The sequence below is a fragment of the Balaenoptera musculus genome, chromosome 2 (genome assembly GCF_009873245.2).
Source record: "Balaenoptera musculus isolate JJ_BM4_2016_0621 chromosome 2, mBalMus1.pri.v3, whole genome shotgun sequence".
Lineage (NCBI taxonomy): Eukaryota > Metazoa > Chordata > Mammalia > Artiodactyla > Balaenopteridae > Balaenoptera > Balaenoptera musculus.
Genome location: NC_045786.1, coordinates 49,306,105 through 49,430,129, shown reverse-complemented (window position 1 = coordinate 49,430,129; position 124,025 = coordinate 49,306,105). Strand labels below are relative to the sequence as shown.

Below are 124,025 nucleotides of genomic sequence, written 5' to 3'. Positions count from 1 at the left end.
ATTCTGCAAATTAATGTTTAAAACTAGACAGAATCTAAGTGAAACCTCAATATCCTTAATTAGTTGGTTCCAATATTTGATGAGGGTGGTTTGTCCTCCTATATTTCCATATATATGATAAAGCTGTGGTAATTCAAATAGTGTGGTATTGTAGGAATAGGGCAATAAAACAAGAGCCATAATGTATAGAAGGATTTAAAATATGGTTAAGTAAGTAACTCAAATTAGTGGAGGAAAGAATGGACCATTTGATGGTGTGGGGATAATTGGCTATAGTGAGATCTATTCCTTATGCAGTATACATAAATAAATTCTATTTGGATTTATTTTTATTTGTTGGCCACGCCATGTGGCATGTGGGATTTTTGTTCCCTGGCCAGGGATCAAGCCCGCACCCCCTGCGATGGAAATGCAGAGTCTTAACCAGTGGACCCCCGGGGAAGTCCATCTAGTTGGATTTAAATTCAAATCTAAAGACCAAAACAGTACAAACACTGAAAGCAAAAGTAGAGGGGTTTAATTCTAATTTGGGGGTGGTTTCAGACTACCCAAGCAAGACAGAAAACCCAGAAACTATAAAGGAAAAGAAGAAGTATTTGACAAAGTTCTGACTTTGGGACAGGAGTTGAATAAGCAGCTGAGAAGCAAGGAACTTTTCAGTCTATTGCTGTTTCTTTCTTTTTTTAAAAGGAATATGTATTCAGGTACCATGTGAGTAATTAAAAAAAAATGTATCAAGGCCTTTGAACAATTATGTTTTGCAGCAGAGATTAATAAATCTTTAGCCCTATGTGCCAACAGCTTAAGTAGCACCCTCGATTATCAGGGGCTTCACAAAGGCACAGGGGCCAAAAAAGAGATTTCCTCCCACCTCAGGACCTTTGTACTTGCTGTAGCCTTGGCCATTTTCCCTTCCCACATGTTTAGCTCCTTCATTTTCTTCACGTTTTTCCTCAAATGTCATCCTTTCAACAAGGCTTACAATTAACACTTTATTTAAAATTATAAAAACCTCCTCCCATCCCGTTTCTCTGTTTTATTTTTTTCCTTAGCTGTTATTTAACATACTATTATGTTCTCTTTATCTCCTGCCCACTCCTGCCCAGAAAGTAACCTCCATGAAGGCAAGGTTTTGTCCATTTTGTTCACTGCTGAATCCCTAGAATCTAGAACATATAGGGCACATAGTAGGAAGCTAACAAATATGTGTTGAATGAAAATAAGGTGTTTGGAGGAGTTAAGTGTCTGGAATGCTATCACCCAAGGAGCTCTGTGTTTTTATCACTGTAGAAAATGAAATCTCACACTTCCAAGAGATGACTCAGGGTGGCTCTGAAAACGTGCACCTCAGATTGGAACTTGAACCCATGTGGCCGGGACTCAAATCCAGCCGAAACCTATGGTCTTCCAACTGAGATCACACCCCTGGTTTCAGGACTTAATGAAGCTCAGGTTCTTAATGTCTCATCGTGGAAAGAATTCAGTGAGAGACAAAGTGATAGGTAAGGAGTGGACTTATTTAGAGAGAAACACACTCCACAGGCAGAGTGTGGGCCATCTCAGAAGGTGAGAAAGGCGCCAGGGTATGGGGTTGTCAGTTTTTATAGGAGTGGTAATTTCATAGACTGAGTGGGAGGAGTATTCCAGCTATCTCAGGAAGGGGTGGGGATTTCCAGGAATTGAGCCATGGCCCACTTTTTGATCCTTATGGTAGGCCTTGGAACTGTCATGGCGCCTGTGGGTGTTATCATTTAGCTTGCAGATGTGTTACAGTGAGCGTATACTGAGCCTCAAGTTCTAGTGGAAGTGGACCTGTCTGCCATCTTGGGCCCATTTGGTTCTAATCAGTTTATGTCATGTCCTCGGGCTATGTCATTCTTTCAAAAGCTTTGCCCTGCCCCCTTCCCTCCTGTTTCAGCTCTAAGGGGAGCCTCCAGCTCCGGACACAGTAAATACTGCAGCAATGCGCCATGGAAGTGAAACTGGGAGCATTTTTCTTCCTCTGCTTGGGGGTGCCCTGGTCTTCCTCAGGTGGGTTGCTTCAAAGGTGAGGTTGCATGGTGGGGAGTAGCTGAGAGGCTCCCCTGAGCCACTGTTTGCTGGGGTGCAGGGAGAAAGCAGGCAAATGAATTCTACACCCATCCTGGGGGCAGACGATCAGAAGGGCTGAGGATGCAGCTCTGAGGGAGCCGGTCCAGAAGGGCAAACTTCAGAGCTGCCAACCAAAGAGGGTAGGTGCCAGCTGACAGGCCTTTGGGTTCCAAGGCCATTGGCATTTTAAAACTACCCCTGCTCCTTCTCTCCCCTGTAAAAAACACCTTGAAACAGGCCAAAAAGAAATAGTAGAGAAACAATTGCTTCTCATTGAATTTTGCTACTTCAAGTGAGTAAAAGCTTGAACATTTAATAAAAAAAGGTATTAGTTATCAGAAAAAGCACTTTACAGTTGTTAGGAAAAAAACTGAAAAGACTGAAAAAATGGGCAGAAAAGATTACTGGGGGCCCTGCGTTATGGGGGCCATTCGTTGTCTTTGAGCTAGTTTTCAACTGTATACGTTTTCGAAAAGGGATAATACAAGCGATTCTTGCCCATAGAAACAGAAATAATAGAAGGAAGTGGGAAGGGGCGTAGAAAGTGGGGTGCCAGGCCGAGGGGCGCTGGCGAGGGCGTCGGGCTGCGAATAGCTTCTCTTCCAACAGGAGCAGTAAGAGAAATACTAACTACTCACTAACTACTCATCGGAAGTGGTGAGCTCGCTTTGGAAACTGTCTACAGGGAGCAGGGGTCGCTAGCGACGACCGCAGGGCCGTGGCCCCGGCGCTCGGGGCGGGGCAGGCGGGGCACGGAAAACACCGGGGCGCGGGCTGGGCAGCCGCGCTGCTGGTGGAGGAGGGGGCCGGGGCGGGGCGGGGCAGCGGGCGGGGCAGAGGGGCGGGGCGGGGCTGGGCGCCCAGAAAGCGGGAGCATGGAGGCGGAGGCCGCGGGCCGGACTGCAGGTAAGGGGAGCTGGGGCCAGGCCGGCCCGGAGCCTGCCCGCTTCCCTCGCGGTCTGCCGCGCGGGCCCCACCCCACGTGTCGGGTTTCAATGGCTGGGCTGGCCTGAAAGCTCCGGGCCCCCGCGCTGCAAAATGAGACTGTAAACAGCGCGCCGCGGCCAGGGAAACTTCCCCCGGAATCGGCGCCAGGGCGCCGCGAGCCGCGCACCTGTTGCCGCCAGGGAACGAGATAGTGGGCGGCCCGGGATGTCAGGGGCGAGACCACCCCCGGGAGGGGCAACCCCCGAGGGGTCTCGGTCACCGCCCTCCCGGCCGTCCCTAGGGCCCCCGGCAACCGGGACCCGCTGGCCTGGCCTGGCGGACTCCCTGCCTTCCCTTAGCCTTGGTGGTCTTGTCTGTGAAATGGGAAGCGCACGGTGGGGAGGGTTCAGTAAAGCAGCTCGGGGGACGGCGGGTGCCCCTGTTGCCCCTGTTCGGGGACTGCCAGTTCTGGCCCCCGGCCCGGTGCGCGGCGGGCGTGCCGCCCCGGGCCCTGCAGGCCAGCAGGGGAGCCTGGGTTTGCGGGCGCTCCCGGGAGCCCGCCACCTCCCTCACGTCCCTTGCCTGCCCCCTCTCCGGAGAACCGGGCGAAACCGTGAGACTTCTGAATTTGAAAGCGCATGGGACAAATCCCCGAAAGAGTTTCCAGCAGTCCTGCAAAGGAAGGAGTATTTGGATGGGAGCAGGCATAGGGGCGTTTGATGCCGAGAAAGTGCCTCTTCCCTCCTGCATCTTTCCTTTGTTCCCCCGGGGACCCGCGGCACGTAGGGCCCCTTGGCTGGGTGCTCACGTCCAGTACGGCCCTCGCTAGAGCCCTGCGCCCACGTGCGGTCAAACCGCAGATTGGCCACTTTCTCCCACCACTCATCTCTAAGGAAAAACTCAATCTTACAGAGGCTCCTCTGCCTTTTATTAGAAGCCAACGACGGCGGATTACTTGTTATTGTGATCTGCATTCAAAAACTGTGACTTTGAGTTGTTTTTCCCGATTTCAAGTGAGGGAGTTAAGGAGAGAAGGTGGCCACTGCCACTTGTATGAATTAGTTACATTCCTCGTCAAAGTTTTCATTGGTCTAGGGATTGAGAAAGGGTTTTGTCTCTAGTTTTAGAGGGAGAAGTACTATTTCGTTTTTTATTTTTCTGTGGTCGTTTCTGGAAAGTTGGTTAATAGTGAGTGCTGTTGCCAGTTTATTGTTTGAGAACTGGGGCAAGAAGAAAAAGTGACTTGCTCTTTTGCTATCACCTTTCTCACCTGCAAAACGGAGAAGACTTTGCCCACTTCGGGACTTACTGTACAGAAATATCTCATATATTTTAAACACTTAGCTGGTCTGCACACAAAGCTGCTCAGTTTAGCTTTCTCCCTTCCCCTCCCCCTCAGAGTGGTACCATGAGTCAGAAAGTTCCTCCCAACTAGTGCCTTAGAGCTGTGCTTATTCTACCCAGTTTTACTCTGTTTTAATGGGAAAAGTAATGGTAATTTCATCTTCTGGAAAAGTGTAGTTGGCCTAAACGGTTTCAGGATTTTCCTGTATTTATGTCGGCGTTTGCTGTGGCTTTCATGGTTGCTGATGGCCCAGATGACACACAGCAGTTGCACATTAATCATTTCCACATGTGCTAGATCCTAATGGATGGGAGTTTTACATAGCTGAATCGATGCCTGAGCTTTGATAGCCCATTTCCAAAAAGGGCTTCAGCCAACCATGCCTACGTGGGAATCCTTTTTCTTTCAGCAAGGAAGCATGAAACTGAGAATTGTGCTTTCAGGTAAGGCTGTGTCCCGATCCCCACTTAGTTCTAGCACCAAAAGGTCGGGAAAGGGCACATGACATTCCCGTGGGAGTTCCCTCTGTATCTAGATGAGGTTCCTCAATATTGGTGTGTCTGGGCGGGGGTACCCTCAATAATTCAAAACATACCCCAGGGCCACACACACATTCTCTCTCTCTCTCTCTCTCTGAGTCTGTATGTATTTTTAATTTTCCTGATACTGAAGACCGTCTTAGGTTCCACCAGACCATCAGTTGCTGTCATTTCAGCTTGGAGTATAGTAGAAAGGAAGAAGAAAGTCAGACACGACCCAGTTCTGTTACTCCTCTCATCCTTTACCTTGAAGTTCCCTCATCTATAAAATAAGGTCTTGACCTGCCTCATAAGGATTAGATGAGACCTTGTGTTCATCAGAGCGGACTACTGGGCCCCTTGTGAAATTTTGAGTAGACTCAGAGAAGGCCCTTTATTTTGCACACCCCCCCCGCCGCCCCGCTTCTGTTTACACAGCAAATGGAAGTGTCTGTGACAATTACCTGTTTTATGATCTCCATTTAGGAAGTCAGTTTAGTGTTCCAATTTTGAAAAGTTAGGGCCAGACAGTTTGCAGTGGTAATACAAGCAGAGCTTTATAGACAGGAAAGCTAGCAAGCAAGGAGGAAAATCCGGATGACTCCAAAGCTTGGGTTGGGACAGTGGTGATGCCACTAAAGAAACTGACTCTGGGAGGGGGAAAACATGATGCAGTCTAAACACAGTGACTTCAAAATGTTTCAGTAGCTTCCCGTTGGAGACACTGAAGAGTTAGTCAGAAACACTGACGCTGGAGCAGAGGAGGAATCTAGAAAGGCCAGTGCTGGCCCTTTTGGGGCTCTATTGGGGACCCCTTTTACTGAGTGGAAGGAGCAGAGCAGATGGAGGCATGGCGAGGGCATCTCCTGGGAGATGGGAGGTGGGGAGGAGCTGAGGGCACAGCCCAAAGGCTCAGGGAGGGAGAAGCTCTGAGAACCTGATGTTGAGACCCAAGGAGGAGAGACTGAAAAGAAAAGAAGCCCATGGGGGCAGGGCCTGGGGCTGAGGGAGGCCTAGGCAGGTGCTGACTGCATGGGCTCAGAAAGAGGGTCAGGGAGAGGCCAGAAGGGAAGGGGGTCGGCATGTCACATGACCCTGAAGGGGGTCAAGCATAGCTGATGTTTCAGGGACAAGAAGAGGGAGAAGGCTGAGCTTAAGGTGGTGGTATGAGTGTGGGGAGGTGGATTTTCCCTTGCGTTTTTGGTGGAGGAGACTTGAAGACACTTTTAGTAAACTAACCCTTAGGAGCACTTTTCTGCCTGTCAAGTATTGCTCTAAACCCTTTCTAAGCGTTACCTTAATTGATCCTCATAGTAAATAGTAAATGTAGATACTATTATTATCCCATTTTACTGGTGAGGAAGCTGAGGCACAGAGATATAGTAACTTGCCTAAGATCACCTGGCTAGTAAGTGGTAGTGCTGGGATTTCAATTGGGGGGTGATTGGTGGTGGTGGTCTGACTCCCCAGAGAAAGGGACTTATAATGAGGGTGATGTCCGCCCCCCCCTTCCCCCTGCCCCAAACCGAAGTGGAGGCTCAGGAAGGTGATAATCCATGAGCTAGCTCCTCAGAGATGACCTCATGTTAACATAACACTTCAAAAAAAAAAAAATCAAATATTCATCAGCCATTTTGGATCTTCTCAAGTTCAAGGTGTAGAAGTGTCCTCTTGGAGGAACAGGGACCTGGCAACTTGGGGGAATCTCAGTTCCTGAGGGGCAGGGCCTCACTGGGGTTATGACAGAGGGCTGGGCTGGGCACTGGGACTCCTGTCACTAAGTGCTTTTGTGCCCCAGGTGAGTCTCCATTCCTTCATCAGGAGGGAGGGGAAACGATAAGATGGTCTCTAAAACTCCACTCGGCCATGAAGTTTGTCAGCTACTTCCTGTCACTGTAACCAGACTGTAATCCTACTGAGGGCAGGACCCTTACTGATCTTTCTGTCCTAGTGCCCTGCTCGCTGCTGGCACATGGTCGGAGCCCTGTGAGCTTTGGATGGAGGAATCATTTCCTTTCAGGTGCTGGTGAAGACCTTTGTTGGTTCCCTGGCTACAGGAAGGGTTGCTGGGAGGATTTTGCAGATTGTGTGTTTTAGGATGTGGAGTGATTCAAGCTGGCCTGCCACCCTTGGGATGAGTGCCACTGGTCAGCCCATCCCCTGGGGAATGTCTTTCTAGGGGTCCCACTCTTCTTGGGAAGGCCTGGTCCTCAGTGGGTCCTCCTAATGGCCTGGGCATTTTGTATGTCCCCTGTCTGTTGGTTGTGATTCTTTGCCATATAATGGAATCCATCCTATAGATGGTCGTCGTTCACCCCCATCTCTAGACATCAAGGGGTGTATTATGTCTGTATTAAACAGGGATCTCTGCTATACTAGGCCAGGCCAGAGATGGCTGGTGTCCTGACCTCCGGCTCCTGCCGTGGCCTGGCAGGATGGAGTGAATGACCAGGCGTCCAGGACTCGGGCTGGGCAGTGGGAAGGGAGTGGGCACTGAGGTGTTGTCTTTCTGACCTTTGAAACCCTAGTCTGGTGACCGGCTGACTGGCCTTAGCTGGGTTCCTGACAGCAGCTGGCTCCTGGCTCCTCTGATGACATTCTTATTTGTAGCTCAGCTCTGGGAAATTCCAAACAGAGGATTAGAGAAAAGGGCTGTGTTTTCTGCTGTGTTGTGTGGTATAGAAAGCAATTTCAGGGCAAAATTCAAGCACACTTGTTGGTCAGCTGCCCCTGGTGTCACGTGACTTTTAAAGTCAGGGTTATTGTGGGGGTTAAGTGACTGTCAGTAGCAACTGAAGGTCCAGGGCCTTTGAATAACGTTTGTTAGGATGTAACAGCTGTGGTTTACAAATTCCATGCCTTTTAGTGCACCCATCCTCTGTTGTGGGTGTTTCCTTTTCCAAGGCCGATGATCAGCAAGCTTCAGTGGGGGTGGGACGCACGGCATGTGTATCCAAAGGCCACTGTCTGTCGAAATCCAGGCATGTCTCTCTTCCTGCTTCTTTGGACCACTGGGAACCCTTTCGCAGCAGACCCTTTGCATTCCCTGTGCCCAGGCAGTGGCTTCGCTTCCTGCTTAAACCAGTGCCTATTATCTGTCGAGGCACAGAATCATTTCGATGCTTCTTTGCTCCTCCGAATCTGGGCAGCCACGGGGGCCACTGGGAATGGCCTGAGGCTGAGGGCTGGGGGCTCCCGGGGAGGGCAGAGGGGAAGCTTCTGTCCATGTGTGTGTTGGGGGCTCCCAAGGCCCAAACCCTCCTAGACTGCTTGGTTTCCTTGTCTTGCAGAAATTAAGACAAATGTGTTTTTCTTGGAAACCGAGTCTCTAACCACTACTCGCAAGTTCCACTGACAGAGAGAAAGCTGTATTCATTTACTCAGTGCATTTTGCTGAAATAACCCCTAATTGGAGTCCCTGAGTGTTTCATTCGGTGGTAAGTGCTTGAGAAGTCAAAGTTGTGGGGATGCCATCATTGCAGAGACTTCTGCTCACGGTGCTGTCTCCCCACCCACTGTGCTCTGTGAAATGCTGCTTAGTGGACCAGGGTTGGTGAGTGTATGTATGTGGGGAGAGGCATATAGGCTCAAACAGTGAATTATACTTGGTTGTTCATTTTGACCTTTATGTTTTCCAGCAAGTGATTTCTTTAATGCATGTGTGTTGCCCATGTTTGGGCTGTTAGAACGTCCTGGAAAAACATTTTTGTAAGCTATGCAGAAGGAAAAGAATTGCTCTGTGTTTCTTCAGAATACATGATAATTGAGTAAAAATATTATTAAGATATTAAAAAATGCTTGGTCAAAACACTAATAAAAATCTGTCCTTGTGCAAAAGCATAGTCTAGTTACTTGTTGGCAAATATATATATATATTTTTAACATCTTTACTGGAGTATAATTGCTTTACAATGGTGTGTTAGTTTCTGCGTATAACAAAGTGAATCAGCTATATATATACATATATCTCCATATCTCCTCCCTCTTGCGTCTCCCTCCCACACTCCCTATCCCACCCCTCTAGGTGGACACAAAGCACTGAGCTGATCTCCCTGTGCTATGCGGCTGCTTCCCACTAGCTACCTATTTTACATTTGGTAGTGTATGTATGTCCGTGCCTCTCTCTCACTTCGTCCCAGTTTACCCTTCCGCCTCCCCGTGTCCCCAAGTCCATTCTCTATGTCTACATTTTTATTCCTATCCTGCCCTTAGGTTCTTCAGAGCCATGTTTTTTTTTTTTTTTTTTTTTTTAGATTCCATATATATGTGTTAGCATACGGTATTTGTTTTTCTCTTTCTGACTTACTTCACTCTGTATGACAGACTCTAGGTCCATCCACCTCACTACAAATAACTCAATTTTGTTTCTTTTTATGGCTGAGTAATATTCTATTGTGTATATGTGCCATATCTTCTTTATCCATTCATCTGTCGATGGACACTTAGGTTCCTTCCATGTCCTGGCTATTGTAAGTAGAGCTGCAATGAACATTGTGGTACATGACTCTTTTTGAATTATGGTTTTCTCAGGGTATATGCCCAGTAGTGGGATTGCTAAGTCATATGGTAGTTCTATTTTTATGTTTTTAAAGAATTTCCATACTGTGCTCCATAGTGGTTGTATCAATTTGCATTCCCACCAACAGTGCAAGAGTGTTCCCTTTTCTCCACACCTTCTCCAGCATTTATTGTTTGTAGATTTTTTGATGATGGCCATTCTGACTGGTGTGAGGTGATAGCTCATTGTAGTTTTGATTTGCATTTCTCTAATGATTAGTGATGTTGAGCATCCTTTCATGTGTTTGTTGGCAATCTGTATATCTTCTTTGGAGAAATGTCTATTTAGGTCTTCCACCCATCTTTGGATTGGGTTGTTTGTTTTTTTGATATTGAGCTGCATGAGCTGCTTGTATATTTTGGAGATTAATCCTTTGTCCATTGCTCCTTTGGCAAATATATTCTCTCATTCTGAGGTTTCTCCCATTCTTTTCATCTTGTTTATGGTTTCCTTTGCTGTGCAAAAGCTTTTAAGTTTCCTTAGGTCCCATTTCTTTATTTTTGTTTTTATTTCCATTTCTCTAGGAGGTGAGTCAAAAAGGATCTTACTGTGATTTATGTCATAGAGTGTTCTGCCTATGTTTTCCTCTAAGAGTTTTATAGTGTCTGGACTTACATATAGGTCTTTACTCCATTCTGAGTTTATCTTTGTGTATGGTGTTAGCAGGTGTTCTAATTTCATTCTTTTACATGTAGCTGTCCAGTTTTCCCAGCACCACTTATTGAAGAGGCTGTCTTTTCTCCATTGTATATTCTTGTCTCTTCATCAAAGATAAGGTGACCATATGTGCGTGGGTTTATCTCTGGGCTTTCTATCCTGTTCCATTGATCTATATTTCTGTTTTTGTGCCAGTACCATACTGTCTTGATTACTGTAGCTTTGTAGTATAGTCTGAAGTCAGGGAGCCTGATTCCTCCTGCTCTGTTTTTGTGTCTCAAGATTGGTTTGGCTATTCGGGGTCTTTTGTGGTTCCATACAAATTGTGAAATTTGATGAATATGTTTTTAATCATAAGAATTAAATATGAATACTGACAGATCATCTTGTTTTCATTTCTTGCCTTTTTTTAAATTGAGATTTCCCCCACCCTGGCCCTAATTCCATTTTTTTCTCTCTCCTATTTTGAAATTTAATATCTATATTTCTATTCTTTTAGGGGCTAACTTAGACATTTTAATGTGCATGTTAATTCTAATTAATTCTGAAATTAATCAGTTTTAAACTTTCTCTGGAATCATATAAGGGCCTTGAAATGCCTTCACTCAAATTACTTCCTTCCCAATTTCTGTGCTATGTGTTATGTAACACCTTAGTTCTATTATGATGTTTTTTTTTTTTAATCTCCTTAAATTAGAAGTTTTTGTTTTGTATGGTCAGCTTTGGCTTGGCTTTTATGCACATGTTTCTCATTTTCTTTGCTCCCATTCCTTCTTCTCCTTTTTTTTAAAAATAAATTTATTTATTTAATTTTTGGCTATGTTGGGTCTTCGTTTTTGTGCATGGGCTTTCTTTAGTTGCGGTGAGCGGGGGCTACTCTTTGTTGTGGTGTGCGGGCCTCTCATTTACAGTGGCTTCTCTTTGTTGTGGAGCACAGGCTCTAAGTACGCGGGCTGCAGTAGTTGTGGCACGCGGGCTCAGTAGTTGTGGCTCATGGGCTCTAGAGCACAGGCTCAGTAGTTGTGGCGCACGGGCCTAGTTGATCCGCGGCATGTGGGATCTTCCCGGACCAGGGCTCGAACCCATGTCCCCTGCATTGCTTAACCACTGAGCCATGAGGGAAGTCCCTCCCATTCCTTCTTGACTGATTTCCTTTTGAGGTCAATTTCCTTTCCCTTGATAATAGGCATCCTTTAGAAATAACATTAGGGAGGATCTGCTGGTAGTAAACTCAGGTTTTATTTTTCTAAAATGTTTTTTATTTCACTCACATTGTTGGAAGTTACTTCTGCTGGATGGAGGGTGAAAGTTATTTTCCTTTCCCACTTTAAAAATGTTCTTCCATTGTCTCCTGGCTTCCATAGTTGCTGTTGAGAAGGCAGCTGTCAATGAAGCTGTCCTTCTATTGGGAGGATGTGTCTTTCCCTTCTGGCTGCTTTCATGGTCATCTTTTTGTATTGGGTTGGTGAAAAGGTTCATTCAGTTTTTTCCATAAGATGGCTCTAGTAGCACTTAGTTGGCTTTAACTTCATTTGAAACAATTTTGTTAGATTGTATTGTGACAGCTGTGGTACCAGCATGCATTTAAAAAAACTTATCAAAATTGGTGAATTTTTGTATAGACATTTTCATATTGAAGATGGAAGAAAAAAAGCAACATTTTCAGCATATTATGCTTTATTATTTCAAGAAAGGTAAAAAAGCAACTGAAACACAAAAAAAGATTTGTGCAGTGTATGGAGAAGGTGCTGTGACTGATTGAACGTGTCAAAAGTGGTTGGTGAAGTTTTGTGCTGGAAATTTCTCACTGGACAATGCTCCACAGTCGGGTAGATCAATTGAAGTCGATAGTGATCAAATCGAGACATTAATTGAGAACAATCAACATTATACCATGCGGGAGATAGCTGACATACTCAAAATATCCAAATCAAGCATTGAAAATCATTTGCACCAGCCTGGTTATGTTAATGGCTTTGATGTTTGGGTTCCACATAAGTTAAGCGGAAAAAAACCTTCTTGACAGTACTTCCACATGTGATTCTCTACTTAAATGTAACGAAAGCATTCCGGTTTTTAAAACAAATTGTGACGGGCGATGAAAAGTGGATACTGTACAATAACCGTGGAATGGAAGAGACTGTGGGGCAAGCGAAATGAACCACCATCAACCACACCAAAGGTCGGTCTTCATCCAAAGAAGATGATGTTGTGTATATGGTGGGATTGGAAGGGAGTCCTCTGTTATGAGCTCCTTCTGGAAAACCAAATGATTGATTCCAACAAGTACTGCTCCCAAGTAGACCAACTGAAATCAGCACTCGATGAAAAGCATCTGGAATTAGTCAAAAGAAAATGCATAATCTTCCATCAGGATAACGCAAGACCACATGTTTCTTTGATGACCAGGCAAAAACTGTTACAGCTTGGCTGGGAAGTTCTGATTCATCCGCTGTATTCACCAGACACTGCACCTTTAGATTTCCATTTATTTCGGTTTTTACAAAATTCTCTTAATGGAAAAAGTTTCAATTCCCTGGAAGACTGTAAAAGGCACCTGGAACAGTTCTTTGCTCAAAAAGATAAAAAATTTTGGGAAGATGGACTTATGAAGTTGCCTGAAAAATGGCAGAAGGTAGTGGAACAAAACGGTGTATAGGTTGTTCAATACATTTCTTGGTGAAAATGAAAAATGTGTCTTTTATTTTTATTTAAAAACTGAAGGAACTTTTTGGCCAACCCAATATTTATTGTTTTGCAGCTTGACCACAGTGTGTTTAGGAGGGGAGTTTTCTTTATTTTTCCTCCTTTGGGGTTGGTTGGGATCCCAAAGTCAGAGGACAGGTGTCTTTCATTAATTCTGGAAAAATTTCAAACAAATTTCCTCAAATCTTGACTCTTCCTTACTATTTTTTCTCCTTCTGGAACTTCAATTACATTGTTGGTAGACCTTATCATTCTTCTCTCCATCTCTCTTAACCTGCCTTTCATGTTTTCCACTTGTTCTGTCTTTCTGTGCTGCATTTCTGGGTAATTTCTTCAGATCTATTTTTCTGTTCATTGGCTATTTCAGACATAAATTTCTAGAAGCTCTACTTTCTTTCCCCCTAGAATGTTATTGGGCAATTTAAAAAATCTTGGCCCTTTATATTCCCTATTTAAAGTTCTTCAAACATATTTCATATCTCTATCTTCTGTATTAGATAATTTCAATATCTGCAGTCTTATGGGTCTGAGTCTATAGTTTGTGCTCTTTTGTGGCAGTTTATTTCATCATATGTTAGAGATTTTTGAAATCAGGTCTGAATGACCCCAAAGCTCTTGCCCTCGTGCCCAAACCTCATTCTCTATGTGGCCTGATGTTGGGGAGGTCTGATGAGGTGGCATCATTTTGTGGGTGCTTCATCTGTGTTTTTATTCTGGTTCAGTTTGTAATACCTCAAGGAAAATCGTATTTTTGAATAATGTACATCTTATTCTTCTGTTGGCAGGTTCATCAATTTCCCCCTTTGGAAAGACCTGGGATCTTAACAGAAATTAGACTGTTTCCAATGTTAGTTTATAAATGTCACAATATGAAAGCTACTAGTTGAATTTCATTGACTTATATGAAGTGGAGGGGTTAAAGTAGAAAGTCAGCTTGGCCCCTCACCCCACACATCCATCTAGCAGCAGGTTCTGCCGTGTCCACTGCTAACATCTAGCTCAAGCCTGCCATCTCCTTCTCATCATCTAAACTGCCACCATTAGTCTAAGCCATCATCATCACTTGACTCAACTTGCACTGCCCCTGGTTCGGATTCCTGTTGCAGTGTGATCTGGAGGAGGCAGTAAACACACACTCCAGTTATCATGCCCCGCTGGGGACCCTTCAGCATCCTCCTACTGCATTCTTCTTGAAACCTGAAGTCGGAACTTGGCCAGCGTCCTATTACTCCAGCCCCTGTCTGCCTGCTTCCTGTGACCTTGCCCTTCTCCTCTTGGCCAGCCATGCTGCAGGCACGCTGGCCACCCGTGAGCGCTTGGACTCCCTCCGCTCCTTTCTTCCTCCAGCAGGGGCTGTTCCTTCAGTCTGGGTGGCTCTTGATCTTGCTCTGCATGAGGCGAACATTTTATTCTTCAGTCCTTCTGCTTAAAGGTTATCTCCTTAGAGAAACCTTCGCTGGTCATCCTGTCCTGTCTCCCACCTCCCTTGTCACTCGCCTCCCTCCATGCCATGGGGGTATTAACTGTTTTTATGTCTCCCGCCCAGGCGGTAAGTTCTATAAGAGCAGAGGCCACTTCTGCTTTTTCACCACTGTATCGACTAGCACTTAGCACAGTGTCTGGCAATAGTAGGAAAGTTCCTAAATGATGACCATGATTGTTTTATATTATACATTTATAAAATAGCTTTATAGCAGAAAGTTTTTTCAAACCTTTGCTGTGGTGTTGGTATTGAATGTGATCAGGGTCTGATGAGACCTCTTTCCAGGACCACAGGGTATCAGGAAGACCTTGGTCTAACCTGAGGTCACCCTTGGGCAGGCACCCTGGGAGCAGGTATCATAGAAGCCTCAGGGTATTACTACTACTACTACTACTACTACTACTACTACTACTACTACTACTACTACTACTACTACTACTACTACTACTACTACTACTACTACTACTACTACTACCACCACCACCACTACTACAGTACTATTACTACTATTATTATATTTTACTATTACTACTATTATTATTTAAAAAAAATATATATATATTATATTTTTTAAAAAGTAGTTTTTTTCCTCCAAGCCTTAAAGTACAAATGACAATGCGCACTCAGTCTGTCCTCTTTTCACTGCTGCCACCTCCCAGCTTCTGCCTCTTTCTTGGGAGTGTGGCTCAGATGGACAGTGGGCAGAGGTGGCATCATTGCCCTGTGATGCAGCTGCTGTGATGAATCCTGTGTAGATAGCCCATTTAGACCACATCAGCCTTGCCACTTATCTCTTTGTGAATTCATGTCATTCTAATTCTTACAGGCTTTCAAAGTAGGTGTTAAAAGTTATGAATATGTGGGCAAAAGAGTTAATAGACATTTCTCCAAAGACACACAAATGGCCAGTAAGCACGTGAAAAGATGCTCAACATCACTAACCATTAGGGAAATACAAATCAAAACCACAGTGAGATACCACTTCACATCCATTTGGATGGCTGTTATCAGAAAAAGCAGAAAATGACAAGTGTTGGGTGAGAATGCAGAGAAATTGGAACCTTTGTGCATTGCTGGTGTAAAATGGTGCAGCCACTGTAGGGTATGGCAATTCTTCAAAAAATTAAACATAGAACTACCGTATGACCCAGCAATTCCACTTCTGGGTATATCCCCAAAAGACGTGAAAGCAGGGACTAGAAGAGATATTTCTAGATCTATATTCATGGCAGCATTATTCACAATAGCCAAAAGGTGGAAGCAATCCAAGTGAACATCAACAGATGAATGGATAAGCAAAATGGCATGTATGTATATATATAATGGAGTATTATTATTACCATTATTACTGGTATTATTAATACCAGCCTTAAAAAGGCAGGTATTTTAAACAGTACTATACTGAGCACTAGCTGCCTTTTGGTGCTGGTACACAATGTGTGGTCCTTGACACAATATAAATTAGTAAGTACACAAATTGGTGAAAGTACTTCTGGAAATCTCAAGATCTGGGTTTGAATCTCAGCCCCATTACTAACTTTCCATTTTTGAGAATGTTTCCACTTCTGAAAAATGGGGTCAGTTCTTTGTTCTTTCTTGACTTCAAAGGGTTGATGTAAGTTTCAAACAAAGGAGGAAGTGTGACAGCCCTTTTGTTTTCTGGAAAATACTGTACAAATGTAAGGTATAAAAGGGTACATTTTAATGTGAGAACATATCACTATTTTTCTAATGCTTTCTCTCCCAACTAGTACTTGAGAAACTTTGTTTATCCACAGAAGGCAGAATGTTAACTTTCTTTTATATGTCTTCAATTTAAAACTGCGCTGGTACTAACATGGATGAAAATATTTCTATTCGGCAGGTACTTCTTCATCTACTTTTCAGTTTTACCCAGAAAAGACCAGTGCCCTTATAAAATGTAGTTTTCTCAACACATTTCCAGATATTGGGAAGTGACTACACTTTCCCTAAGCGACTCATTGTCTAGGTTTAAGGTAATCCCATTCTTCTCCATTCATTCTCCATGTGGGGTAGTCCGGGTGATGAGGCTGAGTGCTTAAACAGGGGGCACCAGCTTAATCTAGAATTGGGTCATGGAGACTGAGGACTAGTCTACTTTCAGCTCTCCTTGTTGCTTTGCACAGGGCTGAGCATGCCAGATAGAGACCTAATTTTTGTCCTCTTTAGAAATATTATTGTTAGCAGTGTAATAGATGGACATATAGGGATGTGATTTCTGGATGAAAGTTTATAAAGTCTATTAACAACCACAGTTTTTGGGTAAGTTCTGAGAAATGTTATTCTGTGACTAATGGGTAAAACATGGTGATGAGTTATTTTTCTTCCTCTCGTGTGCTGTGTGGTTTAGGGCTCTGCTTCCTTGCTGGTCAACTGCCCCCCCACCCCGCCCAGCCTTTTCCCACCAGCTTAAGGACCACCACATCTTGTGGTGGTGTTACTGATACTGGGATTTGATATTTTTACAAGTTCTTGGTCAGTTAAATTCAGGATACAAAGAGTCAGGCTCTCCATGTTCTTCTGAGTATGTGCCAGAGCTCTCTTCCTTCTGGTAAAGGTTAGACAAATAGGGCACCGTAATGATGACCACATGGGGTGGAGGAGTTCAAGTTCAAGGCAGGCCAGAGCTTCCTGCAGCTGTATCAGATGAGGACCCCTCTTCTGTTACCATTCATAAGGAAGCAGACATTTGAGATGCTGTTTCCTCCTGTCTGCCCCAAATAGGGCTCCACATTTGTCCCCAAATGTGACACCTCTTTGAATGCAAAAGGAACAGTATGTTTCAGACCCACTTCAGATCCTTTTGAATGATTCAGGGGGAAAAATAGTTTAATCTTTGTATCATTTGCCTAAGGATAAGATGCACCAATGCTCAGATTATGAGACCTTCATATTAAAAGCAATTAGGATTACATAAATCTTTGTGTGGGTGGCACACAAAGTCATCTGCATATTTTACCATCTTAGATTTGGGACAAGTGATTTATTCTCAGCCAAGGCAATGACAAGTTGCAAGTTGGCCAGTACTAAATCTGTGATAACAGAGCAACAGGCTCCCTGTCAGTTACCAGTAATGAAACCTACCCTGCCACCACCTGCAGACCTCTCCCAGCGCTTCCTCCGTTCCCTGACAACTTTGCTCATCTGCTCAGAAATTCTAACATTTTCTACATTCTGTCTTCCAACATTTTTTTTCAATTCTTTGCTAAGAATATTTTGGCAATCAGATGCTCTTCAAAAACCAACAAAAATATCCAAGTGTGTATTTGCTTCACCTTCTGTTCTCTCCTCCTCTATGTGGAGGATTGTTCTGCTGACACCACGGCCCCCTTGCCTGTGGTCCTTGAGCTCCAGGTATTTGCATATTTGCTATCTGTCTGATAGTGATGGGTCCTCTTGCCCTGACATTATGTCAAAGCACTCTTCTTTAAGATATTGTTTGTCATCTGTCCATCAGTGTTCTGGGACGGGGGTCCCTAGTTAAATAAGTTTGGGAAATAAATGCTGGATTAATCAAATCTCATTGCTGCAGGGTTTCTAAATGTCCAGATTGCTGATAGGCACATAGAACCCCCAGCAGTGAGCTCTGAGCGTCACAGCAGGTCCCCTTTTCCAAACTTGCTGACCTCAGAAACCTCCTTCCACAGCATATCTTGTGAAGCTAGTGTTCCACAGAATATATGTCTGAAAATGCATGATACAAGGGAAGTCAGGAACCTTGGATTCTTTGGCGCTCTTAAAAAAAAAATTAAATGTAATCATACTTTAAGATAGTTCTCAGTTTTAAGGCATCCTGTGGTGAATGCTTTGGAGGGTCAGGATGAAGTTTGCATTTGTGAATACTGAATTTTTTTAAAGCAGGCAGCTTTGAAGTGCATGCCTCACTGGAAATCAGGGACCCTGATGAATTCCTGGTGCTGAATTCTGAGCCATTGAGGTGGCATTTGGAAATCTCCCTTTAGGCACTACCCTACCACCGTGGGTGTGCAAAACACCTGGGTTCAGACACTTCTTGTCTGATGCCCTCTCTCCGGTTAGAAACTAGGCTCCAAGCTCTCTGCTAAGCTCAGAATTAGGCGCTTAACCCTCCTCAGCATATTTCTTCTATAATAAGGATTCCTTCTTCTAATAATTTCCTTTTAGAAGCAAATTACTTTGTGAAGAAAACAACCAGATAGCTTATGTGAAAAAGAAAAGCAAAAATAAAAAAATTCTGTACCCTGGAAACTCAAGATTTGGTACAAAGATCCTGAATGATTTCAGCATTTTCCCTGGAAGGATGCTTTAAGATAGACCTCTGCTTTTGTTTTTTGGGTGACCACAACCAACTTATCCTTAAAGTGAATTCTTAAAATCGGGGTTCGTTGGGGGATTTCAATTTCTTTACTGTCTGCAATGAATTATCATTTCAACTGTGTGCCGTTTTTCATAAAAGCATTTTGCATTGTACTGAAAAGATTACATTCTTTTGGCTTTGGAAAAATATTTCCTGTTGGGTTCAAACCATTAAAGCCTGTTAGCATTTCACATCTGGAAGCTCCTGCCCGAGTCTGCCTTCCATCAGCAGCTCGGCGGCCAGGCTGGCCTCCGGCGCGTGCAGAAGACGCCCCAGACTTGTTTACTTCCCGAGGGCCCCTCTGCAAGGCCCAAATGTGCCCTTGTGGTTGGCGGGTGGGCGGGGCGGGGCGGGGGCGGGGCTTCCTTCCTCTCTGCAATGGAGGCGGGGTCTTGTGTGTGTCTGTGTGTGTGTGTGTGTGTGTGTGTGTGTGTGTGTGTGTGTCCGTCCTGGGTTGGGGAGGGGGTCTCCCTTGCCAGCCAGCATTGGATGCCCCCTCCCCTCTCCTGCCTTAAGCAGCTCCCTTTTTTTTTCACTCCCACCCAGTTTTCCAGAACGCTAACGCAAACATTTTCCGTGTAAGGAGTTGGCCCGAACTTTTCTGATGGGGCAGTTTCCCCAGAGAGAAGAGAAGGAATTAAAACCCCAAAGGCTGGAGCATACTCCTCCTGTCCCCGGCCAGCTTGGGGGGCCCTTTCCCTGGGGTGCAGGGGTCTGGCCCAGCTTAAAGGTTTTAAAAGGGAACCTTTAAGAGATCTTTGGAAATTCCTTTTCGTGGAGGGTTAATTTATCCCCAGAGGCAGGCCTGATGCAGCCCCCGTGCTCACGCTATCGGGCTGATGGATTCTGCTGGGCTTCTGTTGAGAAGACCCCCAGGGACCCGCCCCTGGGCTGCAAGGCAGGAGAGCCCTGAGGGGCCAGGGTGCCCTGGGGATACTGTCCGTCAGGTTCTTTGAGGGGCTCTCACAGCTCCAGCAGCATACCCGGCCAGGGAAATGATTTCATGGTGTACAAGGAGCAAAATACATTCACTGCATTTCTTCTGACCACACTCGGCCAGAGCCAATGCCAGGCAAGCTGTGGCAGCCTCTGGGGGAACCAGGCAGAGGCCCCTAGGCCCAGTGGTCTTGGGTGAGGTACCCCGCCCTGTGCCCCTCCGCAAAACGTGGACGATTACGCTGTCCTCCCAGTCCCCTGTCACCAGAGGTCTCAGCTTGTGTGTGTGTGTGTGTGTGTGTGTGTGTGGTGGGGGGTCATTGATAAGGCTTGTCAGTCAGCCCTCAACCTCACTGGAGTGGACTGAAGGCTTGCCTCTGACAAATATCTGTCCCAAGACACAGGGTCAGCGCCAGAGAGTAAAAGTCCAGGTGGGATTTTTACTTGCTCCTTAAGACGGCATTCCTGGGGGCGTCTGGAGAAAAGGTAGCTATTGAAGTTGCTTTCATGGGAGAATCATGCAGCATGAGTCAGGTGCCCTAGGGCTGAAGCAGCCCACTTCCCAGTATGTTTTTCTTAATTTATTTGAACGTGCACTGAATCTTTTTTCATACCTGTGGGAAGCCACTAGACCAACTGGATGAATAGCAGTTTGAACAGAGAGCTCAGCTAAACAACCACCCACATTTCCGAAGTGCTCAGGATGAGAAAGACATAGGGAGAGGCCTTTGTTGGCGAGGGGTGTTGGGGCCAGGAGAGGAGAGAACAAGCACTCAAGTGTGCCTGGAGGGAGTCTTCACGTTCCTGGTGTGGTGAGGCTGCCTCACCTGCTGACCAATGTGAAAGGCCGAGTTCAGGTGTGTAAGGCCCTGCAGCACAGGGGAAGTGGCCAAGGTGTATCAATTCCCATCCTAAGCCAAGCTGGATTCGAACACGGGACTCAGTAACCCACAGAGCCCTTGCCTTTTGGGGCTCCAGGAAGGCCCCTGGGTGTGCTAGAGTTTGAGATGGGCCTTGAAGATGGCAAGGCAGAAGGAGCTGGGGAGTAGGGGTGCTGCAGAGGAAGGGGGCATGGGATTGTAAAGGGCCTTTGAGGCTTGGTAGAGGAGACTGTCTGGATGGGGTCACTAACATTATCTGAGTGTTTTACACATTCTGAAATCAGATGGACCTTCATGCCCTGGTGTTGCCACTGACTAGCCAAATGGTCTCCTCTTCAGGCCTCAGTTTTCTCATCTGTAAATTGGAGTTAGGCTGGACTCAGTGAAATAAGAGGTGTGGAGCACTCAGCAACCTGCTGGCACCTGGGGCCAGGGAATAGCTACAATATTTTTATTGGTGACAGATGGAGGAAGGATGGGTGGAAAGGGGTGAGGCCAGAGGTTATTGTGAGATGCTGAGGCCTTGAACTGAGAGCATCAGGACGATTGGAGAGAGGTAATGCAGGCTGAGGGTTTGGTGGCAGGTTTGAAGTGGTCCCTGAGCAAGGAACCATCTGGCTTGGCTTGGATCCATCGGCTTTGAGCTGTATGCCTGGAGGGCCCAGTAAGGAGTAGGGAGGGCGTAGAGGTTCAGCTTGAGGGCTGTGTCTGATCAGTTGCTGGGGTCTTCCTGGCCCATCACAGTGAGAAGGAGCCTGGGCTTCCTTGAATGTGTGTGTATAGAGAGAAAACACACATGCACACACACACCACAAGTGTGTGCCTTGAACAGCAGAATATCCCTGCTACCTAGAGGCACAACCTTGTTTAGAAAGAGACCCCCGAGTTCATCATTGACTGTTCATTGTCACTGAATGGACTGTTAATTTTTCATGTCTTTATTTGAAACATTTTAATCAGTGCATTTATAGTTGTAATTTTTTGGTATGCATTTCACACTCAAATAAATACTTAAAAAATTGAATAGCGGGAGAGTGTATTTACTCATCTCTTTGCCACTCTGTGTGCTGGTGACGTTTTCACCATGAAAAGTCAGGGGCAGGGGGAGGGGCTCATGCAGGACTGAGGCCTAGTCCACCCCTGCTCTTGACATCCTCTGTTTTCTATGAGCACTGCCCCCGATCAACAGCAGTAAAATTCAGCATAGGCAAGCTTGGTGAACTGGAGACATGAAACTTTTTGCTGCTAGGAGCAGTCTCTGTTCCCTGAAAAGTGACTGCAGAAGGAATGGAGATTCTGAGAGAAAGTAGGAAGCTGATATTTCAGTGGGTGTTTATGCGCAGGCTTATCTTCCTTGAGGAGGCAGAGGAGGAGGAGGGGGGGACGAGGAGGAGGGGGGGAGGAGGAGGAGAGGGAGGGGGGAGGGGGAGGGGAGGAGAGGGAGGGGGAGAAGACAGCTGCTTTGGCACCCTTCCCACCATAGGAGGCCCAGAAATGCATCAGAGGAGGGGACCACGGAAGGGCAGAAGCTACAGAGCCCCCTCCCACTTAGGGATGTGCCAGCCAGAGATGAGCCAGCATCTCAAGGGAAAACCAACTGCCATTTCCAAGCTGAATTGGATGCTCTCAATTTGTATGATTATTCGAGGATATACTTTTCCTCTAAAAGTGCGGTGTTAAGAAAGAGATGCTGAGTAGAGCTGGGAGATAACTTGCAAATTAATCTGTGCAATAGTCTATCTGTGGGGCTTCCCTGGTGGCGCAGTGGTTGAGAGTCTGCCTGCCAATGCAGGGGACATGGGTTCGAGCCCTGGTCGGGGAAGATCCCACATGCCGCGGAGCAACGGGGCCTGTGAGCCACAATTACTGAGCCTGCGCGTCTGGAGCCTGTGCTCCGCAACAGGAGAGGCCGCGATGGTGAGAGGCCCGCGCACCGCGATGAAGAGTGGCCCCCCGCTTGCCACAACTAGAGAAAGCCCTCGCACAGAAACGAAGACCCAACACAGCCATAAATAAAATAAATAAATAAAATTAAAGAAAAAAGAAAATGCTCCCTATTTCACTTACAAAAATTAATTAAAAAAAAATAGTCTATCTGTGAATGGCCATGTCGGTTTACACATGTAGTTTTATAGTTCATACTAACTAGTACGTTTAAACTCTCTTACAATAAAGCAGTCCAATTAAAGGAGAAGAATTGACAAATCTTAACTTCGTGGCAAATGTAAGCTGGCAAACTAAAAACTCAGGCTGGATTTTGTCAAAGTTAGCAAGGTTCTAAGCAGCTGGGGTCAGCTCTCAGGGTACCTGTTTGTACATGTGGCCGCGGTGGCGGACACTACTAGAAAATACTTGGGAAACCATTTGATAGTTAGGGGGTATGAAAGGAAGTTTCTGCAGTGGTCTAAGAGGGTTCACATTGAACCTCATGTCTCCTTAGGGTTGGTGCCAACCCCACCATCAGGAATGTCCTCTATTTTCTTTTGGTTCCTGCTGCTACACTGCTCTTTTCTTTTTCACTTAAAAAAAAATAGGTGAACATAATTTTTAAAGCAAGTTTCAATTGGCTGCTTTTTTCTTTTCATATTCAAGAAATAAGTGCCTTTTATTTCAATGAGAGAGTAAAGCTCATGTCATTTCTTGCCTTCCTTTTCCCCTAGCAGGCATTTACCCAGTGGATATTTTGGAAGATGACCCTGCTGGGCATCGGGAAGCGGCTCTGGCTTACTGTGCCACTCTTGGGGAAGGAGCATGGCCCTCACCAGAGGTTATCTCTCTTCCCACTGGGGAGCAGGTATGTGTGATCTTCCTCATTGGTGGAGAGTTCTGTAAAATCTAAATTATTAAGAAGGAGAATGTTAGTGAAAGAGCATTACAGATTAAAAAAAATCCTTCTGGAGTGAATACTAGAATAATTCCACTTTGAGAAGCAAAAGGAATCCTGGATTGGGATTCTGAGGTCTTGAGGATAAGTCCAGTTCTATAAAGCAGTCAGCCAAATAGCCTGCTGTGAATCCCATGCCTACCACTTAATAGCTGTGTGACCTTGAGCAAGCGTCTTTACCTCTCTGCTCTTGCTAGTCTCATCTCAGAAGTTGGGACAATAACAGTGCTTACTTCATATTGTTGTTATGAGGATTAAATGAGATGCTGTGTGTATTGCCTGACTGACCTCAGTTTTCCCATTTGTAAGTGAGGGGATTGACTGACCTTTAGTCTCTAAGGTTTGACTTAGTCCTAAAAGTTTCTGACTGGGAATGAAGTTATATCAATTACGATTTTTAGCAATGATAAGATTGAATTTTGAATACGGACTGGAAGAAAACAGAAATGAAAACTATTTGTTAGGACAGTGGGACTGTGGGTGAAATTTAATAATTGTGTTGTTTTTAAGGCCTTCCCCCCTCCCCTGAAGTAAATAAAAAGAATATGTGAATCTTGGGCTGTATCTAAATTTGTTACCTTTTTTTTCAGATTTGAGGCAAAATTTTCTTGTTTTATACGAATAAGATTTCACTCATAACAGAAATCATTGCTCTCTGGCAGGCAAAGTTGGTTGAGGAAGACAGGGTTTTATTTTGCTGTATTGAAGTTGTTCCAGAGTTAATTAAAACAATGGCTTGTACAGTTTATATAGTGTGGCTTCCTTGAGATTTTGGAGATGCTAGTTTGTAATCAACTGGAAGAATCCAGCTCCCATGGGTGATTACTTATTGTTGATCTGCCGAGGGAGGTGGCTGTACTCACACGCTTTCAGCGCCCCCTAGTGACAGCTAAACCAGAAAGCAAGCAAGCTCTCAGTCAAGGCTAGGGGCTTACTCTTGGGGGACTGCGGGGCTGGTGGGCTGCAGGGTTGTTGGACGGAGTCGGGGGGAATGCTAGGTAATCTGAGAAGTGTGGTGAAATACAAGAGTTAGCGCTGAAGTACTTTAGGGTGCAGTTTCAGTCATCTATCTGATTTTATTTCACATTTATTTATGGATTACGTCATTTAACAACAACAAAACCCCCCAATATGTAGTATGCTCACAGAGTGAATAATTTTAGTGTTATTAGCAAAAACATAATAAAATAAGACAGTTACTAAAATTAAGTTGTTTTAATGGGATAGAAATGCTGAAATGTCTTTCTACCTATTTGCTTCTCCCCCTTCTAAAAAAAGAGTCCTGAAAATAATCGTTTGGTTTCCTACCATTTTAGCAATTAATTAAGAAATGGTAGCAGTTTCCTACCATTTAGCAGGTTTTGAAATAGTCTGATTTGCGGTGATGATGGACCTCCTCATTGCTTTTAGCAAATTTAACTTTTCTTTTTGAAACCAGAGAAGTTTTTTTAAACAAACAAAAAAGACAAGGATGTGCCACACCACATCACTCTGGTCCTCCTCAAAGTCTTGTCTTTTCATAATTAACTCTGTTTTCAGTCTTGAAATTGTCTTATCATATTTAAAATACAATAATACTTACTGATTTTTCTTGGTTATAGAACAGTATATGCTCAGGGGATACTATTTGGGAACTGTAGACAAGGACAGAGAAAATAAAATCACCCATGTTAATTGCTATGAACATTTTGGTGTGTTTCCATTGGATTTTATTTCTGGGCATGCATTTTTAACATTCAGATCACACTTGGAGTACAATATTGTCTATAATAAGCATCGTTCTATGTTGATACAATGCTTTTTACATATTGTTTTTAATGGCCTTGTAGTGGCCGTCTGATGGGTGAACTGTGCTTCATGTAGCCACCGCGGGGAGCCAGCTGGGGACTCTTCGTTAAGGTGACTTGAAGACTGGGAGCCACCAAGATGTTTATGGGTCTCAGGATTTCTTAAGAAACAATTCTCTGAAACCACGGAGGCCTGCTGTAAACTTTTACAAGCAGCCTGCCTGCCTCACTCAGCCGACACGTCCTTTTCTCATTTTCTTACACTCTCCTCGGTTTTCAAAACAGACTTCGGAGTGGAGCGTGTTGTCCTTTTGCTTTGGGAGCTGAGGCCAGTGGGTTTGATGGCCGGGAACAGAACTTGGCAAGTGGGTGCTTGAGAGAAGGCTCTGGGGCAGCCCAGCATCAGAGACCCCGCATGTGCTGCTTGGTATTCCTTGTGGTCATGAGCAAACAGGTGCTGGGCACTGAGGATCTTCACCCCGGGGCTGCCTCAGAGCCAGAGCTGAGACTACAGGGCCCAGAGAGGGTGTGGGTTTCTTGAGGCTGCTTGCAGGGATCCGAGCCAGGGCAGCAGGCAGCCTGAGTGGCATTGCGGGTGGACGCAGGCTTGTCTAGGCTGTTTGCGTAGAGTGGCTGCAGGGGGACAGTTGAGGTTGGCTTGGCAGGTGCAGCCTGAGGTTGGGATGTGGCCTTCTGCTTTGGCAGGCGGAGGCCCGACGGGGATTCGGGTGGGGAAGGCTGCTGGGGCAGGAAGTGAATGGAAGGAGAGACCGCAAGGGGGTCAGCTGAGGAAATGTTCAGTCATTACTTGGATAGACAGACAGGTGAGCAAGGGGAAGAGCAGGTTTACTGGGTGGGAGATAGAGGAAGGGCCGTTGTCAGATTGCCCTCGTGTTTAGCTCAGAGTGGGTAAGGTTTCCATTTTCATGTTGCCTCCATCCTGTCAATTAAAAAAAAATTTATTTATTTTTATTTACTTTATTTTTGGCTGTGTTGGGTCTCCATTGTGGTGCTCGGGCTTCTCATCGCGGTGGCTTCTCTTGTTGCGGAGCACGGGCTCTAGGCACGCGAGCTTTAGTAGTTGTGGCTCGTGGGCTCTAGAGCGTAGGCTCAGTAGTTGTGGTGCACGGGCTTAGTTGCTCTGCGGCATGTGGGATCTTCCTGGACCAGGGCTTGAACCCGTGTTCCCTGCATTGGCAGGCAGATTCTTAACCACTGCGCCACCAGCGAAGCCCCGTCCTGTCAAATTAACTTCCGTGCAACAGTGTTCTTTCAGTGAATATTGTGCTAATTTAATTGTTAAGCAATTTCTTGTGCCCTTACTGTGGTAACAGAACAAAATGGTGATTTTACTATTTTTTCAGGTTAAACTTGAAGCTTCGTCTGTTTGCTTTTGCACTGTGCACTGTGATGAACCTCAACATAAAATCTTGGTCTTGGTTAATCCCCAGGACACAAAGACAGGTTGGTAGTTATTAATCAATTTAATAAACAAGGATTCTGATTTGTTTACAACAAATGGAATCAAACACCTCAGAAATGATGGTTGTACTCTTCGGCTGGACTTAGAAGGACATCAAGGCAGAACTGATTTATTTTCAGCTTTTAGAGATCTGGTAAGGCATTATGATTTCTGTTTATTGACACACATATTGATTGTTGTATTGAAGACACCAGACACCTTCTTGCCCATAGTGACAGTACTCAGAGCTGCTTTTAAGGGTAACACTTACTGTTCTTATTAATGACATTGTATGCACAAGGTGGAGCCCTTTTGTTGGAGTGTCACCGCAGCCCTGCGAAGCACAGGGACCATTCTTATCCCTGCCGGACAGGTGAGGAAATGAGGCCTCTGATGGTCAGCTGGTGTAGGGTAGGGGATTTTTGCAAGGTGATTATCCGGTGGGGTTTTGTTTCTGGTGGTGAAATTTATGTAATCTGTAACTCATTTATTCTCCCTCTGCATTATGAAGAGCCTGCTTTTGACCAATTTCAGCTTCTTGGAGTGAGTGCTCTGAGCACACGTGGATGGCCGTGCTCAGCTGCATATAGGGCAGGGGTCTGGGGCTGTTGGCAGTGAGCAGTGTGAGGTTGGAGAGCATTCCAGCCTATCAGTCCACCTGGAGCCCAGGCCACCAGTGAGCTGGAAGCAAACTCCTCGTCTCTGACCTCAAGGGAGTCCCAATTCAAATTCAATCCTATTTAGAAATTTACTCCTTTATTATACTTTAATGTGTTTTACAGATTTCCTACAATTCCCATATATTGCTTTCCTAATAAGAAATTTAAAAAACAAACCCTTAGTGAGTTAGCCCTCTTTCAATGTTGTGGTGTCTGGTGAAAGTTTGGGGTTATGGGTCTTTAACTACAATTTGCAAAGGGGCCTCCTTCAGCTCTCCAGCTCCCCTGGAGATGGACTTTTGCCTTAAACACCACATGTCCATCTGGGGTTTGTAGTCAGAGGATGCCCTGTTCGATGGGTGTCACAAAGCCCAAGGTGACCTCCTTGACTGGGGAACGTTATTCACCATGTAGACTGTTGTTAACGCTTCTCTTGTTACTAATCCTGAGACACGAATGTGCTTAGCTAGCTGTCTGGGAGTTTTGGGCATGTTGGCGAAGCCGCCTCCTTGCTCCAGGGCTGGGGGTGGCTGAGCTGTGTGTGAGAGCTTTCTGATCAAGGTTCAGGACATCTCCTATTCCTGTCAGGTCAAGCCCTGGTTGAACAAAGGGACTATGATAACCCCAGGCCTTTGACATTGCCTTGAATTTGCGACTCCAGCTGGCACCAGGTTAGTGAAAGTAACAGGATGTGCACTCCTTGGGAAACAGATTGTCAAAAAACTCTGAAAATATCATTTGCCAGTTTTAAGAAAATGTCCAAATATCAGCAGCCCTCTCCTCTGCCTTTTTTTTGGGCATTTAACAATATTCTGGTTATAGGTCTTTAACTGCAATTTGCATAATGTAAATATATGACTGACTCTTATAAATCTGTTTCCTATTTCTATTGTACTTAATTTTTTGATTGTTTTCAAGAATGTGTTATAATAAATATTCATAAACTCCAAGAAATCTCACTCTGGACCTTTCTTTATATTTCATAGAGCTTTAAATAAAGTTTCCAAATGTTTTCCTGCTGTTGGGGCTCTATGGTTGCTGCAATTTTGTGTGATTTCCAAAAAGCGCTCAGGTGTTATCTACACCTCATGCTCTTTAGTCTGGTATTTTGAAGCAGGCACGATACGTAAATGCACCTCTTGTGGCTTGAAACATGTGGACTCCGAAGCAGCTGGTGGTACCATAGAGCCTCTTCACAGCTTTGACACATGTGCCACTTCAGTCATGTGCTTAGCTGTGACCATTGAGAAGGCTGTCCCTGGTTCCTTTATAATTTTCCAATTATATTTGTGAAGGCCTTGTGTTTGTGTGTATGTGTGGTTAGATGGAAGCTAAAGGGATCAGAGCTGTTTGATAAGCCTGTGTATGAGTTAATTATTGGTAAGCTGATTGAATCCATCATAATAACTTCCAATAACCCTGCGAGCAAATGAAAAACATCCTGGAGTTGTGAATTCCCCAGCGGCAAGTAGTTAATACTCCCGGCGGGCTACCGTGAGGATGTGAGTTCAGGCAGACCTCAGAGACATTGCGCAGGTTCCAGACCACTGCAGTAAAACGAATATCGCGATAAAGAGAATCACACGAATTCTGTGGTTTCTCAGTGCATAGGAAAGTTATATTTACCCTATACTGTAGTCTGTTAAATGTGCAGTAGCATTATGTCTAAAAGAACAATGTACACACCTTAATTAAAAATACTTTATTGCTAAAAAAGCTGACCATCATCTGAGCCTTCAGCAAGTCATAGTAATCTTTTTGTAATAGTGACATCAAAAATCACTGATCACAGATCATCATAACAAATGTAATAATAACGAAAGAGTTTGAAATATTGCGAGAATGACCAAAATGTGACACAAAGACGTAAAGTGAGCAATTGCTGTTGGGAAAATGACGCCGACATAGGGTTGCCACAAACCTTCGATTTGTAAAAAAATGCAATAAAGTGAAGCACAGTAAAGTGAAGCACAGTAAAATGAGGTCTGCCTGCAATGCAGCTGTCCAGCTTTCCCCTGTACGAAACTGGGGATGTGCCTTCCGTGAAGGTGGTTTGTGAAGTACGTGCCCTCGTTCTGTCTGGCTGTTCCCTGCGGGGCTCATGCTTGACTGTTTCTCTAATCAGTGGCTGGTTTCTGTCACCGAGGGGACACAGCCGAAGCTTGCCAAGAACCTCCCTTCCTAAGTTGTTTTGTACCTCCCCACGGCCCTATCTTTCATTTATTTCCCCTTGTTTTACTATTCCTCTTATTTTTAAATTATTAACTGAATTCAAGTGTTTACAAAGATTAAAAAAATAACTCCCCTCATCAAAAAAGTAGTCTTTTCTTACCTCCTGTATTAAATCAAAACTGCTTATCCTGGCATTCCAGATTCCCATCAACTGATGGCCTTTTGCTTCTCTCATTTCTTCCTGGGACCTGCAGAATAGAATAGATGAACCTGGACTTTGGCATCAGATTCAACAGACTTGGCATCCTGGCTCTGACAACTGACTGACCCGGATAAGTGATTTGGCCTCTCCGAGTCTCAGTTTGGTCATTTGCAAAATGGGGGCATCTTAGCTACTTCACAAGGTAGTTGTGAGGATGAAATGATTTGTGGCAGAAAATCTGATGCTTTGGACCATCTAGGGCAGAGAGTAGCCATGAAATTAGAAGTATTCTTCCATCATGGTGCACTTTTGCATGTTCTTCTCTGTCTCTGAGTGCTGTGTTATAGAAGCACAGGGTTTTAGAATGGGAGACCTTCTTGTCAACTGCTGGCCAAACTTTGGCAGCTGAATTACCTCCCTGACGGATTCTGCTTGCAAACCTCTTGGAGAGGAAGGTAACACCACACTAGGGCAATCTAGTCTGTTTTTGAACCACTCTAATGGTAAGACCATTGTTCTTTCTACTAATCCAAAACTGCCTCGTTGGATAATGTCATGCAGTCCATCCAAAAGCAGCCAGAGATCAAGGATGGGCTGGGGAGGATGTACCTCTACACCACCTGGATAAAAAGAAACAGGTGGCAGTTCTCATCCTTGGAAGCGCAGTGAGCCTGGACATTGCAGTGGGCTGCTGGAAAGCACATGGAACCTGGGGCTGCCTTAATGGAAGGATAATGTTCCAGCTCAATTACAGCCCCATTCTCTTTGGTTGCTGCTCAGGATGCAGCTGAAACAAACTGGTGCTTATCCGTGGAGAGCAACCATGGGGGTTGAGAGGGCTTGAAACCATTTGAACAAGGCTCGAGGAAACTAGGGCTATTTATCTTTAGAGAAGGGAGACAAGGGTCCAGAAGCTCACAGTTGAAAGGGTGTTTAGATCATTAGGTCCAGTGCTTTCCAAGATGATTTTAGGTGGTACAGCTGAATTTCAGAAGGAGAAAAAGGATGATCTTTTGAATTTTATTTCAATTTTAAATATATCAAGGAAAGAGATTCTGTTTCCTACTAATATGGCTTTAACACTTAGCCAACACTTGTTAATCTCCTTTAAAAAAAAAAAAAAAAGAAAGAAAATAGGTCTCCCAGCTGAGCACCCTTAGCTAGACTTTAAAGATCTATCATAGTAAGATTTATTTTTATAATCATAGCAAATGATGCCTCTTTTATGATAGGGCTAAGAAGGTAGTATAGAGATATATCAGAATCACGAAGGTGTTGTCTGGGGCACCGGCTTCTTCTTCTGGGAGAGCCTGGTCTGTTCCGGGACAGCTCTCTTAGAACGTTCTTCTTAAGGAGCCCAAACTGATATGCTCGTGTGTCTCCTCATTGGCCTAGTGCCCCCACAGGGGCCATCCAGGTAGGTGGGCATGGCTGCCCCACAGGGCAGATCTTCCTAGGCTTGAGGCCAGCTGCCATGTTTCCTGAGTCTTCTTTTAGGATCACGCACACGTTTCTCATTCTCTAGCTGTCCCTCCTTTGTTGTGGGCTCCAGAGACCATCACATCCCGGATCCTTCTTTCAGATCTGGCTTCTCTTGGAACATGGCGTGCAAACACCACGTCATGGATGGTCTGGTGGAAAGAAGCTGGGTTTTGGAGTCAAGTAGACCTGAGTTCAGATCTTCTGCCCTTTATGAGTGGGTGGCCTGGGTTAAGTTATTTAGCACCTCTGAGCTTCAGTTTCCTGTCTTCCTACTCAGGGGTGTGGCCCGTGGGCCAGCAGCGAGACGGCACCAGAACCGGGAAGCTTGTTAGAAATGCAGGCGCTTGCGCCCCACCCAGACCCACTAAGTCAGAATCTGTCCTTTAACAAGATCTCCAGAAGCCATCTGAGAAGTGCGCTCTAGAGAACCGTGAGAGGAGAGTGGTGGCTGGTGAGAGCATTCCTCACTTTTCTTGGACATTCTGTTTCCACAAAGTTAGCCTCAGTTTACCTTGGCATTTCCTTAGAACCAGCCCAAGGCTGACTCACCTCTATCTGACAGCTCATTACCATGCATGCCCGGCCCCTGGGCTTTTATCACAAACTTGTTATCAAGACATGGCTCTGTCCTCCAATGTTTTGAACCCACAGGAAGGACAACTATTATTCCCATTATATATATATAAACAGTTTTATGGAGCTGTAATTCACATATCATACAATTACCCATTTAAAGCATACAATTCAGTGATTTTTAGTATATTCACAGAATTGTACGTTTGTCACCACACCTAATTTTCATTACCCCTAGAGGAAACCAACCCCACTTCCCTATCCTCCTCAGCCTTAGGCAGTCTCTTCCATTTCTATAGATTTGCCTGTTCTGGACATTTCCTATGAATGGAATCATGGAGTATGTGGACTTGTGTGTCTGGCTTCCTTCATTGCATAATGCCTTCAGGAATCATCCATTCTGAAGCATGTTTCAGTACTTCATTTATTTTTATGGCTGAATACTATTCCATTGTATGGATTTGCCACATTTTGTTTATCGATTTACCGATTGATGGACATTTGGGTTGTTTCCACCTTTTGGCTATTATGAGTAATGCTGCTGTGAAAATTCTTGTACAGGTTTTTGTGTAGATATATATGCACATATCTTTTTAAGTCAGTGTTTTTGTTTTCTTCAGATAAATACCCAGAAGTGGGATTGCTGAATCATGGGGTAGGGGTAGTTCTGTTTAAAATAATTTAAGGGACCTCCATACTGTTTTTCATAATGGTTGCACCAACTTACATTTCCACCAATAGTGCATAAAGGTTCTCTTTTCTCTACATCCTCACCAACACTTGCTATCTCTTGTCTTTTTGATAATAACCATTCTAACATATGTGAAATGATATTTCATTGTGGTTTTGGTTTCCATTTCCCTGGTGATTAGTGATGTTGAACACTTTTTAATGTAGCTGTTGGCCATCCATATGTCTTTGGAAAATGTCTATTCAGAGTAAATGTATTCTGAGATTCAATTTCCAATGTGTGGAAGGGGGTGGTTTCCCATAACACCAAGTAGTTCTCTAGATACCAGCTGGATGTCCTTCCATTCACCTCAATTCTGACACTACCTGGAGATACCATCAGATTCTACAGGTTAGGGGTTCAGTCCTACCAGACTCCCTTGCCCCCCACTTCAGATGCCAGTCTCAAGCCCACGATTTACCTGTATGTCTGACCAACTGGCTATAAATCAGAGGTTCCCATGACTCTGTGCCCCCTTCAGGCTCACCACTCTCCCAGTACCTCCACATGTTCACTAGCCCAGAAGTTCTCTGAACCCAGTCCTTTTGGATTTTTATGGAGGCTTCATTACAAAGGCATGATTGATTAAATCACTGACCATTGGCAGCTGATGCAACCTCCAGGCTCTCGCCCCTCCCCAGGGGTCAGGGGGATGGGACTGAAAATTCCTACCCTCTAATCACGTGGTTGGTTCTCCTGGCAGCCAGCCCCCATCCTTAGGTGGGTCCAAAAATCACCTCAGTAACATAACAAGAGACACCTTCCCTGCTCTCATCACTTAAGAAATTCCAAGGGTTTTAGGAGTACTATGCCAGAAATGGGAAGAAGATCAAATATATATATTTCTTAATGTAAATCACAGTATCACACAGATCCTCTGCCCATTTTTTAACCACATTGTTTTTTTTGCTGTTGAGTTGTATGAGTTTTTTATATGTTTTGGATCTTTTATCAAATATATGATTTGCAAACATTTTCTCCTATTCAGTAGGTTACCTTTTCATTTTGTTGACAGTTTCCTTTGCTGTATAGAAGTTTTTTAGTTTGATGTAGTCCCACTTGTTTATTTTTGCTTTTGTTGCCTTTGCTTTTGGTGTCAAGTCCAAAAAAATCATCGCCAAGACCAATGTCAAGGGGTCCTTGTGGTTTTGATTTGCATATCCCTGGTGACTAATGATGTTGAACATCCTTTCAAGTGTCTATTGGTCATTTTAATATCTTCTTTGGAGAACTATCTATTGAGATCCTTTACCCATTTTTGCATTGGGTTATTTGTCTTCTTGAGTTGTAAGAATTCTTTATATATTCTAGATACTATCCCTTATCAGATTTATAAAAATTTTCTCCTATTCTGTGGGTTGTCTTTTTACTTTCTTGATGGTGTCCTTAGAAACACAAAAGTTTAAAATTTTTATCATGTCCTGTTTATCTGTTTTTTGTTGTTGTTTTGTTGCTTGTGCTTTTGGTGTTAAATCTAAGAAAACTTTGCCTGTTTGAAGAGTAAGTCCTTTCATCCAGTTATGTTAACTCTTCCTTCTGGCTGTGTAGTTAATATCATTTGAAGTTCTGAAGGTGTGCATTCTTTATTTTTAATACAAGTATTTAAAAATGCTTATTAAAAAAATTCATGCAATTATTATACCACAAAACACACACCTAACCCATTATTTAGCATACATTTCTGGAGATTTCAAGAGACTTTCATAAAATGCAAGTCAAGGGACTTTATGAAATGCATGCCTACAGTTAAGAATGGAGGGAAATCTGGCTGCTGAAATTAAGATGACTTATGTTTAACTATTCTCCTAACACTAGCTAGAACACTCGTCAGAAAAGGGAGTGAGGCCAATTTGTCTCTTCTGGTCTTGGTGAATTCATGCTGATTTTAAGTCCAGTCTTTCTTTTCTAGGGTACTTACAGATCATCTTTCATAATTCACTCTAGGCCACCATTAGGAAGGGATGTTCAGGGAACCAGGCATTAGTTCCAAGACCTGCACCTTCCCCACACACACCAGGATGGCACTGGCTCATGTGTCTTTCTGGCCCCTTCCGGCATCTCATGCTCTCAGTGACTAAAGGTTACAACTTTAGGATCACATTTGCAGGTCTTCTGGCCTCTGGGATGTACATTCACTGAGGCTTATGCCTCTCTAAAAGTAGCTAATGCACTCCTCTGCTTTTCCACTGTTTCCAGCTGCTTGCTCCTAATTTGGAGGCCCTTTGCCTTCTCTGTGGCCAGTAGAGCCTCTGGCTAAGTTGTATTTCTTCCTCGGGCTCTCCCCTCCGAGTCCCACCAGCCTACCCAGGCAGCTGTCCTGTTTCCTTGAACGTCTTCCCAGCCTGCCTGAACTTCCTCAGTGCCCGGCTTTTCCTACTTTGGTCTTACAGGATGGTGCTGGGCCTGGGGACCTTGGCTGTGGGGAGGCCTCTTCCAGCCTTTGCACTCGTCCTTTTAACATCTGACCCTTTCTGATGGAAGCCCTCTCGGCAAGCTCCTAGGCCATGTGGATACTTTTCCTAGATGATCTCTTCCTGCTTTCCTTGTCAGGTTTTTTTCAGCTCTCCTTATGACAATATCTGTTTGATCTTTTTTTTTTTTCTTCCGTAAAACCTAGTGGTTGATGATCAGAGGGCAGAGCAATGAGTGTCCAGAGGCTGATTAAAAATGTCTATTTATAATTGAGTCAAATGTAAGAGACCTAATGCCACAGTGCTATGGAAGTTTCCAGAATAAGGGGACTCTTGGGTATTGCTGGATGTAGGAGGAGCATGAGTTCTTGGCAGGGAAGTGCCCGTCTGGCTAGCATACGGGGTAGGAGGCCTGAGAAGTTCTCCACTGCCCACTCACCTGGACCTCTAGTCTCCTCTCCCACTGTCCAGGCTGACTGGTGGTCACACAGTGGTCACACAGCTGCTCCTCTGCCCTGCAGGGCTGGGTGCTCTGGACATGAAGCAGTACCCGTGGAGGCACAGGGAACCTGGAAAGTAGGCCCCCCTCATCCCAGGCAGTGCCCCACCTTACAGGCTCTGGCCCTGAGTCTTACTGACCCCTTCTCTGAACGTTTTGAAGTTTCCTTTCATAAAGCCTTCTCTACACTCCTGGCCTCTGCCTGGTGGGGAGGCCATGCTGAGGGGAGCTGGCCAGATGCCTGGTGACGTTATGGAGGATGGGTGGGGACTGGGGCTGGAGAGGGGTGCGCCTTTGGATCTCAGCCCTTCGAAGAATGCCTTAGTCATGATCGGAAAGAAGGATGGAGAGAAGGGAGGACGAGTGTTGAGTGTCCAGGAGTCTGGGAGCGCCCACAGGAGAGATGCTGAGGCCTCGCCCGGTGGGGAGAACTCGGGTTGGTGAAATAGTGGAAACGACAGGATTTGGGATGAATTGGAGGGGCCAGGGAGGGAGGCCTGGGAATGACTGGGGTTCTGGCCGGGCCAACAGTGCTGGGTGATCTGAAGGGAGAAGCTTGGGGCGAGGGCAATCTGAGCTCCTCTGCAGGGTCTGTGGGCTGTCAAATTGAAGGAGGGGTCCGGGCAGGGACCTGGACCCCAGGTGTACATCATTTTGCAGCCATTCCTGGCTCTTTCTTCCTGGAGGGTGTGTTGTGAATTCCCTGTGCAGGGGAAGTGGCGAGGCTGAGAAAGAGAAAGCAGGGTCCTTGCGGAGAGAGAGGACAGGGGGACGGCTGTTTGTGTTTGTTACCACACGCTGGCTTCCCTGATTGGAACATCTATCCCCCCAGCTTGCTTCCAGGACGTTTTGTGACCAAGCATAACACTCATCCTTCAAATTGCTGCTAATTTATTTATGGCTTTTGGTGATTGCGTGTCATGTGCACCCTGAGAAAAACAAGCAGGGAATCAAAAAATGATGATTTTTTCCTGGAAAAGCGTGCCCATTCTAGGCCTGCAGTGACAGCAAGAGCCAAGGCAAACATTCAGTTGAAACCAGAGCCGCTGTGTAGCCGCCTTCCTGGTGGCTGTCGTGGGCTGAGGGGTGATTGTGACACAGCGGGCCCGGGGCCAGGCCTTCTCTGGGCTGCGTTTGGGGCAGGTGGGTGGTGGTTCAGGAGGGGTGGGTGGGTGGAAAGTGAGATGCCCTGAGATGCCCAGAGAACTTCTGCAGAACTGAAAGGCCCTTTCTGGGACGTTCCTCACCCCTGAGAAGGCTGCCCAGATTTGGGGGAGGGGTTGGGGGAAAGGCCAGAAGATGGGGTAGGGGGAGGCGCTCTGAATTTTTGACCTTCAGGAAGGGGGCACCCAGCTAGAGCAGCTCCTGGTCCCCTGTTTGCCTTGAAGGGAGAGGTCAGGCCTCCCGGTGAGTGGGATGGATGGGGCTAAACCCAGCTCTGTTTAGCAGGATGAACCTGTGGACCTGAGTCAGTGAAGTGGTTTTTGTATCTCTGGTAAAAACCAAGCTAATATGGCAGGAGTGGAGGAGAGGCTTGTTGCCCTGGTGAAGTCTGAGTTTCAGCATGTGGAGAAGTAATTACAGTTTTCCTGGCTTTGAAGTGTGATGACCCCCGTGGACTCATGAACCCCAAGGGCTCAGGGACCACCTGATCAGCAGCCTCGTTGGTGCAGCCTCCCGTGATCCCATGGACGTTGAATCTTTACGTTTAAGTCTGTGCTTGCGTTTTGAATAAAGGAGAGGTAGACATTAGCCTGAAATGGGTCCCATCCTCCCCCCTTCTACATGGGGGAGTCCCGCTTAAGTGGGTTTGACAGTTTAGGGGAAAAGAGTTGTGGCCAGAAATTCAGCCTCGATTTAAATACCTGCTTCTCCTGGTGGCTAAGGTGCCCGTGTGGCTGTACAAGCTCAGCCGGTGTCAGGTGGCCCCCAGGTTGAGTAGGACCCGACTTCACATAAGCTAAGAGAGCTCCATGCTAGAAACCAAGAGAATTCTGTTTTCCGTGGGCCGTGACGGATGCAGATTGAAGAGCTATTTGCAGTGACAGCACTGTGTGTTTGGGAGCACATGTTGGCTATTGTTTGGGATTTCCTTCTTTATTCCCTATTAATTTATGACACTTACTGTGAGTTGGATGTCAATGTAGGGGAAAACAGCATCCCACAAACAAAGGCATGTCATTCTTACCAAGGGACTAATGGTATTTGGAAAACAGAGAAGCTCCAAGGAAAATATTCCGAGCGTCACGGATGTGCGGGGATGGGGGTGCTTCTTTGAGGCACCCTAGGGTTTTACCACTGCAGCTTGGGCTGTCTGCACCTCTCTCTGCTTCCCCCAACCCTGAGAAACTTGCTATACTTGCCTTGGTGCGGCCTGTGATTTTAAGATGCCTTTCCTAGATAGACTAGCTCTGGTGTGGGTTTCTTTCTGCCTCCAACACCTTGCCGTCCAGCTGTGCCTCAGGATCCAGGCACCTCATCTCACCTGATCTTCCTGGAGTTAAAATCTCCACTCACGGAAACAAAGTCGCCGAAGGCAAGAAGGGCCTAAGAACCACAGGGAAGTTGATGCAGATATACTACAAACCAGATGTTTCCTTCTCCCCGGCAAAGAGGTGCCCAAGTTCACAGGGCATCTGGGGAAGCGTTTTCCTCTAAGGAAGACATCTGTATGGAAATGGTAGCCCGAGTAATGCGATATGACAGTTGCTATGTCAACTTGCGTATTTTTCCCCTCCCCTTAAATTATTGACCGGCTCAGTCAATGTTGCATAAAAGTCATGCAATGCCTTGGAATGTGTTTATGTGCTGTCCTCTGCCAGAACTTTTCAGCATTTTTTTCCTACGTGTATTTTGCTTTTGGGAAGATGGCCTGTCACTTTGGTTTAACTGTGCTCTTTTTTGGGGGAAGTACATATTTCTTAGATTTGTAACAGGGCAGTGGTGGCTTAGACTCCAGGGGAGCAAGTGGGGGAGGCTGGTGGGGGGTAACAGGCAGACCTGAAGCTCCTTCGGTTGTGATTGAAGAAGTGTGTAAACCATGGGCCAGTATGTGAACAGCTTGCAGTTATTGTGGGGAGGTAGGGTGTGTGTGTGTGGGGGGGGTGGTGTGCATGCGCGCGCGTGCGCGTGAGAGCTCCTCCCTCCTTGGTTGCTGTGATGGTGTGGGGAATGGGCCTTCTCTGTCTCTGCTCACCTCGGGCTGTGTATCCAGCCACCTGCTGGCCACCCTGACCTTGCTATCTCTAACAGGCATTTCAAAACTGAAACCCTCACACCTCTTCCTCGTCCTCACTTCCTCCTGGTGAAGACATCTGCATCCTTCTTCTCAAGCTTGGGAGCTGGCTGCTGTCCTGCCTTCCCTCTCTCTTCTGCCTTAGGACCAGTTTGATACCCAGGTGGTCTTTTCTGCCCCCCGAGTATCTCCCTCCCTGCCAGCATGACTGCTTCACTCAGCCCCTCCTCACTTCTTGGCTGGATGACCACAGGCTCCCATTGCCCTCCCTGTCTCCAGCCTCACCCGCACCTGAATCCAGTGTGATCCTTCTCAAATAACCTTTTTCTTTTTTTTCTTGTTAATTTCAAAAGGACTAATTCTTCCCACCTGGGCATAACCCAACTGTTCTCTTTCTAAACCACCACTCTGATCATGTCTCGCATTGATTGGACTCCTCCAGAGACTGACAAAGCCAGTACCTCAACCTGGTCCCCAGAGACCCCAGCACCGGAGCCCAGTCTGGCTCAGGCCCATTCTTGGAACTCTGCCTAGCCCTTCCAGACAGCTTGCTATGGTCTGAATGTTTGTGTCACCCACCAAATTTATATGTTGAAATCCTAAGCCCACGTAATGGGGTTGGGATGTGGGGCCTTTGGGAGGTGCTTAGGTCATGAGGGTGGAGTCCCCTCGAATAAGGACACCGTGAGAAGTCAGCTGTCTGCAACCCAGAAGGGCTCTCATCAGAACCTGACCATTGCTGGCACCCTGATCTTAGACTTCCAGCATCCAGAAACGTGAGAAGTAAATTTGTGTTGTTATAAGCCACCCAGACTATGGTATTTTGTCACAGCATCATGAATGGATGAAGACACAGCCCTTGAGTAGGTGCCTGATGCTGCTCACGTCTTGGGCGCTGGTCATGGTCTGTGTGGTCCTGGCCTGGTGGCCTGTCTCACTTCTGCTGGGCAGTGTCTTCTGCCCTAGATCCCTGGTGCCAAGTACAGTGCCTGAACTTGTCAGTGTTTGCTGAATAAATGGCAGCCCTCCTCCCCGTCTTGATGCACAAAACGAGGTCCACTCTGTTCAGGTCTTCCCGTGCCGGCCTCTCCTTTCTCATCGGTGTCTTGGCTTGTCGCCTCCTCGTCTCTCCTCTCATCTTTGTCTTCCCTACTCTGTCGGCCTTCATGGAGTCTGGGCCCAGCTCTGTCCCCTTGTCTCTTTGTCCATTCTTCACCTGGAGTATAGAGGTTAGAGCAGGGGCTCTGGAGTCAGTGAGAGCCGGTTCACATCCAGTCCCAACACTGCTGTTTACAGGCACTTGATCTTGAGTTTCTTAACCCTTCTGAGCCTCACCTGAAAAAAAGTCAGCCAGACGCTTGGTGGATGCTTGGACATGTGGTTCTGGTGAATATTATTACTTTAAAACAGTAATCGGGTCATGTCCCTCTCCTCTGAAGCATGGTGGCCGCTGGTGGTCTGCAGGGTACGGCCCCCAACCCCTCCCTGGCCAGAGGTGCTTCGCATCCCAGGCGCTGTCTCCTCCTCCAAGCTGTAAGTGTCTTAAGCCAGAGTCTAAATTTAATTCCTCCAGTGGATTTATCATGTGCTCTGTACATGATAGCTGCTCAGCATGTGGGTTGGATGAGCACCGTGTGCTTCAGAATTGTGACCTCTGCAGGGTCCTGAGCCACTTTGCTGCCTCCTGCATCCTTGGTGCTGGGCAGATGAGGAGGGACAGCAAGCACGGCCACACGAGCCACTGTCCCCCGCTGGGCGTGGGTCCTTGCTGTGCTCCTCCTTGCTGAGCTGGACGCTGGCCTCTAAGTCCTTCTCAGGACAGCTCCCCGCTGCCACAGCCCACCCATCCAAGGTGACGGGTGACAATCAGCTCTTCCTGAACCTGTACTTTGGAAAAATCACACTAACTTTTTTTTTTTAAATTAATTAATTAATTTATTTATTTTTGGCTGTGTTGGGTCTTCGTTTCTGTGCGAGGGCTTTCTCTAGTTGTGGCAAGTGGGAGCCACTCTTCATCGCGGTGCGCGGGCCTCTCACTGTCGCGGCCTCTCTTGTTGCAGAGCGCAGGCTCCAGACGCGCAGGCTCAGTAGTTGTGGCTCACGGGCCCAGTTGCTCCGCGGCATGTGGGAATCTTCCCAGACCAGGGCTCGAACCCGTGTCCCCTGCATTGGCAGGCGGATTCTCAACCACTGCACCACCAGGGAAGCCCCACACTAACTTTTAAAAAATGTTTGTTGTATTGATTGATTTAAAAATATTTAAATAAAAAAGGACTTAGCTCCATTAAGAAATCTTAGGCAAGATGAAAGGTTTAAAAATCTTGTTGGGAGGTTCTGGACAGGTGAAAGTGTGTGCCTTGATCAGGCGTGATGCGTCCCCACAGCCCTGGAAGGAGGAAGTGAGGAACATGATGGTTGGCTTAATGCACCCTGATGGAAAAGGACCAGTTGTGAGCAAACGTGATGAGTAGGAATGTGTCCCCACTCACGTTGGGAGGTAGCAGATAGGGTGGCAGCAATCAAGCTGGGGAAGAAAGACAGACATTTCCCTGCAAACCGGAGCAGAAGGTTTGGAGAGGGAGCTCCCAGGAAGAAACCCAGTGTTAGCAAGCAGCTTCCATTGTGTCACTGACAAAAGCCAGCAAATAACAAAGGGCTTTTCATACTTTTTTAGAATCCCAGAGCAACACTTGAAGCAGGTGGAGGAAGCTTTTGGAAAAGCTCCCCTTTGGGCAAAGCAGTTTGGTGAAATGAGCTCTTTCACCAAATCTGCATAACAGCCAGGTGAGAGGATGTCATGGGCTCCATGTGACAGGTGGGGGACTCGAGGTGGGGGAAGGGTGAAGGTCACGCTTTGAAGAAGCTGGAATCTGAACCCCACCTGGCTCTGAAGTCTGTGTTCTCCCTATACCAGGTCCATAGGGACGTATCCAAAATGCCTTATATTGTCTTGCTCTCCACCAGCACTGGTTTATGTTTGTTGAGATGGCTGTGAAGAGCGAAAGGTCTGTGTTGAGATTTATTTTTATGTGTGTGGATGTCCGGTTGTTCCAGCACCATTTGTTGGAAAGACTTTCTTTGTTCCATTGTGTTGCCTTTGCTTCTCTGTCAAAGTTGACCAAATAGAAGTTGACTACATTTACGTGGGTCTATTTCTGGGCTCTACATTCTGTTCCATTGATCTGTCTGTTCTTCCACTGATACCACACTGTCTGGGTTACTGTAGCTTTATAGTAAGTCTTGAAGTTGGGTAGTGTCAGTTCTCCAAGTTTGTTCTCCTTCAGTGTTGTCTTTTGCCTCTCTATGTAAACTTTAGAATCATTTTGGTGAAATCCACAAAATAACTTCTTGGGATTTTGATTGGGATTGCATTGAACCTATAGGTCAAGTTGGGAAGAACTGGCATCTTGATAATATCGAGGCTTCCTATTCGAGAACATAGAATATCTCTTTATTTAGTTTTTATTTGATTTTGTTAATCAGAGTTTTGTAATTTTCCTTGTATAGCTCTTACATATATTTTTGTTAGATTGTATAAATCTAAGTATTTCATTTTGTATAAGCCTAAGTATCTCATTTATGAGGGGTGCTAATGTAAATGGTATTGTTTTTAATTTCAAATTCTACTTGTTCATTGCTGGCATACAGGGAAGTGGTGGGCTTTTGCATATTAGCTGTGTATCCTGCAACCTTGCTATAATCGATGTTTGCAGCTCTGCCTCTCCCTTGTTTAAGCCTTGCCCAGCTACCCCCAATGCTTGGGGTGCCCTGAGTGTGGCCTTGGACTTGTAGGGCTCTGTGCCTCTGCTCATGGGTTACTCTGCCCTCGCATGTCATCTCTGCCTGTTTTGAAGCCTTACACAGTGATCCAGAGCCCGAGCTGGCAAATTCCCCAGGGATGCTTTCCCAAACCCCTCAGCAGAACTGACCCCCTCCTCTGGGTCCTCTGGACCCTGGCTCCGAGCTCGATTCCTGCACCTATCATGTCCTGCCCTATATCACATCAGCTTGTTTAGCTCTCTCTTCTCTGCAGGCTACCAACTCCCAGGGGCAAGGATGGAGACTTACTCATCAGCCTCTGGGGACCTGGGACAGGGCCATTCATGCATTCGGGAACTCAGCCCCAGGTAGTTGAATTCAGTTCATCCTGCTGAGCCTTGATGAAGCCAGGCCACTGGGAGTTAGCCTTAGGGACCTCACTGTCTTAACTTGTTTGGAAAACCTTGGGGTGTCATAGAATAAAATCCATTACTGGCATCTTCTTTGTGGTTACATGTCACTCAGGGGGAGAGGGGAATCAAGTCAGTGAAGCAAGGCTGGCCTGTGACCCACAATGCCCCGTCGACTGCTGTCACCACTGCTCAGCCTTTTGCAGGGGTCCAGTCTCCCAGGTCCTAGATGGTGGAGAGCCAGAGGGTACTGATCAGGATTGTATTTTTCTTTTAAAAGTATGGATGTGTGGTTTCCACTTTCATTTTATTTTATTTTATTTTTTTATTTATTTAGGCTGTCTTAGTTGCAGCACATGGGATCTTCATTGTGGCATGTGGGATCTTTCGTTGTGGAGCACGGGCTTCTCTCTAGTTGTGGCGTGCGGGATTTTCTCTCTCTCGTTGTGGCACGTGGGCTCCAGGGCGCGTGGGCTCTGTAGTTTGTGGCACGCAGGCTCTCCAGTTGAGGCATGCGAGCACCGTAGTTGTGGTGCGTGGGCTTAGTTGCCCTGCTGCATGTGGGAATCTTAGTTCCCCGACCAGGGATCGAAGCTGCGTCCCCTGCATTGGAAGGCGGATTCTTTACCACTGGACCACCAGGGAAGGCCCCAGTTTCCACTTTCTAACTCTTGGAACCTGCTGGCTCCAGGGTCTCAGAAGCGATGCCCCAAGGCTGGCTCTTCAGTGCCTGCCTGTCCCCCAGGTCCATCTTTTGTCCTTGCTGAGCTGGAAACAGCCTCTCTCCGAGGACTCTGGCCCCATTCCTCTTGCCTGTTTCCTCTTGACTAGGTAGCAGGCTTTTCTGATCAAAAGCTGCTATTCTTTGGAAGGCTGACTCTTTTTCAAGAGTTGTTTTTGAGGACAATTCATTTTAAGCCTATTACATTTGATCAGACTTCACCTTCATTGTTATGTACACTTAACAGCTTAAGATTAGTTTTGAAAAAAATTCAGTCTATTTTGTGACAACTTGTGTGGCTAATTAATGCTCTGCAGTACACCGTGAAACTTGCAAGGCACCACACAAACACCAAATCATAACACATTTCCTGTTTGAAACTGTCTTAGTAAATTGAACATCTGTATTGCAGTAATACACTGTATTAGTAAATTGAACATCTTTTATTGATTCACCTTGTTAAGCAGGGAAATAATCCTTATGGTTTTATAAGCCTCTTGCAAGTTCTAGTAGATGCCATTTGGAACATGAATTTAGTTGAATAAGTGAAGGCAGATGTCAGGCATTTAATTGGCACTTCTCTCTCAGTCGGCTGTATCAATTTTGGAACTATTGCTGGAGAAGACAAAATTCACCAATGATATGAAACTGACAGTGAATTAGATGCTGTTGGTCTTTGGAGAGGAGGGAGGGACTGTGCAGAGTTAGTGCTTGACAATAGCTAATGTCATCACCTGGTCTTCACAGGGTCCTCTACGAAAGTTCCTCAAAGAACAGAGAGGAATAGGGAAGAAGGTGGTGGCAGCTTAACTTGATTGCCCCACAAAATTTGTTTTAAAGTCTTGAGCCTTATATTAAATGTTCAAGCGACTTTTGTTTTCTACTCTGTGTTATTTTCCTTCAACTCTTCAGCCAAAAAGATTTGACAGGGAAGATGTATCTTTTTATCTGTGGCTTTTGGACCCCTTGGGCTCAGATACCTGGCTTGAGAAACAGGTATAAAAATGGCAATTAAAGGGGTATAAAAAGATAGTGGAGGAGAACTAAACTATGGAACCTTCAGACAATGGAATATTTTAGCACCAAATACAGTGCTGAAAAGAATTTTGAGCTATCAAGCCATGAAAAGACATAGAGTAACCTTAAATGCATTTCACTAAGGGAAAGAAACTAATCTGATGACTCCAATTATATGACATTCTGGAAAAGACAAAACTATGGAGACAGAAAAAAGATCAGTGGTTGCCAGGGGTAAGGGGTGGTGAGGAGGGATGAACAGGCAGAGCACAGAGAGTTTTTAGGGCAGTGAAGATACTCTGTATGATATCATAGTGATGGATACATGTGATGATACATTTGTTCAAACCCATAGAGTGAACCCTAATGTAAACTAGAACTTTGGGTGATATGATGTATCAGTGTAGGTCCATCAGTTGTAACAAATGTACCACTCTGGTGGGGGATGATGATAGTGGGGGATGTGTGTGGGGCAGGGGGAATACGGGAAATCTCTGTACTTTCCTCTCAATTTTGCCATGAACCTAAAACTTCTCTTGAAAACAGTCTTAAAAAAAAAAAAAAAGACACCAGAAAATAACCAGTGACTTTAGTGTTTTAAACTGTAATTTTTTTTTTTTAATATTTTATTTTTGGCTGTGTTGGGTCTTCGTTTCTGTGCGAGGGCTTTCTCTAGTTGCGGCAAGTGGGGGCCACTCTTCATCGTGGTGCCCGGGCCTCTCACTATCGCGGCCTCTCCCGTTGCGGAGCACAAGCTCCAGACGCGCAGGCTCAGTAGTTGTGGCTCACGGGCCCAGTTGCTCCGTGGCATGTGGGATCTTCCCAGACCAGGGCTCGAACCCGTGTCCCCTGCATTGGCAGGCACATTCTCAACCACTGCGCCACCAGGGAAGCCCCTAAAATGTAATTTTTAAGCAAGGAAAGGAGAGACAAGAGGCAGAGGCCATGATTGCATTTGCCTTTGGGGTGGCCCCTCAGGAGGGATAGATTGGCAGGGGAGACTAGGGGGACAGGGGACCAGGTGGAGTGCTCACAGTCACCTGTGGAGATGGACCAGTGGCATTCAGGGTTGGGGAGGGAGTGGATCCTGTCCTGGGGCAGCAGGTGGAATGATGGGACCTGGCAACTGCAGCATGAGCAGGGGAGAACTGACGCATTAATTAGCAGGTGCTGAGGGCATCCTACCTGCCTGGCCCTGTGCTGGGTGTTTCACACCTGATCCTCATTGGAATTTGTTAGCCACCTTGGGTGATCAGTTTGGGCAGCTCCGATGAGGAATCTGGGGCTTGGTGAGGTTGAGAGTGTTCCAGGATCACCTCTACTAAGCAGCAGGACCCATGTCTAAACTCAGAGTGGGTGGAATCAACAGGCCTCAGTGACTGTCTAGACAAGGGTAGGGCATGAGTGGGGTAGGAGAGATGTGTCTACCCTTCCTCTCTTGCAGGTCCCAGCCCCAGAGTCTTCTTATCCAAAGACCCCCACCACCACCCCTGCATGATTTGCCCCGTCAACAGCTGACCCATCTCTGGCCTCTTGGAAAGAGCACTGAACTTGGAGTCCAGTGGCCGAGGGCTGGACCCGACCTCAGCCCTCCTAGCTGTTTGCCTTCCCCTCTCAGAATGTTAGTGTCCTCAGAAAAATGCAGATGACAATTTCATCGTGAGAATGAAAGAAAAGCATGTAAAAGAAGCCAGCTCCAAACCCAGCACCGAGGGTGATAAGAAGATGGTTTGTTCCATGCCCTTAGATAATGTTGGGTTTGACTAAATTTGTGGAGTTCCAAGTTGTGTCACATAGTTGGACTTTGAAAAAAAATATAATTCTCACCCATTGAATTTGTCAATATTGGTGTGTAGCCTCTTGCGCTCAATAGCATTGGGGTACATCCTGTGTTGGGGTCAACAACAGGCCATCTCTGCAGACACCTGTGAAGTCCTTTCAGGTGACAGTGGTCACTCTGTCCTGGTCAGTGCTCTCAGATAACTCAGCTCTAGAAACATCGCCTGCTTTTGCCACACATAAACTTTCCTTTGCACCTTCACAGTGGCTGTATGTTGCTAAAATTGCCCCTTTGGTGGCCAGTTGGCCATGTGTACAACATTGTTTTCTCTTGGCTTCCTCTTTAGTTGTGGCTGTTTACGTGAAGGAGTCCTGGTGGACCACTGAAGATGTACTAAGAACCTCTGATCCTGCAAGAGAAGGTCTGATGAAGGTGAGGTATTGCAAATTTAAGTGGACATTGCAAAACAGGTTTTAAAGGTCAGTGTACTTATTATCATGTTAATAATTTAAAGCAGTCTACCCCTGTGGATTCATTTTCGAGGACTGCTGTAACAAAGTGTCAACAAACTGGGTGGTTTAAGCAACAGAAGTGTATCATTTCCCAGTCCCAGAGGCTAGAAGTCCAAAATCAAGGTGTTGGCAGGGTTGGTTTCTTCCGAGGGCCGTGAGGGAGAATCTGTTCCAGGCCTCTCTCCTAACTTATGGTGGCCTCAGCTTTCCTTGGCTTATCAATGGCATTCTCCCTGTGTCTTCCCATCCTCTTCCCTCTGTGTCTGTCTGTCTTTGTCCAAATTCCCCTTTTCCATGTGGACAGCAGTCATGTTGGATTAGGGCCCACCCGAATGACCTCATCTTGACGTGATCATCTGCAAAGACTCTATTTCCAAATAAATCACAGTCATAGGTACTGGGGGTTAGGACTTTAACATCTTTTTGGGGGACACAGTTCAATCTATAACACCCCGCCAGCAAGGAAAATAGTAGTAAATGGCTATATGCAACAGATACCTGGCTATTGGTAAATCTCTCTTACCTTCCTGAGTGGCCTCTCACATCTTAATTTTGAAACTTTAATCCACATCATTCTCTCTAGGGTGTAGGGAAGTTCTGTTTATTGCATTCCAGTAATGTTTATTGGTACTTATTATGAGGTAGATATTATGTTAGATGCTAGCCTGTGTATTACCCGGACTTTTTACAGGGATTATCTGACTTCAGAATCTTTAAGGTATTTGTTTTGCAGACAAAGAAATTGAAGCTGAGCCACACAGCTTGTAAGTGATTTAACTGGACACAAATGCTAGTCTCTCTGACAGCAGGCCTGGTGGTCTTTGAAGCACTGTGGCTTTATAGAGACCTAGGATGACAAGGGTGAGGGTGCCTTGTGGCTAAGGATGTTCAATATCTTTTCATGTACTTATTGGCCATTTGTATGGCCTTTTGGGGAAAATATCTATTAAAATCCTTGGCCCACTTTTTAAAAAAATTTATTTATTTTATTTATTTTTGGCTGTTTTGGGTCTTTGTTGCTGCACGCGGGCTTTCTCTAGTTGCGGCGAGCTTACTCTTTGTTGCAGTGTGAGGGCTTCTCATTGCAGGGCACGGGCTCTAGGCACGTGGGCTTCAGTAGTTGTGGCACTTGGGCTCTAGAGTGCAGGCTCAGTAGTTGTGGCGCACAGGCTTAGTTGCTCCATGACATGTGGGATCTTCCCGGACCGGGGCTTGAACCCGTGTCCCCTGCATTGGCAGGCGGATTCTTAACCACTGTGCCACCAGGGAAGCCCCCTTGGCCCACTTTTTAATTGAATTGACTTTTTTCTGTTGAGTTGTAAGAGTTTTTCTATATTCTAGATGCAAGTTCTTATTGCATATACGATTAACAAATATTTCTCCCCAATCTATGGGTTGTCTTTTTCAAGTCTTTTTCAAGTCCCCAGCTTTGTTGAGATATAATTGACATATAACACTTTGTAAGTTTAAGGTGCACAATGCATTGATTTGATACACTGCAAAATGATTACCACCAGTGTTAGTTAACACCTGCATCACATCACATAATTGCCATTTCTTTTTTGTGGTGAGAACATTTAAGACCTACTCTCTTAGCAACTTTCAAGTATGTAATACAGTATCATTAGCTACAATCACTATACTGTATATTAGATCCCCAGAACTTGTTCATCTTATAACTGGAAGTTTGAACCTTCTGACCATCTTTCCCTCTCCCCCACCGCCAGGCTCCTGGCAACGACCACTCTAGTCTCTGTGGCTATGAGTTTGGCTCTTTTATGTTACACGTATGAGATCATGCAGTGTTTGTCTTTCCCCTTATTTCACCCAGCATAATACCCTCAACTTCCATCCATGTTGTCACAAATTGCAGGATGTTTTCAGGTCTGGTTTTAATTGAGTTGATAGACATTATTATTATTATTAATTTTATTTTATTTTATGCTGCATTGGGTCTTCATTGCTGCACGTGGGCTTTCTCTAGTTGCGGCGAGCAGGGGCTACTCTTCATTGCGGTGCGTGTGCTTCTCATTGCCGTGGCTTCTCCTGTTGCAGAGCATGGGCTCCAGGCATGCAGGCTGCAGTAGTTGTGGCTCGCAGGCTCTAGAGCACAGACTCAGTAGTTGTGGTGCATAAGCTTAGTTGCTCCGCGGCATGTGGGATCTTCCCAGACCAGGGCTCGAACCTGTGTCCCCTGCATTGGCAGGCGGATTCTTAACCACTGCACTACCAGGGAAGCCCGATAGATATTATTTTGAAAAGGGTTTTCTTCCAGTAAGTTAACGATGGCTGGAGATTCAGCAAATGGGTGCTGCCTTGCATACACACACACACATCTGCCTGTGTGTGTCATTGTATGTGGATGAAGCAGGTGGTATGAGCGGTTGGGTGTTCCGAATCCCAGGAAGAGTTTGATTTGCTTTTTAAATATATATATATTTTTTAGAACAAGAGTGGTCACTTCCCTCGTGTATCAATTCTTCTAAATTTAGGTGAGGAAAACCCTCACATTTTCTGAAAATGTGGCTTATGTTGTGAACAGAGAGATACTTGGATGTTAATTCCACTTAATGAACCAGGATGTAAAGATCTATCTGCCCCAGCTGTATGTAGGGATAGTTTCCCTCTCCATTTACAGAACTTGGTGTCTTGACTTTTTTTTCTTTTAATTACATTCTGTTTCTTAGCCAGCTCTTCTTTACAAATTACCAAACCAAACCAAACAAAACAAAAAACCAACTTTCCTAGTGTTCTTTCTGTTAACATAATTAGTGGTCCTAATTGAGGGATTAGAACTGGTTCTTAGTTTTGTGTTTTCAGAAACGTTTCTAAGTCAGAATCACATGTCACACAGTTTTTTCCCCCTGTAATGAAATTGGACAAATTAAGTGCATTTTCTTTTTCTCCTTTTTTCTCCTGCCAGTTTTTGATTGGATATTTCCCTTCTGCCAGATGCAATCTGTTTTTCTCTTCTGGCTTTCCTCTGAACTTTTTGGTTTTATAAGTTGAAAAATATAGCCTCCCACATTACACCCCTTGGGTTTTGTGATGAACTAGTTATTCTTAAAGTCTGAACTTGATTTGGCTGCTACTGTCTGAGATACAAAATTGAGGTGGCTTCTCAGAGTTAAGCTGGTGTGGCTTTTGCAAATCTTTTTCTCATCTAAGATTTGGCTCCAGATGAAGGTGAAATATTTTGCATTCTGGGCCAATTAATAAGTTTATTGGCACTAAACACTTTGTGCCATTTGCTAGAGGGCTGCAAGCTGACTTATTTTTATTATTGGAGCATTTGAAAAACATACAAGTGTCTGAGAGACCACTTAGGCAGTCTTCTCCCTTGATTAGTGGAGGAAACTGAAACTGAAAGGCGTTGTGAGTTGCTGAAGGTCTCCCAGCAAATCTAGGCCAAGAAGCCATGACCACAATGATGATGGTGATGATAATAAACATTTACGGGTCCAGTATTAAATACAAAACCTAACATTCATATTTATATCAAACTTCCCTTTCCCAAACCTCTAATGGATGAAAATGCAGAAGGGAGCCACTGGCTGGGCTGCAGCAGGTGCCCTGGCCTGGGACTCAGAAGTCCTGGTCTGGTGTTGCAAACCTGCCTGCCTTTGATAGAGCCCTTGTCCAGCTGTCTTAAGTCTCTTTGGAACAAGGCAGGGAAATTAGTACATGTAATTGCTTAGCCTCTTTGAGCTTCAATTTCCTCACCTATAAACCAGGACCTCTCTGGCGGGTGGTAAGAATCGAATGGTAGCAGGTGGGTGGCAGTCTCAGCCCAGGTAATACTCTTGCTGATTTCATGGTGCTGCATAGGAAGGGGCGACAAACACCCACACCCTTAGGCTGTCACACAGCAATGTTGTTGAAGTAAAAGCTAATAAAACAATACCGTCATTTTGTCACTAGCTGATAGGTTTCATCTCAAGTGCCACATTTTAGCGGTTGCTTGTAGTTGTCCGGGAGACTGCATTTAGGAGGATCCTGAGACCATATCCAGGCTCAGCCACATAGAGTGGGGATTGATTAGTTATGTCTGCTGTGGGTGCAGGAGTGGGAGGCCTTCATTTATGCCACACCTGTGCCATCTGTGGGCTATACAAATGCAGAGAATATGAACAGGCAGGAGCAGGAAATCATTTTGACTTGTTAATGGTCAAGCTCTTTTGTGGGCCTGACCTTGACCACAATACAGTTTCCTCAATTGTCATGACATTGCAATGGGTGAGAGACAGTTCCATTTTGTAGCCTTAGGATGGGCTAGGCCTTGAGTCCCAGTAACTCTCTGGGGTTGGGACTCTAGTATGTGCTCAAAATCTGTCACAAGCCATTGAAAATCAGTTGCTCTTGGTGTAGCAACTGGACACCAATAATAATACCCAATTACTTATTCTCCTTCTGAGGGTCAGAATTCTGGGGCTGTTGTTAAAAATGGCAGACTGGGTTTATCTCTGGACACATCCAGGGTTTCTGCTGAAATGGCTTGCCTCTATGTAACCTCCTGTTTCACTGGCATGTGACTGATTGTTCTCTGTCTCTTCACATTCCATGTCTGTGGTCCTGGAGACCGAGGAGGCCCCTCTGGCCATGCTCCTCGCTCCTGGAGGCCAGTGCATGTGAAAGGTCAGGGGTGGGAAAACCTCCGTGAGAAACTATGATCTGCATTTTGGATCTTGAGCATGAGAAGAACTGTATGGTGGGGGAGCCCACACCTGGCCCTGGCGTGTGGGTTGATTCCAAGCATAGAATTTATTGTGTCTGATTTTCCCCTCTTGTCTCACTTAGATGTTCTTTTTGTTTTTCCTTCAAAGGTTCAGTCATTTGGGGAAAGGATTGTGCTTTTCATTCTAAACGTCGTTATTTTTGGAAGACTGGAGAGGAATTTGGATGATGATGACATGTTTTTTTTACCTCACTCTGTGAAGGAGGAGGCTAAAATTCTGTGGAGAGACGGAGCAGCTGTTGGATTTTACACAACCAAAAGGAAAGGTAAGGGCCATGCAGCCGTGTGGGGTCACTGCCACTTCAGCCTCCGGGGGGAGGCTTCTGGGTGTCTGCCTGCCTTGGAGGACTCCCTGAGCCCAAATGTTACTTGGAGAGAATCTTCTGGCACTAGAAGTATCACTAATTCAGCTGTCATGTAAATAAGCCGAAGGTATGGATTTCATTTTCACCACATTGCTCGTTTTACTGGCAAACAGAATGAAAATTCATCCTGGTCCTTGGATTCCCAGGCACTGCCATGTCCCCTGTAAAATACTTGTTGCTGTTAATGGTTGTAAAATGACTTTGCAAGCACAATGCTTTTCGTTTCTTTTCTTTAATGTTACCAATTAGCTGTTAGGAAAAATGCCATTGCTAATAGCTGACATGTGGTGCAAAGGCACACTGGATGCCAAGATTTATAGACATTACCTCAGAAGAGAGGGAGGTCGGCCGCGATAACGAGGTTAGGGTAAAATCCTGGGACTTATTTTTAGGGGCTGTGATGAGCAGGGAGTGTGGAACTTGTACTATTTTGTCTAAGAGATCAGTCTCTTCTTTAACGTTGCTTTCTTTAATAGCTTCTTTGATTTTGAAAGGCTGTCAACATCTCTGACCCAACTGGTCCAAGCCCCATCATTTAATTCTTACAAAGTTCTGAATTTTAGCAAAAATAAAATTTCCAGGTACACCACCATAGTTATGCTGTTGTCTGAGTTGAGTGTTTTTCTCTGGGGATAAAAAGGCTATGATTATGGTTTTGAGCTGTGTTCACATTGTGTATGTGTTCCACCTGTCCAGGATGGAGTAAACCTGCGTTTCAATTTTTCCCTCGGTGTGGTGTGAGATGACCAGTTTCCCACGCAAGCAAGTCATGTAATTAATTATTCATCAAGGTCAGTCATAGAGGCTGAAGCGCCTGTGTCTTTCAGCTCCTTGGGTCATGAAAGCCCTTTGTCTTTTGTTTTGATGTACTGTTTCACTTTTTGGGGTGGCTGTATTCTTTAGTCATTATTTAGATAGACCAAGGATCTGGAGAATACTTGAAATGGAAGTATTTTTGTAATTCTTCTTTCTTGGGAGACTCATTTGTTGTCATTTTCTACCAAATGGCTTGTCTTAAATCTGTAGCTAAATCATCTGTGCTGTAGATGTCCTACTAATAGAAACAAAAACTGTTAACAGATTCCAACCTGATGTGTGAGAACCACAGCTAAGGGCAGAAAGAGCTTGACCTTGGTCTCGCCCACTGCTGCTGTCGCTCCTGGTTGCAGTGATACCCCAGGCTTTGTTCTGTGAGAATTAAGCAGAGGCTGGATGTGGCTGCCTCATTCTTCCCAAGGCAGACCCAGAACCTTGGAGTGGAAGGAGGATATTATGGTGTTGAGTTGAGGCAGATCAGTCTAGGTGCTTGGATTTCTGCCTCCTCTTCCTTTCTGACGAATTCCACGAATTTGATGGAAAGTTCTCTGAAGCTGCTTACTAGGTATTGTTGTTTTCATCCATGAACTGATTTTTTTAAGTGGCAATTGACTGTTAGTTACTCAACAATTGAGTTAGTTTAAAAAGTATCAAATGAGGGACTTCCCTGGTGGCGCAATGGTTAAGAATCCTCCTGCCAATGAAGGGACATGGGTTCGATCCCTGGTCTGGGAAGATCCCACATGCTGTGGAGGAACTAAGCCTGTGCGCCACAACTACAGAGCCCGCGTGCCACAACTGCTGAAGCCCTCGTGCCTAGAGCCCATGCTCTGCAACAAAGAGAAGCCACTGCAATGAGAAGCCCTTGCACCACAACGAAGAGTAGCCCCCGCTCGCCGCAACTAGAGAAAGCCCGCACACAGCAACGAGGACCCAACACAGCCATAAATAAATAAATAAATAAATAAGTATATTAAAAAAGTATCAAATGAGTAGAAAGTTAAATAAATAAAATATATTTTTCAAGTATACATTGCCAATTAAAAACATTTTTTTACTGCCTGTTTCTGGATTAGCTTATTTTTGGAGAGACAGAATAAAAGCATTTCCATGGAATAATTATATAGACATTGCCACCAGCAATGTTTGAGAGTTCCAATCACTCTACATCCTTGCCGGTACTTGGTGTTGTATTTTTAATTTTAGTCGTTCTGCAAGATGGGAAGTGGTATCTAATTTTGGTTTTAATTTGCATTTTACTAATGATATTGATCATGTTTTCATGTGCTTTTGTTATGGTCCTATATCTTCTTTGGTAAGTGTCTGTTCAAATATTTTTGCCTATTTTTATTGGGTTATTTGTTTTCTTATTATTGAGCTTTGAGCATTCTTTATGTGTTTTAGATGTTGGTTCTTAATCAGATATATTTTGAAAACATTTTCATTTTGGTTTAATAATTTTTTCAAAGAGCAGAAGTGTTAAATTTTAGTGAAGTCTAATTTATCATTTACCAATTTTCATTATAATTCAGTTCAAAATATTTTCCAATTTACTTTGTGATTTCTATGGTTTCTTTAAAAGTGAGTTTTAAATTTCCAGGTATTTGTGAGCTGTTCCAGATGTTTTATTTTTTGTTGATTTCTAATTTAATTCTGTTGCAATAAGATAATATAGTCTGTAACATTTTAATATTTTGAAAACTATTGAGAGTTGTTTTACGGCCCTGTATATGGTTTATCTTGGTAGACACTCCATATGGACTTGAAAGAGTGTGTATTTTGTAGGTATTGGGTTTCATGTTTTGGAAATGTTGGTTAGGTTAAAGTGATTGATGGTGTCATTCAGATCTTCTATATTCTTAACTAATATTTTTGTCTAAGTCTATGAATTTCTGAGGGAAGTATGTTAAAGTCTTTATGATTGTGGATTCATCTCTTCTTTTAATTGTCAGTTTTTACTTTGTGTATTTTGGAGCTTTGTTATTAGTCACATCTAATTTATAATTGCTATATTTGCCTGATGTATTGACCATTTTGTTATTATGAAGTGTCCCTCCACTTGTCTCCAGTAATATCTCTTGTTAAGAAGTCTATTTTGTCTGTTATTAATACAGCCACTTCATCTTCTTATGCTTACTGTTTGCACAGAATATATTCTTTCTAGCTTTTTACTTTTAGTCTATGTCTTTATATTTAAAGCATGTATATTGTTGACAGCATACAACTGGGTCTTGGATTTTAAATCTGGTTTTGATAATCTCTGCCTTTTGATTGGAACATTAGTCTATTTACATTTAATTTTTAAAAACTTATTTATTTTTGGTAGCATTGGGTCTATGTTGCTCCTCGCGGGCTTCTCTAGTTGTGGCGAGCAGGGACGACTCTTCATTGCGGTGCGCGGGCTTCTCATTGTGGTGGCTTCTCTTGTTGTGGAGTATGGGCTCTAGGCATGCGGGCTTCAGTAGTTGTGACACGTGGGCTCAGTAGTTGTGGCTCATGGGCTCTAGAGTGCAGGCTCAGTAGTTGCGGTGTGTGGGCTTAGTTGCTCCACAGCATGTGGCATCTTCCCAGACCAGGGATCGAACCCATGTCCCCTGCATTGGCAGGTGGATTCTTAATGACTGCGCCACCAGGGAAGTCCCCTACATTTAATTATTGATATGATTATACTTAGATCTTCTCTGCTGTAGTTTGTTTTGTGTCTTCTGTTTCTTTTTGTTTTTCTCTGTTCCTCCTTTCCTGTCTTCTTTTGTTTTAATCAGATATTTTTTACTATTCCATTTTAATTTCTCTCTTGGCTTTCTAGCTTTATATTTTTGTACTTTTTAAAGTTGTTGCTCTAGAGATTACATATGCATCTTAAACTTCAACTTATATTAACTTAGAGTGAATATTGAATTACTTAAGGTAAAATATAGAAACTTTGCAATAGTGTATTTTTATGTACGCATCATTTTATTTACATAGTGTTATTGTTATATATTAGATCTGTTTGTTATAAATCTGTCGCTACTGACTTATAAGTTTTAATTTAAGTAGTTAAATCTTTTAAAGATGTTAAGGAAAAATATATAGTTTAAAAATATTTACCCACATATTTACCATTACAATATTTTTGTATAGGTCCTAGTTGCCCTTCAGGTTAAAGTACTTCCTTTAGCATTTCTTGTAGTGGAGTTGCTGGCAGTAAATTCTCTCAGGTTTTGTTTACTGAAAATGCCTTTATTTCGCTTTCATATTTGAAGGGTTGTTTAGCTGGATGTAGAATAATTAGTGTTAGTTTTTTTCCCTCAGAATTTTGAATATGTTGTTCCAGTATCCTCCGGCTTTCATAGTCTTGGGTGAGAAGTCAGCAATTAATCTATTGTTGTTCGTCATACATGACATGGCATTTTTCTCTGAATGCTTTTAAGACTTTCTCTTTAGCTTTTTTTGCAGTTTAACTGTGATTTGTCTAGAAGTGATTTTATTTTTGTTTATCTTTTTAGGAGTTTGTTGAGCTTTCTGAATCTTTAAAGTTTTCTACCAAATTCGGGAAGTTCTTGGCCATTATTTCTTCAAACTTTTGTGCTATTTTCTCTTTTCTTTTTCTGGGATTCCAGTTATATGTATCTTGCAGTGCTTCACATTGTCTTGCAGGTCTCTGAAATTTTGTTCATTTTTCTTCAAACATTTTTCTCATTTTTGGCTGGATAATTTCTGTTGAACCATATTCAACTTTATCTGCCATCTCCAAACTGTTGTTGAACCTATTTAAAATTTTCAGTTACTGTACTTTTGAGCTGTATAATTTCTGTTATGTATAGTTTCTGTTTCTCTGTTGAGATTCTCTATTTATTCATTGAGCATATATTTCCCTTTAATTTGAAAAATTAATTCTTTGAACATATTTGTAAAGCTATTTTGAGTTCTTTGTCTACCAAATCCAACATCTGGGCCTATTTAAAATCAGTTATATTACAGTGACATCAGCAACATGACAGTGAAAAGCTCCCCTTCAGTCTACAACCAGTAAAGCATCCACAGCTCAACAAAGGTGCCTCTGCTCAACCCACTGGGACGCCAGAGATTTCCACATATCTGCACATTTAAAGGTGGGTGGACTGGAACACATAGGGGAGGCAGAACTGAGGGAACAGCAGCCCAGCTCTCTGGCCATGGAAGCTGAGCCCATAGCCCCAGAGAACACATAACAGCAGGGTAGGCAGTGAGCACAACTCTGGCCTCCCAGCCGCAGTGGTGCCTGCAGCCACAGGTAACTGGGCAGCAGCAGCAGTGGGGCCTGAGACCCCATTCCTCCAGCCACTGACGCGCTCACAACTCAGGCCCCCTACTCCTCCACACACAGTGATGGAGTCTGTGAACCTTACAACACTGAGCATAGCACAGGTGCCTGTGCAACCCCTGCTCCGCCCACCCTCATCCGCCCCCTGTGGCAGCAGAGTCTACAACTCGGGCTCCTGGATGCCAGGGAAGAGCCGATCATCCCAGTGACATTAGCAGCAGGAAGGCATCATTGACCCCTGGAGACACAAGAAGCAATAATGAGGACACGGGCCACACCTCTGACAGAGGTGGTGGAGGGTAGAATGTGCCAACTCTCAAACATAACTGGAGGCAGCTCAGGTAAGGAAAACCATAAACTTGTGCTATAGCGCCACCTACTGGAAAACAGAAGAAAGACCTCTAATTTCTAACCTGTTGAATCATTAGAATCAAGCAGAAAGATATTTGCTACTTCAAATGCACGGGCAGAGGAACAACTCATCAAGTGCCATGAAGAGCCAAAGTAACACCATGCCACGAAAATAAAATGACAGTTCTCCAGAAGCCAAATTTAAAGTCACAGAATATTGCAATTTAACTGACAAAGAATTCAAAATAGGTGTCCTGAAGAAATTCATTGAGCTATGAGAAAACTCAGAAAGACAATTCAGTGAGCTCAGGAATAAAATTAATGATCAGAAGGAATACTTTACAGAAGATATTGAAACTCTAAGAAAGAACCAAGAAGAAATTCTGGAGCTGAAGAACTCAATAAACAACATAAAGAATGCATTAGAAAGCACTGGAAATACATCAGACCACATGGAAGAGAGAATTAGTGAGCTTGAGGACAGAAATCTAGAAATGATGCAAGTAGAAGAGGGAAGAGAATTAAGATATAAAAAATGAGGAAATTCTATGAGCGCTATCCAGCTCTTTAAGAAGGGTGCATATTAGGGTTATGGGTATCCCAGAAGGAGAAGAGTGGGAAAAGGGAGCAGAGAGATTATTTAAAGAAATCATAGCTGAGAAATTCTCAAACCTGCAGAAGAAACTTGATATACACGTCCATGAAGCTAAGAGAACACCTAATTGCCTCAATGCAAAAAGACCTTCTTTAAGACACATCATATTAAAATTGTCAAAAGTCAATGACAAAGAAAGAATTTTTAAAGGCAGCCAGGGAAAAAAAAGGATGGTAACCTACAAGGGAACCCACAGAGGCTATCAGAAGATTTCTCAGCAGAAAGTCGACAGGCCAGGAGGGAGTAGAATGACATCCTTAAGATACTGAAAGATAAAAACCGTCACCCAAGAATACTTTATCCAACAATATTATCACTCAGATATAAAGGAGGAATAAAGACTACCCCAGATAACTAAAAACTGAGGGAGTTCATCAACACTAGATGTGCCTTACAAGAAATGTTGAAAGGAGATCTTTTACCAGAAACAAGAAAGTAAAAGGACACAAAACTGTGAGTAAGGTGATACATAGAATCAGAAAATTGTAACTCTTTATCAGAATAGGTATTAAACATTTTATTATAGCATAAAGGTTAAAGGGGGAAAATCAGAAAAAATAATTATAGCTACTTCAATTTGGCAACAAACTCACAACCTGAAAAGGGATAATTTGAGACAACAAAAATGCAGAAGGGGAAGGGGAAAAGGTCAGAAACCCTATAGGTAAATGAAGATAAGATGCGATCAGCAGAAAAAGGACTATTTTATCTACGAGACGTTTTATACAAACCTCATGGTAACCACAAAACAAATCTAGAGCAGAGACAATAAACATAAAAAAGGAAACTGAAAAAAAATCATAGAAAACCACCAAACCAAGATGGCAGGCTGAAACACAAGGAAAAAGCAACAACAGTGATATAGAGAAACCAGAAAACAAAAGATAAAATGGCAGTAGTAAGTCCTCATTTACCAATAATTACCCTAAATGTAAATGGAGTGAATTCACCAATCAAAAGACGCAGAGTGGCTGGATGGATTAAAAAACAAGAAACGACCATACATTACAGGAGACTCACCTCAGCTCTAAAGACAAACATAGGCTAAAAGTGAAGGGATGGAAGATAACACTCCAAGCAAATGCCAGTCAAAAGAAAGTGGGTGTAGCCATACTCAGCAGACAAAATGGACTTAAAGCCCCAAAAGGTAACAAGAGACAAAAATGGACAGTATATAATAATAAAGGGGACAATTTATCAAGAAAACTCAGTAATATATGTATATATAATGCATATATATATGCATTTAACATAGGAGCACCAAAATATATAAAACAATTATTAACAGACCTAAAGGGAGAAATTGACAGCAACATAATAATAGTAGGGGACTTTAACACCCCACTTACATTAATGGATAGATCGTCCAGACAAAAACATCAACAAGGAAACTGAGGTCTTAAGTGAAACATTAGACCAGATGTATTGGATAGATTTGTACAGAACATTCCATCTAAATGCAGCGGAATACACAGTCTTCTCAAGTGCACATGGAACTTTCTCAAGGGTAGGCCATATGTTGGGACACAAAACAAGTCTCAGTAAATTTAAGAAGATTGAAATCACATCAAGCATCTTTTCTGATCACAATGCTATGAAACTAGAAACCAACTACAAGAAGAAATCTGGAAAAAATCACAGATATATGGAGACTGAACAAAGTGCTACTGAACGACTATTGGGTTGATGAAGAAATCAAAGGAGAAATAAAAAATTACCTGAAGATAAATTAAGAGGAAAAGATGACATACCAAAATTTATAGGATGCAGCAAAAGTGGTACTAAGAGGGAAGTTTATAGCAAAACAGGCCTACCTCAAGATACAAGAAAAATCTCGAACAATTTAAACTTACACTGAAAGGAACTAGAAAAAGAAGAACAAACAAAGCCCAAAGTCAGTAGGAGGAAAGAAATAATAAAATCAGAAGAGGAGAAATAACAACAGATACCACAGAAATACCAAGGATTACAAGAGAATATTATGAACAGCTATATGCAACAAATTGGACAGCTTAGAAGAAATGGACACATTCTTAGAATCATACAACTGTCCAAGACTGAATCATGAAGAAACAGAAAATCTGAATAGACTGATCACTAGTACAGAGATTGAAACAGTAGTCAAGAAGATCCCCCCAAAACAGAGGTTCAGAACCAGACAGCTTCACAGGTGAATTCTACCAAATATTCAAAGCTTTAATGCCTGTCCTTCCCAAACTCTTCCAAAAAATGTAATAGAAGGGAATGCTTCCTAACTTGTTTTGCGAGGACAGCATCATCCTGATACAAAAATGAGACAAAGACAGCACACACACACACACACACACACACACACACACACACACACACACACACACACAGTGATGAAAATAGTTATATGTCTATGATGAACATAGTTCAATATCTCTGATAAACATAGTTGTAAAAATCCTCAACAAAATATTAGCAGACAAAATCCAACAATACATTAAAAGGTTCATACCCCACGATGAAGTGGGATTTATTCCAGAGATGCAAGGGTGGTTCAACATATACAAGTCAGTCAGCATGATACATCACATAAACAAAATGAAGGATAAAAAACATATGATTATCTCAGTAGATCTAGAAAAAGCAGTTGACAAAATTAAACACCCACTTATGATAAAAATTCTTAATAAAGTGATGTAGAAGGGACATACTTCAACATAATAAAGGCCATATATAATAAACCCACAGCTAACATCATACTCAGTCATGTAAAACTGAAAGCTCTCCCTCTAAAATCAGGAACAAGATAAGGGTACTGACTCTTGCCACTCTAATATAATATTGGAAGTCCTAGCCAGGGCAATTAGGCAAGAAATAAAAGGAATCCAAATTAGAAAGGAAGAAGTAAAACTATTTGCAGATGATATGATTTTATATATAGGAAAGCTTAAAGACTCTACGAAAGAACTATTAGCAATAACAATCAAATACAGTGAAGTTGCAAGGTATAAAATCAACATACAAAAATGTGTTATGTTTCTATATGCTAACGATGAGCTAGCAGAAAGAGAAATTAAGAAAATAATACCGTTTACAATTGCAACAAAAGGAATCAAATACCTAGGAATAAAGTTAACAAGGAGGTGAAAGACCTGAAATGGAAGAAGACAAAAATAAATGGAAAGATATTCTGTGCTCATGGATTGGAAGAATTAAAATTGTTAAAACATCCATATTACCTAAAGCAATCTACAGATTTAATGCAATCCCTATCAAAATACCAAGGATATTTTTCATAGAAATTAAACAAAGAAATTCTAGAATTTATGTGGAACCATAAAAGACTTCAAATCTTCAAATAGCCAAAGCAATCCTGAGAAAAAGGGCAAAGCTGGAGGTATCACACTCCCTAATTTCACACTCTTTTACAAAGCTATAGCAATTAAAACAGCATGGTATTTGCAGAAAAGCATACATAGATCAATGGAATGGAATTGAGAACCCAGGCATAAACTCACACATATATGAACTATTAACTTACAACAAAGGAGCAAAGAACATACAATGGGGAAAGGATAGTCTCTCCAATAAATGATGTTGATGAATCTGGACAGCCACATGCAAACAAATGAAACTAGACACTATCTCACAACATACACAAAAATCAAGTCAAAATGGATTAAAGACTTGAATGAAAGATCTGAAACCATAAAACTCCTAGAAGGAAACATAGGCAGTATACTCTTTGACATTGGTCTTAGCAATATCTTTCTAGATCTGTCTCCTCAGGCAAAGGAAACAAAAGCAAAAATAAACTACATCAAACTTAAAAGCTTCCATGCAACAAAGGAGACCATCAACAAAATGAAAAGGTAAACTACCAAATGGGAGAAGATATTTGTAAATGTACATCTTATAAAATGTTAATATACAAAATATTTAAAGAACTCATACAACTCAACAACAGAAAAATAAACAACTTGATTAAAAAAATGAGCAGAGGATCTGAATAGACATTTTCCCAAAGAAGACATACAGATGGCCAACAGGCATATGAAAAGATGTTTGACATCACTAATTATTGGGGAAATGCAAATCAGAACTGCAGTGAGATATCACCTCATGCCTCTTGGAATAGCTGTTTTCAAAAAGGCAAGAAATAACAAGTGTTGGCGAGGATGTGGAGAAAAGGGAACCTTTATATGGTCCCATACACTGTTGGTAGGAATGTAAACTGGTACAGCCACTATGGAAAACAGTATGGAGATTCCTCAAAAAATTAAGAATAGAACTATTATATGATCCAGCTATCCTACGTCTGAGTTTCTAAAGAATATGAAAACACTAATTCAAAAAGATATATGTTCATCACAGCATTATTTACAACAGCCAAGACATGGAAACAACTTAAATACCCATCAGCAGATGAATGGATGAAGAAGATGTGGCATACATACACCATGGAATACTATGCAGCCATAAAAAAGATGAAAACTTGCTGTTTCTGACAACATGGATAGAACTTGAGGGCATTATGCTAAATGAAATAAGTCAGATGGAGAAAGAAAAATACTGCATGATTTCTCATGTGTGAAATATAAAAACAAACAAAACCCCAAAATAAATGAACAAACCAAACCTAATAAAACAAGCACCTAGATACGGAGAACAGAGTAGTGGTTACCACAGGGGAGGGAGCAGAAGGGGGAAGGTGAAATGGGTAAAGGGGATCAACTGTATGGTGACAAATGAAAACTAAATTTTTGGTGATGAGCACAGTGTAGGGTATTCAAAAGTATAAATATATTGTTGTACATGTGAAATGTATATAATGTTATAAACCAATGTTACCTCAATAAAAAATAAATCTAAAGAAAAAAGAAAAAGATAAAATCAGTTATATTGACTATATCTGTTTTTTTTTTTTTCCTGAGTGTGGGTCACAGTTTCCTGTTTCTTTGCATGTGTTGGTTGAAGACTAGATGTTGCAGATATATTGCAACAACTCTGACTTTTTATGTGTGTGTTTTTGAGGATTTTTGATCTGGGAGGTATTTAGCTTGCCTGGATTCAAATCACAAACTCTGTCTCCTTTGATATGTAGCTGCTGACATGTGTTAGTACGATGTCTCATGGCTGCTTCTGTAGCCTGGCTCTGTAGAGGTCTTCCCTGTGCCTGCAAAGTTGATGGCCCGACAAAGATTTGGGTATGGACGTTGCTGATCCCTGTGGTTTCCTTGTGTCTGCTGGTTTTGGGCTCTGTACCCTTACCCGTCAAACCCATTTGGTTTCAGCTTTCTGCCAGTTGAGCTGCCCAAGTTGAGGAATGTACTTGGTTAAGAAAAGCACCAGAGTCACAGATCTGATCATGTGTAGTTCCATCTTTCAAGGGTGGATATCGCTCTGGTTTCTGACTTCTTTTGGTTGAGTCCTCTGGGTTCTCCTTCGCTCATGTGTAGATTATTTATGAGCCAGGGATTTGGGCAGTTGCTCTGAATTAAGGTTTCATTCATTCTGTGGTTTCCATGTTGCCACTGAGCCTTTAAATTTCCAGCTACTTTCCTAGTCCTAAAATTTGATCTTTGACGCCTTTAGCTGGTAAGGCTGCAGCGTTTCCCACCAATATTTTCTGTAGCCTTGGGGGTTGAGTTATACCCTGTGGCCAGTAAGCTGCAAACTCACAGGTTTTAACCTATTTCATTTGCAGTTTTCTGAAATTAAAATTTCTTCTGGTTTCTATGTGCTTTTGAATGCCTTATGGTATCTGTGAGTGATTTTTAAAAATTTGTTTTTAAAATAGTTATTATATCTGAGACTCTGCGTGACCACTTAATTTACCATCATCATCTGATGGGGACTCTGTCCAGGGATGAATCATAGAATTTTATTCCTTGCTTTCCCAACCCTTTCTATAAGTTGAGAGAGGGATTTGCTTTGATGAATTAAAAACGGTTGATATTAGCAACATGCCGGTAAATTAAGCAAAAAATAATTTAGATAGTGAATAGATATTATTTACAATGTTTTATTATTTTACACATATGATTTGTGAAAAAAATTACTGGCGAGTACTTGTGGTTTAATTGACTATAGGAGGAGTTTATAGTTCAAAAGTTCAGAACAGTTAATGGTGTTTCTTCAGTCGTGGCCCTGTCCTTGGTGCTTGTCACAGCTTCATGTAATGTTGTGTTGATACCTAGGTTATGGGCGTAGCACATGGCATGCTTCCCAACTTTGCAGCAGTACAATTTCTCTTCATTAGCTTAGATCCACATGATTCAGAATATCTGTTAATTTAGTTTCAGCTAGGCTGCAGCTTATAATTTCATTCTGTGAGGAAAAGAAAATATGCAGATTCATTGCATAAACTGCATCATGGGGGGCAGGTTGCACCTTTTTAAGAGTATACATTGTTTCTAAGCACATTCATTTTTGTATGTGTGTGACTTTAAGTATTATTAAAAAAATTATCGGACAGTAAAATTGATCTTTTTTTTGGCTTTTCAGTTCTGTGGATTTTATAATCACAACCATAATTAAAATACAGGATACTTCTCCACCCCCCTCCAAAACTCTTTCTTGTTCTAATCTTTTCCACCCCTTTGCCCCCCACCCATAACCCCTGGCAACCACTGATCTGTTCTCTATCACTGTAGTTTTATCTTTTCTGGAATGTCATGTAGTGGAATCATACCGTATGTAGCCTTGTGAGACTGACTTGTTTCACTTTTTCATGATGCTTTTGCGACTCACCCACATCATTGTGTCTGTCAGTAGTTTGTGCCTCTTTAGTGTGAGGAGAGCATTCAGTTTTGAAACAAGTGGGTGCCTTGGTATAGAATGAATGAGATCTTTTCAGGCAGACCTCTCTTTGGGAACATTTGTTAATGGGCCAGTTTGAGTTTCTTCCTTCGTTTGATAGTTCCATGATTGCCTTTCTTACAAAATATTGACACTTTAATCATTTCATTATTTTATGCTGAAATTCTCCCTAGATAATCAAAATTAGTGGGGTTTTACTTTTGCCCTCAAACCATTAGTCCATAAGACAGCATTCAAGGGAAGAAAACACTGGACTGCTAAGTGGAGAGTTGGCCGATTTAAGGCAGAGCTAGTAAGTATTTTGCTTTTGTATAAAAAAATATAAAGAACAGCTTTGTGTTTCAGATTCCTGAAAGCCCAACACTAATGCAAATCATGAAAACAGGAATGGCACTTAAAAGTGTTCAATTAAGTGATTTGCCGTCTAGACAAGCGTGTGACCTGCGAGATGGCTGTGATGCCTTGAAGTGGCCTCAGCTGCCCTGCTGGTCACCAGGGCATTCTGCTCTCCGCTCCCCCTGATATTCCATGTCACAGGCCACTCCTACCCTGTTGTCCCCTCAAGCAGGGGGCCTTCGTGCCATCTTCTGGACTTTAGTGGAGACATAAGCAGCAAAAGCGGAGTAGTGGGAGTGTGGTGTAGGTTCAGGTACCAGCTCTGCTGTCCGATGAGAAAGGGGTTGCTGTCGCGAGGAAGAGAAGGGCTTGCAAGATGGCGTATTGGAAGGGTGCAGGGGAAGTTCATGGGGCGCAGACCGGCTTCCTATGCTGGGATGGGTACCCAGCTACTGCTCCATTCTCATCTTTGCAAGCCAGCTTCCTTTGCTCACTTATGTTTCCTGCTTCCTCGTAACCTTGACTGTAGTTTGCCGTGATGCCCACCCGGCTCTACCTGTACCGCCTTAAAGGGCTGAGACCTATTATAGTCCCAGTTTCACTTCATTCAAAACCTCTTGAAAGAATCAAGTTGGTCCAGCTGGCCTGCGGATTGAGTTCTTGTGGATCATGGGTCCAACTTGGTGGGCAGGCTTTCGTGCTTCCGATATGGCCACCTAGCCTCAGCTCTTTAATTGGGGCTGTGGTAGGGGCAGTTTTAAAGGAAAACCGTGGCTGAGTAGACACCCCATAATCATCCATGGGAGGATCCAGTTGATAAAGTCTCAGCCTGGGCTGGAATACCTCCAGTCAGGACCACCAGGCAGCCCTCCGTTGCTGCGCAATGGATAATGCCTAATGGATAGAATGTTCCAGCAGCACACTCTGTGCTGCTTCTGTGTCCTGGGCCACAGGAGTTCTTGGGCTCTGCCCCAGACCCCCGGCACCAGACACCTGGCACTGGAATGGGGCCCAACAATCTCTGTTTTAACAAGCCCTCCAGGTGATTCTCATGTTTCATTCTAGAGTTTGAAACCCACTCACCTAAGGCATGCATTTTCAGTGGTAGTTTCTTTTGCTTTAAAAAATTTTTTCTATGTTCTGTGTCATATGAACTGGATAATGTGCAGCGTCCAGTGTTATATTAAACCGAAGCAGTTCCTTCTCCTGTAATTGACAAATGAGATGAATTACTGATACAAATTTTCTTACATTAAACCACCTGGATAAATCCAACTTGGCCAAGGTTATTTCCTTTAAGCAAGTAAGTTTTTCTTCAATATTTTAAAAACGAATTTAATTTTACGTCACCTTATAAATAAATTCCTGTTATAATAGTCAAACATATAGAAAGAAATGATACTTTTCAAAGAGGAAACAATATAACTAAAGCTTATCTCCAAGTACATCTAGTTTTGGGGTGGTTCATGTTAATGCATTATTTTCAGCTGTTTTTGAGAAAAGACGATTATTATACAAATAGGATTCTGAACACTTAGTCTTGCTTGTTAAAAGTGATGTTTTTCTGGAGCAGGTGTTGGCAGCTATGGCCCGTAGACCAAATTCTGCCTGTTGTCTGTTTTTGTAAATAAAATTTTATTGAAACACAGCTTCGCGCATTCGTATTGTGCGTGTCTGATTTTGCTCTACAACTGCAGGGGTGAGTGGTTGTCCCCAAAGCCTAAAGTATTTTCTACCTGACCCTTACAGAAAAGGTTTGCCAGCCCCTGTTCTAGAGAATACGGTTTAAATGTCTCATATTAAAAAAAATGATTTTATCCAAATTGATGTTAGTAATGCTCCTCGGTGGGGAGAATTCGGGAACATCCAGACCATTTACTGGTATCGTCAATAGATGCTCAGCTGCCCCAGGTGCCCAGGGAGTGTGGCTCTAACCTTGTGAAGCGGGCTCGTGACAGGCATGCAGTATGACTGTCACGAAAAGATAGTGTCAACGGTTAGCAAAAGTTAACACTTTTAGCTACTACTGTTTTGAGTTTCCCATGTTTAAGAGTATCCCAAATAGCTTTATAGTTTGCACGTAATCTCTTGGACTAGCAACCGTGACTACTTGGCCTGCATTTGGATTTTTAGAGCAATTATTCTTAAAATGCTCCACAGAGCCAAGTGTCTGCAGCAGCTACTGTCAGCATATTGCCTTTGGGAATTAGCAGTACAAACCGGACGGGTGCTCACAGCCGCACAAATGCAGCTTTGCAAAAGGAAGTGTGAAGAGAGCTTTGGCCGGGCACTTGGCTCTTTTGCATTCTGTGCACCCACACCTTAACTCTCCTGGTGCCCAGGTCTTGGGTGTCAAGACATCCGGGCAGTGGAAATACACTATGGCGTTTGTCTTGCCACTTGTCTTTTATGTCGTCTTCCTTCCTGACAAATCTTTTTGAAGCAGATACGGTTTTTTCCACTACTTCCTGGCTGTCTGCTGCTATCACTTCCCTATGGTGCACCGTCTGTCTTAGGTATCCTAAGAATATATTCCTCTCTTCCTAGAGTAACTGTCTTCCTCTTTGTCTTTGATCTGTTGGGGTACGTATTGTTAGGGGGATAGCCTGCCGGTGCCCCCTCCTTTACTCTTTGGTGGGCTTCGTCTTATCCTCACAGAGGTTCCTTCTTCAGGTCCTCCCAGGCTGTTGATGGAAAAGCCCTCTGTGTGGTGTTAGTTCATGCCTGGGGGTGGTAGTTTCACCCTGGATACCTTATTGATCATTTGTATCTCCCCCAGAACAGCCTGGGGCATGAGCAGAGAAACCAGTTACCAGTGGAGTAACTTTGTTGAGTTCGGTTTGCTACTATTGGTTTAAGTTTTTTGTCTTATGTTCAGGAACTACTGTTATTTGCTTAATTATCTGATCTTCATCTGCTTTTTATCTTTTTCTCTGAAAATGTTACACTGTGCTCATAGGCTGAGTCAGGGACTAATGTCTCTTTTTCTGTGCTCTGGAAGGCTTTCCTGGGAAAGTTGGCAGAACTTATCTCTAAAGTCACCTGACATGGTGTGTTCAGTGTGGGAGGGATTTAAACTACTGCGTTCAGATTTCCATGGTCATAGGATAGTTTAGTTTTCCTATTTTTCTGTGAGTCAGTTTTGGTGGGTTGTATTATCTTAGGAATTTGTCCTTTTCATCTGTTCAAATCTATTGGCCTATAGTTATTTACAGTATTCTCTTACCTTTTAAATTTCTGCCACATCTATAGTGATATGTCTATTTTAATTCCTAATGTGCTTTATGAATTGTCTTCTTTCTGGCTTTAGCAACTCTTGAATTTTTTAAAAAATACTTTATGTTGTATCTTTGTTTTCGTTTTAATTCATTTCTATCCTTTTTGTCTCCTTCCCTTTAATTTCTTTGCTGTGGTATCAACACTCCCCATGAGCTGATGAGAGCCAGTTGGGCAGCTGTTACTGACAAAAAGGAGCCAAGTCCTATGTTTTTAACCTTTCTTGTCCCTGTCAGCTGCCATGTCTATAAAATGGGTAGAGTGGATGAGATCATGGCTAGGGTTCTTACTAACTGTTCTGTGCTATTGTATGTGGGAAGGTTTCCTAGGATTTTATGTTCTGATTATGAATGGAGAGTCCATTTGTGTGCAACCAGCTTACTGTCTCAGCCCCATTCACAATCAGGCTGTAATATTCTTATTACAGTTCATTAATATTCTTATTAAGAGGCCAATTTGTTGGCTTTGTGAATTGAGATGGGTTTTATTTGACCAACTTGAAGGTATGATGAGCCTTTAGGAAGGGCTGGTGCAGTGTTCCTCTGCCCCACCCCAGATTTTTATTTTGAAATAATTTTAGTTTTACAGAAGAGTTGCAAAGATAGGACAGAGAGCTCCTGTTATACCCTTCACTCACCTTGCCCTAATGTTAGCATCTTACATAACCATGGCACAATGGTCAAAACTGAGAAACTAACATTGGCTGATCTTCCAGCAATGTCCTTCTCTTGTAGGATCTGATCAGGAGTCTTTGTTGTCTTTAATCTTCTGGTCTTCTTAGCCTCCCCTACCAATTTGGGACCATTTCTTGGTTTTCCTTGTCTTTCATGACCTGGACACTTTTAAGGAGTACTGGTCAGGAGGTTTATGGAATGTCCGTTAATTTAGGTTTGTATGATATTGTCTCATGATTTGACCAGGGTTATGGGTTTGGGGCACAGTGAAGCATGCTTCTCCTCACGTGGTCACATCAGGTGTGGGGTACAAGATGCCAGCGTTACTACTGGTGATATTCACCCTGATCACTCAAGGGGGTGTCTACCCCCTTTCTATACTGTAAAGTTATTATTTTTCCCTTTCCTTACTTAATTGTATCTTTCTAATACACTTTAATACAATTCATTGTATCTTTTCAAATCAGTTTTTTTGAAGTATAATTTTACATCCCATAAAAGTTGCCAATTTTAAGTGTACCATTCAGTGACTTTTTTAAAGCAAATTTAGAGAGTTGTATAACCAGCACCACAATCCAGATTTTAGATACTTCCATCACCCCCAAAAGTTGCCTTTTTGGTGTCAGTCTCTTTCCATCTCAGCTCTAGGGAACGACTGCTCTGCTCTCTGTCATCAATTTGCCTTTCCTGGATGTTTCATATAAATGGAAAGATACAGTATGTGGTCTTCTGTGTCTGGCTTCTTTCACTCAGCTTGGTGTTTTTGAGGTTCATCCAAATTACAGCATATATTAGTATTTTATTCCTTTTTATTGCTGAGTAATGTTCCATGGTATGACTGTACCACATTTTGTTTATGCATTTACCAGTATGGTTTCCAGTTTTTGGCTATTATGAATAATGCTGGTATAAATACTTGCATACATGTCTTTGTATGGACATGTTTTTGTTTCTCTTAAGTGGGTTCCTAGGAGAAGAACTGGTGGGTCTTTGGTTAGCATATGTTTTAACTTTTTAAGAAACTGCCATATTATTTGACAAAGTTTCTGTACCATTATGTATTCCCAGCAGCAATATATGAGGGTTCCAATTTCTCCACATCTTGTCAACACTTGCTTGTCTTTTTGATTATAGCCATTTAGTAGGTCAAAAGTGGCATTTCATTGTGGTTTTAATTTGCATTTTTAAATGACTAATGATGTTGAGTATCTTTTCACTGATTATTAACCATTTGTATGTCTTCTTTGAAGAAATGTCTGTTCAGATCATCTGTCCATTTTTAATTGGTTGTTGATTTTCTTTTTGTTGAATTATAAGAGTTCTTTATATAGTCTGGATATGTCTTTTATCAGGAATGTGATCTGCAACATTTTCTTACAGTCTGTGGCTTGTCTTTTTATTTTCTTTGTGGTGTCTTTTGAAGTACCAAGTTAATTTTGATGAAGTCAGATTTACCAGTTGGTTGTGTCCATTGATGTCAACGTTAAGAACTCTTTGCCTAACCCAAGGTTGTGAAGATTTCCTTCTGTGTTTTCTTCTAAAAGCTTTACAGTTTTAACTCTTATATTTATGTCTAGGTACATCTTGAATTAATTTTTTATATCATGTGAAGTAAGGGTCCAGCTTCATTTTTAAAAATACCTTATACATTAAAAAATTAGCAGATTTTACTTTTTAAAGCAGTTTTAGGTTTATAGAAAAATTGAGCAGAAAGTGCAGAGAGTTCTCATCCCCCTCCACACACACAGAGTTTCCTCTGTTATTAACATATTGCATTAGTGTGGTACATTTATTATAATTTATAAACCAATATTGATGCATGTATTAGTCGACTAGGGCTGCTGTAACAGAGCACCACACATTGGGTGGCTTAAACAACAGAAATTAATTTTCACACAGTTCTGGAGGCTGGGTGTCCAAGGTCAAGATGTAGGGAAGTTTGGTTTCTTCCGAGGCCTGTGTCTTGGCTTGTGATGGCCATCTTCTCGGTGTGTCCTCTCACGGTTTTCCTGTGTGTGTGTGCGTTCTTGGTGTCCCTCTGTGTGTCCAAATTTCCTCTTCTTATAAGGACACCAAGTGGATTGGATTAGAGCCCATCTAAAGACCTCATTTTGAGTTTATCACCTCTTAAAGGTCCTGTCTCCAAATACAGACACATTCTGAGGTACTGGGGGTTTGGGGAGACACAATTCAATCCATAAGAATTGTTATTAACTAAAGTCCATAGTTTACATTAGGGTTCATTCTTTGTGTTGTACGTTCTGTGGGTTTCGATAAATGTGTAAAGACATGTTCTATCATTGTAGCATCATACAGAGTAACTTCACTGCCCTAAAAATCCCGTGTTCCACCTATTCATCCCTTGCTCTCCCCTACCCCTTGGCAACCACTAATATTTTTACTGCCTTCATAGTTTTGCCTTTTCCAGAAGATATAATTGTAATTGTATGCTATGTAGCCTTTGTGGATTGGCTTCTTTTACTTAGTAATATGCTGTAAGGTTTCTGTATATCTTTTTATGGCACGATAGCTCATTTCCTTTTAGCACTGACTAGTATTCCATTATCTGGATGTACCATAATTTATTTATCCACTCTCCCATTGAAGCATATATTGGTTGCTTCCAAGTTTTGGTAATTATGAATATAGGCATTATAAACATTTGTGTGCTGGTTTTTGAGTAGACATAAGTTTTCAACTCCTTCAGGTAAATATAAATGAGCACAATTGCTGGATCCTATGGTAAGAGTAGGTTTAGTTTTGTAAGAAACCACCAAGCTGGGAGTTCCCTGGTGGCGCAGTGGTTAAGAATCCGCCTGCCAATTCAGGGGACATGAGTTCGATCCCTGGTCCGGGAAGATCCCACATGCTGCAGAGCAGCTAAGCCCATGTGCCACAACTACTGAGCCTGCTCTCTAGAGCCTGTGAGCCACAACTTCTTAGCCTGTGTGCCACAACTACTGAAGCCCGTGCGCCTAGAGCCCATGCTCCACAACAAGAGGAGCCACCGCAATGAGAAGCCCCACGCACCACAACAAAGAGTAACCCCCGCTCGCCACAACTAGAGAAAGCCTGCACGCAGCAACGAAGACTCAATGCAGCCAGAAATTTAAAAAAAAGAAAAAAAAAAGAAAAGAAACCACCAAGCTGTTATCCAGAGTGGCTGTACCATTTTGCAGTCCCACCAACAATGAAGGAGAGTTCCTTTTGCTCCACATCTTCAACAGCATTTTGGTGTTTTCAGTGTTCTGGATTTTGGCCGTTCTAATAGGTGTATGGTAGTATCTCACTGTTTTTAAATTTTTATTTCCCTGATGATATATGATGTGGCACATCTTCTCATATGTTACTTGCCATCTGTACAGCTTCTTTGGTGAGGTGTCTATTAAGGTCTTTGGCCCACTTTTTAATCAAGTTGTTTGTTTTTTTGTTGTTGAGCTTTATGAGCTCTTTGTATATTTTGGATAATGGTTCTTTATCAGATATGTCTTTTGAAGATATTTTTTCCCCCAGTTTGTGGCTTCTCATTCTCTTGACAGTGTCCTTTACAGAGCAGAAAAAATTTGATTTTAATGAAATTCAACTGTCAATTTTTTCTTTCATGCATCATGCCTTTGATGCTGTATGTACAAGTTTATTGCCAAACCCAAGGTCATCTAGATTTTCTCCTATGTTATCTTCTAGTTCTCTAGTTTTGCATTGTACATTTGTGTCTGTGATCCATTTTGAGCTACATTTTGTGAAGGGTTTAAGGTCTGTGTCTAGATTCATGGTTTTGCATGTGGACGTCCAACTGTCCCAGCATCGCTTGTTGAAAAGACTGTCCTTCCTCTATTCACTTTGCTTTGCTCCTTTGTCAGAGATCAGTTGACTGTGTTTGTGTGGGTCTCATTCTGGGCTCTGTTCTGTTGCAGCTTCATTCATTAATTTGTTCATTTTTAATTAATTAATTAATTTTTGGCTTATGGATGTCCAATCATTCCACCACAGTTTGTTGAAAAGTTTGTCTTTTCCCCCACTGAGTTACCATGGCATTTTGTAGAAATTCGGAGTGTAAGAGTTTACTTCTGGACTCTCACTTCTGCTCCATTGATCTATATGCCCACCGTTGCACCATTATCACACTGTTTGATTACCTTGATTTTATAAGAAGCTTTGAAATTGGTTAATATAAAACCTCCAACTTTGTTCTTCTTCTTCTTTTTTTTTTTTCTGTTTTGTTTATCCTAGAGACTTTGCATTTCACATGAATTTTACTCTCAGCTTGTCAGTTTCCACAAAAGAGCCTGCTGGGATTTTGATAGGACTGGTGTTAAACTTACAGGTCAGTTTGGGAAGAATTGGCAACTTAACAGTATTGAGTCATCCAATCCAGCAGTCCCCAACCTTTTTGGCACCAGGGACTGGTTTCGTGGAAGACAGTTTTTCCATGGACCGGAGGGTGGGGTATGGTTTTGGGATGATTCAAGCACATTACATTTATTGTGCACTTTATTTCTATTATTATTACATTTTAATATATAATGAAATAATTATACAACTCACCATAATGCAGAATCAGTGGGAGCCCTGAGCTTGTTTTCCTGCAACTAGATGGTCCCATCTGGGGGTGATGGGAGACAGTGACACCTGAAGTGTGTTGCTTATGTCCAGTCTATTCTGTAAGATGCAGCTTAATTGTCACTTGCCACTCGTTGATAGGGTTTTGATATGATTCTGAAAGCAGTTGATTTATTATGGTCTCTGTGCAGTCAAACCTCTCTGCTAATGATAATCTGTATTTGCAGCCGCTCCCCAGTGCTAGCATCACTGCCTCAGCTCCACCTCAGATCATCAGGCATTAGATTCTCATAAGGAGCGTGCAACCTAGATCCCTCGCATGCACAGTTCACAGGAGGGTTCGTGCTCCTATGAGAATCTAATTGCCGCCACTGATCTGACAGGAGGTGGAGCTCCGGCGGTAATACGAGTGATGGGGAGCGGCTGTAAATACAGATGAAGCTTCGCTCGCTTGCCCACTGCTCACCTCCTGCTGTGTGGCCTGGTTCCTAACAGGCCACGGACCGGTACTGGTCTGTGGCTTGGAGGTTGGGGACCCTGATCCAATCCATGAGCATGGAATTTCTCTTCATTTATTTAGATCTTCTTTAATTTCCCTCAACAATGTTTTGTGCTTTTCAGTATTTAAGGCTTATGCTTCTTTTGTTAAATATATTCCTGAGTATTTACTTTTTAATGCTGTTGTGAGTGGAATTGTATCTTTATTTAATTTTAAACATTCTTAGCTTTGAAGGACTTCACTGTTTGGGGACCATTGTTCTTGTTGTCTATAAAATTGGAAGTTATATAATTCCAACCCAGTTGGTGCTGCCATTTCAGGCACATTGAGGGTAAAGTCCAAATTCTTTACAATTGCCATCTCAAGTGAATTGGGGTTGCTCGTTGGTCACAGATTATTTATTTATTCATTCATATTGGGCACAAAACCAACTATTTATTTAGCTCACCATTCTTTTGGTTGGTGATTTTGGTGAGGCTCAGCTGGGTGGTTTTCTGCCCTAGGCGGGGCTGGCCTATGTGTCTGTGGTCACCTGCCCACCTGTTTCTTAAGACCAGCTAGATGTTGGCTGGGACCACGAGGGTGCCTGGGCCATGTTTCTCTCCTGGTGGCAGGCTAGCCTGGGTTTGTTCTTGTGGTGAGTGATAGGGATCTGTGAAAGAATGGAGGGGCCCTGGACCCCGAGAGGCCTAGGCTCGGAATGGGTGTGCTCTTGCCAGCTTCACTCTGTTGCTCAAAGTGAGTCACCAGGCCAGCAAGATTGAAGGGGAGAGGAAATAGACTCCATGTCTTGATGGGAGGACCTTCAAAATCACATGCAAAGGTGTGTGGATATAGGAAGGGGAATAATTGTGGCCATTTTTCAAACAGTTCACTACAGTAGCATGTAGCTCTGAATTCAACCTGGCTAATTAGACTCAGAATCGTTTTTTTGTTTGTTTGGGAAATTACTCACCTTTGAATCTTTGCAGGCACAAATACCACCTCTTCCAACAGGAACTGACTACGTGACATATTTCTTTTCCTAGATTCCAGTGCATCTAGAGCACAGGCAACTGTGCAGCTGGGAAGTGAGGAAGGTGATATAGTTGGGTGTGTGTGGCATTTCTAGCTAGGGTGACAACAGAGGTGACTGACTGCAAGGGTAGGTTCCTGTTGCAGAAACAGCAACTTTGCTGGTGTTAGTGCTGGTTGCAGTAAAGTTAAATTCAGGGTAGAAAAGTGGGAGGAGGTTGCCAGCTGTAGCCTCTCTTGCTCTGCAATAGCAGGGTCATTGATGTTCTATGGGAAACAGGACTTAGTCTGTTTGGGTCGAGTGTACTTTGCCATAATTGGCCATGGTGAACTCTGAACAAGTCCATGCTGTGGAGATGCGTTGGCTGGGTCTCCCAGCCCACATCAGGGAGAACTTTGACGTTGCCCAGATGCTCCTCCTTGGCTTTGGGGGTCTCTGAACTGTGCACAGTGAGGGAGGGGTGTGAGGAATCTGGGTGCACGACGGCCTCGCTCTGCTCAGTCACCTGGGTTTGCATTTCATTTCAGGGCAATAGCCTAGTGGCCTTGCTCACGGCAATTGACAATGTGTGGGCTGCCCAGTAAGCTGGAGAGCTGGTGGTTTAGGGTTATCTGCTGTTTGGTCTTCAGTGGTTTAGTTTGTGAGGTTGCACTGCTTCCAGGTGGTACCAGTGACCTGGCAAGTGGGAGTCCCGCCGGGTCCTGGCAGGCTAGACCAGCCCAGGGGACAGCACGTGTCTCTTGCTTTCCCCTCAGGCAGCCTGTGCGGTGATGGCACGGGTGTGTGCTACCTGCTGCCTGTCTTAGACACTGTGTTTGTCCGGAGGAACCATCGCCGCCAGGGCCTGGGCCTGGCCATGCTGAGGGACTTCTGCCAGACGTTCCAAGAGGACGAGGCCCTGGGCATCAGCTGGCCCATCTCCCCTGCCATGTACCAAGGTAATCACTGCATCGGGAGGAGCGCTTGGGTAACGGGGATGGGTAAACTCATGTGGGTTCCAGATGATTCTGGGGCGGGAGGTCCCTCAGAGCCACTGGCACCATGACACACCTGTGAGTTTTCTCTTTCCTCTGAGAAATCTCCTGTTGGCTTCAGCACTGAGACTTTAAGCTTGATCACAAGGGCGAACCTTTCCCAGTCCCTGAGAAAGAATGGATTTAGAAATAATAAGAACCAAATCAAACACCAGCGTCGAGAGAAGCAGAATCCCAGGGAACCCACTGTGCTGCTGGTTGTTGCTGGGCCTCAGAGGGCCTTTGCTCTTGCACGGGAAGATGGTAGTCATCACTTTACCTTTCCAACTGGAGGCCCAGGGGGACCAGGAGCTGAGGGAAGGCAAAGCTCCAAATGCACTGAGCCCTGGGCACCTGTCTAACTCTTACTGCAGAAGATGGCTCCCCCCATCTGCTCTTGTCCTACCGAGTCCGTGTATTAGTCAGGGTTCTCCAGAGAAACAGAACCGGTAGGATATATATATATATATATATATATATAGAGAGAGAGAGAGAGAGAGAGAGAGAGAGAGAGAGGGAGAGAGAAAGAGAGAGGGAGGGAGAGGGAGGGAGGGAGGGAGAGAGAGAGAGGGAGGGAGGGAGAGAGAGAGAGGGAGGGAGGGGGGAGGGAGGGAGGGAGGAGAGAGAGAGAGGGAAGAGAGAGAAGAGATTTATTATAAGGAATTGGCTCAGACAACGTGGAGATTGAGATATCCTAAGATCTACAGTCAGCAAGCTGGAGGCTCAGGAGGACTGATGGTGTGTTTTCAGTCCAAATGTCAACAGGCTTGGGACCCAAGAAAAGCCAGTGTTTCAGTTCAAGTCCAAAGAATGGAAAAGACCAATGTCCCAGCTCAGTCAGTCAGGCAGGAGGAGTTCCTCTCACTTGTGGGAGGGTCAGACTTTTTGTTTGTAGTCAGGCCCTCAACTGACTGGCTGAGGTCCACCCATGATGGGGAGGGCAATCTGCTTTATTCTGTCTATGGATTCAGATGTGAATCCCAGAACTTCCCTGGTGCGCAGTGGTTAAGAATCCACCTGCCAATTGCAGGGACAACGGGTTCAACCCCTGGTCTGGGAAGATCCCACATGCTGCAGAGCAATTAAGCCCGTGTGCCACAACACTAGAGCCTACGCTCTAGAGCCCGGTGAGCCACAACTACTGAGGCCCACATGCCACAACTACTGAGCCTGCACGCCTGGAGACCATGCTCTTGCAACAAAGAGAAGCCACCACAATGAGAAGCTGCACACCGCAACGAAGAGTAGCCCCACTCGCCACAACTAGAGAAAGCCCGCGCGCAGCAACGAAGACCCAACACAGCCATAAAAAAAAAAAAAATGTGAATTCTCATCCAAAAACACCCTCACAGACACACCCAGAATAATGTTTGACGAAATGTCTGGATACCCCTGGCCCACTCAGTTGACATATAACATGAACTTACCACAATCCTTCTCCAGGTTTCTGGAAAAGAAATCTTAATATGTATTTGCCAGAGGGAAATTCAGAAAGCCCTGATGTTAAATGTTTCACTCCAAATCAGCAAGGGTGGGAGATACTGGGGAGCATCTCCCAGGATCCACTGGTCCCCCATGAAGCACACCCACCCCACACTGGGCCCTGCCTCACTTCTTGTCGTACAGATACTTCTGGACCCTTACTATTGAGTTTCCAGTGTCCTTATGGTGTGAGAACAACAGTTAGGAGAGAAAAGCTGCGAAAGGCAAGGAAACTTCTGTTGCTCGGAAGTCATAAGAAAACCAGGCGAAAACATATTTTCCTCAAGTGGGTTTGGTCATTTCTTTGTATTTTCAAACTCTCCATCTCTCACAAAACTCTGAAGATCCTGAATTTGTGCAAAGAATACTGGAGGCTTGCTGCACTGGTTTGCTCACTTGGAGGTGTTGGAAAGTTCTGGAACTCCGGCACTGGTTCTCTGTCCATGCCCACGTGCTGTCTGTCCCTCCCCTCATTCTCATTTCAGCTCTGAGACTTTGATTGAGCGTGTTGGCCCCCAGGGCAGCCACCTCGGTCTCCCCTGGGCAGGAGCAGGCTCCAAAGGGCGGGGACCACCCCCAGGCCAGCACTGCAGAGACCCTTGCAGGGGCCTGTATCTCCACCTGGTAGAGAAAGGAGATCTGAAGGTACTGTTCTGAATCACACTTGGGGTCTCAGTTGCCCAGCCAAGGGTGCTGGGGCCTTGAGCTTCTACGTCACCCTGATTGTGCCTGGGCTCATGGGTGAGCAGGCAGAGTGTGGACAAAGCAGGACAAAGCAGCAGCTGGAGGCTCAAGGCCGGGCCGGGTGTGGCTGCTTCACGCTTCACTGACCGCCTTTTATCCGGTACAGTCCTGCCCTTGGAATGGCCCAGAGGGCCTCCTACCCAGGGCCCCACGCTTTAGAACCCTCTTGAAGCTGCACCTCTCTCCACGGGATGAGGAATCTGTGGGCCCAAGAGGACGTTCTCGCCTAGGCGCAGGCCACTCCTAAACCAGCTCAGGCTACCAGAACCCCAGGATTCCTGTCAGGGGCTGCCAAGGGCCCAAGTGGACTCCATCCTGGATCTGTGCCCTTAAGAGCAGAGGACGCCACCAATTTGCACATCCTTAGGCCCTGGGACAGCTGCTGGTGGGATGTAGGTGGAGTGTGGGCGTGGTGTGTACATTTGTATGCACAGGCCCCTTGCCACGTGCTGGGAGCTGGGGTGGGAGGAAGGGGTGGGCTGCCAGCTGGGGGCCAGCGCTCTTGGCATTGCCACATTCAGGTGCAAAACTCCAAGGAGTCTAAGAATTCTAAATTTGAAACTGGCTTTTCCTGCTGTTAAGAAGTTATATTTGTCAAGACAGGAGAGCAGAACATTCTATCTAGCACTCGGCTAGCTTGGCTTACACCTTTTGAGTACTTAGCGTCATGCTCTGTGGGTTTCCATCTGTGCTCTTGCCCTGGGCCTGATGGAGCCCCCAGCACCTGCAGGACCAGGAGCTGCTTCCCATTCGGCTGGATTCGGGGCCCTGCCACGTGGAAATGCTCACCCTGTGAACGTGGCGTAAAAGTCTACAACCTTGAGGGGGTTCTGGAGTCAAGGCGTCTGTGGATGAGCTGGAAGGCCCCCTGGGAGAAGAGGGCTGTGGAGGCTCAGAAAGAGGAAGGACAGTGCCTGTGGAGAGGACCGGGTGGGGTGCCGTTATGGGCTGAATTGGGTCCCCCCCAAATTCTAACCCCCAAGGTGACTGTACGTGGAGATGGGGTCTATAAGGAGGTAACTGAGGTTAGATGAGGTCATAAGGGTGGGCCCTGATCCAATAGGACTGGTAAGAGGAGGTCCCAGTAAGAAGAGGAGACTAGGACACAGAAGGGTGCGGAAGGAAGACGGTGTGAAGACACAGTAAGAAGGTGCCATCTCCAAGCCAAGGAGAGAGGTCTCAGGAGAAGGCAAGCCTGCCAACACCTTGATCTCAGACTTCCAGCCTCCAGAGCTGCGAGACAATAAATGTCTGTTGTTTAAGGCCCTGGGTGTGTGGTGTTTTGTTGTGGCCGCCTGAGCAGGCTAAATGGGATGGATGAAAGTGGGAGGCGGGTGAGGAGGATGGCGGGCGGGGGGGTTGGCGTGGAGCCGTGGCAGAGCAGAGAGCTGGGGGTGGGCCGGGCCAGGCTGCAGGAAGGACGGAAGTGGCCGTGCCTGGGGACGCAGATGAGGGCCGGCGTGTGTGCACCAGGGCTGCGTGGGCCTCCCTGACTCCTGTGTGCAACTTCCCCTCAGTCTGTAGGAAGTTCCTGGCGGCGCATCCAGAGGAGCGGGGGCGCCTGTGGGAGGCGGAGCCCCCAGGAGCCTGGGGCCAGCGAGTCAACATCTGGCTGAAGGTTCAGCTTCAACAGGCAAGGCGTCCAGATTGTGAGTCGGGGTGAAAGCATGCCCTTTGGTCTGGTTATTTCCAGTGTCGGTAACGGAAGCACAGATTCACTGGTGCGGATCGAGTCAGGCTGCGCAGACGTTCTGTTTGTTGCTGTTGCAGGAATAGAGGAGGGAGTGAAACCCGGGCAGTGGCATCCTGGCCTTCCTCCACCTCCCATCCTGAACGAACCATACCTTCCAGACCCTCTTGCTCAAATAGATCTCCCCCACTTTAGCCAAATCAGAGACTCCCTGGGACTAAGGGTTCCCTGTTTCCAGTCGGAGAGGATCATTGAAACATGCGAGAGGGTTAATTGCCTCTGTCTAGCAGAAGGTCCCTGGAAAGCATTGTTTCCCGTAGGCAATGTGTGCATCTGGTAAAACTTCTAAGACCCACGAGGGTTTGCTGGAAGAGCGAGCTCTGTCCGTTCTGCTCCGGGGAGGGTTCACGTGGGTGTGAGGCAGCGCCCCCTGTTCTGTGTCTGCGAGGGCCTGCCTTGTCCTTCTTGTCCTGTTTGATGTGTTTGACGGCAGCGCAGGATAAGCCCGACGGGTGAGCTTTTGGTTGTGTGGGCAGCCCTGTTACAGACACACAGGCCGTCTTCAGCGTGTTTGTGGCGGGTTTTTGATGGATGGGGTCTGTGCCCAGGTGGTGGGTCTGAGGGCCGGAGGGGCGAGCAGGGTGGCAGACACACATTGTCTTTAGGTCTCCAGGCTGCTTTCTGTCCACGTTCCTTCCACCTCTCCCAGGTAGGGGAGGACGGCCCACTGAGGCCTGGCCTCAGCTATAGCTGGAGGTGCAGCCGGGGGCAGGGCTGCAGGGGGGATGGGGGCGAGGGAGCATCTCTTTAAATTCACCGGCCACGATGAAAGCATGGCTGAGCTCCCTTCAGGGTCGAGTGCCACTTCCGAGGCTGCAGGTAGCTCATTAGGGGATGGATGGGCAGGCTGAGGTGCCAGGCTTTATCTTCCCATGGGTGACTGATTCCCCTGAGGTGGCGACAGGGGAGAGTGCCTGAGAGTTTATTGATGATGATGGTGATAGGTTTTGCTCCTCTGGTGCCTTTCAGCTAGGAGGCTTAATGGGTCTTTACAGATATTAATGGGGTGACCGGGCGCCTGGGAAGGAGGCTGTGGCAGGGCTGTGACTGTGATCCTAATGAGGCAGTTAAGTGACTTGCCCTGTGGCATAGAAAGTCGGAAATGATGGGAAGCCAGCCAGGGTCCCAGGCCCTTGGCCGACCAGCCGTGTGGGTTTGTCTTTGGGCTTCACAAAGGAGCCTGCAGCCCCCATGCCTCCCGGCCTTTGTGGCTTGGACGTTGCACTTCCTTGGCTGGAAATGGAAAAAAAAATGGCTTGCCCATCAGAATGTGGAAATCATGTGGAAACTGCACAGGCTGGAGGGGGTTTGCAGGGAAGGACTTTTTTGCATAATTGGGGAGATGGCTTCCTCTGAGGAGTATTCCACTGGGGGTTATTTCAAGAGCTGAGAGAGTTGGTGTGGTCTGGTCAGAGGAAATGAGCTAGAATTCAGATGCCAGCCCTGTCACTTTAACTCACTCTGAGATGCACCAACTCTCTCCTTAAAACGGCAAATGAGGGGACTTTCACAGAGAAGGTTCCAGAAGCATGCTTGAGTCCCTTGAAGGAAGAAGGGTCATCATTATAATTAGGGATATAATTAGATTACCGAAACTATAATTTTTTGAAAAATTCTAAGTTGTGGTCTTTTCACTCCCTGTGTAAATCATGGCTAGTTCCCAGTTTCACCCACACCTCCTGTCTCCCCCCAGGGCCAGCAGTCAGGATTTTAATTCACTCCTGAAGGTTTTCCGCCAACCAGCTTCATTTTGTAACAATTTTGTCAGTCGGCGCTGACACTCAGGTTTTTTCCAGGCCGGCGAGTGGGGGCCACAGATGCGATCACAGATTAGCCCAGATGCTCTGCAGTTTCTCTGTTTTCGTCTGTTTCTCTCCTCACGGACATCAGCAAATGTTAGCCCACTGGGTTTTCCCACCCATCACCAAACAATGCAGATTCTAGAATCTTCTCTTCCCTGGAAATGTCACGAGGCCACTTAGTTTAATTTTAGTTTTAATCAGTCAGTTATTCTTAGAGTTGCTTTCTTGAATTGTTCTGTTTTTCAAATTCTATCTTTTGTCCCGTTATTTCTGACTATTATTTAGGAGGTTTCCTACAATTTCATGGGCCACAGAAATAGAACTATAAGCCAGAAGCCCGGTGGGGCCCGTTGCTTTTCACATTCTAACTAAGGTGTGGACATATTACAACATTCCACAACATTCCAACGGGAAATTAACTTCTCCTTTCAAATGTTTTAAAATCTGTTTTGAAGCAGTGTCATTTGTGGACTGGGGATTTTAGTTTGCACGGTCCTGACTGTTGATAACATCTGTGGCTTATAAAGGCCCTGAAAATATTTACAGGGTTATTCAGACTTTTTGAGAGAAGGAGTTTGTGGGAAACTTTTTTCTTCCTATGCTCAGTTACATAGGAAGCCTTTGAAACTTGACCAATAGGATCAGAATTCTGTCCTATGTGACTTCCCCATTAGCTTGCACATGCCTAAGTTTCTTTACTGCGGGGGGATGAAATTGAATATGTCAACAGTTGAATTTTTTTTTTTTTAACGGAAAATTTGCTGGAGGCAGGAAGTAATTGCACACAGATTAAAAAAGAATTTTTTTTTCATTTTTAGGTTATATTTTTGCTTTCTTTCCAGGTGAATTTTTAATAGATTCAACGGTCATCCACAGGGAAAATACTTTTCTTCTGTTTGTGTTTAATTTTTAAAGCTAGAGGGAATGTACATAAAGAGATGTGAAATATTTGAGCTGAGGAAGTGGGGTCATTTTTCTAAAAGCCTGATGCTTAGCAGACTGCAGCTCTAACTTGTTTCAGCTTGTTCTGGAGAGTCGGGCATTACACAGACAAGTAGCAAGAGCAGGCATATGGGGGTGAGCCAGGCTGGGAAGGGCAGAGAACAGAACCACCGTGCTGGATGGGCATTTTGGTCTAATGCTGCTCTTTGAAAGGTTGTGTTGCTCCCTCTAGTGGCCACTGTTATCTCCTGCAGCATCAGATGGTAACGCATAGGCATCTGCCTTTGACCTACCTGTGTGGCTGCTTCTCAGATTCTCATCCTTGTGAGTCCAAATTATCATTAATTTAAAAAAAGTATTGAACCTTCATTGCTTAGGAATAAAGTACAAGGGAAAGTTTGATAGCTATTAACATACTTCCATCCATAACACATAAAAACAAAGTTTCACACATCAGGAAAGGGAGAAAATTGATAATGGATTATCTACTTCATTCTCTCATTCATTCATTCACTCACTCATTCAGTTGATTACTGTTAACGGAGCATTTCTCAGCAATGAGAAGTGTCCAGGTGATTGGGATACAGTAGTCAATAAGGCTGGCTGAGAAGTGTCTGAGCTCATTTATGAGCTTATGGCTTTTGTGAAGGAAAGTACATGGGCAGCTACTACTGTATTATATAAAATCTTTCATATCAGAGAGGGCTAAAGAGGGCTGGTATTTTTAGATGCTTATGTTTCAATTTTGCCAAACCAAACTTTGCTCATTTATAGAGTCTGGAAATAAACTTTAAACATTTACTTACATAGGTAACAAGTAACACATTTATTCTTTATTCGAAAAATGTGTTTCATTTGTATTTTCAGCTCAAATGGAAAACTGCATATTTTTTTCCTAAGGGATCTGAACCCCTCACCACACCTCCACATATGGATTTTGGGGTGTGGGGAAGTGCACAGTAGGATAAGAAAGTCACCCCCTTCCAAGTTAGTACTGATTTGGTAGGAGGGGGGGGAGAGAGGCTGAATTAACATGTGTGATTATGGTCTCTCTTGTGAGTAAGAATTCCAGTGAGCAAAGAGGAGGGCCAAGGAATAGAATGGGAAATCTGACTGCATTTAATGCCTGAATAGTTGGGAGAATAGATCAAAATTCCAGCTCAGAAATGCTTGAATAGAACCACTCTCCCAATACCTGGAAGGTTTTCCTGTCCTTGGAGGGCATGTAGCAGGTGTCAGGGTGAAGGTCAAAAGGATAGAACTGGGTCATGGGGATCCATGCTTTTGGAAGTGTCCCCATTATATTATTAATCTTTTGACTGTCCAGTCCCTTGGGAGTCACCCCATTTGCTCACCCTGCTCTCTTGCTTGGGGAGGGCAGCTCACCCAGGAAATTCCAAGGAGGAAGTGACTGCTCATGGACACACTTCTCAAGACAGTGGACCCGGAATATCCCATAATGGAGAAGACAACAAGGTACAGTGACAAATGTGTGTCATTCTAGGACTAGTCATTGTGTCATGCTAGTGCAGTTTCCTAAATACCTATGCTCTGGGATCCTCTGGGGCAGCAGGCCGTTGATTTATGATCAGAATCTCCGAGCTGCAGTGGGAGGAGAGGCCATTGCAATTAGACTTTTCACGGTCCTCTTCTCTAAGCTAGACAAGCTCTGACGAAGCCAAAACTAAACAGAGAACACATGGGAATGAGCCGTAATTTTGCATCGTTAAGGAAATACTGAAAAATCTGAATTTCAGATTCTGTGACGGACCAGTATCTTTCAAGCAGAACTAATGTGTGGACAAATTTATCTTTCTTTCCTTCCCCATCCCTCAAGCCCAGATGCTAGAAAATGGAATAGGGCATTAGGCTATGAGATGGTTCAGAGCAATGGTAGATAGAACCACGGGTAAGGATGGTTCCTGAATATTTCTTGCTGACCTGTTGTCGTCAGTAGTTATAAGATTTTGGAGTGATATGATTCCACGAGTATTTTCCTGAGGCCAAGCCAGACACTTGTCCACCCAAGGTGATTGTGCTGACGTCCATTTGCTGGCATGGAAGGGCCTTTGCTCTGGAATCCCTAAAGAATCGATAATGACATTAAACTCCAAAACGTACAAATGCATTTTGTGGGGAGTGCTGCTTATCTTGGAAAACAGATGGTTCTGGGATAGAAGACTCAACATCAAAGGCATAAAACATCGCAGAAAGTGCTGGATTATCTTAGAAAAGCTGACTGGTGTCTGACATCAGTTCTAGCCATCTGGCAGAGGAGGGCCTTCCTGTTCCTTGGGTCACAGTGGAAAGATGGGCTGTCAGGCTACTGAACCGAGTGTGTGCTTTGCCTCTGTGCTGATCTCTGACTCTCCTTTTAAACCTTGAAGGCCGTTAGAGGAAGCAGGAGGTGTCCAGTGTGACCTGATGCCTGCGGGCGTGTGTCTGGGGAAGTCTGTGCTTCCCCACTTTTGTAGTAGTGCCTCCTTGCCTTGTTCTCTCTTGGATCTCCCCGGGCCAGGACTTAATGTCCCACCACTAAACATATATTCCCATCAGTAAGTCTGTGCTCAGAGCATCTTATGTACAGAACACGGTGTCCCCGTGGCTGGCCTGGTGTGTGAACCTGGCTCGCCTGCTCTGACTCTGAGCTCGCAGTGGGGGGCGCAGCCAGGCCAGCGTTAATTGGGATGCTACGTTGATTCTTTTCTGGTTTCAGGAGAGGATCAGTGGAGAAGAACTGGAGAAGAATGATCGAGATTGCGCAGTGACAGAAGCAGCTGGGTGGCTTGGGAGAGCATGCTGGGCTGAGCAGGAGGGGAAGGAAGCCAAGAGCATGGCGGTGGATGCCGGGCTGCCCCCAGGGTCGTGGCGGAAGCACATGCGTCCCAGCTCCTAACCCTTAACTCGCAGAGGCTGAGCTGAGTCCACTGAGAGGCTTGCCTAGGCTCCAGCGGACATGGGTTTGAGAGCTACCTGCCACTCCATGCTCCTGTCGCTGGGAGCTGGCCTCTGTCCTTGCCGTGCTGTCATTTGAGGAGCAAATGACCACACAGACCTTCCTACCTCAGGCTTGATGTGCGGGCTCAGGTGATGGGAAGCCTGAGAAGCCCCTCATTTAATCCGAAAGCGCTGTACAGGGGCAAGTAATCATTTTCCCACGCTCAGATTTCAGAAGCCCATTCGTTAAACCTAACATGGTTTCTCTTGCTCAGGATGAATTTGTAAAGACTGCACTGGAGCCACATGACTACGCCTCTTTCTTCAGCACAAGAAAGCTCAGGGCTGCCCCGTCCACACTGCAGAAGTCCCTCTGGGGTTTGCCCACGACAGCCCTGCTGTAACTGCAAGACCCCAGACACCAGAGGGGTTTCCAAGGAGACACGTTTCTTTCTGGAGAAGCTTCAGCCACGTCGGAAGCTCCCTGAGGGCAGGGCCAGGCTGCCTGGTGCACACCCAGGCCTCTGGCGCACGTCTGGCTGGTGCAGGAGGCGCTCAGAGCGGGCCCCAGGCGGGCGCCAGGATCATAGCAGCACCTACTTCCCAAGGGAACCGCCGGAGGGGACTTCGGGCTGATGGCCCTTCTATAGTATTGGTGCCTTCAGCGGACAGGCTTGTGCTAATGAAGGTGACTGTAAAGGTGACAGCCTGGCCCGCACGTGACAGCAGCCCCCCTTTCTACATACCTACACAGCCCTGCTCCGGCACGTGCCCAGCCGCCGTCAGGGTTCCTGCCCCCGGACCTCAGTGAGGACAGGCGAGGCTGGCCGTGGCCAGAGCTGCTGCCTGTTCACAGGGTAAGGCACAGTCCAGGCAGCTTCACGAGGTCTCAGAGCCTGTCTCCTGAGAGCGGGATGGGCTTTCTCTGCAGTCAGCATGGGCTCTCCCAGGGTCAGTAGGATTCTTTCCAGGGAACGCTGGTCAGGTCGTCTTGGGGCGGGCAACCCAAGTGCCGCCTTGACTTCTGGGGAATGCAAACCTGATTGTATCACCAAGGACACCCCACCCCCTCTGTGGCTCGACACTGTCTTTGCAGCACCCAGGGCCTGTCACAGAGGGGCCTGTCATAGAGGGCCCTGCTGACGCCGCACCCGCCTCTGGGCTCGCCCGCCCTGTCTTCTGTTTCCTGGCTGCCTGGGCCTCCCCATCCTCAGACACACCAGAGTCTCACTTAGGGTCTGCTGGGGGTCTGTGCCTTCCCCTCCCTCCCCACTCCCTCCTGCATGCACACACACACACACACACACACACACACACACACACACGTCAGGCTCGTTCCTGCTTACACATCTGGTTTCAGCTCAGGTGTCCCCTCCTTCCCACGTGGCCTCTAAGCACTGGTCACTCGCTGGGCCTCCCTGAGCTTCCTCAGGAGTGAGGGGTGACACCTTCCTTCTGTTCCTCTGCTGCTAGGCCCTGGAGAGGTGGGTGGAAGGACAGTTTCAACCTTTTAGGGATATAGTGAAGTCCGTCCTGGAGGCTGGGGGTGGGAAGAAGACGACTGCTGCCGAGCGCTGGCAAGATACTTGCTGCTTCCCTGAGTGGTTAAAGGGTACATGGGGTGGGACCTCTGTTACTTATTTACTCACCCATGTGTCCATCCATCCATCCATCCTCCCACCCATCCATTTCCCTGTCCCTCTCTTGCTCTCTCCCTCCATCTCTCCGCTCATCTTCCCACCCACGCATTTACCCATCTGTTCACATCTATCCATCCATCCATCCTGCTGTACAACAGACATTCAGTGTGCTTGCTCAGGGCCAAGCCCTGTGCCGGGCACAGGGAACATACAGATAAGTGCAGCATGGTCCCTGGACTCAAGGAAACTCTTTTCTGGAAGGGTCCCTCCTGGAATCTTCCAATACGCTTGTCTCTCTTACATTCGTTAGAAAGAGGGACGAGTCCAACTGAATAGAAACAGTTTAGAGCTCCATACGGAGACGTGAAGTCCCGCAGTGCACGTAGGCTCTGGGAAGGAGGCACAGCCATACAAGCGGTCTCAAGTCTGTAGCCGAGGGGCTGCTGTGTGTGACGTCAGACGTAACCTTTCACACGTGGTGTAAATGTGAGCTGTGAACATTTCACTGTTTGAGATAAATCACTGGTGCTTTCTATTTACGAGGAAATGAACTGATCAAAGCGGCTCAGGGGTTTGATGAAGTTACTATCAATAAGAGAATCCTCCCAAGGAAGAAAAACTGATGTGTTGATGTAATTCATTTAAAGATGTACGAACAAATCACATGGCGTTAGAGGGAAGCATGGTGGAGCTCAGAGCAGCTGCTCCCTGGCAGCACACAGCCCTGTCGGTGTGGGGCTCTCTGCAGGGTTCCTTCCAAGTGGCAGGCGTGCACGAGGACTGTCAGAGAGGCTGTGCGTGGTGTGTTTTATTTTTATTTTTAAAAAATTTATTTTATTATTTTTTTATTGGAGTATAATTGCTTTACAATGTTGTTTTAGTTTCTGCTGTACAATGAGGTGAATCAGCTATATGTATACCTATATCCTCTCCTTCTTAGGCCTCCCCTCCCTCCCCCATCCCACCCATCTAGATTGTCACAGAGCACCAAGCTGAGCTTCCTGTGCCTTATAGCATGTTCCTGCTAGCTATCAGTTTTACATATGGTAGTGTATATATGTCAATCCTAATCTCCCAATTTGTCCCACCCTCCCCTTCCCACCCTGTGTCCACATGTCCGTTCTCTACATCTGTGTCTCTATTTCTGCCCTGCAAATAGGTTCATCTGTACCATTTTTCTAGATTCCACATATATGCGTTAATATACAATATTTGTTTTTCTCTTTCTGTCTTACTTTGCTCTGTATGACAGACTGTAGGTCCATCCACATCTCTACAAATGACCCAATTTCGTTCCTTTTTATGGCTAAGTAATATTCCATTGTATATATGTACCACATCTTCTTTATCCATTCATATGCTGATGGACACTTAGGTTGTTTCCATGTCCTGGCTATTGTAAATAGTGCTACAATGAACATTGGGGTACATATGTCCTTTTGAATTTTGAATTATGGTTTTCTCAGGGTATATGCCCAGTAGTGGGATTGCTGGGTCATATGGTAGTTCTATTTTTAGTTTTTGAAGGAACCTCCATACTGTTCTCCACAGTGGATGTATCAATTTACATTCCCACCAACACTGCAAGAGGGTTCCCTTTTCTCCACACCCTCTCCAGCATTTATTGTTTGTAGATTTTTTGATGATGGCCATTCTTGACTGGTGTGAGATGATACCTCATTGTAGTTTTGATGTGCATTTCTCTAATAATTAGTGACGTTGAGCATCTTTTCATGTGCCTCTTGGCCATCTGTATGTCTTCTTTGGTGACATGTCTATTTAGGTCTTCTGCCCATTTTTTAATTGGGTTGTTTGATTTTTTGATATTGAGCTCCATGAACTGTTTGTATATTTTGGAGATTAATCCTTTGTCAGTTGCTTCATTTGCAAATATTTTCTCCTATTCTGAGGATTGTCTTTTCGTCTTGTTTATGGTTTCCTTTGCTGTGCAAAAGCTTTTAAGTTTAATTAGGTCCCATTTGTTTATTTTTGTCTTAATTTCCATTACTCTAGGAGGTGGGTCAAAAAGATCTTGCTGTGGTTTATGTCAAAGAGTGTTTTTCCTATGTTTTCCTCTAAGAGTTTTATACTGTCCAGTCTTACATTTAGGTCTTTAATCCATTTTGAGTTTATTTTTGTGTATGGTGTTAAGTAGTGCTCTAATTTTATTCTTTTACATGTAGCTGTCCAGTTTTCCCAGCACCACTTATTGAAGAGGCTGTCTTTTCTCCATTGTATGTTCTTGCCTCCTTTGTCATAAATTAGGTGACCATATGTGCATGGGTTTATCTCTGGGCTTTCTATCCTGTACCATTAATCTATATTTCTGTTTTTGTGCCAGTACCATACAGTCTTGATTACTGTAGCTTTGCAGTATAGTTTGAAGCTGGGGAGTCTGATTCCTCCAGCTCTGTGTTTCTTTCTCAAGAGTGCTTTGGCTATTCGGGGTCTTTTGTGTTTCCATACAAATTGTAAAATTTTTTGTTCTAATTCTGTGAAGAATTCCATTGGTAATTTGATAGGGATTGCATTGAATCTGTAGATTGCTTTGGGTAGTATATTCATTTTCACAATATTGATTCTTTCAATCCAAGAACATGGTATATTTCTCCATCTGTTTATGTCATCTTTGATTTCTTTCATCAGTGTTTTATAGTTTTCTGAGTACAGATCTTTTGCCTCCTTAGGTAGGTTTATTCCTAAGTATTTTATTCTTTTTGTTGTGATGGTAAATGGGATTATTTCCTTAATTTCTCTTTCTGATTTTTTGTTGTTAATGTATAGGAATGCAAGCGATTTCTGTGCATTAATTTTGTATCCTGCAACCTTACCAAATTCATTGATTAGTTCTAGTAGTTTTCTGGTGGCATCTTTACGATTTTCTATGTATGGTATCATGTCATCTGCAAACAGTGACAGTTTTACTATTTCTTTTCCAATTTGGATTCCTTTTATTTCTTTTTCTTCTCTGATTGCCATGGCTAGGACTTCCAAAACTATGTTTAATAAGAGTGGTAAGAGTGGACATCCTTGTCTTCTTCCTGATCTTAGCGGAAATGCTTTCAGTTTTTCAGCATTGAGAATGATGTTTCCTGTGGGTTTGTCATATATGACCTTTATTATGTTGAGGTAGGTTCCCTCTATGCCCATTTTCTGGAGAGTTTTTATCATGAATCGGTGTTGAATTTTGTCAAAAGCTTTTTCTGCATCTATTGAGATGATCATATGGTTTTTATTCCTTTATTTGTTAATATGGTGTGTCACATTGATTGATTTGCATATATGGAAGAATCCTTGCATTCCTGCGACAAATCCCACTTGATCATGGTGTATGATCCTTTTAATGTGTTGTTGGATTCTGTTTGCTAGTATTTTGCTTTTGTGTATATGTTCATCAGTGATATTGGTCTGGAATTTTCTTTTATTGTGACATCTTTGTCTGGTTTTGGTATCAGGGCGATGGTGGCCTCGTAGAACGAATTTGGGAGTGTTCCTCCCTCTGCAGTTTTTTGGAAAAGTTTGAGAAGGACGGGTGTTAGCTCTCCTCTAAATGTTGGATAGAATTCGCCTGTGAAGCCATCTGGTCCTGGACTTTTGTTTGTTGGAAGATTTTTTTAATTACAGTTTCAATTTCATTACTTGTGATAGGTCTGTTTATATTTTCTAATTCTTCCTGGTTCAGTCTTGGGAGATTGTACCTTTTCAAGAATTTGTCCATTTCTTCCAGGTTGTCCATTTTATTGGCATACAGTTGTTTGTAGTAATCACTTTTAATTCTTTGTATTTCTGTGGTGTCAGTTTTGATTTCTCCTTTTTCATTTCTGATTTTATTGATTTGTGTCCTCTCCCTTTTTTTCTTGATGAGTCAGGCTAAATGTTTATCAATTTTGTTCATCTTCTCAAGGAACCAGCTTTTAGTTTTGTTGATCTTTGCTATTGTTTTCTTCTTTTCTATTTCATTTATTTCTGCTCTGATCTTTATGATTTCTTTCCTTCTACTGACTTTGGGTTTTCTTTGTTCTTCTTTCTCTAGTTGCTTTAGGTGTAAGATTTGATTGTTTATTTGAGATTTTTCTTGTTCTTGAGGTGAGATTGAATTGCTATAAAATTCCCTCTTAGAACTGCTTTTGCTGCATCCCATAGGTTTTGGGTTTTCATGTTTTTGTTGTCATTTGTTTCTATGTATTTTTAAATTTCCTCTTTGATTTCTTCAGTGATCTCTTGATTATTTAGTAGTGTACTGTTTAGCTTCCATGTATTTTTGTTTTTTACAGTTTTTTTCCTGTAATTGATTTCTAATCTTATAGTGTTGTGGTCAGAAAAGATGCTTGATACGATTTCAATTTTCTTAAATTTTCTGAGGCTTGATTTGTGATCCAAGATGTGATCTGTCCTGGAGAATGTTCCGTGTGCACTTGAGAAGAAAGTGTATTCTGCCACTTTTGGGTGGAATGTCCTATACATATCAATTAAATCTGTTTGGTCTGTTGTGTTTCCTTATTTATTTTCTGTTTATTTATAAAGCTTGTGTTTCCTTATTTATTTTCTGTTTGGATGATCTGTCCATTGGTGTAATTGGGGTGTTAAGGTCCCTTACTGTTGTGTTACTGTTGATTTCCCCTTTTATGGTTGTTAGCACTTGCCTTATGTATTAAGCTGCTCCTATGTTGGACACATAAATATTTATAATTGTTATATCTTCTTCTTGGATTGATCCCTGATTATTATGTAGTGTCCTTCCTTGTCTCTTGTAACATTCTTTATTTTAAAGTCCATTTTATCTGATATGAGTATTGCTGCTCCAGCTTTCTTTTGATTTCCATTTGCATGGAATATCTTTTTCCATCCCCTCACTTTCAGTCTGTATGTGTCCCTAGGTCTGAAGTGCGTCTCTTGTAGACAGCAGATATATGGGTCTTGTTTTTGTATCCATTCAGCCAGTCCATGTCTTTTTGTTGGAGCATTTAATCCATTTACATTCAAGGTGATTATCGATATTTTCCTATTACCATTTTCTCAATTGTTTTGGATTTGTTTTTGTGGGTCTTTTCCTTCTCTTGTGTCTCCTGCTTAGAGAAGTTCCTTTAGCATTTGTTGTAAAGCTGGTTTGGTGGTGCTGAATTCTCTTAGCTTTTGCTTGTCTGTAAAGCTTTTGATTTTTATGTCAAATCTGATTGAGATCCTTGCTGGGTGGAGTAATCTTGGTTGTAGGTTTTTCTTTTTCATCACTTTAAGTATATCCTGCTGCTCCCTTCTGGCCTGCAGAGTTTCTGCTGAAAAATCAGCTGATAACCTTATGGGGATTCCCTTGTATGTTATTTTTTGCTTTTCCTTTGCTGCTTTTCATATTTTTTCTTTGAATATAATGTTAGTTTGATTAATATGCGTCTTGGTTTTTTTCTCCTAGGGGTTATCCTGCCTGGGACTCTCTGTGCTTCCTGGACTTGGGTGGCTGTTTCCTTTCCCATGTTAGGGAAGTTTTCTACTATAATCTCTTTGAATATTTTCTCAGACACTTTTTTTTTTCCTATTCTTCTTCTGGGACCCCTATAATTCGAATGTTGGTGCGTTTAGTGTTGTCCCAGTGGTTTCTGAGATTGTCTTTAATTCTTTTCATTCTTTTTTCTTTATTCTGCTCCTTGGCAGTTATTTCCACCATTCTGTCTTCCAGCTCACTTATTCGTTCTCTTGACTCAGTTATTCTGTTATTGATTCCTTCTAGTGTATTTTTCATTTCAGTTACTGTGTTGTTCATCTCTTTTTGTTCTTTAGTTCTTCTAGATCTGTGTTAAACATTTCTTGTATTTTCTTAATCTGTGCCTCCATTCTATTTCTGAGATTCTGGATCATCTTTACTATCATTACTCTGTATTGTTTTTCAGGTAGGTTGCCTATTTCCTCTTCTTTGGCCTTGTAGGTTTTTACCTTACTTTTTCATCTGTAACATACTTTTTTGTCATCTCTTTTTTTTTTTTTTGATGGGTGGGATTGTGTTCCTATCTTACTGGTTGTTTGGCCTGAGGCTTCCAGCACTGGAGTTTGTAGACTGTTGGGTACAGCTGGGTCTTGGTGCCAAGATGAGGACCTCCAGGAGACCTCACTGCGATGAATATTCCCTGGGGTCTGTGGTTCTCTTTTAGTCCAGTGGTTCAGACTCAGAGCTCCCACTGCCGGAGCTCAGGCCCGACCCCCGTCTTGTGAACCAAGATCCTGCAAGCTGCATAGGGCGGCCAAAAAAAAAAAAAAAGCAGAACAATAACAAACAGTAAAAAGTAAAATAAGATTAGAAGACTAACAGATATGTTAGAAAAAATAAATATAGATGAAACAACAATTAGAAGGTAAAACAGAACCACAGTAGCAAAAAGGAGGAAAAAACAAAAAGCTGCAGAAGGCCTTGGCTGTGGGGGGCAGGGCTTTGGCGGTGGGAGGGGGTCTAAGCTTAGGACCCACATGCAGGAAAAGGCCCTGGGGGTGGGGGTGAGGGGCGGGGCTTAGGCTCAGCACAGCCGGTGGGGCCCACGAGTGCCTCTGGCCTCAGAGGGCTGAGGATCAGGTCCCGGACCCCAGCAGGCTCCCTAGGCCTGAGTGGCCAGGGGAAATGCTAGGCGCGTTCCCCCCGATCCTCTGATCCCAGAGAGCTCCTCCCCATCTGCCTCTCCTCTTCTTCCTCCCCACCACCCACGCCCCTAGGACCAATGGGGCTGGAGGGGGCCCTGGAAGGCGGAGGGCCCGGCCTGGGACCCCAGCAAGCTTCCCAGGGCTTGAGTGGGCAGGGGAAACTAGTTGCATCTCCCTTGATCCTCCGATCCTGGAGGGTCCCTCCCCAGTCGCCTCTTCTCTTCTCCCCACACACCTCCACAACCCTAGGACCCACACGGCCGGAGGGTGCCTTGGCGGGCGGAGGACCTTGCCTGGGAGCCCAGCGGGCTTCCCAGGGCCTGAGTGGGTGGGGGAAACACCAGCTGCACTTTCCCTGATCCTCTGGTCCTGGTGGGTACCCGCACCTCATCTGCCTCTCCTCCTCTTCCCCCTCCTCTGTCCCTCCTATGCCCCTAGGACCCATGCTGCCAGAGGGGGTCTCGGAGGGTGGAGGACCAGGCCCGGGACCCCTGCAGGCTTCTCGGGGCCTGAATGGGCAGGAGAAATGCTAGCCACACTCCCCCCTGATCCTCTGAGCCTCCGAGGGTCCCTCCAGGTGTGGGAACCCCTCCCTTCTCCCAGCCACCCCTCAGGGGTGCCAGTCCTGTCTGATCTCCACTTCTCCTCCCTCCTCACTCCCCCCCACATCCTACCTGGTCACTCAGGGGTTCCTCCCTCTTCCTTGGCCGTTGGAGTCCCCACCCGTGTCTGGTAGATGCCCTAGTTGTGGGGAGATGTGAACTCTGCGTCCTCCCACTCCGCCATCTTGACTCTGCTTCTCTGGTGTGTTGTTTTATTAAATCACTGTTTTAAAATTTATTATTCCTTTCCTCCATGTTCTTGCCTGTTATTATATAACAGCTCTGTTGAGATATAATTTACAATCCATCAAGTTTCTTTTAAAGTATATACTGTCGTGGTTTCTAGTATGTTTACAGAGTTGTGCAACCACCACCACAGTCAGTACCTCAAAAAGAAACCCTGTACCCGTTAGCAGTCTCTCCCTTTCCACCTACCACCCAGCCCTAGGCAACCACAAATTCTACTTTCTCTCTCTAGAATTGCCTATTGTGGACATGTCATACAAGTGGGATCATACAACGTGTGGTCATTTGCATCTTTCTTTTCTTTTTTTCATTTAGTGTAACGTTTTTAAGGTTCATCCATGTCGTAGCATGTATGAGAATAACTGAAGAATATTCCACCGTATGGATATACCACTTTTTACAAATCCATTTCTTGATTGATGGACTTTTGGGTTGATGTCAGTTTTTGGCAACCATCAATAATGCTGCTATGAACATTGTGTTTTTATGTGGACATATGCCTTCAATTCTCTTGGGTCTATACCCAAGTGTGGAATTTCAGGTCATATGGTAACTCTATTTTTAACATTTTGAGGAACTGCCAAATTATTTTTCAAAGTGATACACCATTTTACATTTCCTCCAGCAATAGGGGAGTGTTCCAGTTTCTCCCCATCCCAGCCAGCACTCTTTGCTTTTTATCTTTGTGATTATGGCCCCATCCTAATGCTTGAGAACTAGTATCTCATAATGGTTTTCACGTGCATTTCCTTGATGACTAGTGACGTGGAGCAACTTTCCATGTGCTTGTCAGCCCTTTTTATGTCTTTGGAGAAATGTTTATTCAGTTCTTTGCCCATTTCTTTTTTTTTTTTTTTTTTAATTTATTTATTTTATTTATATATTTTTGGCTGTATTGGGTCTCCGTTGCTGCGCGTGGGCTTTTTTTCTAGTTGTGGCGAGAGGGGGCTACTCTTCGTTGCGGTGCGCGGGCTTCTCATTGCGGTGGCTTCTCTCATTGTGGAGCACGGGCTCTAGGCACACGAGCTTCAGTAGTTGTGGCACGCAGGCTCAGTAGTTGTGGCTCGTGGGCTCTAGAGCGCAGTCTCAGGAGTTGTGGCGCACGGGCTTAGTTGCTCCGCGGCATGTGGGATCTTCCCGGACCAGGGCTTGAACCCGTGTCCCCTGCATTGGCAGGCGGATTCTTAACCACTGCGCCACCAGGGAAGCCCTGCCCATTTCTTAATTGGATTGTCTTTTTATTTTTGAGTTGTAATAGTTCTTTATATATTCTGGATACAAGTCTCTTATCACATACATCATTTGCAAATATTGATATTTTCTCCCATTCCATGGGTTGTCTTTTCACTTTCTTGGTGATGTGATTTGAAGTGTGACATTTTGAATTTTGATGAAGTTCAGTTTGTCTGCTTTTCCTTTGGTTGCTTTCAGTGTTGCAGTAGTAATAGTTGTGTTTTATAAATGCATGTCCTTTTATTCCCATCTAAAGGGAGTTAACGGGGAGGAAGTTATTTGACTCTACAATGAATATATATAGAAAAATTCACAGGGAAGTCATTACTTGGCAGAATGGTATCCCCAGATCCTGGGCCCGTGCCCTGTGGGCTGCTCCACCCCAAACTTACTGTAAGATCCAGAAATCCCACTCTTGGGTATATATGCAAGAGAACTGAAGGCATATGTCCACATAAAAACTTGTACACATATGTTCATAGCAGCATTGTTGATAATAACCAAAAACTGAAATCAACTAAAAAAATCTATCAATTGGCAGGGGGGATAGACAAAATGTGGTATATCCATACAATGGATATATTCTTCAGCTATAAAAAGGAATGAAGTGCTAATACATGCTACAACATGGATGAACCTTAAAATCCTGCTCAGTAAAGAAAACCAGATGCAAGGTGGGCAGAGGACGTTGGGGACCCAGGGTCATGCAGAAGCTTGCCTTAGGGGTTCAATGTCTGGCAGCGGTGGTGACACTTATTGCTATGCACTGCACCTCAGACAGATTTTCCCTCAGAGTTTTAGGCTGCCTCAGCATCTGGCATTTTTGAGAAGATTCAGACCTGGATGGGAACCTTAGAACTTGATTTTCCTCGTAATCGATATCTTGAGCCCTCCTTCTGGCTGGTGGCAGAAAACGGTGATCTTAGATTTGCAGAGAGCGTGGGCAGTTTTCCCAGGGAGATACCCACGGCGGCCACACGATGGCAGCCTTGCGCAAACCAAAACCAGCTCAGCCCAGGCGGCAGGCAGCCCTTGGTGTGTGTCTCCAGGCAGTGGACCCAGCCTGCCTCCTGCAGAATCCGTGGAGGCCCAGCCTGGGTGGGCATCTTTAATCGCAGCTGGAAACTCGGCGCTTTACAAGGGAAAGAAATAGCCGTGCAGACTGCTCATGCCTGCCTCTGTTGATCTGTTTCAATACGGAACTAGTTTTCCCCCTCCCACCCCCCTCCTCCTCTCTGGCATTTCAGTGTGCAGCAAGACGGATAATAAGTTAGACTTATTCTTGAGCGAGCTCAAATCTCTATTTATTTCTTTCTTTTAAGGAAAAAATGTTTATCTTTCATTGTGAGTCCAGGAGTGCAGACAGGTTTCAAAGTTTCCTAATTTCTTCACTCACCCGGTAGGCTTGCCAGCAAAAAAATAGACCTGGAGCTGCCAACCCACTAAAATTCACCCTACCTCCCTCTGCCACAAGCTGAAAGAGGAGGCCGTGAGGCTTGTCTGCTCCCCGGGTGAGCGCTTGGGCGATGCTGCGGTGAAAAGGAGAGAATGAAAAATGTTGGGTGAACACTGAACCATCTGTGGAGGTCCCCTCCACACGTAGAGATCCCTTTCCTCCCCACAAATACCTCAGAAATACATTGATATGTGGAACAACTCCTACAGAACACCTACTGAACGCTGGCAGAAGACCTCAGACCTCCCAAAAGGCAAGAAACTCCCCACGTACCTGGGTAGGGCAAAAGAAAAAAGAAAAGACAGAGATAAAAGGATAGGGACAGGACCTGCACCTCTGGGAGGGAGCTGTGAAGGAGGAAAAGTTTCCACACACTAGGAAGCCCCTTCACTGGCGGAGACGGGGGTGGCGGGGGGGGCAGCTTCAGAGTCATGGAGGAGAGCGCAGCAACAGAGGTGCAGAGGGCAAAGCAGAGATTCCCCCACAGAGGATCGCTGCCGACCAGCACTCACCAGCCCGAGAGGCTTGTCTGCTCACCCACCGGGATGGGCGGGGGCTGGGAGCTGAGGCTCGGGCTTCGGAGGTCAGATCCCAGGGAGAGGACTGGAGTTGGCGGTGGAACACAGCCTGAAGGGGTTAGTGCACCACAGCTAGCCAGGAGGGAGTCCGGGAAAAAGTCTGGAGCTGCCTAAGAGGCAAGAGACCATTGTTGTGGGGTGCGCAAGGAGAGGGGATTCACAGCACCGCCTAAATGAGCTCCAGAGACGGGCGCGAGCTGCGGCTATCAGCATGGACAACAGACATGGGAATGAAACGCTAAGGCTGCTGCTGCAGCCACCAAGAAGCCTGTGTGCGAGCACAGGTCACTATCCACACCTCCCCTCCCGGGAGCCTGTGCAGCCCACCACTACCAGGGTCCCGTGATCCAGGGACACCTTCCCCAGGAGAACACATGTCGCATCTCAGGCTGTTGCAACGTTATGCCAGCCTCTGCCACCACAGGCTCACCCTGCACTCTGTACCCCTCCCTCCCCCCAGCCTGAGTGAGCCAGAGCCCCCTAATCAGCTGCTCCTTTAACCCCGTCCTGTCTGGGCGGGAACAGATGCCCTCAGGCAACCTACACGCAGAGGCAGGGCCAATCCAAAGCTGAACCCCAGGAGCTGTGCAAACAAAGAAGAGAAAGGGAAATTTTTCCCAGCAACCTCAGGAGCAGCGGATTAAATCTCCACAATCAACTTGATGTACCTGCATCTGTAGAATACCTGAATAGACAATGAATCATCCCAAAATTGAGACGGTGGACTTTGGGAGCAATGATATATATATATTTTTCCTTTTTCTCTTTTTGTGAGTGTGTATATATATGCTTCTTTGTGTGATTTTGGTTCTATAGCTTTGCTTTTACCATTTGTCCTAGGGTTCTGTCTGTCCCTTTTTTTGTTTTTTTGTTTTTTTAGTATAGTTTTTAGCGCTTGTTATCATTGGTGGATTTGTTTTTTGGCTTCGTTGCTCTCTTCTTCCTGTCTTTTTTTTCCCCTTTTTAAAATTACTTTTTAATTTTTTTATTTTTAATACTTACTTTTTATTTTTTATTTTAATAACTTTATTTCCTTTTTTTCTTTCTTTCTTTTTTTCTCCCTTTTCTTCTGAGCTGTGTGGCTGACAGGGTCTTGGTGCTCCGGCCGGGTGTCAAGCCTGTGCTTCTGAGGTGGGAGAGCCGAGTTCAGGACATTGGCCCACCAGAGACCTCCTGGCTCCACGTAATATCAAACGTTGAAAGCTCTCCCATAGATCTCCATCTCAATGCTAAGACCCAGCTCCACTCAATGACCAGCAAGCTACAGCGCTGGACACCCTATGCCAAACAATTAGCAAGACAGGAACACAACCCCACCCATTAGCAGAGAGGCTGCCTAAAATCATAATAAGGTCACAGACACCCCAAAACACACCACCGGATGCAGTCCTGCCCACCAGAAAGACAAGATCCAGCCTCATCCACCAGAATACAGGCACCAGTCCCCTCCACCAGGAAGCCTACACAACCCACTGAACCAACGTTAGCCACTGGGAGCAGACACCAAAAACAACGGGAAGTACGAACCTGCAGCCTGTGAAAAGGAGACCCCAAACACAGCAAGTTAAGCAAAATGAGAAGACAGAGAAACACATAGCAGATGAAGGAGCAAGGTAAAAACCCACCAGACCAAACAAATGAACAGGAAATAGGCAGTCTACCTGAAAAAGAATTCAGAGTAATGATAGTGAATATGATACCAAATCTTGGACCTAGAATGGAGAAAATACAAGAAACATTTAACAAGGACCTAGAAGAACTAAAGAGTGAACAAACAATGATGAACAACACAATAAATGAAATTAAAAATTCTCTAGAAGGAATCAATAGCAGAATAACTGAGGCAGAAGAACAGATAAGTGACCTGGAAGATAAAATAGTGGAAATAACTACCACAGAGCAGATTAAGAAAAAACAATGAAAAGACTTGAGGACAGTCTCATAGACCTCTGGGACAACATTAAATGCACCAACATTCGAATGATAGGGGTCCCAGAAGAAGAAGAGAAAAAGAAAGAGACTGAGAAAATATTTGAGGACATTATAATTGAAAACTTCCCTAATATGGGAAAGGAAATAGTCAAGTCCAGGAAGCACAGAGAATCCCATACAGGATAAATCCAAAGAGAAACATGCCAAGACACATACTAATCAAACTATCAAAAATTAAATACAAAGAAAACATATTAAAAGCAGCAAGGGAAAAACAACAAATAACATAAAAGGGAATCCCCATAAGCTTAACAGCTGATCTTTCAGCAGAAACTCTGCAAGCCAGAAGGGAGTGGCAAGACATATTTAAAGTGATGAAAGGGAAAAACCTACAACCAAGATTACTCCATCCAGGAAGGATCTCATTCAGATTTGACAGAGAAATTAAAGCCTTTACAGACAAGCAAAAGCTAAGAGAATTCAGCACCACAAAACCAGCCTTACAACAAATGCTAAAGGAACTTCTCTAGGCAGGAAACACAAGAGAAGGAAAAGACCTACAACAACAAACCCAAAACAATTGAGAAAGTGGTAATAGGAACATACATATCGATAATTACCTTAAATGTAAATGGATTAAATGCTCCAACCAAAAGACATAGACTGGCTAAATGGATACAAAAACAAGACCCATATATACGCTGTCTACAAGAGACCCACTTCAGACCTAGGGACACATACAGACTGAAAGTGAGGGGATGGAAAAAGATATTCCATGCAAATGGAAATCAAAAGAAAGCTGGAGTAGCAATTCTCATATCAGACAAAATAGACTTTAAGATAAAGACTATTACAAGAGACAAAGAAGGACACTACATAATGATCAAGGGATCAATCCAAGAAGAAGATATAACAATTGTAAGTATTTATACACCCAACATAGGAGCACCTCAATACATAAGGCAAATACTAACAGCCATAAAAGGGGAAATCGACAGCAACACAATCATAGTAGGGGACTTTAACACCCCACTTTCACCAATGGACAGATCATCCAAAATGAAAATAAATAAGGAAACACAAGCTTTAAATGATACATTAAACAAGATGGACTTAATTGATATTTATAGGACATTCCATCCAAAACCAACAGAAGACACTTTCTTCTCAAGTGTTCATGGAACATTCTCCAGGATAGATCACATCTTGGGTCACAAATCAAGCCTTGGTAAATTTAAGAAAACTGAAATCGTATCAAGTATCTTTTCTGACCACGACACTATGAGACTAGATATCAATTACAGGAAAATATCTGTCAAAAATACAAACACATGGATGCTAAACAATACACTACTTAATAACCAAGAGATCACTGAAGAAATCAAAGGGGAAATCAAAAAATACCTAGGAACAAATGACAATGAAAACACGACGACCCAAAACCTATGGGATGCAGCAAAAGCAGTTCTAAGAGGGAAGTTTATATCAATACAATCCTATCTCAAGAAACAAAAAACATCTCAAATAAACAACCTAACCTTACACTTAAAGCAATTAGAGAAAGAAGACCAAAAAACCCCCAAAGTTAGCAGAAGGAAAGAAGTCATAAAGATCAGATCAGAAATAAATGAAAAAGAAATGAAGGAAACAATAGCAAAGATACATAAAACCAAAAGCTGGTTCTTTGAGAAGATAAACAAAATTGATAAACCATTAGCCAGACTCATCAAGAAAAAAGAGAAAAGACTCAAATCAATAGAATTAGAAATGAAAAAGGAAAAGTAACAACTGACACTGCAGAAATACAAAGGATCATGAGAGATTACTACAAGAAACTACATGCCAATAAAATGGACAACCTGGAAGTAATGGACAAATTCTTAGAAAAGCACAACCTTCTGACACTGAACCAGGAAGAAATAGAAAATATAAACAGACCAATCACAAGTGCTGAAATTGAGACTGTGGTTAAAAATCTTGCAACAAACAAAAGCTGAGGACCAGATGGCTTCACAGGCGAATTCTATCAAACATTTAGAGAAGAGCTAACACCTATCCTTCTCAAACTCTTCCAAAATATAGCAGAGGGAGGAACACTCCCAAACTCCTTCTATGAGACCACCATCACCCTGATACCAAAAGCAGACAAAGATGTCACAAAGAGAGAAAACTACAGGCAATATCACTGATAAACATAGATGCAAGAATCCTCAACAGAATACTAGCAAACGGAATCCAACAGCACATTAAAAGGATCATACACCATGATCACGTGGGGTTTATCCCAGGAATGCAAGGATTGTTCAATATACACAAATCAATCAATGTGATACACCATATTAACAAATTGAAGGATAAAAAGCATATGATCATCTCAATAGATGCAGAAAAAGCTTTTGACAAAATTCAACCCTCCAGAAAGTAGGCATAGAGGGAACTTACCTCAACATAATAAAGGCCATATATGACAAACCCACAGCCAACATCATCCTCAATGGTGAAAAACTGAAACCATTTCCACGAAGATCAGGAACAAGACAAGGTTGCCCACTCTCACCATTATTATTCAACATAGTTTTGGAAGTTTTAGCCTCAGCAATCAGAGAAGAAAAAGAAATAAAAGGAATCCAAATCAGAAAAGAAGAAGTAAAGCTGTCACTGATTGCAGATGACATGATACTATACACAGAGAATCCTAAAGATGCTACCAGAAAACTACTACAACTAATCAATGAATTTCGTAAAGTAGCAGGATACAAAATGAATGCACAGAAATCTCTTGCATTCCTATACACCAATGATGAAAAATGTGAAAGAGAAATTAAGGAAACACTCCCATTTACCACTGCAACAAAAAGAATACAATTCCTAGGAATAAACCTACCTAAGGAGACAAAAGACCTGTATGTAGCAAACTATAAGACACTGATGAAAGAAATTAAAGATGATACAAAAAGATGGAGAAATATACCATGTTCTTGGATTGGAAGCATCAACATTGTTAACATGACTATACTACCCAAAGCAATCTACAGATTCAATGCAATCCCTATCAAACTACCAATGGCATTTTCCACAGAGCTAGAACAAAAAATTTCACAATTTGTATGGAAACACAAAAGACCCCAAATAGCCAAAGCAATCTTGAGAACGAAAAATGGAGCTGGAGGAGTCATGCTCCCTGACTTCAGACTATATTACAAAGCTACAGTAATCAAGACAGTATGGTACTGGCACAAAAACAGAAATATAGATCAATGGAACAGGATAGAAAGCCCAGAGATAAACCCATGCACATATGGTCACCTTATTTTTGATAAAGGAGGCAAGAATATACAATGGAGTAAAGACAGCCTCTTCAATAAGTGGTGCTGGGAAAATTGGGCAGCTACATGTAAAAGAATGAAATTAGAACACCCGCTAACACCATACACAAAAATAAACTCCAAGTGGATTGAAGACCTAAATGTAAGGCCAGACACTATAAAACTCTTAGAGGAAAACAAAGGCATGACACTCTATGACATAAATCACAGCAAGATCCTTTTTGACCCACCTCCTAGAGAAATGGAAATAAAAACAAAAATAAAGAAATGGGGGGCTTCCCTGGTGGCACAGTGGTTGAGAATCTGCCTGCCAATGCAGGGGACATGGGTTCGAGCCCTGGTCTGGGAAGATCCCACATGCCACGGAGCAACTAGGCCCGTGAGCCACAATTACTGAGCCTGTGCGTCTGGAGCCTGTGCTCGCCAACAAGAGAGGCCGCGATAGTGAGAGGCCCGCGCACCGCGATGAAGAGTGGCCCCCGCTTGCCGCAACTGGAGAAAGCCCTCGCACAGAAACGAAGACCCAACACAGCCATAAATAAATAAATAAAAATTAAAAAAAAAAATTCTTGACTGATAGTCTTTAAAAAAAAAAAAAAAAAAAAGAAATGGGACCTAATGAAACTTAAAAGCTTTTGCACAGCAAGGGAAACCATAAACAAGACGAAAAGACAACCCTCAGAATGGGAGAAAATATTTGCAAATGAAACAACTGACAAATGATTAATCTCCAAAATTTACAAGCAGCTCATGCAGCTCAATATCAAAAAAAAACAAACAACCCAATCCAAAAATGGGCAGAAGACCTAAATAGACACTTCTCCAAAGAAGATATACAGATTACCAGCAAACACATGAAAGGATGCTCAACATCACTAATCATTAAAGAACTGCAAATCAAAACTACAATGAGATATCACCTGACACCAGTCAGAATGGCCATCATCAAAAAATCTACAAACAATAAATGCTGGAGAGGGTGTGGAGGAAAGGGAACCGTCTTGCAGTGTTGGTAGGAATGTAAATTGATACAGCCACTATGGAGAACAGTATGGAGGTTCCTTAAAAAACTAAAAATAGAACTACCATATGACCCAGCAATCCCACTACTGGGCATATACCCTGAGAAAACCATAATTCAAAAAGAGTCATGTGCCACAATGTTCATTGCAGCTCCATTTACAATTGCCAGGATATGGAAGCAACTTAAGTGCCCATCAACAGATGAATGGAAGGAAGAAGATGTGGCAATATATACAATGACATATTACTCTGCCATAAAAAGAAATGAAACTGAGTTATTTGTAGATGAGGTGGATGGACCTAGAGTCTGTCATACAGAGTTGAAGTAAGTCAGAATGAGAAAAAAACAAATACCGTATGCTCACACATATATATGCAATCTAAAAAAAAAAAAAGGTTATGAAGAACCTAGGGGCAGGTCAAGAATAAAGACGCAGATGTAGAGAATGGCCTTGAGGACATGCGGGGTGGGGGAAGGGTAAGCTGGGATGAAGTGAGAGAGTGGCATGGACATATGTACACTACCAAATGTAAAATAGATATCTAGTGGGAAGCAGCTGCATAGCTCAGGAGAATCAGCTCAGTGGTTTGTGACCACCTAGAGGGGTGGGATAGGGAGGGGGGAGGGAGACACAAGAGGGAGGAGATATGGTGATATATGTATATGTATACCTGATTCACTTTGTTATAAAGCAGAAACTAACAAACCATTTTAAAGCAATTATACTCCAATAAAGATGTTAAAAAAAAATTCCATTGCCTGTATATATCACTTTTTAAAAATCTATTCATCTGTCATCGGACATTTAGGTTGTTTCCATGTCTTGGCTATTGTGAGAAATGCTGTAGTGAACATGGGGTGCAGAGATCCACAACATTGTAAATCAACTATACTTCAATAAAATAAATAAAAAAAAATCCTGATTTCGATTCTTTCTCTTTAATGGTACCTCCCAGAGCAGGACTCTTTCAGTCAGACTCATTTTTGGCATTTTATTTTTCTTTTCTTTCTCTTTTTTAAAAAAATGACTATTTATTTATTTATTTATTTTGAATTTTATTTATTTTTGGCTGCATTGGGTCTTTGTTGCTGCACTCAGGCTTTCTGTAGTTGCTCCGAGAGGGGGCTACTCTTCATTGTGGTGCAGGGGCTTCTCATTGCAGTGGCTTCTCTTGTTGCAGAGCACGGGATCCAGAGGGGAGGCTCAGTAGTTGTGGTGCTTGTACTCAGTTGCTCTGCGGCATGTGGGATCTTCCTGGACGAGGGCTCGAACCTGTGTCCCCTGCATTGGCAGGCGGACTCCTAATTACTGCACCACCATGGAAGTCCTCATTTTGTTTTTCTTATGCAACCTGTTCCCTTCCTTTTGTGCACCACTGCGTTGCAGGCAGGTGGGGGAGGGGGTGGTGCGACCTCCACTTGTGGGGAAATGTGCATTGACCACACCCCCTAGAGCAGCCACACCCCCTAGAGCAGCGTTCTGGGTAGGAACACATGTGGGGCCCTTGGTGCTCCTGTGCAGCCCCTGCCCCTCCCTCCTCTCAGCTCCCTGGCCCTTCAGCATCCTCCCTGGGGGAGGGGTTCAGGAAGCCCTGGGGCCCGTGCTCCTAGAGGCAGGTCACCATCCAGCTGTGATCTGGACTCCCTCCTCTTCTGTGTCGTCAGTGTGGCCCCACTTTCACCTTTAGTTTTTCTGATATGCTACTCGGCCTTTTCTCAGCAGCAGCATCTAAAACATTTTGGGGCCAGTTTTGCTCATTTATAAAATGGGAATAATGTCCCCCTTGCAGGATTCACTGAGAGACTTAAGGTTAAATGCCCTATATACAGGGATGCCCAGGTCCTGGTGGCCGTGGCTGTAATGCTGAGAAAAATGGACTTGGGGGTGAGAAGAGGGGAGGGCAGAATAGCAAACAGAGCTGCTGCCTGGCCGCCTGCCCCATGGAGGGCGAGCTGTGTGAGGGTGAGATGGGGAGCAAGTCTGGCCCTCAGGTCGGGTGTGACAGGTGGGGACACCCTTCTGGCTGACACCCACCCCCAAGTTAAGCCAAGCTGGGCCAGCTCACAGAGGCGCCGAGCCTGCCCAGCGCCAGCGTTCCACACGGGGACAGCATGCTTTCAGCCTCTTGGGGTTCTTGTTCCTGGGATGAAACAGTGCGTATGCGTTCATCCCCTCCGTGGGCCAGGCGCTGGGCTGAGTCCGGGACAGCCTCATGCACGTGGAGCCGTGGCCCCTCCCCTCCTGGAACATTCTGGCCAGTGTGAGTAGCAGCTGCTACTATTGCAAAAAAGCAATGATGGTAATGGGGACAGGGGTTCTGGTTTCCTCCCGGCCTTAACAATCAGCATGTGACACATGACATTAAAAAGTGCTGGTAAAAGAACTCCTTTGGGAGAATAAGCACAGAGCCTGTCGCAGATGAAGATAGAAGGGGGAGGGGGGAATCGTCCTCCCACTGCTCTGGGCTTCAAGGGCCAGATACAAGTACAGCCAGTGAGGTGAATGCGGAGAGGTGGGGGGGATTTCTGAAGAGGGTGCTGCTGGTGGGGTGGGGTTGGGGAGAAGGGAAGGAGGAAGAGAGAGAAAGAGAGAGAGGGAGGGAGAGGGGGAGGAGGAGGAGGGAGGGGCAGGGACAGAGAAAGGGAAGGGGGGAGGGAGGGGAGAAGGGGAGGGGAAGGGGGAGGAGGGGAGGGGAAGGGGAGGAGGGGAGGGAAGGAGAGGAGGGGAGGGGAAGGAGAGGAGGGGAGGGGATGGGAGAAGGGGAGGGGAAGGGGGAGGAGGGGAGGGGAAGGGGAGGGGGGGGGGGGAAGGGGGAGGAGGGGGGGGGAAGGGAGAGGAGGGGAGGGGAAGGGGGAGGAGGGGAGGGACAGAGAAAGGGAGGGAAGGAGGGAGGGGGAGGCGGCAGAGGAGGAGGAGGATTTTGGGCGTGGTGGATAAGATCTGTGGCAGTGGCTGGTGGCATTGTTTGGCCACCCTGGACTTTCTGTTATGATGCTAAAGGAGCAGCCTGGAAGAGAAAGTCCACTTGGATGTTCACCTCGATTGCCAGCTCCCTGAATTCAGGGTGGAGGCTCCTGACCCTACAGCAATGAGGCAGTCGGCTCTGGTTTGTGACTATCAACTGACAGCCCGAATAGTTGGAAAGAAAGCCCAGAGAACTTGGATGCTGTCAAATCTGGTGGATGTCCCCTGTGGAGAAGCCCTGGGGCTGGGTGGGTGGGCACACACCCAGGTTAGGAGGCCTGTGCTCCAGGTGACAGCTCTGTGGGGCCTGCAGGGCAGGGCTGGGTGACCCAGCAGCCCTGAGGCTCTGCATGGGAACAGGTGCCCTTGCCTTTAAGGGAGTCATATCCTGCTACATTTCTACCTGGCCCAGTGGTACACTGCAATTTCTTGGTGTTTATACTTCTAGATCTTTTTCTTTAAAAGGGTAGAGTAGTGATCATATTGTACATGCAATTTGCTTCTTGCTTTTTAAATTACCTGAGTTGTTTTACCCCAGTGTTTTAACCATCATACTTAAGACTGCCCAGCATCTCCTGGAATACCATAATTTACACGACCACATTCCTCCTCTTGGATATTTAGGCTGCTTCCTGGTTTTAGCTATTATAAAGAACTATCTGCCAAATGTAGAGATCTTATCCAAAGGAATAAAAGCGAAGCGTGGAGATAGGGGAAATATATTTGGTTGGGGAGGATTTCCGGTATCTCTGAGACCCTTCCCTCACAAGGCCACCCTTCCTGGGGATTCTGTTTCCTTGGCACAAGCTTTGGCTTTAAGAGTCTACCCCCTTCACCCGTCAGCCTCTCTCTACCTGGGACCCCCAGCTCTGAGCTCTCCTCCGGGGTGGATGGGAAGCACAGGGAGAGGAGGGGCACGGACTGGACTGACGCTCAGCTGTGAGGCAGCGCTCGGAACCGTGGAGCAGAGACGTCCAGTTGCAAGAGGAGAGGGCACAGACCATGCCTGCTTCCTGGCAGACATGCCATTTCTGTACTGCTGCCCAAGAAAGATGAAATTTAGCCCATAAACATGGTTCTAACCATGCAGCCCCACAAGGGCATCCCCATCCACAGGATGGGGAATCTTGGAGCTTTGGGGTGAGGGTGGCATGGGGACTGTTCGGGCTGCATTGATGGCCCAGCCCCTGGTTTCTCTACCTACAAGGTGACCAGCGTGTGGTCCATGGTACCCTCCTAGGTGAGAAAATGTCCTCGTGGCTACATGGCCGTGCCACAGAGACTCTAGATTCTTCCGCTGAGGCACACTGAGGTTCCTTGGAGGTAGGAACCTTAATTGACCCATTTTAATTTGGGGTGGGAATATCCTTGGTCAAGTAAGAGGGAAAATTATACCAAGAGCTGGGTGGTTGTGACCTAGCCCATCTCTGCCCTGAGCTGGCGAGTGAGGTGGGAAGACACGGCCCCTTGGATTGGCTTTCTTGTCCCAGCAGTGAGGGACTCCCTCTGGGTGCTCTTAAGGCTCTTCCAGTTCTTGGAGTTAGTGGCTCCCGTCTCCCCATGGAGACTGGCCACCAGCGTACATCTGAGAAACAGCTGGCCAGAGTGACAGTGGGCAAAGATGCAGGTGGCACTGTGGCTCACCCCAGGGCTGCCTGGCTGCCCGGGCCCATGTGCAAGCTTACCTTCCTCTGCCCAGAGCACCAAACCAGCGATAGTCATGGAAGAAGTTAGGGATCTAATGACTAAATGGCCAGGAAAGAAAATGCTGGAAGCCACCGAGGGCCTGGTGGCTCCTGAATAAGATCTTGTATCAGTGAGGGCAGGAGGCTAAGGGTGCTGTATGGTCAGGGTTCTCCAGAGAAACAGACCAATGGGATATTTATCTACCTACCCTATCTATTGATACTTGCTTACTTACCTTTCTATCTCTAGAAAGAGATTTACTGTAAGGAATTGGCTCCTGCAGTTATGGAGGCTGAGAAATCCCGAGATCTGCCATCTGCAAGCTGGAGGCCCAGGGAAGTTGATGGTGTATATTGCAGTCTGAGTCTGAAGCCCTGAGAACCAGGAGTGAAGAGGGTGTAAGTCCCAGTGCAAGGGCGGAAGAGTGAGGACCCAGCTCATGCAGTTAGGCAGGGGGCTGAGGTGGGGGTGAGGAGAGAAAGAATATCCTCCCTTCCCCCTCAGTGGATTGGATGATGCCCTACCACTGGGGAGGGCAATCTGCTCTACTCAGACCACTGATTCCGATGCTAATCTCACCTGGAAACACCCCCACAAACACACCCCAAAATAATGTTTAGCCAAATATCTGGGCACCCCGTGATCCAGTCAAGTTGACACATAAAATTAGCTCTCACAGATGCTGTGGCAGAACCAGCTGCCTTGTGATGAGGGAAGTGGACCAAGCTGTAAGCTGGCAGCACAATTTGGGGTAGGTTGTCCATGTCTCCTGCTCCAGAGGACGCTGACTTCCCTCACCTGGATCCCAGGGTCTTTGGGAGATTGCAGGCACACTGGAAAGAGCTGTAGCAGAGCACAGTGGTTGCCTGCGTTCTGGTGTGACCAGCCAGCTCTGATTCCCCCAAGAGAGCCTGTGGACCCTGCTTGGGATGTGAGATAAGTTTTGATTGATGTGCTGATGACCATTTTTAAGTTTAATAGTTCCAGGTTGATTTTTATTTGAGGCAAGTAATACTGTTTTGATTTACAATTGTGATATGAAGGTGATGTTTAAAATCTATGTATAATAGGTGAGTTGACTTAAGAAAAATAAGTAAGCAATAATACAAGTGGCAAAACTGCAAGGGTGATATGGATATGAATACAGTTGGAAAACATCAGAAAGACTTACCCTGGAAGGAAGTTTCTTAAACTCCTAGCAGTGAACTGACCAGCAAGGGCCATGGTATAACTTTGGTAGGGATTTTTCATCCTTCCTGTTTTTCTCCCTTACATCTCTCTTGGGTCTGTAATAATTTTCTCTCCTCAATTCTTATACTGCAAGGAGATAGCAGTAAAATGGCAGGACACGCACCTGGAGTCTGGAGATTTGGCTTTGTGTTCTGACTGTGCCATTCTGTATGCAGGTGGTCTTGGGTGAGTTTAGCCTCTCTGGGCCTCAGTCTCCTCATCTGGGAAATGGGGATAATGAGATCCTGGTTCCCAGGGTTTGTTGGGCGGTCGGATAAGCTGATGTATGTGGAGGCTTCTCAGCTGTAAGGCGTGTGCAGCTGGGTTGCCACACTCGCTGTTCTGAGTGCAGGACGCCCCATGCAGTTTGAGTGTGGTGGGTGACCCAGACCTAAGCCAGTCAGAGCAGGAGCTGGTTGAGACAGAATCAGTCTAAGCAGACTGAAAAGAGGCTGGTGGGAAATATGTGGGAAGACTGCTGCCATACTGTGGCTACAGAGGAAGGCCAGAAGATGGAATTGGAGCTAAGAGTGGGAGAGACACCAGATCCCAGTGATTGAGTCCCTGAATCCAGCCAGCTCTATCCCTAGAGTGTTCAGTTGCAAGAGTTATAAATCCCCCTCTTTTGCCTAATCCAGTTTGATTTTTCTTCCCTTTCCTTCCTTCCACCTTCCATCCCTCCCTCCCTCCCTCACTTCCTTCTTTCTCTCCTTTCTTTGCTTTCCTTCCTTCCTTCCAAGAGTCCAGACTGATACATTCTTTTTCTCCAATTTTCTGTCTTTTGTAATAATGGAAGGAAAAGAAAGGTTACATGGAACTACAGATGGTTAGTGCTGTACAGGCCTTCAGGACCATCTAATTCTGCCCATTTGCCTGACACATGACTTTCACGGGACCTGTCACTTTTGCCTCCGTGGGCCCCTTCTTCCATAAAAAACAAAACCGAAAAACCCATTTTGCTACTGTGTTAGCATAAAGATAAAGATGAATCTAAACCAGGACAGATTGTATTCATTTTTTTTCTTAGTTAAAAATAAATCAAAACATTTCCTTGGGCCCTAGGCATGGTACCTACTGTGCTGATGGATAAGTCACCTCTAAGGGGGTTACCTTTTCTCCTGCTTGTATACATTTTTGTTGTGGTCATACGTTTGTAATGAACAGATAGTTTCTAGTTACAAGCAAGTTGCTTTTTCAATTGATGTATGATGCAATTAAGAGCCATATCAACTGAGATCCAGTTCTTGATTTACAGGTATAAGCAATGTTGTGGATTCTGGTGGGTAGGGGCTCAGACCATTGACCACTTCTGATTGGGTCGATTCATTTGTGGTCAGATTTACTGCGATAGGGAGGCAGGGTGTTGTGGTGGCGCACAGATCTCTGGCTCACTTCTGATTGGCTGAATGCATTTGTGGTGTGATTGGCTTGAACGTGATGGGCGGGGCTCAGGGCAATGCTCACTTCTGATTGGCTGAATACACTTGTGGTCTGATTTACTGGAATGTGATAGGCTGGTACTAAGAGCACTGCTCACTTCTGATTGGCTGAATGCAAATAGTGGCTCAAGACTGCAGGCTGAAAAAAACCACACTGTCATGGCATCATGCTGGTTGTACCAGCACAGAAGCTCCCCATCTGTGTCAATAAATCTCTAGCTTGAAATGTCCCCAATACAAGTCTTTCTGTAAAGGTTATGGAAAACCCAGGAACATTCATTATGCAGAGATGACCTAAATTTGTCCCCGAATGTTGGTTGTAGGTATCCTAACTTCATCGACTGTCTGGATGCTATGATTAGAACCAAGGGTCTTCGCGGCGTGGCAGGTCTGGGGCTGGGACCAACTTTGTCTCCCAGTGGATTCCAGCCTGCAAGGGCATGGGGGTGGGAAAGACAGTCCTGATGTTCTGCTCTATCTTATCTCCTCTCCCATGTCCCCCCAGCTCCTCCTCGGCTTTTCCTAAAAGAGTTCCCATACCGAGGCCCTGGAACTCTTGTCAGTATAACTGGAGCGAGATAAGTGCAGACCACGGGAGCTTTCCAAATGTTAGGAGGAAGTGGTCCAACGTAAATAACTATTAAGCTTAAACAGTGGGTCCCAGAGTGGGGCCCTAGACCAGCAACATCGACGGTCACCAAGAGAACATGATAGAAATGCAGGTTCTCAGAGACTCCGGATGTGGCCCAGGAATCCTTGTTTTAACAAGCCCTCCAGGTGACATCGATGCATGCTCAGGTTGAGAACCTGTGCCTTGCTATGATCTCTTCTTGAAAGAACAGTTTTATTTGGAGGAGGCCTTCCCATGACTAACCTACTGCTAACCTACCTGCAGACCCAGCATACAGGCCCCAGGCTGGCCGGCTGTAGCCTAGGGAAGCAGGCCCTGAGAACCTGAGAGGTCTCGCACGAGGTTCCATGTGCTGGGGAGTCCAGGGAATCCCACTCCAGCGACCCCTGTGGGTCCTTCATCAGCACCAAAACCGAATAGGTCCATCCTTGTGTACATTTTGGCCTTTAATTCTCTTAATGATGTGGCATCGGTAGCCACTCGTGTTGTCTAAGATGCTCCGGAGGAGGTATCACTGCTCTGTGACGACGGATACACGTTTTCCCTGGAAGAGAAGAGCCCTGCTCACAGCGCGCGGATCTCCGCAGCCACCCCACGAGGCCACTAGATGGCGCTGTTGCACTTTCCTGCGGGCTCCGCGGGGCGCGCGGGCTCCCTCCCGGTTTCCTCGGTTCCCACCAGGGCCCCCGAAGTGAAAATAACAACGAGCCACTGTGAGCCAAGGCCTGTTTCACTAAGATGTCCAGGATATGATATGCAGCCAGGAGGCTTTGACCAGAGGGAACGCGGACTGTGGGATTGGAGCTGCAAATCCCTTTAGGACTTTACTGGTCTCTATCCCCACGCACGGCACGGCTCCTCCAGGCCCTGCGCTGGCAGAGTTCCGGTCACAGGCCCTTATATCAGTCGGGTGGAGGAGCGCTCATAAAAGTGGCGACAGGCTCTTTTCTTCTCTGGGGAGGCCTCTAATCTGAGCGCATTCCTCTTGTTCTTTTGTGTGTCTGTGCATTAATTCAACCATGATAGAGAGTAAAAGCAAAAACACCGTAGGTTGGCAGGGGCCCTGCGGAAGGCCCCACAGAGAAAGAAGGACCTGCCGGATGTGAGGATATGGGGCCCGGGCACGTGCATGAGTGGGCCTGTGGTGGATGCGGGGCCGAGGGAGGGCAGGCAAGGCCAGGCTGGGACTGGGTTTAGGGCCGATTGGGCGCGCGGGGGTGGGGGTGGGGGCGGTCAGAGCCCAGGACAGCCTCAGCGCCCGAGAACTGCACGCGATTGCAGGGTGGCAGAGGGGCCACGTCCAGCGACCCCCCCGCCCCTCCCTCCCCCCTCCCCCCCTCCCCCCCCCTCCCCCCGCCCCCCTCCCCCCCGCCCCCCCCGCCCCTCCCTCCCCCCCCTCCCCCCAGGACGTGGCGGTCTCCTTGGAGGATGAGGTTGTAACGGTAATAAACACAACGGCAGCAGTGACAATAAAATGCTTACCACGTGCAGGGCGCTGTTCAGAAAGAACTACCGCCTGTGATTTTCCCACCCCACCCCATGAAGGAGAAAGTGCTGTGTCCCAGTTTACAGGTGGGGAGATAGAGGCACAGAGAGGTGAGTCAGGCCACACCACAAAGAAGAGCAGAGGCAGGATTCACCACTAGGCTCTCCGATTCCAGAGCCTCCTGGACACAAGGCTGGTGGCCCTTGGCCTCTAGGAGTGGTCCCTGGAAGCTGGCTCCTGACTGCGGGAGGGGCTGCCCCTATTGGGGCCTCTTGGGGTTCACCTCTTCTCACTGGCATCAGGGCCAAAGAGGAGCCTGAGGGCCCCAGTGCTCTGGGGTCACATTGCTCTGCTGGAGGCCCCACCTTCTCCCCCAGATCAGCTCCAAGGTCCTAAGACTGCCTGAGGAGCCGTATCAGCTCCTGAAAGGCACAGCTTTGGTTCCACCAGGGAGGTTCTTTTAGAGGGCTCAGGTCCCTGAAAGGCTGTGCTGAAGAGGCGTTGATGCAGCTGCAGTTTTAGAATGAGGCTTCTTCTCAAGAAGAGAACCTGGTCCCCAGGTGCAGGGGCAAGACAAGGTGAGGGCAAGTGGGAACCCCCAGATCAGGGCAAGCAGTCCGCCAGAGCCAGGCATGTCCATGGGAGCCCGAGGTGGTCTCAGGTTGGTGGGTGACATCCCTTCACCTAACTGCTCAAGCCCGTGCCCCACCCTGGCTTCTGCCTCAGAGCAAACACAACCATGAGACTGTCAGGACCACCCCCAAATGCCTAGCTCCTCACGCCTCCTGAGGGTTACTGAACCAAAGTCGGGTCTGTTCGCCCTTGTGCAGTAAAGCCAGTCTACTGACACTGAGTTGTAGTGAAAGAAAGTGCAGTGTTTATTGCAGGCGCCAAACAAGGGATCCAGGCAGCTAGTGCTCAAAAGACCCAAACTCCCCAAAGGCTTTCAGGGAAAGGTTTCTAAAGACAGGCTGAGGGAGGGGGATTATGGGGTGTGTGATCAGCTCGTGGACATTCTCCTGATTGGTTGGTGGTGAGGTAATCGGGAGTCAACATTGTCAACCTTCTGGTTCCAACCGGTCTGTGGTCTACATGCTTGTGGGCAGCATACAGTTAAATTCTTCCACCTGGTGGGGGATTCAGTATCTCCATAACTGCTCAAAGGACCTGGCTCAGAATATTCTCTATAGCACTTGAGGAAGAATTAAAGTCCTTGACTTTGTTTAATGGCTGAACTACTATTGTTTTGTCTTGCTCGACTGTTTTCCTTTTTTTCTACATTTTCTCACTTCTCTGATTAAATTTATTCTTTGGAATTTGGGGAAGGCCTAGGAGGCTAAAGTTTTTCTACAGACAAGAGGCAGGTGGAGGACATGGGGCAGGGGGTCTGTCCCAGGGAAGACTGAGACATGATCAAATTTAGGTTTCCGATTTTACTTCCTCACAGGGTTCCCATTTTACTTTCTTATATCTTTCTGAACTTCTCCCTTAGAGCTTTCAACAGTTCGTGATGATGAATCTACTTGTGTGCTCTCTGGTTTGCCATTCGCCCCCTCTTTACCCCGTAAGCTCCATGACACTGTCCGTTTCGATCCCCACTGTGCTCAGGCCTAAGGAAGATTCTGGAACCCAGTGGGTACTGGAGAAGATTGGAATTGGTCCTCTCCTGGGCCCCGCACTGGTCCCACCCCTGCCCGATCACACTTTGTTGCCAACTAATACTCTAATGACTTGAGGCTCAAGATCAGATTTAAACATCAACTTTTTATTTGGAATTAATTAGAAAATTTACAAAAGTTGCAAAAATGCAAATAGTACAAGGAGCACCCCTGTGTCCTTTGCCCAGATTTGTTCTGTGTGTAATTTTTTTTCTGAGTCATTTGAGGTTGTTACACATGGCATGGCCTTTTAACCCTGAGTGTTTCCACATTTCTTTTTTTAAATTACATTGACCTGTTCGAAGCATGTAGTACCATTGCTGTTCCTTCTCAGGTGTAACATCTGGAGGCAAATTTAAAGTCAGAACCTTCCTTGAGCGCCTTCTCTTAGCGCCTTCTTCTGTTTTTCTTTGCTTCCACGGGATCTGTGCAAATGCTGTTGCTTCAGGAGCTGGCTCTTTTCCAATGTGGGCTCTGAAAGGAACATTCTTCTTCTCAGCTGTGGTTGTCAGACCTGAATGAGCCTCCTGGCTTCCGACAGGAAGGCCTGGCTTCAGGCGTGAGCGATGCTGGAGGCTCCCACGCTTCCCAAACGCCGTTTCCTCTGGACTTACTGCCAGGGCCTCGGTATGAAGTCCTCCCCAAGGAGCAGATCCAGGCTGGGAACCATCTACCTTTTCCCTCCTTGATGGTGTCACTGCATAGTTTTGAAAACACTCCAGCGTGTGTTATGCCACAAATGGCAGGGGTTTGGTGGGAACACTTGGAGCGTGGCTAAAATGCTCACACCCCAAGAAGCTATTACTGGCTATGGGCTACCCGGGATGACCCGGTACCTGAGTGTCCCTGGGGGAGGGATCGTGGAGTGCTGGGGCACAGGGGCACAGGGACTCTGGGCTGCAGCAGTGACATCCTTGTGGACAGCCTTTTCTGCGTGGTCCTTGCCGGTCCCAGGAAAGAAAAAAGACATCTGTTTTGATGCTTTAAAGTGTCCACTGGGAAGGTGGCCTAGGGATGTGGAAGGAGAGCCCACATTTGAGTCTTGAGTTCAAATCTTGGTTCTACATTTGACTAATGTGGGGCTTTAAGTACTCCTGAGCCTCTTCCCTGTTCAAAGTTTGTAGCAATGACAGAGAATGTGTGTAATGGGCATCGTGTCTGCCCACAGTTGGTGCCTCCAACGTGCGGTGCCCTTTCCCCCCTCCCGCCTCCTGGCTGCCTTTTCTGCTCACTCCCCTGGTAGGGGGACAGGGTGAGACCTAACAGAAGACCCAGGTGCTGGGTGTGCCGCCTGGACCCAGGCCTGAGTGGGCACAGGTGTCTATAAACTCCCACTGCCCTGGCATTTTTGACTTTTGCTGTTTGGCATTGTTTGCGGGGTACCCAGGGCTTGTTATGGATGTGGTGTAGTAAGACATACAGAAAGAGATGTGATGGCTGTCCTGAAGAAGAATTTGATCATACTCACAGTTCTCTAGGAACAGAAGGCATAGGACTCCACCCTGGGCCAAAGGGGAAGCACCGGGTGGGTCAGGAGGCAGAGGGAGAGGGGGGAATGTGGGTACGAGCCTTTACTGTGGTTTCCAAGGAAGGAATGATTGAGGCAGGGTACGCAGCCTTGGGATGGGCTGGTTTGAGTAATTTCAGAGCTCTGGGACACATGGGGCTGTCCCTGGTTGTCTGATGCCTGGCCCTGGGGTGAGTAGGGCAGGCAGAGAGTGGGTCTGAGTGTAGAGCCTGATAGAGGAGGTGGTTGGGAGTGTGGGCTCTGGATTGGCCGGTCTGCATGCGAAAGGCATTCTCCGTGTCATGGAATTGCTTAACTATCTGTAGGAAATGGTTAACCTTGGAAGGGGCAGTCCTTCCAGGGTCAGCAAGGCCCACGATGTCAGGGCATCAGAAAATAGAAGATAAATGACACAGTCAATACTGGCATCTTCCATCCCCAGGAAGGAGGAAGGTCTGACTTTGGGGATCCCACCCAGCCAGGCTGTGCTCTGGTCCCTCAAGGCCATGGCGTGTGTTTGTGATCTTCTAGAATGCATATTTCACAGCCACAAATAAAAACTTCCTGGATGACTGCAGAAAGGCTGGACTTTTCATTCGAATAGAGATACTTCCAGCCTTGCACAAATCTTGGCAGGCAGAGCAGTGCTCACAGATGCCTCATGGAGAGCCTCTCTTTCATCATTTTCTTGCTCACTCATCACCAGGGTGGCCACCAAGGATGCCAGCCTCGGATGGGCTGGTGATGCCCAGGAAATGATGACCCCTCCAGAAGAGGGTGGCATGGTGACGGTGCATTGCATTGTGTCTCACTGGAGTTTCTGTTCTTTCTGATGGCAACTTGGGAGGAGAAGAAAAAATTGTACACACTCTGGAATGTGAGAGTTCAGAACTTATCAGGTTTTGTTTGCAACTGGGAACGAGACCATTCTAGGTCACCAGCTACAGAGCAGGGCAGTAGAGTCAAGTGGCCTTGTACATTAGTTTCCGTGTGTGCACACACGTGTGTGTGCATGTGTATGTGTGTACACATAGGCTGTGGGGTGGTCAGACCTGCGTGGGTTCTAGGCATGAGGGTGAAGATCTCTCCTGGGCCCCCGCGAGTGTGCACCCGGTGTGGAGAAGACCGACTTCTCTTGCTCAGCTCTCTGATTGGGGAGAAGGGGCTCCCAGTTAGGAGTGATACTGCCCAATGTACTGGGGCTGGGGCGGGGGAGGCGTCTGCTCTGATGGCATCAATGGGCTTGGATTGGTGAAATTGTGGAAGAGTTCAAACTCTTGGATAGAAGACTACAGCATGTTGGTTGAGCCAAAATTAGTAATGGCCCTTTAACCAACCTTTAAGTTTCTCCAGAGAATGTGCGATACCTCCTTCTCTCCCCTCTTCCCTTCCTGCCTCTCTTCTTTCCTTGCCTGCTTCCTTTCCCACCTTCTACACCATCTGTGAACCAGTCACTGTGTCTTAGGCACTGGGCACAAAACAGTGAACAAGGAAAGGCCCAGTGCTTGCCTGGATGGAGTGATAACCTGGACCAGGGTTTCTCAGTCTCGGCATTACTCAAGCTTGGGGCTGGATGAGTCTTTGTGATGGGGCCTCCTGTGCCCTGGAAGGTGTTTAGTGGCATCCCTGGCCTCTATCTGGTAGAGGCCAGTAGCAACTCTCTTCTCTCCACAGTTTTGACAATGAAGAAATATCTTCAGACTTTCCCCAGTGTCCCTGGGTGACCCAGTTGCCCTGGTTGAGAACCACTGATCCAGTGGGAAAGACAGACGACTAAATGTGCCCGGGCAGCCCAGCTTATGGAGCATGAAGGGCCTCGATGGCGTCTGTCCAGGGTCACCTCCTGCTCATAGGCCAGTGGCTGGCAGATGGCACTTAGTATGTGCCTGTTGAGAAAGTGATTGACCACAGGCCCCCAAATAAAACTCCAGTGCAAGAGAGGACCTGTCTTAATAACATGGGGGGATCATCATGGAAGCTCTCAATTGGTACCACTCAAAAAGGTAGGTGGAGGTATCAGTGAATAAGATAAGGAGCAAAATGACCTGCCCTGTTATTCTGTTTTGGCCTTTCCTTTACCTTGAAATAACTGTGTGTAGGAAAGTGCATTCATTTGGTGGCAGACCTACAATCTAAATTTTGTCTACTTTTCGAGTAAACCTCGAATTCCCTCTGTGTTTCCCTGGCCCCTTGAAAGGGAGGCAAAGAGAATGTGCAAATGGATTTCTTTGTGCCTGATCCAGGGGCCCAACCTCAGCTTTTGCCAAGTGTTTGGCTGCATCTTGAGCTTGGCGAAGGCATATACATATGCTGCCTGTGATGTCCAAGAGAAGAGGACCATCTGATTCAAGAATCCTCTACAGGAGACTCTGTCAACACCCCCTGCATGTTCCTCCCCGTGTCCAGCTGGGTTTCTTTCTCTCTGCTCAGCTCCAAAGTGTTGATGGGTCAATCAATGCCGTGCTTGCAATTTTATCTCAGCTGGGAGTTCTAGTGGGCGCCTGTGTGCCTGTGTGCATGCGTGCGTGTGAGCTACCTCCTTGGTCAACACATACTCGGTTAAAGTGCTACAAGATGCTGCTGGAAAGGATTTTATCTTGCTCATTTGACCTTTGAAAGAGGCCGTGCCTGCTTCAAGTTCCTCAAATGCTCAAGGATGATTACAAGCATTTTAGAAAGCAAGACACGAAAATGGAGACTTTTTAGTGTAACAAGACATGCTTTGGCTGTTTCAATCATTGAAATACAAGTTTGGAAACCCCTTTAAGTGAAATCAGAAGACACCATTTTTGAGAAGATATTTTTAAAAAGGAAACCTGTACTAAATACCCAAACTAACAATGGTGATGATGTTTATGACGACAATGACAGATCCACATAATTTCCATCTCCGAAGGCTTTTAGGTCCCTCTCAGTCATTCGGGCTCCAAACCTTGGAGTAATCTTCTTGATCTTTCTTTTCTACACTTCTCGTCATCAACCAGTTACCAAGATCCATAGTGTTTCCATCTTTCAGCAGTCATGGGCGTTCCCGTCTTTTCTGTTCCCTCTACCCTTGTCCAGCCCCTCACATGTCTTCCCTAAACTTTGGCAAGGGCTGTCTAACAGGTCTCCTTATTCTCTTCACTTTATCATTCATCTTCCAGGTCAGATGTCTACCTCTCTCTCCCCAGGACTCCTGCAGGAGCCTCCTCTCTGGACTAGCTCTCCATTTTGGTTTACTTCCTCACCAATTTCTAGAGATACAGTTGCCCGTGATCCATCTAAAATGCATGTCTGATCACATTCACTCCTTGCTTAAATCCCTGCCTGCCTTCCCACCAAGGGCTGTATAATAACATCCAGCCTCCATCTCTGGTGCTGAGACTCTGGGACACAGCCCCCAGCCTGCTCCCTGGGTTCTTCTCACACTATGTCTTGTTCTGTGGCACCATGACCCTTGCTGTTACCATCACACCAGGAACTTCCCCACCTTGGCACCCTGTTCCTATTTCCCTTTAGCAGGTGCGATGAAGAACAGGGGAGAGAGGAAGCAGCACAATGGGGGCCCCTGTGAATGTAAGCCCCAAGAGTCCAAAGACATTTGGGGAGCACTGAACTTTCCAGCTGGCAAGGAACAGGGGTCCCCAGCCAATTTTATGTGGGCCTCAGAGGACATATATATTCTGAATCTACGTATAGATCCTGGAACCAAGGTGCTAATTAAACTCCCTAATGATCTTGACCTGGAAAGTGAGGGCCTTTCCTGACTCCCGTGTGAGCCTGGCAGCGCTGGGACTCTTGTTGCTACTGGGAACTCACAGCCATACCCAGCAGAGGAATGTGCCAAGAGGAATTTCTGCTTCTTTGCACATTTTAAACTCACTTCCAAATTAGGGAAAGAAACACTTTGTCACCCCTGTGCAAGAATCCAAATTCTCTGAGGCGTTTTGTCCTGTTCTTGCCCAACACAGGTGGTATTGTGGTATGGTGTGCACGCTCATTAGTATGAGTACAGTTGCTTCCTTTTTCAATTTTTTTTATGGAAGTATATTTGATTTACAATGTTGTGTTAATTTATGCTGTACAACAAAGTGATTCAGTTATACATATATATACATTCTTTCTTTAAAATATGAATACAGTTGATTTTTAAAGAGAGCAGTGAGCAAATCCGGAGCTCCCTACACTTTCCTAAATGCAAAATAGCAGCCTTTTTTTCAAATTGAAGTATAGTTGATTTACAATATTGTGTTAGTTTCAGATGTACAGCAAAATGATTCAGTGTATACATATGTATTTCAGATTATTTACCATTATAAGTTATTACAAGATATTGAATATAGTTCCCTGTGCTATATAGTAAATCTTGTGGCTTATCTATTTTATGTATAGTAGTTTGTATCTGTTAATCCCATACTCCTAATTTATCCCTCCCCCCATCTCTTTTCCCTTTGGTAACCATAAGTTTGTTTTCTATGTCTGTGAGTTTGTTTCTGTTTTGTATATAGATTCAGTTGTATTATTTTTTAGACTCCACATATAAGTGATATCCTATAATATTTGTCTTTCTGTATCTGACTTACTTCACTTAGTATGATAATCTCTAGGTCCATCCAAGTTACTGCAAATGGCAAAATTTCATTTTTTTATGGCTGAGTAGTATTCCATTATATGTGTGTATATATGTGTATATCTATCTATCTATCTATCTATCTATCTATCTATCTATCTATCATCTATCTATCTATCTATCTCACATCTTCTTAAGCCAGTTGTCTGTTGATGTGCTCTTGGGTTATTTTCATGTCTTGGCTATTGTAAATAGTGCTGCTATGGAACATTGGGGTGCATATATCTTTTTGAATTAGAATTTTCGTTTTCTTCCAGGTATATACCCAAGAGTGGGATTGCTGGATCATATGATAACTCTATTTTTAGTTTTTTAAGGAACCTCCATATTTTTCTTCATAGTGGCTGCACCAATTTACATTCCCACCAACAGGATAGGAGGGTTCCCTTTTCTCCACACCCTTTCCAGCATTTATTATTTGTACACTTTTTGATGATGGCCATGCTAAATGGAAAATCAAGCTGCCTTCTGCACTTATCCCCTTCCACTCTGAACTTACAGATATTGGGAAGGGCTTGATGCTTTTGCCTTCCAGTCATCTTTGTCACCACTGTCCAGGGCTGGTTTGGATGGAGCTTCCTAGGCATCTCCTTCTCTTTCAGTGTATTGTGCTCATTAGCGTGATCCACAAAATATTTCCCTTTCTTCCTACTCTGGGCACATGCTGGGATTGCACCTCCTGGCCCCCCGTGGTTGGGTGGTGCCAAGTGATTAGTTCAGACTAATCATAGTTAGTTGTTCATAGACCATGTCACCCACAGAGGGGACATTTCATTGCCAGTATGAGACCCTCCGGAGCGGACTTTCTTCCTGGCATTGGTGATCAGCACCATTTGAGATACTGATTGTTCAGTAAGCCTGGATCTCCGAGAAGAGTCCCCTTGATGACCTGCAAAGTATATGTGACATGATTTTTAACTCATTGAGATTTTGGAGCTGTTTGTTACTGCAGCACAACATAGCATTCCCTGACTGATACATAGTGTTGGAATTTTTGGCAACTTAATATTTGCCATAACTTCACTTACACAGAGGCAATATCTTTGCCTTTCCTGGTTTATCAATTTACATTCCTTGAGGGAATTTTTACTGATGGTCTATTGGATGGTCAGAATTTATTGTCCTTTGCAGGATTTGGAAGAGAGAAGTTGTGGTCTCTTTTTGGCCACTCAGCCCAGTGGTCTGATATCTTAGAATGACCTTGGCCTACTTTGTGTGGTTAACCTTTCTGGCTTGATAACAGATGCCCCAGCTTTGGCCATGCCACTCCATGGCAGGGCTTGGTTAATGTTAGTAATGACTACAACTTAGTGAGTGCTAACCATGTACCAGGCACTGAGCATATCTTTTCTCTGATTCTCAGCACAGCTCCATAAGGTAGGTCTTATTCTCAATGATAACTTTGAGGGACAAAGAGGCTAAATACCTTGCCTGAACTCACTTTGCTAGTGGAGCCAAGATTTGGACCCAACTCTGGATGTAAAAGTCAATCTTCTTTTTATTGCATCTAGCCACTTCTCCTTTGCAAAATTTCCAGGAAAGGGATGAAAGGTGCCCCTTTCCTTAGGGCTATTATCCTTGGGGACTTAGTACCTTGATGTTCTTTCTTTGGTTGGATGCTATATTTTCATTAGTTCACTCCCTCACTCACACACACACTCATTTATAAATTTATTCACTCATTCATTCATTCACCTATTCAATAGGCTTTGTTGAGACGCTGTTAGGTGCTGGGTTTTGCTTGGGGCTGAGATTGAGATGTGACCAGGTTATGATTCTTACCCCCAACCTCAATTGACTCACAGCCTTGAGGGCATGGCAATAAGCATATAGACCCACAGAAAGTGTTACAGACATGTCCAGGAAAGCCTGGGCACACTGCAGAGGCGACTCCTGGTCTAGACGGGGTATCAAGTTGTGTCAGGGCTGACTTCTTGGAGGAAGTGACACCAGAAATAGTTGTAGACTATTTTTTGTCCTCTATGTGTCTTTGAGAGTCTTTCACTGTTTGCACCCCTGGACCCCATCCCACTAAATCCATATCCTGAGGATCAGTGTCATTATCATCAGCCAAGATCCTTCTGTTTTTGAAGGTTGTAACATCAGTGGCTCCTAGAGTCCATCCTCTTCCCCTGGCAGGTGCTTGATCCCCTTCCTGTTCTCCTGCCCCCGTAAGAGTCACCATTTCCCTATATCCCTTACCGAGAAGGTTAGGTGGCCCTTCCTAAAGAGTCCTAGCTCTTTGGAGGCATAAAAAGATTTTTCCAAACTTTTGCTTTTAATGGCTTGGGGTTGGTTGCAGAACTCTTCTCCAGCAGGAAAAATGAACAGGACTCTCTGATTATGCACTCCTGAGATGGCTGGGGTAAT

At 44.9% G+C, this 124,025-nt stretch overlaps 1 protein-coding gene across 1 annotated transcript; it reads left to right on the top strand.

The window, feature by feature from the left end:
- The first annotated feature begins 2,966 nt into the window (after nt 1–2,966).
- Nucleotides 2,967–86,179, top strand: FAM169B (family with sequence similarity 169 member B). The gene is made up of 9 exons (XM_036841985.1): nt 2,967–2,997; nt 23,120–23,253; nt 26,495–26,594; nt 46,589–46,674; nt 51,578–51,755; nt 75,869–76,051; nt 79,870–80,001; nt 84,228–84,322; nt 85,563–86,179. Exons 1-9 carry the CDS (start codon nt 2,967–2,969, stop codon nt 85,740–85,742), a joined length of 1,119 nt encoding a protein of 372 aa, XP_036697880.1. The 3' UTR covers nt 85,743–86,179.
- The last annotated feature ends 37,846 nt before the right edge of the window (nt 86,180–124,025 follow it).

Bases quoted from the DNA above. Each gene is read 5' to 3' on its own strand.
- FAM169B (XM_036841985.1), top strand. From the start codon at position 2,967: ATGGAGGCGGAGGCCGCGGGCCGGACTGCAG. The intron at 26,595-46,588 runs GTTGGTAGTTAT...CTTCCTCTTTAG, and splicing joins TCCCCAGGACACAAAGACAG to TTGTGGCTGTTTACGTGAAG. The intron at 80,002-84,227 runs GTGAGTCGGGGT...TGGGGAGGGCAG, and splicing joins ACAGGCAAGGCGTCCAGATT to CTCACCCAGGAAATTCCAAG.